The sequence below is a fragment of the Tauraco erythrolophus genome, chromosome 5, assembly GCF_009769465.1.
Source record: "Tauraco erythrolophus isolate bTauEry1 chromosome 5, bTauEry1.pri, whole genome shotgun sequence".
Lineage (NCBI taxonomy): Eukaryota > Metazoa > Chordata > Aves > Musophagiformes > Musophagidae > Tauraco > Tauraco erythrolophus.
In genome coordinates, this window is record NC_141469.1 from 49,696,292 (window position 1) to 49,840,470 (window position 144,179).

General features: G+C 38.5%; 1 protein-coding gene across 1 annotated transcript; it reads right to left on the bottom strand.

Annotated features, from left to right (window-relative positions):
- Positions 1-30,557: 30,557 nt before the first annotated feature.
- Positions 30,558-88,729, bottom strand: GABRA2 (gamma-aminobutyric acid type A receptor subunit alpha2). The gene is made up of 9 exons (XM_009989947.2): positions 88,659-88,729; positions 85,950-86,065; positions 60,298-60,365; positions 49,702-49,922; positions 47,301-47,383; positions 43,753-43,896; positions 42,794-42,946; positions 34,458-34,660; positions 30,558-30,866 (listed from the first exon to the last, which is right to left on the bottom strand). Exons 1-9 carry the CDS (start codon positions 88,727-88,729, stop codon positions 30,558-30,560), a joined length of 1,368 nt encoding a protein of 455 aa, XP_009988249.1.
- Positions 88,730-144,179: the final 55,450 nt, after the last annotated feature.

The window sequence follows — 144,179 nt, forward strand, 5'->3', positions numbered from 1 at the left end:
TTGCACAATATCTTCTTATCTACGGGATGTGAGAGAGTGAAAGCCTAGCTCATTCTTTTGGCCTAGACATGCGTGCTGTCTCTGAATCTGATAACTACATCAGCTAGCATTAACTACAAGAGTCATTCTTCATACTGAAGAACTACCATCTCACATCAGCACGGATGACATCTTATTACTCTTACTCTGACAGCAACTAAGTAGGTGACCACTGCTAGAAAACTCGGTGTGGTGTAAGTACATCAAGCTCTTTGAATTGCAATTCTGCATTGGTCTACCAAATATAAAAATATTTTAAAATTTTTCTTTGTGTCCATGAAAGCAGACATTTGTAATGTTATAGCTATTTTTAACAGTTAAAAACTTGGGAAGTGAACAACTAAAATGCCAGTTCAGCAGGTAGCTAGATAAATGTGACATGCAATTGACTTTGATATTTTTCTGAAATGCTTAGGTTAAGAGATTTATTTCCCAAGTTCCCTATGTAGTCCATGGAGAGTGAGATAATTATCTTTTCAAGGATTCACATTCTCTTTCTCAGCTACATAGAGAGCATACAGTTTAGCTGTAGCATACAGAAGGACTGTAACTAGTCCTTCCCATTCCTTCAGATGAAGTTCACTGCAGATGGCACTACTGGCAATTGCTGTTTCTGACAAATTAGCAAAGGCATTTAATTCCTGGAAGCTCAATATGATCGGTCTCCCTTCTGTCTTATGCCCCATCATACAGCCTCTTGCACTCTTCCCTCCACAGTGCAGCTGTGTGGAGTTTTGAGGTGATAAAAGCCAAAAAAAACCCCCCAATGCTTAACAGGATCTTACAGATCTCATGCTGCTAATGCTACCTATGGTCATCACTGAGAATTTTTCCAACTAGAGGTAGTCAAAAGAAACACCACACTTTTGCGATTCACTTCTCTGAAAATCTTCTAGTCATAGATGAATGTGCCCAACTAACTCTACATAGCACTTCTCTGAAGGTAGGTAGGCTTTTCTCGCTCTCATTATACACATACCTGTGGCTACTTTTCTTCTGCTCCGGAAACAACATATAAAATCACCCTGCTAGCTGCAAGAATAACCATAGTAACAGAGACCATGGTACCTCTCAATGTTTATCATCATCTTAAATAGATAAACTAAACCTAAACATTGAACTAAGAGGCTTCTTTTGTGTGATGTCCTTAGGTCTACGTGACTGGAAGATGTTTCCAGGCTGGGTCTGCACAAGGCTTTCTGTCCTATCATGAAGAACCTGTCTAGTTCTTTGCTTTCACTGGACTGAATGCTTCTTTGCCTGTTGCAGGATGCCTTTCCTCTTTCTTGTCAGAAACTGTCCATCTAGTCTCTCTAGATGGACATCAGATCACAACTTCTTTGTTTCCTACAGCAAAGATACATATGCATAAGCTAAGTAATGTAGATATGTTTCCTTCCACCATTTCCAGTTTTAGTCCTTCATCCTTGGCTATAGAAGTGTTTGTATCCCTCATCCTTCTAAATAACAATGATTTTCCAATACTTTCTAGCTTTGTTTTAAATTCCAGATCTTATTTCTGCTTTTGTGCAGGAGCCCAAAATATCGCTGAGGCTTGCAGACCTGGAATCTTATGTTATGTGCAGATTGTCCAGCCTTATCCTCATATTGCTCTACCACCAAGGATACCAGAAAAACATCTGCTGTGATGATTTTTGTCTTTTCTGAGGGAAACAATGCAAGATAGTGTATTAGACCAGTTGAAACAGCTGGAGAAAGCATACAAGCTTGCAAGTACGCAATCTCATCACCAAGTCTGAAAAAACTGTGAAAAATTCCGAGCAAACCAGAGATCAAGTGCAATTGCTTTGGATTTAACATAGTTGTATTTGCCAAACAGACAACTTGAAAGCAAAGAGCACTTAGCATCTGTTCAAAAGAGAACTACAGGAGGTAGGAGAGAAGATAGATTGGTTTAATGATCCATTTGCAATGTGGTTCTGAATCAGAATTTTAGGTTTAAGTAGCTCTCCGAGTTTTTGGTTGCTGGACTGAGAGAATTAATGTTTGATGTCCGAAAGTCTAGAGAAGGGTTGACTTTTTTTGAGCAGAATTCTCAAAACACCAGGGCAGTGTTCTGCCACCACATCTTCAGGTGCTATTTTTCCATCAAATGCTGTAAGTTGTAGTACCTTTTGATGCCTTTAAGACTTTCACTAAATCTTCCTCAACTCCTTGCCGAACTTATTCAAATACCCTTTTCAAACTCTTTGAAGTTCCAACTTTTGGACCCTGAAGAGCTCCAACTAATACCACTCTTAGGAGTTTACTTCCCAGTTCTCCGTCTTCTGTGCAACAAGTTTTACTTCTTCCCATATTTCTTTCTGGTAGCTGGGATGTTTTATTTTTATTGTTCTTTCTCCTAACGGAGCCAGTCCACAGTTTTCAGTAAGGAATACCAAATCACATTTGGAACATGTGACTGTCAAAATGTCTGGTCTTGGATGGAAGAGGACTTGGGAATAGGCATATCAGGCTGCCCTTGTTCTATGTTACCAACCTACTTAAGGTGATGTCATTACCTATGCAAAACATAAATGGATTTTAAAAAACTGTTATGTTTTTGACCAGAATTAAATCATATTTGTAATAACAATGAGCCAGAATCGATTAATTGAGTTGCATCCCAGTGCTACCTACCAATGAATTTTGCATATGTAGTGCACTCAAACAGAATTACTCCACTGTAATTACTCCACAGCTTTTGACAATGTGCAAAGTATACTAAGGATTTGAGTTCAGCCATTCAAATCTGCTCGAAGCTCTAGGCCACTAACTCACATTAATGAGTTATAAACATATATTAGGATGGTCACCAAAAGTAACACATTATAGACTTTTGAAAATAGAATCATAGAATCATAGAATGGTTAGGACCTCAAAGATCATCTAGTTCCAACCCCCTTGCCATGGGCAGGGAAACCCTCCACTACACCAGGTTGCCCAAAGCCTCATCCAAAATAGCTACTCCAATTCTAGTGGCTGAAATCCCTCCTGTTGTAAAGCAGTTTTGATGACTGACACTGCTTTAACTAATAGATATTAATAATATATAATTATCAAAGCATCTTGATATACAAATACATGTGCCTGTGGGGCATACTTTTTGTGGAGTGAACTCTTGAATAACCCTTGAACGAGAACGTATGCTTGACTAGGTTGTGCTAATATGATGTTGATTACATTATTGGGAAAGAACAGCTCCAAGGCTTTTGAAGAAAAACAGAGGCCTCCAAAAGCTCAAGCACAAGATGAAAGCATGGACCTTGAAAGTGCAAAAGCCAGATGACACCAGAAGCCTTAGGGTTGCAGACCACGTTAGTACTGGATTTAGGGGTAACAAAAACAGCAAAAGACAAGTACTCAACACATGTTTATATACTAAAACTCCATGATAACATGGGATTTACAGACCACTGAAGAAATAACAAATGAATTTGTCAGCAAACATACTAAAATAACACCAAGTGAAACCAGAAATGAAGAGTAAGAAATCCTACTATAACCACCATGTTCCTGCTAGTGAAGCACCTGAGATACTGGTTCCTCAGTACAACTCCTCTTTCCTATTGTATTCTGCTTAAGGAACAGTAACACCATCAATCTACTGACCCAGAGTGAAAAAGGCGAGCATAGAAGAGACAAGGACAGATAGTAGGAAGTCTGTGTTCAACAATTGCGTTATAAATGAAAATTAGCTGTAATTGGATAATTTTGACTGTGTTAGTACCATTGTAACTAGATTAGTAATAAGTCTTTGATTAGATTTCTAATACTTTAATTGGACTAACAATAAATTTGTGACTTTGCATAAAGTGTATTTCTTTAGCCCACATACACTGCTCAGAACGTTTGGTCTGGTAACCCACCCTTGGTCTGGTAACCCACCCTTGAGGTGTGATTCAAATTTGGCTGCATCACTCCTTAAAGATATGTAGCATATCTCAGGTATCTTTTATTCTGTTGCCTCTTAACGCATACATCCGATGTAGTCATAGTCACATTAATAGGATAGCTTTTCTTTGAATGAAGTGCTGTGCATATATGACAGCCTAGTGAGTAGCTGTGTTTCATCACTTTTTACACCACAGTTATCGAAATGAGAATAGTGGCAATTTGTTGAAAAGACTGTCATGGTTTCCCCCCAGCCCCTGATGCTCTGGAAAGGAGTGGGGATACCAAGAACTAAAAGCACAAGCCTTCGTAGCATTAGCTAGCTGCAATTACTGAGCAGTGCTCCCTAAATCACACGAATAAGGAGCCCCATGTCACACACGTACAAGTTAACCATACCCTTGGTTCATCCATACAGACACCATTCAGCCTCCTGGCCATCTCTGAAATGCCTTCATGCTCATGTTACCATAATTGCTGATGGTCAGGCAATTCCATCCTAATGCCGGCTGGCTGGAGGTTTTGTTTGTCTAAGTCTTGTCCAGACACAGCTCCTTTTCTGATGCTCCTATAGAGCACCTGAGGAGGTCAAACTCTTCCTTTGCACAGAAAGTCTTACTTCCTCCTGACTGCAGAAACCTTCTGTCTGAAATTATAACTTTTCTGAGACATAAATGAGAAGATTAGACAAAAAAGTTCCTTATATATTTGATATTTATTTTGAGATACTTAAAGTTTTTTACTAATAGAGGCAGTTTGGGGAAAACAAATGTTTATAAAATAGTGGTAAATAATTATGAAATCAACTGCTGGAGTCTTTGATAAAAATCATGGCCAGTCACACCAAGACAAAACCAGTGAAGAGCAATGAAACTCTTTGTATATCACAGCACATTTTTTATAATGTATCCTTAAATATAGGAGCCCCTGAAATACATAAATGCCCAAAAATCCTTTCCAGGAGATCAATATCTTTTTACTTTCCTAATTGGTCTAATTTCTTCAGTTCACAGAAGTTAATAATAATAATAATCATCATCATCATCATCTGTCATCCTAACATAAGTCAATAATCTTTGAGCAGAATATCTTCAGGAAATTTACCTTTAAGGGAGTAGTACTGTAGCTTGTGATTAAATATAGCAAATTATTAATGTGTTTGCTTGTTCCTTTCCCTGTTCTGAATTGTCTAAGCATAATTTTTTTTTTTTCCCCTCTATCTACTTAGTAGGCATTCTTTCCACCTCAAGATAGCTGTGTTAGTCATAAAGCATAAAAGAGCTATAAAAGCTGACTTTAAGTGGTGTCCTAAAATCCCTCAGGGACCATCCAGCATTCAGCAGATTAAAGTAGTAGTTCTTCAAGATTGAAATGACATCTAAGTGTGGAAACTCATTTTAGGAAAAAGAAAATAACTGTTGGATACTATAGCAGACAAACAAGTCTTTTAAAAAAGGCAGCTCTTGCAGAGCACAGTCACTACCTCGGTATTAATATATGTCTCATGTCATTTTTCATGCACTGTAAATGGAAGTGCCTGGGATAAGCAGAGGCTGCTTGTGCTCCTTCATCATTTACACTACGCAACACTGAACATGGCTACTGCTTAGTCATCTCCTAACTGTACCTGTTGCTGCATAAAGGCTGCTGTAACAGAAAACAAACGATTTCCACTCAAAATTATTTGCAAAGTCACAAGCTGGGCTTTAAAGACAGCATCTTGAAGATGTCACAGTGGCTGGATATAATGTAGCAGCTCCAACCCAACAAAACTCTGCTTGCAGAGAATGAGATGTAAATAGTCTTTTGCCAATAAACAAAATGCTTGTGCCAATGAAAGCACAATGAAAAGGAAGCAAGTTGTGTAGGTAAATTTACTAGTAATAGAAATCAGCCACAGAACTGAGGAACTGCATCTCATGACACATTACCCCAAGAACTACTTTTTTAAGGCTGAAGCACAAGCAGAAGGGCATTGCCCGTGGGCAAACTCCTAGGAGCTCAGTAATGTTGGAGGGAAGAATCTCATGGGTCAGCAAAAGCTTCACAGACCTCAGAATCAAACTTAAGAAGAGATATCTGAGAGAATGAGATTTTGAAGGTAACCTTTCTTTATTATAATTTCTAGAGAAGGGAATGATGGGACTGTTTCAGTCTTCCTGCCCAGGCAAAAAAAGAGAAAGTACAGATGGGTGCTTTGTGCATGTAAAGTAAGCGAGAAGAATTCTTTTGAGGCAAGTTAAAGGACAAGAGAAATAAAATTATTTTTCCTGCAATTCATACTGACTAAATTGGGAATGGAAATGCTGAAGGAAAGGAAATTGTAAAAGCCTGAGCTGTATTTTATCAAAAGCTACAATGGGATCTGCTTTAAGTGAATTCCCTGGAGATCAGTCCAAGGAATTCAAGAGCAAGAATTAATATACTCTCTCCCTCTACATTTCAGAAATAATTTCAGACACCAGGCAAGTTGGAGGAGGTAGAAAATACCTTAAATAAGCTTAAGTTAAATATCCCTTGTCAGAATATTGTGAGTTTTATGAGCCAAGAAGCTCCTTTAGGGCTATTTAACACTTGTTACAATTTCTAATTGTCTTTCGCATTATTCCAATGCTTAAACCATCCCAGTTGCTTCTAAATGAAAAAAATATAGCAAGCTATTTTACCAAAATACATCAAGTAAAATGGTTGCTAACATCTGATACACATAGAGGGAATTTTATTCTCAAAGGCACTTCTAAGGCACCTACTATCTTGCTATCAGAACAAATGTACTCAAAAATTTTTATTATAAAGTACTAGCATGGGATTTGCTGGGAAGTAATAAGGGTTTGAATATTCTCTAGGCCTACCTTTTCTTTCTGGGCAAATTTTGGTTTCTGTAGGAAAAAAAAAATCTGATTAAGTGAATCCTCTAATTGCCTTAAATGCGTCTTCTCTTTTATGTCTTGGTAAGATCTTCCACTCTCTCCAGGAAACTCACTGTAGCTCTCCACCATGGACTTTTGTAATAACTTTCATTATTGCTGTTTCATTTTACTCGAGCCTTCCCTTCTGCTGCAAAAGGATGGGACATGCTGACCTGCCTCCTGTCTTGCACAGCCTGAAGTCAGTTTGCAAAGAAAAAAGAGGGAGCAGCAAAAAGCCTGGGTGCTCAGGTGGAACAGGAGGGGTGGCCGTTCCCCCTGCCCTTGCTGCCCTGCAGGGGCAGGGGGCTTCCCCTCCCTCTTTTGCACTCACACGCAGCTCTGAAAGCTCCTGCTTTACCCCCTCCCTGATCCTGTGGCTGAGCCAGCGTAGGGGAACCAGGTAGAATTTTTCAGATGATTCAGAATAGCTAAGGAAAGGATTATGGCTTTACATACATTATAAATGTTTACACCTTCGTACCTTCACACTAACTGCAAAGGATGCTCTGTAGTTGAGGTTTGCCTATTATTGACTTCTCTCCAATGCAAGCAGAAGTTTCTGAAAATAAAAGTTTTTCTTCCTTAGAGTTCTGTGCCTCAGAAGTAAGAAATGCATTGAGTTTGATCTTCCTTGGGTTTGTGGGGAGACAGGGGGCTTGGAAATGCTCTTGTAAGCTCTCACACTTTTATAGAATAAAATGAGATGTTAAGTACTGAAGCCAAGGAAAAATTCATTTCACTAAGCTAAGAAGGAATTCACTAGAAATGTGTTACAAAACCAACAGAAACAAACCCATAAACGAATGGGATTTAAACAAATCCATTTGGAAAAGCTTGAAGCTGTAAAAGATTGGAAAAGATCTGGGAAAGACTGACACTAAGGAAAAATTCTTTTCACAAATCTAAGGAAAAATTCACAAGGATGAAATGTGAAAGGTGCTAGGAAAAAACAAAACCAAACAAAAAGCCCTTAAACAAATGGAATTAAAACAAAGCTATTTTGGAAAAAGATATTCCCCCTCAATTGCTCAGCAAGTTTTCTTTGAGAAAGTGCAAGTTCAATAGTTTTCTGTTTGTCTGACTTTCTGCTATGAAAAAAAGGCACAAAACTGAAATATTTTTCTTTTGATAAAACCTTCCTTGCCTTCTACATACATTACAAAGAGCTGAAGCACAATAACAAGTGCCTTTATCCTGCACAAGTCACCTTGAGAGGTCCAATCTAACTCTGAATTTATTTATGGTGACTATCAAGTACGACTATGAAAGGGATATATAGTACTGAAAAATGAATATGAAATACATTTTAGTTGAAGTGGTATGTTATTACATAACCTCCTCTTTGTAATGTAGCCTTTTCTAATGTGATGGAAGGCTGCAAGAACAAAAAGGGAGGCACTTTAAGTAGAGGAAGGTTTTCTAAAAGTCAACTGCAACAAGAGCTCCCTGTGAAGTATAAAGTCCGATTCAGTATACCCCCTCTTCCAAAACCTCAGTGGCATGACTTCTGAATAAAAAGCACATCTAAGTATTAATCATTTTGGAAAAAAAAAAAAAGTATTGATGAAGACAGAGCAACTCACAAACTCAGAAAAACAGTCCAGGCTTTTGCATGAATTTTAAAGAATCTGCATTTTTCTTTCCTCATGCGTGCCCGTATCAGAGGGAATCATGCCTAGGTGAGAGCTACACCTCTGCACGGTCATCTGCCTAGGGGAAGAAATTAAATCAAGGGTCCGTTTATTCAGACATTTCAACAGGATGTGAGCTGCCATAGAAATTAGCAATCCATTTTCCCAAACACTTAAATACTTACTTTAAATTACTCACAAAGAATACAGGTACTGGTATTCATATTCTGCTGCATTGAGTGTGATATAACTTCGAGTTACTCCCTAATTATCTAGCTAATGACAATTCCCCAGACTGAGTTTCTGATTCACAATGAGGGAAATACACCATGAAATGAAAATATAACTCTCATCCCACATTAAATTTACTGACATTCAGGTACCTGTTAAATATTTTTATGCTTTCAAGAATATTATACAGTTGCATTATTATACAGAGCAGGGAGGTTGGAAAAGTTATACAGGTTTTTTAATTATTTTTCTAAATACCAATGATGATTACTGCAAAAATAATCCTTAAAGCATCAGAGATCTCTCTCATAAGTAGGTGCTTCCTATGAATGAGAAACTTTACTTTCATGCTTCTGTATACCATGTGGTTTATGCAATCTCAATTTTTAACGTTAATTTAACACTTTACTGAAATGGTCATATCTCTGGCTTGGCAAGAAAAATGTCTGTTGTGCTTTTTACTGAATTACTTTTTAAAACAAATGTATCAATAAATCATGGTCCTTTATGTACTCAGATTTTTTGAAGTGCAAAAGAAAACTAAAAGCATTAATTCTTTAAAGATAGGTCAGGCTGGCAGGCAGTCTGGATTAGAAATAAGAACATTTTCTAAGGCTTTATCTTTAAAATCCATTCCAAATATTTAAACATAAAAATAATATACCAAATTTCTAAGCAATTTGTTTGTAACTTGCTATGAAAATAATATGAGTCATGTTCTAGAAGTATTCTTCTTGGATGATTTCACTCCTTCCAATTATTTCTCAATTAAAGTAATTGTTTTCTTAGCGGCTTGGCACATTTTCCTTTTCTTTGATTCCCTGTGGTACTGTACCATACAACAGATGTGATTTCCACAGCTTTTTGCTCTTTCATTCAAACTATTTTTCTTTTTTTGTTTTTGTGTTTTGTTTTGTTTTTGTTTTTTTTTTGTAGGGAGTTCACAAAGATATCATTTGAGTGAGATGCTAAACAGACATAGCCTCAACATTGCATTATATTTTTAAAGCTTTTATGCAAAATGGCAAAATCTGAAAAATAATAGTCCCCAAAGGCTAGATAATGCCTTCAGGCTTAACTGTTAGCATCGTTCCTTGATTAGGTAGATTGAAAACAAAACTTCGTACAATTCATAGAATCATAGAGTCTCTCAGGTTGGAAGGGACATTCAAGATCATCTACTTCAAACCTTCCTGCCATGGGCAATGGATGTTGATCAGGTTAGATCAGGTTGTTCAAAGCATCATCCAACCTGCCCTTGAACACTTCCAGGGATGGGGCATCCACAACTTCTCTGGACAACCTACGCCAATGCCTCACCACCCTCATTGTAAAAATTTCTTTCTTATGTCTAATCTAAATCTGCCCTCTTTCAATGTAAATCCATTGCCCCTTGTCCTGCCACTACATGCCCTTGTAAAATGTCCCTCTCCAGCTTTCTTGTAGGCCCCCTTTAAGTACTGGAAGGCAGCTAGATGGTCTCCCCAGAGCCTTCTCTTCTCCAGGCTGAACAGCCCCAACTCTCTCAGCCTATCTTCAGAGGAGAGATGCTCCAGCCCTCGGATCATCTTCATGGCCCTCCATCCTCTGGACTCGCTCCAGCAGCTCCACGTCCTTCTTATGCTGGGGGCCCCAGAGTGGAACATAGCACTGCAGGTGAGGTCTCAGGAGAGCAGAGTAGAGGGGCAGAATCACCTCCCTCGACCTGCTGGCCACGCTTCTTTGGATGCAGCCCAGGACACAGTTGGCTTTCTGGGCTGCAAGCACACATTGCTGGCTTGTGTTGAGCTTATTATCAACCAGCACCCCCAAGTCCTTCTCTTCAGGGCTGCTTTCAGTCCATTCTCCGCCCATCCTGTACTTGTGCTTGGGATTGCTCCAACCCACATGCAGGACCTTGCACTTGGCCTTGTTGATCTTCATGAGCTTTGCATGTGCAGAAACGCTACACAAAGGCTACTGTTACATAGCTTGATCATTCTTATTTCTAAAATCTCAAGGTTCTTACACTTGCTTAAAAACAAAAAAGCTTTTAGGTAGTCTTCTTCACATCATTATTATTTTCTGCCAGTACTTCTCTTACAGCATTAAAGTTTTAGTGTTAATAAAGTTAACCCTGGCCTTACAGGATTACTGCCTTTCATACTTTAATATTTTTCTCATTATCTGTCAGTTGTTCATTTATTCTTTTTATATTTTACCCTGTTACATGATATTTTATTAATTCCTCAGCTTTGTCTGTTTCCCTGTATTTTAGGATATATGAACCTCCATGACACATGCTTTCTAGATATGTGATGATGTGGATGTTTTCTACAAATCTTTTTTCATTTTCTTTCTGTATGCCACTCGTCACTGGTCTCCACTTGGACATTGAGCTGTTGACCGCAACTCTTTGAGTGTCACCATCCAGCCAATTCCTTATCCACTGAGTGGTCCATCTGTCAAATCCATGTCTCTCCAATTTAGAGACAAGGATGTTGTGTGGGACAGTGTCAAATGCTTTGGGCGAGTCCAGGTAGACAATGTCAGTTGCTCTTCCTTTATCCACCAATGCTGTAACTCTGTCAGAGGCCACCAAATTTGTCAGGCAACATTTGCCCTTAGTGAAGCCATGTTGGCTGTCACCAATCACCTCCTTATTTTCCCATATGCCTTAGCATAGTTTCCAGGAGGATCTGCTCCAGGATCTTGCCGGGCACAGAGGTGAGACTGACTGGCGTGCAGTTCCCTGGGTCTTCCTTTTTCCCCTTTTTAAAGATGAAGGCTATGTTTCCCCTTTTCCAGTCAGTGGGAACTTCACTTCTAATGATAGTGGCTTAGCAACTTCTTCTGCCAGTTCCCTCAGGACCCACAGATGCATCTCATCAGGTCACATGGACTTGTGCACCTTCAGGTTCCTTAGGCGGTCTCTTACAGTGAGCATTCTCCCAGTCCCTGCCTTTGCCTTCTGTGACTTGTGCAGTGCAGCTGGAACTCTTGCCAGTGAAGACTGAGGCAAAAAAGTCATTGAGTACCTCAGTCTTCTCCATATTCCATGTAACCAAGTCTCTCGTTTCCTTCTGCAGAGGGCCCACGTTTTTCCTATGAAATTCCTATTAAAAGGCTCATTGTCTTTCCTGCAACAAGACCACACCATGAACTGCTGCAATGGGAGGAGAGAGCAATGGCCTCACCCTCCCTGCATTCCATCCTGCTTCCTTTAGGATTGCAATTAAGCTTATGAACGAAGCGGGTAAGACAATAGAGAGGCAACCGTGGACCTTCCCTTCCCACTGTACAGCTGCACCATGAGACAGTGATCGGCAGGGCACTTTTCTTCCTCATCCATTTTTCAGTGGCTTACTACATACCAAGCCAAGTAAACGGTTACAGACCACTAGAACCCCACAAGTTGTAGGACAGAGAGCCATTAAGCTTTGCTTTCATACAACAGGTCCCTTGAGGTGTCTGTCGGTGTTGAAGGGAACCAGAGAACCTGGAGGAGAAAACCAAAGTCACATAGACCAAACCTGTCCTTGCAGCCTACCTGGGCAGGAAAGTTGAAGCTTTGTGAGGAGCTTCATTAATTTAAACAGGATTACTTGAGGAAAGCAACCACCATATGAGCAAGTGAGCAAATCAGACCTGATATGAGTACCGAAAGGTTTTGCCTCAAGAGAATTCTGCTCTGCGTTTTGGTCACTACGAGTTTACCTTTAATGTAGTTCAATTTAATGCCTTCTTCTGGAGATTATTCCGGTCACTGTTGTCAGAGGCTGAAATGACTCCATGACAGGAAGCTTTTGAAGAGCAGCAAGGTGGGAATGCAACCCACACCAGCCTTCTTCAGCTGCTACCTAGGAGGGCTTGCTCTGTAATTCAAGCAGAAGTCTTGAGTTGGTGAGGCACGAGGTGAAGGATTGGTACTTAATAATGTTTGATTTGATCTTTTCTTTAAATGAAATGTGACATGTAGACAATTACATGTGAGAACATCATACAGATCATGAAGTCAAGTGCTCACAAGTCAAAAATGCCTACTTGCCTTTGCAACTCCAGTCTTCCTGGTTGTTTGAGGTACAATGCTGTAAAATGCTCCAAAATCAAATGCTACGGTTTTCCTCAAGGAATAGGTACGAAGCAGACTCTATCATATGAACAGTAATTTCTTCTAAAACAGGTATATAATTCTCATATGTGGTGACCTATTACTCCACTGAAGAAATCCATAGGTGGAATGAGTCTTTTGTTTTGGATTTTATATATGGTCTACATTTTAGAAATTGTAACCAATAAGTCAACTTGCAAATTAAATCGTTAATCAAGGTGAATAATATATGTATCAGATATTAATTAAAGATTCATAACTTTTAAGATTCCTTCACCATTGATCATAATAAGTTCCAATGAAGGAGACTTAAAAATGTTCTGAACAGCAGTATTCAATCTGTGATTGCATCACATACCACAATTTTTTTTAAAAATTAATTGTTACTGGCAACTGTAATTGGATGCAAGGATATAATAGGCAATTGATGCTTGGGCAGGTGCAAGGGATTCAGGTATAATTACTACTGTGAGAAATCAAATGCCAACATACATAACAAAAATAAAAGTCAAGTAATTCTCATTTGTGGAAAGGGAATAGTTTATCCATCTCTATAAAAAACCAAACCAAACCAAACCAAAACCAGTTAATAAAATCAGGTAGAAACTGAACAGAAAAGATCAAGATCTGTGATGGGAGTTAGTGGGGGAAGTAACAGTGGAGACATACTTCTTGTCATAACCCAAATGCACTGCTAAAATTAACAGAATTTTGCTCACAGCAAATTCTCATTTGATTATGATTTTTCCTTTAGCATTGGTAATAACTATTTCATAAATAGTTAAATAATTAAAATTATATTGATATGTGTGTCCTACTGACTAGCCTTGAAAGTTAACGTGTTGCTGTTATTAAAACTTGGCAACAAAGCAACTACACTTCAGGCATAAATATCTAGGCTTTAGCAACAAGTGTAATGTGTGAGTAGTGACAAGAGCAATAATTTCAAGTAGTCAGTGATTTATGACATTGTGATAAGCTCAGAATAAATGGAAATAATCTGATTGTCATTAATGTTCTACAAGAGTGAACAGACAATTTAGAAATTTTCATCATGAAAATGGAGGATGAATAGCAGGCAAAATATTGATTCAGTTACAGGATCATATCATAGAAAGGATGATTTCATGCAATTTTAGACTAATAAACATAAGATATCAAAGTGTAATAAGAGATCTAGTCCTGCAATAAACAAGAAACTGCTGACAACATGAAACACATGAAAAGCTTTCTTACACATTGGCTCTTCTCTTGTGGACAAAAGAACTCTCCCAACCAACACCAACACCTGTAGCCGCGATTCTAGACTGTGCCCCACGATGGGAAACGATTCTTATAAGAGGGCAAGTGTTTGTATAGTTGGTAAGATCTATAGCTTTCTAATAACTTTTGTAGGTACTTTTAAATAAGTTCTTCCTTGTCTTACAACCTGAAATATTTAGTTCTGTTTGATTTAATCATAGAATCATAGAACGGTTAGGGCTGGAAGGGACCTTCAAAGGTCATCTAGTCCAACCCCCCTGCAAGGAACAGGGATATTTCCAACTAGATCAGGTTGCTCAGGGCCTCGTCCAACCTGGCCTTGAACGTCTCCAGGGATGGAGCATCCACCACCTCTCTGGGCAACCTGTTCCAGTGTTCTACAACTCTCATGGTAAAAAATTTTTTCCTAATAGTGTCGCACAGCATAAATCTGTTTGCTCTTCTTTTAGGTATTTCTTCTTTCCCATCTCCTAAGCATTACACACAGTTAAAGATATGTATGTGTAGCCTAGCAGAGGAAACCTCTTCCTTGCTCGAATGACTTAAATTATCTTAGCTGGATTATCAATTAAATGATTATGTGATTAGTCCACAGTACACTAAAATGGCACTTCTCAGAAGCGACCTATTGAGCCAGGTTGTCTACAGATTCGGAATGCTATAACTTTTGATGCCGACCTTACAACTCTGAGGCTTTCTTTGAAACTGCAAGGAATAGAAGTTGTTGTTCTAAGGAAAAATGAGACATCAGCGTATAAGATAAGAAACAGGGCAATAGCAATGGGTTGCCTATTGTGTTGACTGTGTGCCAGAGATCAAGTTATTTTTTCCTAAATTCCCTTAATGTAGGAGAAAAATATCTGCAGAATTAGCAAAAGTCCTGGCAGCTGTAATGGTAATGTCCTACTACATGCAGCTAAGGCTGGAAAAGAAGCAGTCCTTGATGCCGCACTTTGGAGTGTAACGTCACATACACAAGTTGTCCCTGGAGTTCAATGGAGCTGCTTACATAAGTAAAATTATTCCTCTTTCTAACAGGATATAAGCCATGGAGTGTCGACAGCCAACTCTGCTTTTCTGGGTGACTAGCCAAGCAGGATATGGGAGCATGCCATCGAATATAGAGAGAACTCAGTTGATGAAGCTGCTGATAGAGGGGAAAGATGCCTCCTATGAAAAATACAAGTTTGACATTTACCAAAAGGCTAAATTGTAGACAAAAGTATATGCTAGTAACAAGGTGTGGGACAAATCCTGGCGCCAAAAGGGGCTTCACAACTTGCAGAAATCAGACTGGGATTTCACCTAAGAATTCGCACCAGAGCAGAGCAGGCAAAGGTAAAAGATGCGTGTTCATAGCTATGCTCAGCCCTTCCCTAACCTCTGGATGCTCATTCCCATTCCTTCCTTTTTGGCTGGCACTTGCTCTCTGGTTTAGCTCAGCTGGTCAAATCAAAGAAAGAGAGAGAAAGAGAGAGGGAGAGAAAGAAAGAAGGAGAGAAAGAAAGAAAGAAGAGAAAGAAAGAGAGAAAAAAGAAAGAGAGAAAGAAAGAAAGAAGAAAGAAAAAAGAAAGAAAGAAAATCAATCAGCATTTAGCATCGCTATCTGTAGTAGTGTTTGAATATTTTGTACTATTTTATCTATCCAGATTAGAAAACTTCCTTGTTAATGTAACAATTTGGTTCAAGAGGTGTTACCTGTTCTGCTCAAGGTGTTTTAAAATGTGATCTAAGCAACAGTTTTTACTCATTCACAAATTATAACACAAATGTAACTGCCACAAAGTCGTGGCTTAGGCCCATAGTTTATGCAGAACATTTCTCTAATAATGCATGATTTATTAATATCAAGTATAACTCATATCCCCCATTCAGTGCGCATCAGGCTTTTTGTTAGAATACATTTTACCATGATATTATACTCATGACTTGCATAAAAGCACAAACTTGCCTAACAAAATCCAAGCTGTATCATATTTATAAAGTATGACTGTTGCTTCTGGTGAGAGGCACATGGATCTACACTGAATTACAGCTGTATCAGAGTACATTAAATTCTATTTTCTGAGCCAAATGACATTGTGTATGCTTTGTTTGCAGTGTGATGTGCGATCAGAAAGCAAATACTAACCAAAGGCTATGGAAGGCTAGCAATTTGGTCAGGTTTGACAAAATAGCAAGGTACGCGTGTGAACTCAAGCTGTGCTAAATCCTTTGTCTTCAGTCACACTCAGTGCTCCTCTCATATCATTCTCCTTCATTTTCCAAAGGAGAAAGCAAATCACTGGCTGAACTATAATGGTCTATGCTTGTTCCCTTACAGAAATGGAATATATTCCATCTGTTGTGCATTGTGGGGTTTTTTGTTTGTGTCTGTTTGGTTTTGGAGATTTATTTGGGTTTTTTTAATCACGACTATTCTTAACTTACTATATAATTCACCAAGAACCAAATTCTGAACTTTTCAGATTAGCTGGGTCATTTGGAGGGCAACAGAAAACAAGATGAGTCATATACCACCTCAGGCTCAATTGTAAGGCTCAGTGTATCTTTGGGAGTTTGGTAAATTCAGCTCTCAATGTATCTGTAGGCTTCTTTTTAAAAAGGTAGGTATTCATTTCTTTTTGTAATAGATTTATGTTTAAGTCAATCTATTTCGACAGTTAAAGAGCTATCCTTGTGACTTCTAATCAATTCACACTTTCTTTATATAGCCTGTGTTGATAGTAGGATCTGAAGAAAACTTGGCTGCTGTTCTTAACAGATTTTGGGTTTGAAAATGAAGAGGGGAGGAGCACATTAATTCGCAGCCATATGTTATAAGGGATGTCATTGTTAGTACCAAGTTGCCCTGTAGTCCACCCTAGCAAGGAGGCTCTGGTAGAACTGCATAATCCAAGAGGTCAAAACGGTCTCCTCTGATCACAAGCAGAGATCTTCAGAGCTGGAAATGACCCATCTTCGGGATCTGTACAGTTCAGGTTCAAGGCAGAAAGCCAAGAACACATTCACAGACGAGGAAATAAGATTGAACCTAGAGCTTGTTTAATTTTCTGCCATGAAAAAAAGTGATCTGCTTGGATCCTTAGAAAGCAATTTAATACCTGCAAGTTCATTCTTCCTTCCAACACCAACTTTGTCAGCTTTTGCAAAGAGTCACAGGATCACCGAGGCCAGGAGGAACCTTTGGAGATCATCTAGTCTAAACTCCCTATTCCAAGCAGGTCACCTACAGCAGTTGCTCAGGACCATGTCCAGACAGCTTTCGAATATCTCCAATGATAGAGACTCAACATCTCTGGGCAACCTGTACATTGCTCAGTCACTCCCACAGTAAGACAGGTGTTTTGTTTGTTTAGATAGAATATTCTGTATATGAATTTGTGTCTTTTGTCTCTTGTCCTTTCACTAGATATCACTGAGAAAAGTCTAGTCTAGTCTTCTTTATTAAATTGTTAATTTGTTAACAGTTACTTCAAAGAGGATAACAAGAAAAAATGTCAGATCTTAAAAACACTTTCACCCACCCCTCCCTTCTTCCTGGCTCACAGCGGTGCAGGGAGACAGGAAACAAGGGTTGCAGGTCAGTCTGACACGCTCTTTCTGTCGCTCCTCTTCCTCAGGGGGAGGACTTCTTACACTCTTCAGCTGCTCCAATGTGACGCCCCTCCTCATGGGACACAGTCATCCACAAACTTCTCCAGCCTGAGTCCTTCCTGCAGGATGCATCAGATTGCTCCAGCATGGGCTTTTCCGACAGAATCACGGTTTCTTAGGGTGCAGACACCCACTCCAGTGTGGAGTCCCTTCCCATGGACTGCAGATGCATCTCTGCTCCACCTTCAATCTCCAGCAGCATGGGCGTCCTTTCTATGGAGACAGTCCTCTACAAACTCCTTCTGGTGCAGCCACCTGCTCTGGCATAGGGTCCTCCATGGGCTGCAGGTGGATCTCTGCTCCACCATTAGTCTCCATGGGCTGCAGAGGGGCCACTTGCCATCCCACCATGGGCTGCGGGAGAATCTCAGCTCCGGCACACCTCCTCCTGCTCCATCTTCACTGACCTGGTGTCTGTGCGGCTGTTTCTCTCAGATCTGTCCTCTCTCTTCTGCAGCTGCACCGGGCCCCATCAGCCCAACAAACCTTGGCAGTCCCTGGAGGAACAAACTCCACCCCGAGGGTGGCCTGTGAGCAGGGCACTTTGGAGCTCTCCAAGTCACGTCGCGTGGCCATCGCCAGTGGAGTGGTGGTGGCCCAGCACAGGCAATCGCTCACACAGGGCACCAGGGGGCAGCTCGCACTTCCTCCCCTCTCTTTACTGCAGGTCTCACGTGGTGCAAGTTCCTTTGTCTCCTTCCTAAACATGGCATTCACAGAGGCACTGACTGGCTTGGCCCTGGCCTGAGGTGGGTCCGACCTGAGGGACAGAGGCCAGTCTGGCTGGTTTTGGAGCCAGGGAATCTTCTCACAGCTCTTTACAGGGGCTCTCTCTGCAGCCCCTCCCCTGCTACCAGAACCCCAACACATAAACCCAGCACAGGTGTATCACCCACTTCTCCCAGCTTTGCATTGTCTGTGAGCTTGCTGAGGGTGCACTCCATCATATCAGTCAGGACACTATTCAAGATTTTAAACACTATTTGCCCCAGCATCCACCCCTGGGTAAATAACTAGTGACTGACTTCCAAGTGAACTTTGAGCTACTGATCACAACACTCTGAGCCTGGCAGTTCATCCACTTTTCAGTTCACCTCACCTCTACCTCATCATTTTGTCTAAGAGAATGTTACAGGAGATAGTGTCAAAAGCCTTACTGAGTTAGATCAACAAAATCCGGTACTGTCCCCTTGTCCACTAAGCTAGTCTTCTAGTCATAGAAGAGTATCAGGTTGGTCAAGCATGATTTCCCCTTCATAAATCAATGCTCACCACTCCCAATCACCACCTTGTCCTTAAGATGTTTGAAAATGCTTTCCAGGATTATTTTCTCCGTTGCTTTCTCAAGAATCAGGTAAAGATGACTGTCCTGTAGTTCACCAGACCCTCCTTCTTGCCCTCTTTGAAGGCAGAAGTAATATTTGCTTTCTTCCAGGCCCCAGGAACTATTTCAAATCACTGTGGTTTTTTCAAAGGAAATTGAGAGTGGACTCACAGTGACATCAGGCAGCTCTCTCAGCACTTGTGGGTATTTCTCATCAGAACCCATGGACTTGTGTATGTGCTGTTTGTTTAAAACGCTCCCTTATCCTGATCTTCTTCCATCAAGGCTAAGTCTTCCTTGGTTGACCTTCCCACTGGACTTGAGGGCCTGGGATTCTTGAAGGCAGGTCTTACCAACAAAGACCAAGCCAAGCAGACATTTAGTACCTCGACCTTCTCCATGTCTTTGGTCACCAGTGTCCCTGCTTCATTCAACAGTGAGCTCACGTTTTCTCTAGTCTTCCTTTTGCTGCTGGTCCCTATAGAAGTCTTTCATTTTGCCTCTCATGTCCATCATTAGATTTGACTCCAGGTGGACTTTTTTTTTCCTCATGACTGTCTCTGAATACTCAGACAGTGTCTCTACATTCCTTCCAGGTCACCTGCCCCTGCTTCCACTTCCTGTATGCTTCCTTCTTATATTTGAGTTTAGCCAGGACCAACTTGTTCATCCATGCAGGCCTCCTGCCACCTTGGCTTGACTTGTTGCACGTCGAGTTGAACTTTTCTTGGGCTTGGAGGAGGAGACCCTTGAAAATCAGCCAGATGCCCTGGACCTCTTTTCTCTCCAGGCCCATCTACCAAGGGACTCTTTCAATTACATCCCTTAGCAGCATGAGGCTGAGTATAGAGTCAGCACTGTGGGGAGATCAAAATCAGGGCCAGTCTGCTGTCCTGAAGTCCAGGGCTGCAATCCTGCTTTTTACCTTGTTCCCTCCTCCCAGGATCCTGAAAACCACCATCTCATGGTCAGTGCACCCAAGGCTTGTACATCCCCAAACAGTCCATCCTTGTTTGTAAGTATGAGGTACAGCAGCCCCTCTCCTGTGCCAGGAAGTTGTCATCAGTGCACTCCAGAAAGCTCCTGTATTGCTTTGGGTTTTTTACACACTTTTTTTTTAAAAAACATCTCTAAATGCTGTCCCTAATGTGAGGTGAGAAGGTATTCTCATCTGTAGTAAATGGCAGGGTGACCAGATAGGTCTAGTCTTTGATCTTCCCAGTACCACCTAGTCACTGGCTCATTACAAGACGCTTGTTCTAGTGTATTAATTCTGTCAGACTTCTTTTTTTAAAAATAGAAACATCAACCACTGTGCACAGCCCACAGTAAGAGCAATTGAACCATTTTCTGCATTGCTATTAATGCCTCAGCATTCCATAAAAGCATAAAAATACTCTTTAATGCTGGTGAAATACTCAGGGAAAAAATAGTCTAAAACTAAAGAAAAAGACTTTTCAATGGAACAATAGGAATCTTGGACAGTTGCTAATAAGAGAGCCTTATAAGCATATTTCACCCTCCAAGTATATTTTGTCTGCACACATTTTTGCATCCATGAGGAAGGAAATGTATAAAGAGACAAGCAGAACGGACTGCTTCTTCACCAATAACTTCATCTTTATTTTTATCTTGGCATTAGGATGTTGCCTTGCTTTATATTACAACATTGTCTCTGCAGGGGAAGAAATGAAGTCAAAATCATCCAGTGGCTCCAGGAGATGTTATTTGCAGTGTCCTAACAAATCAGTAAATCTCTTAATAAGCAAATACTCTGAATAGATACATAAGAAATGTAGTGGTCATACAGCTGAGATCAGACTGTGTGCGTACACACTCAAAATTGATTTACAACTCTAGTGAAGAGCAGGGAGCAATGCCCAAATGGCACAAGTAAGCACCTATCAGTGTGTTTGGAGAACCACGTCCATCCTCTTGCTGGCAGCATCCCAGTGTGAATCCCATGTTTCATGGAGTTGGCCAAACTCTCAGCACTGCTGTTTGTTTTGGAGCCGTGGCAAAGAAATGGAAAGCTATGAAGCGGCAATAGGAATAAGGCCCCACGTTGCTCAATATGTTGCTCAATATGTATTGTGCTTGTGCGTTGTTCTAGGCTTTTCCCTGGGAACAATGTTGGTGACAGTGTTGTAGTACAACTGGAATTCACTGGGAGTATTGTACTTCAAGATCAGTCTCTAATGCAGTAATACAAGCTCTTTGGGACTTCAGGATCAAGACTAGATTAGTCGTGTAAAAAAGAAAAAAAGACACAAAGACAACACAGCTATCACAAAGCAATCCAGAAAAGAGCTAGGCCATTAGCAGAAAGGCAATGCCCTCACTCAGCCTGCACCAATCTGCAGATGGAGTATACATCCTAGCGCAGGATACAGTTAGAGACACGCTGTAAATAGCGATTTGACCTGAAGAACATACGTGAACTTTTCTTTAACTTTTTTTGTTCCTCACTTTTTTTTTTTTTTTCAGATCCAGAGACTGCAACAACAGTTTGGAGGCTGTGCTCTCTGACAAACATTCCTACACCAAGAAATGTATTTGTTGGTACCTTTAACACTCAGAGTTTACAAGCCTGAAATTCAAGATAAACTATCTAAGACAATTTGAACGACAAGCAAGACAATATCTTGAACTCTACAAGGTATGCCACAGAGCTCACAGACAGGCCCTAACCAAGGGCCACGTGTCCAGCTGTGTTTCTGAACTGAAGGCTGTTGCTGGTGCATGCACTGTCCTGCCAACAGCTGCCAGAATGCAAAGCACAAGCAGGAGCTGTGATCCCTTACCTAGGGACCACAGCTGCAATTATCCAGCCCTGCATTTATGCATTCCCCTGGCTTCCTGCAGGGAGGTGCTGGCACCGAAGCGCAGGGCTTTCCAGACCAAAAGCCTGCATAACCAATACAGGACCCTTTCCCCAAGGGAAGAGCTCTCTGTCTGAGCACTGCCTGTCTGCAAATCTTCTGTATAATTTCAGCACCTCTTAAGGGAGGAATCCTCCTCCTACAGGGCTTCTCATGCAAGAGGCTCCATGGCTGACAGGACAGACATTTGACTGTGGAGCATCACACGTTTGTTCTGGCACAGAGTTATGCCACTGTCCAAGCTGAGGCTTGCAGCTACCTGATGTATAGCACTTTACAGTCAAGTACCTACATGCATGTAGGACTTAATGATTAAAAAATTAAGTCCATCAGCCACATTGTAACCCTTACTTCACGACTAATGGTAGTCAATGTATAAAAGGGAGGGGTTTCCTCACCTGATATAACATGTATTTTGTATCACCTCAGTACTTGAAAATTTACTGTGGGAAAACAAGTGCAAATCCACCCATTTTGATCATGTGAGGATATGATAGCAAGTCTCTCTCTCCTGCTGCATCTTTTTCATTGACAGAAGTGATCGTACACGTGCAAAGGATATTGTCCTGATTGACAGGGACGGATAGAGTTTGTTATTCACCAGCCCCAAAATCTCTTTTTGAGTACAAAGATGTAGGATCTAAGGAGTGATCTTGCAAGGAAAACCCTAGGAAAGCCTGGCTTGTGGTGAAGCCTGGGCCCAAACGTTAGTGTTTTAAATCTAAACTACCGATAAAGTCAAACCACTTAGGGCTACAGCTTGGTCTACATACATAGGGACACTTGCCTCAGAAGTCCAAATAGATAGAGCAAGCAGCAATAGGCACGATTTGCAACATGGGAAATTCCAATCAAATACAAAGATATGTTTTTATGCCATGAAGTGGTGACAGGGGAACAGAGAGCCAAGGAGGTTGTGCAATCTTCATCCTTGGGGATGCTCAAGACTTGACTGCACAAGGCCTCACACAACTTCATGCAATGTGGTTGTACTTTGAGAAGGGGATTTGACAGGATGACCTCCAGAGATCGTTTCCAATGTAAATTAGTACAACTCTTCTATATTTATCTGTTCACAACATAGATGGCTCACACACTGTCCTGGCATTCCCAGGTATTCTGGGAGAGCACTACTTAGTCCCAGCCCAGATACAAGGAGCCCTAAATCCCTTCGGATAAGCAAAATTACTTCCATCTTCCATGAAGAACATTTATGTGTTTGTCATGAGAATTTGCAGCTATACAGGAAAAGAAAGGGCCATCCCTGAAATATTTATAGCCTTTCCAAAGAAAGACTTGAAACTCAGAACACTCATTTTAAAACAAAAACCGAGAACAAACCCACACCCTACTAACAGTATATACATTTGGGGTTGTTTCTGAGTAAGCTTTGCTACCCCATGTATTCCCATTGATGAACCAAGCTGTCTAGTAGGAGGATTCTTATGTTCCACATCAACTGGTTGTTAGTGTACACCCTGCAGCAATGTTTTATAACCTTCTGAAAACATGAAACATTGCCATGTCCAACATGAATACATGAGGACATTCTCATTATATAAACAGAAAATTCTGTTAAACTCCTACCAAGCAAAGGAATATTTTCTTTCCAATATATTATTTGCTTCCTTTGGGAAATTCTATCCTTAATAAAAAAAGCACCTTCATAAAGGCTGTACTGTGTTGCTTAAGAACAAGCAAACAAAAACAAACGAACAAAAAACCCACACACAAATCCTGAGAAAAGCCATGAGGGGAATTAAACATATGTGCTGTCAAAGCATTAAAAACAAAAATACGAATTGTGCTATATTTAAATTAACTTTAATAAGAAGTACAAAAAGATAATGTTAAGCAATATTTTGCATGTGGTTAATAAATATTCTTCAACAGCAAGCAGTGACACATTCAAACATAAATCCAGTAATTTCTTTGACATTTTAGAAAAGTAACAACTTTTTCCAGTTAAAACAAGGTCACAAATTACAGAATATTATCATCCTCTTTATTTATAACTATGAAACCTACTAAATAAGTGAACTGTCACCCAGAAGATTTTATATGACGTTGATGTTCAAGGTTAAGTATACTTACATTTATCATGCAGTTTCTTACTGTGCATATTTGATTGGTGTGTAATTTTCTTTAAAATTATTAGTTCCATTCTTTCTGTTTCCTTATTTCTTGTTAATATACTGGAAGCATCTATTTCCAAACGTCTATACATTTTCACATCTAAGTGACTCACTAAAGTAGATTTGTCATCCAATGCATAAATGATCTCTGACTCCAGCCCAGCTGAGAAATTCCAAACAATGTCTGAATCAGACTCCATGTTATTTTTACTATTTTTTTAAAATCAAGTATAACAAGATTAGTGTAATCACTTCCATTAAAATTAAAGTGCCTTCAAATGTTTCCTAATAAAGTGTCTATTTGGAGGGGAGAGGGTGAAGGGGTGCTGTTTAGGAACTGATTTTTTAACAGTTTATAGATACAGTGTGTATTGTACATATGTATTCTAATAGATGTAAAGTACTACATTGCATTCCGTGCTAATGCTAAGCCACAGTAGCCTATAAACTGATAAATTCAGCCAAAATGAACATCTAATAAAGAATATAAAAAGCAGTTGATCAAAGCAACATCTTGTTCCATTCTCTATTTCCATCCATCCTCAACAGCATAGATAGGTGGATGAAGTACCAGAAAAAAAAAAACAACACTTCAACCTGTTGAAGTGCACCTCTTTCAATATCAGATGAATGAAAGCACTCAATGCAATCATTAAAAACTGAATACATAAAGACACGCTCCAGGCCACTTGATTGAGTGAAGTATTTACAACATTATATAAGGAATTAAAATTAGAAAGTAAAATATAACTTTTAAATCATCCATCAATAAAAATATATTCATATATATTTATGTAGACACCAACGCTAGAGAAAGAGTATACATCATCTTGCATATTTTAAAACCTCTTCCAAATTCCTTTTTGTGAGTGCTATCACCTACTCCTAACTCATAGCACTTTCATAATATTCTTAAAAGTTATTAATATATGCCAGGAATGAACCAGACATCAAGTCCTGTATTTCAGTATGGTTGGCTCTTCTTTTAAGGGCTTATCTCAGGTATACTCTCAGATTTATTCTCCTTCCGGAAAAAATCCTTACTGACATCAGTGATGTAGATGAATATCCTGAAGATGCTAATCAGTTTTATTTTAAATTCAGTGCAAATTTTGCCCTGATTTCAGTCAAAGAGGTCAAGCCCTCAAAGTTTAGCCTCTTTCAGTAACATGTAATCACAGACTCCAAAACATGAGTTCAAAGATTCACCTAGAGAGATCTGAGGCTAGAAAATGAAATGGTTTACAGGAAAACAAACTTTTCATGTGATTAATATCTGCCATTTGTTGAAACAAACTTTTGAGCCTTTAGCTTCTGCTACTGAAGATCTAAAGTAATGAAGCCACTCACTGATTCTCAGCCGGCTGGAACTAACAATTGCATTCAGAACAGAATTAACAGTTCTGGTTGTTAGGGAGTTTGGGTTATCTACAGAAATGAGATAGAGGAGGTCTCCTTGACTGGAAAAAAAAAAAAAAAAAGAAAAAGATATGGTAATGTTATAAAGATATTTAGAGTTATATTTCAAGCTGACAGCATTCTAGCAGAAGGTACACTGTCATTGGGAGGAGGTGGAAGAAATCCTAAAACTCTGCTTTCTAAAGAACCACTCTCTTTACTGGAGGCTGAAACGTGAGCTGATTTTCACATAAATTCACTTAATTACTTTAATGCTTCAAAGTCTTTAAGACAAAAACTTTATATATGACATCAAATTATACCACACTCAGAGATTCTATTTAGATTTGTTTAGACACTTGTATATTTATCACGCTCTTTTTTTAATTAAATTAAGCTACTTAACTTTCTTGGCTCATTTTAAAATGTTCTCTTCCTCTCCTTTAAGACCCCTTGCAGTGTTTTCTAAATTTTAGCATGATGTGTCTACACATAACGAGGCTTAGTCTGATGATAGCTTCATATCCATACTGAAATAATCTTTCACACAAATTTGTTAGGAATGGAAATGTTCAGAAGCATAGACTTCATCTCTCTTACAAAAGGCCAAGGCAAAAACTTGTGTATCATTAAACTTTCAGAATAGGAATGAGAGGTATGGAGGATGGATGCTGACTATTTGTGCTTAAGTGAAAGTCACACCCCTTAAGAAAACAAAGCCTGGCATTAACAAAGTTCTGCTTCCTTCCTGAAGCTTCTTTTCCCCTTCTGCCCTCCATGTCCCATGCAGGAGGAAGTACACAATGTTGCACAGTTTTCAGAAAGCAGTCAGCAAACGCCTCTCAAAGGCACAACTCATGTCTCTCAAGTTCAGCAAAATTATACTAGAAATATTTCAATTTCATATGCCTTAAAACTTACTTTCCCACAACTCATATACGGTACTGAAGGCTCAGAACTGAAGCTGAAACAAAAATACGTATTACCTCCTTCAACAGCTCTTCCGCAGTCATCTCACAATTCGCTGACACAGTAACAAAGAAGTCATTTGCTTCTTTCCCCCTTCCCTCCTCCCATACATCCCTACCTCCTCCCAGCTGTTTCTGGTTGCTTTCATGCAGACAGTTTATGGTCACCTCACTGTTAAAAGTCTCAGCACCCCATATATTTATCTTTAACCACTAGGAAGAGAGGGTGATTCAGTAAGGCTCCCATTTGGTGTCTAGTGAAGGTCTTTCATGCTCTGTCCTGCGACTATACAGGCAGGATAGCTCTGTAATGTAGCACAATGTTCAGTGGTATGAGTAGTCTCCCAAGCTATAGCGCCAATTTCAGAACATCTACCATAATATTTTTTTTAAAGATGCTCAACAATGCAGCAGTTACAAGTTGAATTAACCCACATATAGAAGGTGAAAGCAATTTCTTTAGCTACAACATAATTGAGAAGTTTGGAAGCCACTTTTTAAAAAGCAATATGTTAAGCAGTCTCCAGTAGTCAACCCTGGCTGATAAACCCTGCTGATCTCTATATTCTTCATGCTGATTTATAAATTACTGTTAAATTACTGACCACAGGGACCCAGAAGTACGTGTCCCAGTACTACATGGGAAACCTATTTCATAAACCTTGTGCACAATTATGGCAATTCTAATCCAAGTTTATCACAGGGTTTTATCATTGTTTTTATTGTATTCATTTTCTTAAGTCACACAAAATATGACACCCTAACCCAAGAACAATGAGAAAAATAAATTAGATTAACATGTTGACCAAAAATTTCACTGGTAGATTCTGTGTGTAAGTTTTAGATCGGGAAGTGACTTGCGTTTGCTCATTCATGCTCTTTCTCCTCGCTTTAAGACCAGCAAGTTTTACTCAAATTACATGAAACTTCTAGGTATTTGGCACATAAATCTGTGAGACAAGCTTTACAATCCCAGACACAGATTCTATACTGCTAAATGGAAAGAAGGTCTAACTCTTGTATTCTGGTGCTCCTTACATGATGTTTGCATTCACTCAAATGTTTACATTCAAATCCAGATGTTAGCCTTACAAATTTGCAACTTCAGTGTAGTCAGTTTACTCACTACAAATGCTTCAGTAGTGAAACAAGAAAGCAGACCCTTCCTCCCTCAGAAGGAGTTTGCTTTAACATAGACTAACTGAACTACATGTAAAAGTGAAACTTTTCTGGAGCATACGCACTCAAAACCTTGCTGATGCCCACAATAACTGCATGTGGATATTAAAAATGCATTATTTTGCACTGAGTGAATTGATATAGTATGCCTATTTTTCTATATTAGTGTGTGATAAATATATCTTTAGCATCTGACAAACACCTGTTTTTTTATCTGACTCTGAGCATAACACAAGCATAGAGAAAATGGTCAGTGAACGAAAAAATAATTGTACCCAATAAAAGCAGTAGCAGCAGAGCTGACTAACATGAGACAGCATCAGGCTTCAGGCAAACTGAAGATACGCTTTTTGCACACAGCTCTGAATTACACAGATGTTCTCTTCAAGAGAAGAAGTCTTGTTGGAGATGACTTGTACTATTAAAAACCTTTGAGGGGTCCCCTTCTTGAATAAGGATGCAAAATCCTTCCTTATCAGGTAATCCAATATGCCTCTGAGCACACTCGCATTTGTGTTGGGGAGAGTTCAGACTATATAGTGTCATGCATGGAGCAATAGACAACGTTTCTGAAACATTGCGAAGGGTTTGGAGTACCTGGGATGTGGTCAAGGGTGAAACACAACCTCTGTTTCTCATATCCCAGCCCAGTGAGGTTTGGAGAGTCCTTAAATCTTGCTGATGTGGACAGAAGGTAAGAACTCCCACTAGGTCACAGGAAGGAGACCTCAGCTACAGAAAACATAATCAAGCTACTCAAGTTCAAGACCAGTTTAGCATAGGCCTCCATTAAACTATACAGTCAGAGCCCTTTGCCAAAAACAGAGTTAAAAGTGAAGGGTTTTTTCTACAGTTCTAATATTTACAATTATTTGTACATATGTACATATTTATATATTTATTCATACTTGGATGATGTGACATTAAAGAGATAATTTATAATTTACAAATGAAACATTTTAAAAATGTATAATTATACCATGAAAAAACCTTTTTTTTATTGCTTGCCTTCCAGCCTTACGCTCACAACCAGACTATTGCACACATCTCCATGTTACATGGAAGATCTACATTTATATATAAATATGTATGAAAATAAGGATATTTTTATTTTAATGTTCTGAGTAAAGTGCTCATTTTTAACTACTGTTGATGAGAAAGGTTTAATCTGACAGTTTAATTAGAGGGACTTCAAGGGATACACACCTTGTCCATGATTCTCCCTTTCATTTATAACTTACAAAATGTCTTTATTTTACCAATGTCAACTCTGTCTTAGCTATTAATTCTATTCATAATATGCATTTGTGACCTTGGCATCTATACTGTCACACAAAGTACAAAACAGAATCACATTAAAAGCAAAGAAAAAGCAAGAAAATAAAACAGCAAATGAAAGCAGTGTTTCTCTTTGTTGTTTTTAGCACATTTCCATGTCTTAAGATACTCTTTTATTTGATTTTAGAAATATTTGTACAACTTTGTTAAACTCTGAACATACCTATTTTATGCACTATACTCAAGTACTGTACAAAACTGCAATAAATGACACTATACGACTACATATGTCTCTACTAGAAGACATCATCATAAAGGTGTATCTTTTTTGAAAGGTCAACTAATAACTGCTAATGTATATGTGAATCAAAATATTTTTGATTGGCCAAGTATACTAAAATCTAAATACAGTACACAGTTATTACTTATGTCATGATTTACCAGGCCTTTAGGGGCATAAAGAATGTTTGCAAAGGCTCAGACGAAAAACAATTTTACTTATCAGTATTAAATATTCATATAAAATTGCAAATGGCAACTCCAATTTTGTTATATTTGTGTATATGAAATACAGTTGATACCTACTAATGATGCATGACCTTTTATTAAAAAAATAACATTCAAATCTTAGCAAAACCATTTCTAGTATACAAAGTTGTTGTAAAGTTATGTCAGCGAAATGTAAAGTTGCAATTTACAAAAGCAGCAGTAAATTTTATTATAAGCACAATTTCCTGAACTTAAATCATGGTTCTTGTTTCCTCTGAAAACAACGCTTTCTGGGACAAATACAGGTAAATATTTTAATGGCAGGTTTTAGGGTAACGTTAAGCAAGGAAAAAGAGTGTATTATATTACTGATATACTTAACCCTGAAAAATTTCTGAGTGCTTTTATGGACCTGACAATAATCCAATTAAGAACAAAATCAAAAAGCAAAAAAATCCAACTTTGCTGAACCAGACAACCTGGCTTAGCAACATGAAATAAATAAAGCAGTGAAAAGAATAAGAGTTTCACTAGCGGAAGTTGGTTGATATTGGAAATTTGATTAACACTTGCTTTTCCCTGAAATCAATTAGAAGAGTTTAATAACAACTTCAAACAGGACAGAAGTAAGAAACTTGTGACTTTTGCCATATAGTAGTCTTTACGACCTCTTCAGCCTAACTAGTATCCAGAATGTTTGTGAACAGTAGAACTGTATGACCTCCGTACTCTGTTATGTACACGGGTACTGCTATTGTATGAAACAATTACACTTTTTTAAAAAAATCACTTTTTTTAAATGACAGTTTATTTCATTAAAGTAGAATTAGTTACTTTATAGAAAAATATTTTAACTTTAAATTAAAAAAATACTGTTCCTAAATAATTATGTAGGATCATATCTTCATTTCATTGTACGGAGAGAATATAATTCTGTATATTTGAATCCTAGTTTAACAGAACTCCCCTGGGTATAACTTTTAAAGAGCTGGCTATATTTGCCATGGGTGCCATCTGTTTACAGACCCATGAACTAACACTGTGTCCCTCCTTTGGAGACACACAGATAAGACATCTATATACACTCTGTACATAATGGTTCACAGATTAGCAGTTATTAGTCGTACTGTACATAGCAAACAACCTATCTGATTAGAATGATGCTTTAAGTCCTCAGTGCAATTCAGCTTTTAGGTTGATGGCGCAAAGCCAAGTAAGACAGGCTCCCTGTTTAAATATGTAGCCCAATACACTAAATTAAAAGTACCAAATAAGACTGGAAACACTATTCTAGACATTCTGTCAATTTTGCTAACACTGTTGAATGTCTTCTTTGCTTCCTGTGGCTTCGCTTCTGGTTTTGCCTTGTTGGGTTCTGCAGTTGTAGCACTCTTGGAGATGGTTGGTAGCACTGAGTCCTTGGTAATATTTGGAGCATAGTTGGCAACAGCCACTGCATAGGCATTGTTTTTCTTAATGACAGACGCTTTTTCTTTTTTCTATTAGAAGACAGCATGAAGTTAGATATTTAACGTGTACGTGCCAGAATAGACTTAATAAAACATCATTTCAAATGTAAAAGAAACAAATGAGTCTGTGTGAGTATGTTAAAATAAATACCAGGAATACCATAATGATAAATTCAAATATAAAGACAGACACTTCCAGTCTATCCAGAAAGAAGGTACAAGTAACATAAGAATGGTCTAAAAACATGGACTTTTGCACCATCAAATACCCTACTGAAGTTATATGAGAAAGGGTCTCTTACTGCAATTGTAGGGATAACTGGAAAAGAGTTGATCTTTATCTAGCTGCTTTGTATCTGGCTCCTTACAACAGAGTCACAAGATCTTGAAAATGTTCTCCGTTAAGAGAACTAGAAGGAGTGAATGGGCAGACTGGGAAAAAAAATATTACCTGGCATTGTAATAAAATGAAAATTAGGACATCTTTCCCACATAAATCTAACATCACTATTATTGCAACATCTCATAACATACCACCAATGAAATAAAGGAATTTCGGTAACGGTCTACATTTTTAAGAGACTCTGGAGAAATATGTGTGTGTTTACATGTATATAGACACACATGCACAGAGGTCAGAAAGAGACTGCAATTAAGAGAAAGAAGGACTCAGTCTGCTAGTGTCAGAAGGGAGCTGAGAACTAGCCCAAGAACTATTTCTGTTTTTCAGAAATTATTGTTTAAAAAATGCATAACAGTGATGAAAATAGGGATTAGAACCTACAAAATAACAGAAGGTAAGAAAAGCAGGATGGATCGACAAGAATTTGATGAAGTTCAGCAAAGGGAAATTTAAGTCCCGCATCTTGGGAGGAATAACCCCATGCACCAGTACAGGCAGGGGCTACTGGGCTGCAAAGCAGCTTTGCAGAAAAAGCCTGGGGGGTCCTGGTGGACACCAAGCTGAACACAAGCCAGCAATGTGCCCTCACAGCAATGAAGGCCGACAGCCTCCTGGGCTGTATTACAAAGAGCGTTGCCAGCAGGTCGAGGGAGGTGATGGTTGCTCTCTAATCAGCCCTGGTCAGACACATCTAGAGTGCTGGGTTCAGTGCTGGGCTGCCCAGTTCAAGAGAGACATGGACATAATGGAGTGAGTCCAGTGAAGGACCACAAAGATGATTCAAGGCCTGAAGCATCTGAAATATGAAAGGCTGAGAGAGCTGGGACTGTTCAGCCTGCAGAAGAAAGACTCCTGGGATACCGATACCTCATCAATGTATATAAATATCTGGCAGGAGAGAGCAGAGGACCAGACCAGACTCTTCTCGGTGATATTCAGTGGAAGGACAAGAGGCAATGGGCACAAAGGGAAGTACAGAATATTCCACATAAACATACAAAAAACCCTGTTTTACTGTGAGGGTGACTGAGCCCTGAAACAGGTTGCCCAGAGAGATTGTGAAGTCTCCATCCTTGGAGATATTCAAAAAACCGTCTGGACCTGACCCTGAGCAACTGTCCCCAGCTGACTCTGTTTGAGTAGGGGGGTTGAACTAGACAATCTCCAGAGGTCCCTTCCAACCTCAGAAATTCTGTGTTTTTACAGGATTGTGTATGCTTTCAAATGGCTAAAGTCCACCCAGTGGCAGTCCAATGGAGAGGCTATATCTATAAACAGATACAGGGATGTATAGGTAACGAGTACTGGCTTCAGTTCTTACACATGTATAGGCACACATACTAGCTCTGCAATGAGACTGTAATGCTATAAACGGGTTCATTGCGTTGCAGCAATCCCAAACTAAGGAACTTCTAATAACCTACATAAAAGAATGGAAGGATTTCAGTTTCTCAGGAAGCAAGGCTCTCTGTATATAAATTAGAAGCAGACAAATAAGTATTAGATTCAGTCCATCTCTTCCACGAAATACAGAATTAAACAGATGACGAAATGGTTAACTTCTGCCTCATATAAGAAATCATCGGCTGTTGTATTGGTTTGGTTTGGTTTGATTTTTGATCTATTAGAAGTGGCATAAGTGAGGGAACTCTGGTGACTTTTCCCATATAGGTGCATTCCAATTTTTTACTTCCATTGGGAGGCATCTACCCAATTTCTAATTTTGGTTGCCTTAAATACCTTGTCTCAGGAGACGGTGTCATGTAAAAAGAAAATCTGGGATCGGGTAGGAATTCAGCATTGTTCCTTATTGACTGGACTGTGAGAAAGGGATGATCAAGTATGTAGTTTGTCCCTGCACCTGTTTTGCTGTGAGACAAATTCCATGTTGACAGCACTTAGATGAGAATTTCCATATAACATGAACACAGATAACTGTCACTGAGGAAACATATTTCACTTTATTTGGTGAGGAATAAGCCTGACTTTAGGTGCACAGATACATTTGGCAAAAATAAGAGCAAATTACGAAATGAAGTTACGAGAGGAACACTCTGATCTGTAACTCCTTCCTTTCAGACACGCTCAGCGTATTTTTGAAAGGAATCTGTAATACCATTAATGAGACCTACATAATAAAGATGAATGATATTTTTGTATGAGAAACTATGAATATGTTAAAAGTTTCACTTTTTGTTAAGTAAGTTTGAAGAAAATGGAGAACTGAACATGTCAATGGTATATAAATCTTAAAATGGAATGGCTAATTTTGTCATTCCTAGGGAAGGAATACCACCTAGTTGTTAAACATTATCACAATGCCAGGGCAATGTGCCAGTCTGAAAAGCTTCACTTGTGACATACTGATAAACTTGTAGTGATTCAGTATCTATTTCTAGCAAGAGGGAACAGATCCTGAAGCTATGCCCTTCTGGAAGCCACAGGGAATTATAAACAATGTACTCATTTCCTCTCATTTTCCTTTACCATTAATTGAACACTTTGCTGCTTTATGCATTGTGCTTTACGCATTCAAAGTGCTGAGAAACCATCAGATAAACTTCGCTTCACATCTACTACTGTCATCTAGGAAGGAAATAATATTCTATGCTATTTGAAGGAAAACCACAGAAATCAGAGTATTCTTTGTCAGAATAAATCCTTTTCCATTAGTAGAATCAGGGCAGGACAAAATTAAATAATCTAGTAAATCAGTCAAAATAACAAGTCAGCTTTAACATTTGTTCTGTGTTATTAAAACTGTAAACCGTAAAGCCTGACACAAATTTAGGCATATCACCAGTTCATTTTGTTCACGAAATAAGAAATTCTAGCAGTTTAAAAATTAATATACATTATATCTTTCTATAATCTTCTTCTTATTTCCTACTCAATTGGACTAAATAATACTAAAGTGATCAACCAATATAATCTGGATTAAAATTTCTGAATACCCAGGTAAATAGTTGTATCTGAGGACTTAAGAACAAGTCAGACAGTTCCCAACATAAAAATCAATATGCTTGATAACTAAATCTGGATTATTGAGACCAAGTGAGTTTAGCGACATCAGAGCAGATATATTTTTCTTCAGGACAGAAAACACATCTACATTCTTTTGTTTTAAAGCATTATGTATTTTTTTATATAGTCACTTTTATCAAAACAGCTGTTTTAGTGCGATTGACTGGAAACTGAGTTATTTCCTTAGGACTTACCTTATCATTCACTACACTTTTTCCATCCCAGGCCCATCCTCGTTTTGTGAAATAATTTACAGTTGCAAACTCAATTAATGCAGAGAATACAAATGCATAACAAACAGCAATAAACCAATCCATAGCTGTTGCATATGCTACTTTAGGGAGTGAATTTCGAGCACTGATGCTCAGTGTTGTCATTGTCAACACAGTTGTTACTCCTGCAAGGGGACAAAGAAACAAAACATCAACAATTTTACTTAGATTTTGAATGTCAACAAAAATACAAACCAAAAATTATTATGGTATATTTTTGAAAGACACAATGGAAAATTTGCTTGTCTAAATTGGTGACGAACTGCCAGAACTATATTAAAGTCTGCATCTGGAGTTTCCTTTGAAGTATTTTAGTTCAGTTTTGTTGTCTAAACATCCCTTTTTTAATCAGCTGAAGATTTTACTTACAGGAGATAGATAATACTTCATATTTTTTATTTAGCTATCAGGACAGGTAAGGGACAAAATTAACAATTTCTTAATGGAATCATAATACTTTTCAGCATTACAGTAACAATGATTAATATATTAATGTTTGGTGGCTGGCATTACTGCAGTAGCTGCAAGTCTGGCACCCATCTTTACTGACAGTATCACACAAATTGAACACTGTATAAGAAACAATGATTTTTTTTTAATCTTTTTTTTTTTTTTTTTTTTCTTCCAGTAGCTGTCTCACTAACCATTCAGTGACATAGTTGAAAACATAAACAGGTTAAGTTTTCATTCAGGTATCATGGATTTTTTCTAGAACATCATATTGCTTTGAAATGCTAGATGATTATAAGTGCATATAACATATCAGAAAACAAGACTTGATGATTCAGGAAGATTGTTCTTTCACTATGGCAGTTATTAAAAGCACTTTATAGTACTTTGTACATAATGAAGACTCAGTAGGAAGCCAAGAATTATACTGCTAAAAATCAGAAAAAAAGATACACAGGAGGAAAGGAAGAGAAGAAAGATCTACAGGAGGAAAGGAAGAGAAGAAAATTTTTCTGAATCAGATTTAGCCAGAGCCACAAATGCAGCCTCCATTCCTTAAGTAAACCAGTTCTCCCACCTCAGGCTGAATCACACTTAGACAAACTAAACTATTCCCTTGTGGCACGACGTTAAATACGTCTCCAGAATGAAAAGCAACGCAAAGTGATATACTTGGCACAGATCAGCAAACCTACACTCCATTATGACAGGCAAAGGAGATGTCATGGCAGAAATATTAGTAACAGCACATCACAACTTCAACAACTACACATTCCTAAAATGTAACAGGATTCCCAAGAGAAAGTAAAGTCATTCTCCCTAAACCAGATCCTCCACTGCCAGGAATCCATCAGCTGGGTTCTGCAGGATCAACCTAGCCCAGATTTTCTTTCTGCTACAAGAAAAGCATTTTTATTCACTGTATGAGAGGGAAGGGAGGCAGCGATTACACCTACTCAGACCTCTTCAGGCTTTGCAATTTCCATCCTTCCTGTAAAGAATCTCCATCTCTGAGGGTGCTATAAAGGATGACAGAGCAAAGCTAAGTGGACTCAGCCTCGGCGCTGCTCTCCCTTGATATGCTTCCAAAGGCCTGTGCAGCAGGGAAAACAAGGCACGGAAACATCCTGCTGAGTCACACAGTATCCAGACACCTTAGCAAACACAATTCTCTAATTGCTATTTTTCAGCCTCCATAAATTAAAGTGGATTTGGTCGTGACACTGTTGGTATCTACTAGCCTACACAATAAAAAGGAAGCACTTATCATACTGTATTGCATGAAAAGGCGTAGACAATGTATTTTGTAAAGAACTTATTCCCTCCTAACACTTACACAACATATGGCTTAATTATTTTCAGCACCTCAGGGAAAAGGCAGTCTATCTTACCTTTAAAATTATCACATGCAAATTTTAACACCAGTCCTGAGCTGCAGATAAATCATTTTAATTATACAGAGGTATCAGTAAAGTGATTGTTTCTCAGAGATAAAGTGACCTTATCCACATGTAAATATATACAGTTGTTAACATACTCTTCTCTTTAAGTCTTACCTTTTAGAATAAACTAGTCTTCTGGAAGCCCCATTGGCTTCTTCAGAAATCTAATTTAAGATTAACTGCTGACCTTTTCTAGGCTCAATTAAAACATCAGGAATTTATATCTTGTATCTTGCTATCAGTTGGCAATTTCTCTAAAAGTTCAGCAAGTCACATCACTTTGTGAGCTAAATGCTAATCAAACAGCACATTGTCAGACAATTGCCAATGCACTTTCATGTATTCCTTCACTCTACAAATTTAGTGATGTTCAAGCTACCACAGCCGTTAACAAGAACTGAGTGGGAAAAAATTGGACAGAAAATTTAATCTATGGTACCTGTCAGTTTAGTAATCTCTAGTATTTTTATACTTGCTATTCTTATTCAGTCAAAAGACATGATTTTGCACATTATAGTTCATTTGAAAAATCAGTATTACCAAGTCTTCTTATGAAAAAGGACTGGATGGAATTAACCTGCCTCCTTGTCACTGTGAAACCTGAGAGGACTGAAAAATCGTAAACATGGAGGAATATGGTCAACTTGTAAAACAAAACACATTTCTTTCACAAAGATTAACTTAAAACCCCATCAAATCCATAAACTGATCAGATCAAAAACATTTCTCATTGCATTATCTAATTCATAACACTACTGAACTAAGATTGGTATAAAAAACAGTGAGTAGATTGTCCCCCTACAATGAGGCAGTCAAAATACTAGAGGAAAACAATCTTCTACCCTCAATAACAGACTACTCGGAATGGCCTAAATAATTTAACAGGCTATGTAAAGACTGCATCATATCTCAAAATGATGTAGAAAGACCAGAGTTTATACACAGGTCAAGAACTATCTTCTACAGCTCAGCATGCAGCAGATTCGGCACTGAACGGGCGCCAGAAGGACATGGACAGCTACCATTTTGTAAGAAACCACATGCAGTCATCCGTTTGTCTATAAAAAGGATACAAAAAATAAACCACTGACATTTCCAGCACTTTATACCTGACAGTAAATATACCCCAACATCACTACAGCTTTTGTTCTCAGCACTGCATGCCCATAAAAGCTAAATATCTTCTATCACTACAGGTTTATCCATCCAGGCCAAGACTGGAGCTATTTGATTGTGTAGGATTTTTTTTTTTATGGTGCCGCTTTTGAAATGGCATCTGCTCACTGGAGAGAGGATATCCATCTCCAGGGTTGTAAACACGACACTTTCCACTGGCACTGAAGTTATATGTGGAAAATATCAGTTATGCCATATTTTGGATTCCAGGACAGATGGATACCATTCAAGATGTGTTGAAAGTTAGACAGCCACCTTCGGGCAAACAATTTCTGTCAATCAACGGTACAGGGCACTGCCATGCAACAGCAGAAGAGGTAAACTTGGAAACTGGAAACGCCTAACTGAAAACATACAGTGGAAATTAGAGGAGCTTGCGCATAAAGATTAAAATCTGTCATGATGACTAGTTTATGCCCATGTTTGTGTGCAAAAATCAGGCTACTCCATGACAAAGACAAGTTCTTTCGGACCCTAATTTTACCTCTTGTGTATCAATTGATTTTTCTAATTTGAACAAATTTTAGTCAACTAAATAATGTCCTACCCTTCTCATGTTAGAATGTGGACACGTCCTTTGAAAATGAAAATAAAGGCCTAAATAATGAGTTACCAAAGGACATTTCTGTAACAAAAGAGGCATTTCAGCTTTGCAAATAATTTGTACAAAATGCTTAAAATACATTTCATTTCTTATAATGTCATGCTACTCCTCCCACAATTTTATCTTCTCATCAGAGCACTTTGCAAAGATACACGTGATGGTTGAAGAATATATCACAAAAGGACTGATAAATTACTTTTTTTTTAATTATGAAGCTAATTCCATGGCTCTATTATTTCGCTCTTTCTTTTTTCTTAACAGTAATTGCAAATGTTGTTAGGTAATCAGACCACTCAACCTGGTCCAAAACCTGAATAGATTTATAAATATAAGTAACAGCAGAAAGAAAAGACTGTTGAGCCTTTTACAGAGGTACAGAGTAGTAATTAATTTTATTCATTTCATTTATTTATTATTGGAGGTCTAAACCAAAGCTTAAAAATTCTCAAGATAATGTAATTTTAAAGTATTATACCATAACATTCGGCTACACACCATACTGCTTCTTTTTGCAAATGCAAAATGCATTGCAATTAATACATATGCAATATATATGTATTACTTGAGAATACAATACAAAAGGAGTATACATTGATTCTGCTTAGACACTGGGAAATCAGTATGAACAACCATTGAGAGAAAGACCGTAGAAAACAGCTCAAGTTCTCTGTCTGCCCTTCCCACTAAAAGAACTATGCAAAAGACCAGAGTCTTTTTAAGCAGCATAGGAGGCCAAGGACCATAACATTACCTATTACCAGAAAAAGTAGCATTGAGTCAGTCAGCTAAGCTACATAAACATATTGTGAAGTCCGTGCTCATGTTGCTTGACTCAACCAATATCGAGCAATGGAGCAGAGCTCCTCATCAACTGACAGCCGAGCTAATTCCCAAAGCTGAATGGCAAGTGCTATTTATCCCAGCTCCATTAAAACTCGCTTACCATTATGCCACTATTGGAATATGAGCTAGTGTCTTAGCACACCACTGAGCTGAGAAGACATATCAGTTTGTTTGCAGCCAGCTCAGTCTCTAAGAGCTACAGTTTTCCAGGTATGCTTGCCCAATACCTATCACTAGAGTGTTGTGGCTACAGGTAGCGGAAATTCCCAACTAAGAAATTATAGACTGAAAGTTGTGAGTGGTGAGATATCTCTAAAGGCACAAAAGATAATCTGCAGCATGTGAAAGGAGAAGTAAATACAGTTGAGTTTTTTTTCAACAAAATGGGAAAAGGTACTTTGTATATACAGAATTGTTCAAAAGGAAGGGTCTACGTTATTCGATTCCCATGTGAAAATAACCAGAGAACAAATCTGAACTTTTCTTAGGTTCTCTTTTCTCTAGATGCACAATTAAAGTCCACTTCAAGTCTAAATGGCTTTTTGCTTCAAAAAGTATATTAATCAATATAGGTTCAGAAAAGATATACCAAGAACAAGAAAAATGCAGCGTAAGAAAATGATGATCACAGAGAACAGAATCTTGACAAAAGAACATAGCGATGTGAATTTACAATTGGACAATGTATTAAAAATAATATGACTATTAATTTTTGTTCTTACCTGCTTCGAGTATCAAAGAATATATATATCTAACTACATTCATTTTAACATTCTCATTCCTACTCCTTGTGAGTTTAACCACACAGATAACTGTAGGACTAAGAAAATTAATTTCTGATTTTTCTGTCACCTGCATCTCATGCCACTATTCAAATATATGTGATACTTCTAAATGTTATGACCCATTATTAATGAAGCGAGAATTCAATAAGCTGCACAAGATTAGTTTTGCTAATATTGTTGACGCTAAATGCGTAACAATAAACACATTACTAAATGAAACAGATCGTAATCTTGCACTAAATGAAGGCATTATCAACCAGGCTTATTCCCTTCCGTTAAAATTGCAATCAAATGCTTTTCAAATTTATCTGCTAGAGAAAACACATTCAAGACTTATTTAATTAAAGATGATAAAACTTTCTTCTTCCAATAATTTAAAGCAAGGTTGAAGCAATATAACATTAGGCCATAATTCATTTGGGATAGCTTAGGTCAACAATATTAAACAGATGCCATAAAGGAAAGGGATTAAAGAGCTCAGCTATAAAAGAAGCCTCATTATACCAAACCCTTAATGTTAACCTAGAACTTGAAACTATGTTGCGAGAGAATAGAAAGGGGAAAGAAAAGTGACTTCTTTCGACATGAAATAATAAATGCTAAGTGGTGCTTTGGATAACTGGGAGTTAACGTTTCTTTGAAAGGAGTAGTACTCCAGTAGTTAGTCCTTTCCAGGATCTGGTAGCTCTCAAGGAGGTACTTGAAATAAATTTCTCATTGATTCTGAAAAACACTTTATCAAAACTAATATTTGCTACTTAATCATATTTTAAATATTGATATATTTATTTTACAATGCAAAGATGAGTATCTAGCAAGTGACTAGTCCATATAAAAACTAAAAAATAAGTATGATCAATAAAAATGTAAAGTAAAATCTCCTGCAATTTTTATATTCCCTGCTGGAAGCAGCTTGTTTTATTCCCTTAGCTGTAGTATGGGCTCCATGTGTCACTGGGTGGAGTCGATCTGAAAGTATCACCCAAATGAGACCTCGAGTGTACCTGCCCAGCTCTGGGCAAGGTTAATTCAGCAGAAGTCAGAAAACAGTAAGAAGCAACACACTGACTTTGTTACGAAACTGTGGCTAAATTCACATTTTTGTAACACGTTTAGGCAGGAAATCAGAGGCTATCAGAAATCTCAGGGACAACTGCTCCCAGTAGGTATGGAGAAAGACTGGGAGATTCGCCTGGGGCTATGTGATTAGAGAGGCTGTTGGCACCTTATGCTGACAATCTCAGTCAGGGTGTAAAAAAACTCTAAAAAATAGCTCCTCAGGGGACACACCAAGGCTAAGCCTGAGGTGTAAATGCTGCATGCAGGGTCTAGGTTGCTCCATCAGGCAGAGCCTGGACATGTCTTGCCCCTCTGGGTTCAGGATGCCAGTCTGAGCTGGCCTGGAGGGGATAGAGCCCTGACTGGTGTGTGACATGCAACTCTGTGTGGCAGAAATAAAATACTAGCATAGAAATTGCCATCTCCTCAATATACCCATTGTGCTCAGGAAACAGATTTTAGATTTTATGTCACTGTGTGGTGTGGTTCTGTTCTTGTGGCCACCCTGCTCAGTTCCCTCAAGACATCCTGAAACAGGACACTGTTCATTATCCATGTTATGCTAAATCCCCAGGATAATAAAGTACAGGCTGCTATGCAGATATTACTTCTTTCAAAAAACCTCACCATAAGTTAAACAAAAAATAAATCAAGAACAAGAAAGAGGTATGCAGAAAGGGACACAACATTACAGGAAAATTATCCTAGTGCCTTGTTACTGATTACACAGTAACAGAAAGTGCATTTTAGGAAGAGAAGATGAGAGACTTTTACTGGACAAACCACTTACAGTGTCCTAAATGTACAGGAAGAGGTACAGAAAAGGGCCAAGACAGAGATACAAAAGGACTTGACAGTGTACTTGCAAGGCTTGAAACAGTAATGTGCATTATGATAAGCAGAAATGGACAAATTCACAGAAGATTTTGAAGAAAGAAAAAAAAATCTGCCTGATAACTGCCTGGGAAAGCATGGTCCCACTTCTGGTCCCACTAAAATCACTGACCCATTTCATCTGTCTTCAATAAGGCTTATATTCAAACCTGCAATTTTCACAATGCTTTGTGTGACATTTTCTCTACCAGGAGAGACAGTAAGTGCTTTGTTGTTCATCATACTTAATATGCACTTGAGTCTGGCCTATTTTTTGAAGAGTGCATTGTGTTTACTGATGACAAATCATATGATTTTATGTAGCATTTCTGATGGCTGATTCCATACAGACATTACTTTGTTTTTGTTGTGCTAGTCTCTTTTTATTTAAAAGTTAACGAATTAAAAGAACTTTAAGTGATGCAAATAAGACAGACATTTTTTACTTTACCTTAATGCAGAAGGGAACAAAACCTTAATGTAAGAAAAACATTTTGCGCTGCTGACACTGTTTGCTGCCTTATAGTATGCTGTAATTTGAATTAGTAAGAAAGTTTTGCCCAGACTCCCAGAATAGGTTTCTTTTAAAGAACTGCAGCTCGCAGTGTAACACATTCAGATAATTCAACAAACTCAAATTTAATTTGCTTAATTTACAAATATATTTAGGCATGCGCTTATCTACCATAAGCAACAAAATATTTTGATAATATCAAGTCAAGTAAGACATTTTAGAAAATTATCTAAATTTACTTTTAACATCCTTTTCCATTGTGTGAAAACTTTTTCCTCTTAAAAGAGTAAAGGATATATGGACAGTTCTCTCATATGTGCTTATTTCCAAAAACTTTGGAATTTTCGGGAGATCTGTAAGCTGCAGCTGAAAGCTGTTTGGACTAGAAAGAGTATCCCATTCTACAAATACACTAACTGGAATGAAAAAGGCCTTTACCAAGCAGACTTCAGAAATGCTTCCTAACAGCTTCAGCTGTTGCAAATCAAGCTAATGCTACTCAGTATACTCACCAAAGACTGTCCTGGCAGGTACAGATTCTCTGTTCAGCCAGAAAGACACTTGAGAGAGAATGACAGTCATGATACAGGGGAGGTAAGTCTGAATAACAAAATAACCAATTTTTCTCTTCAAGTGAAAATGAGCCGTCATTACTGTATATTCACCTAGGGGCCACAAACAAACAAACCACAAAGAAACAAAAGGTTATAATCTTAAGAAAGTTCATTTCTTTGGTAAAAGAAAATTTGGTACATTTATGAGAACCAAATGTGCTAGGGTTAAGTGGAACAGAACATGTTTCGTAGTAGAAAGCATTCTACAGAATATAATGAAGCTTTTGAGTACAACTACATCTTATTCCCACTGAACTCCAGGAAAGATAAATGTTCAGGAACTTACAGGAATGGTTGTATGCCCTGACAAGAACTTCAGGCTTATGTGCTTCTGCATATAAGCAACTCTCTGCATTCACACAAAGGCACCCTAAGAACTTACTGTACAGTCAGAAGGCAATCATGGGGATCCATCACAGCCTGGCACATGTAGGAACACAGTCTAGAGTCACATAGAATAATCCAGTGTTTAATGCCAAAAATATGATGAAAGGAAAAAGTGATTGAAACTAGCATACTTCACCATTTAGTAGACAAAAAATGTCATTTACCATATGAAATTAAACAATTATCCAAGTCTTGGGTTACAAACATTAGGATTCGAGATTGAGCTCCAGACAGCATTAAAAAACAACCACTGCGGAGTTCACCTCTGTGAACCACTATTAGTGGTCATTTATGAACTTCAAAGAATCAGTAAAGTGCTGCTATGTGTTACTTCTACCATACATTAACAGACTATGCCTAATATCTCGCATTTTGCAAGTTTTTTTCAGTAGCATTCTAACACCACCAGCAATACCTATGTTCTTTAGAGACAAATGAGTGCCTTTTTCTTCAGAATATCTTTTACTCACCTGTACTTGATTTAACTGTCTCTTTTCCAATTGTTTGGCCTAAAAGATCATACTGATTCAATCTTGAGCCATCTGGTGCCACCTGCACTGAATCTGAAGCATTGTAAGTCCAAATGTATGTTACTTCTGAAGTTGTGTATGCATCTGTGGGAAATAAGATAAAATATTTTGTCAACAATTTAAATTAAACAGCTTACATCAAAACTCATAGAATTAGAGGAGCTACTTATTTTTCAAAAAAAAAAACTCACCCCAAAAACTTAAATTGTTATAGAAAAAACACATTTGGCCATTTAAAATAGCTTTACTGTGCGGTAAATGCCTATTGCAGCATGGGAGCAGGGCACTCATTTGCGATCTTATTAACCGCAATTTATTGCTATTAAAATTAAATATTAAATTACAAACAACATCTCTTCTAGACTGTTAAAAAAACTTGTCAGAGACTAGATATTATTTGTACCCTAAAACACATGGTAAGCCAAATGAAAAGAACAACAATTTGCAAGATTTAGGGGACACAACATTTTGAAAATTCATTCCTATATTGTTCTTACTTTCCATTGTCTCCACTCTCCACTTTGGGAGTGTATTACAAGCATTTTATTATTAGCTGAAATTCATACCTAACTATGGGAAGCCAGGTAGAGTGGCAATGCCCTTAAACTTGTAGTGGTTCTGTGCCTTACCCTGTGCACTCTCTTAAACTGCACTCCTTATCATGGCATCCCTGGAAGTGTTCAAGGCCAGGCTGGACGAGGCTTTGAGCAACCTGATCTAGTGGAAGGTGTCCCTGTCCATGGCAGGGAGCTTGGAACTAGATGATCTTTAAGGTCCTTTCCAACCCAAACCATTCTATGATATTTTTGTGGGATATGCTGACATTAAGCAGGCTGCTCTCTCAGTGCATTGGTGATCAAACATGCATTTAGCCTAGGGTCTATCAAAATAAACTAGAATGAAAGCAAATCAACACTGTATTTTAAATAGCATTAACGCCTCTTCAGTAAGTCAGAAAGAAAGAAAATTGAGTATGTCCTGCAAGTTTTTCCAGTCTAATACCCTGCTAACAAATGGAGTATGAAAGGAAAAGGGTAAACCACTGATGGAGGAAATTGTGTGTTTTGACTGACTGAGACAAGTACATTTTAAGTCTCATACCACAGCTGTAGCAAAGCGAAAAAGAAAAGCAGCATTTCTGTTGGGCTGCAAACATTTTCACTTCAGAAATCTCTGGAGGCCCAGAAAGCAGCTTCTTCATGCAACTAGCCATAAATTGCACGACTAACAAAATCTAGCAGGCAGGCAGCACGTAGAGATTTTTAACACTTCCCTTCTATCTTTCCAGCTTCCCACAAAAAGACCTCCACTTTAAAGCAAACCAGCAGTATTGCCAATTGCTGATTTGTCCCCATTCTCCCCACCGTTGGCTAGACTTTTTGATTGGGATAACGAAAGGCAATCTATTAAGCTACAGCTTCTCCAATACATTCAGTTTGGCTTTTCTCTTATGTACAAAAAAAAAGCCCTGAGACATTCGTACAGGCCGATGATCCTCCTGCAATGTAAGACTAGCAGCATATGAAGAGCCGTGACAAATATATACCGCTGGCAGACTTGCCTCAGCCAAACCAAAATCCTCATGATTCCTGCTTATTTTCACCACTATTCATCATTCAAATTCCATACCAGAATAAAAGCTCAAAAATGCACAGTAGTCTAGAAATGAGTTCCAGGTAAAGAAATAAAATGAGCATGAAGACATTCAAAATGAACAGAAATAAGAGTCCCCTGCATGTGCCAACAGGCTGGAGCACAGGTGACAAGGGGGAAAATGAAAGACAGCTTTTCTAAAATCACATTGCTCACTGTTTGAATTCTCCTGTTTACTAGAAAGCCAGAAACCACAGACAGACAACAAAGAACAAATTAGTACGCAAAAAAAGCCAACCAAACAAACAAATGAAAAAAACCCCAAACAATTCACACAAAGTCTAACGCACCTAGTCAGGAGAGTTGCCAACTTAGGAATGCAAATGAAATCGTACTATACAGTAGCTTCTTGGCATGAGTATCAAGTTTCATTATTACAGGGTTTTTTAAATTGTTTTGAGGTTACATATGAGTCTTTTTCCCGCCCATGCCTTATAAATCAAACATACCTTGCTGTGCACATACATGTAAATATTCGGCTATTATCTTAGGGGTTAGTTAGTTAAGCTGTAGAGGAGCTTTTTACAAGGGTGTGTAGTGATAGGACAAGGGGCAATGGATTTAAACTGAAAGAGGGGAGATTTTGATTAGATCTAAGGAAGAAATTTTTTACAACGAGGGTGGTGAGGCACTGGAACAGGTTGCCCAGAGAAGCTGTGGCTGCTCCATTCCTGGAGGTGTTCAAGGCCAGGTTGGACGAGGCTTTAAGCAACCTGATCCAGCTGAAAATGTCCCTGCTCATGGCAGGGGGGTTGGAACTAGATGATCTTTAAGGTCTCTTCCAACCCAAACCATTCTATGATTCTATGTATTATTAACATAACATAACATGATATAACATAATATAATAATATTTAGGGGGCAAAAAAGGCTCCATGACACAAGTATTATTAATTCTTATGATCTTTTATCTCCATAGCTAAGATTTTCCTCTATTGTGAAAACATCATCAGAAACACAGGCTTGGTTTAATTTTTCTCCAAAGTCCAAGGAAAAGGAATATGTCAGGGTGATGAAGAGTTTGCACTGTGCTCTGACAATGTTCATCTGGTTAATGATGTCCTTAGTGGCAGCACATCACTTGTGTTGTAGCCTGTGATGGATGCAATTAATGTAAAATGAGCCAGAATTTAAAGGTATTAACCGGTTTCCTCAAAAAAACATTTCCTTGCCTAGGCCCAGCAGAGAATGTAGGCTGCAGCCAAGGAAAAAAGGAAAGTCTTTTAGTGTACAAAATCCAGGAAATACATATAATGTGATCCTACTTCACGAAGAAGAAGAATAAAGGCTGTAACATAGGTAAATAAAGTTACGCTGCTGTTAAAATAATACCAGCGAGATCAAAGTCCACCTGTCTGTAACATGCAGATGTGCTAACGAGTGAAATTTTTTATCACAAGACACTTGTTGTTGCCTTCGTTGACTAAGAATGTAAAAACAAGCATCATTAACAATAAAGAGAAAATAAATGTTTCAATAAATGAAAACAAACATTCTTTGAGTCTTTAATCTGCTCCTTAATACTACACAGGCTACATGCACCCAGGTCTGCATTCATCAGTCTGGTTTGTGTGCTGGAATAAAAGCAGATCAGTGCACTGCTGAATTAGGTGAATAGCGTTTATTGTTAAATGGAGCCAAGAAAGCTTTAAAATACATTAGAAGACACAACACTGAAAAGATAAAAGAGATTTCGATGTGTCAGGTTACGAATTTTTTTTAAAGTACTGTCTTGTGTTTTAGACCTCTCATGTAACAACTTACTGAAACAAAGCAATGCTGAGCAATGTCAGATATTCATTAACCAAAGGCTACAGTTCTTGCTATATACTTACAGCTGCCAAATTTAAGTGGGCATGAGTGAGCATCCATAGGGAAGTCCTCCAAGTGCATTGGACATTCAGCTTGGACTGTAAGCCTAAAAGGCAAAAGATCGCTATGCATTTAAGTCAGTTAGCAGGACAAGAAAATCAATTCCACAGAAATGAACAGAGTTCATGCTGATTTAGGAGATGAAACTGAAATGTTATATTAAACTAATTAAAATTTAAATCAGCTCTTGCTTCTTCCCTTTTATGTGTTCCTTCGGAAGGCATCAACTTATCACATCAAAAACCTGAAAGAGTTGACCTCAAAACTATGAGGAAAGGCCATTTAAAAGAAAATATAAATTATGTAACTGCAGGTTGTTAAGAACGGTCATTTTCTTCTCATAATATTCTGAGGTACGTGTGCTATATGGCTTTCAAAGGCTCACTACAAAAGCACATAAAATACACTTAATTTGCCAAACGACTGTACTTCATAGTTTTCTGAATTTTTTTTTTTTACAGTTTGAATGGAAGATGTAGAATGTGCTCTTTCTAAACATAGTGGCTACTCATTCTCCATGTTACTTGTGACTATTTTTATTTATGTATAAGTATGATAGTATGTTAACAATGCATTCACTTTTGCTCATTTTGTGAAAAATTCTCAGCATTATTCCAGTATCAAATATGGGAATTAATACAATAATAAAAATAATTTCAAACAGTTTGAAAAAAGTTTTTGATAGATTTTTTTTTTTAAAAAAAGCTCTGTTTCTCTTCTTATCCTGTAAGTCTCCTCTGAGTAGAGATTTTTTTCTGGATGTCTTCGTTCCTCTTCATCCAGCCTCAAACATCAGCTATGTCCTCTTGTACTCCCAGTGGCTCATAGTCATTGTATTCCCCACTATGTTCTCCCACCCTTTCACCTCAAAACATTCCATATTCCTGTTCCCCCACTTCCCCAGAAAGTTGTTCTGAAGTTAAGGAGGAGAGAGAAGAGTCAGCAAACAGCTGAAAGCACAGGAAAGAACTGTATGAGGCTCTGATATAAATCACATTGTCATTTTAAACAGACACAGATAAAAATGCCTGTTTAAAACCTAGATAATGAAACAGTTTGCACATTAATCTCATAGCCTCGTAAGCAACATACTTACAAGTTATGAATTTATGAACAAGTCTGAAAATGCTTAGCTAATTCTACCTGACATAACCCATCTTATGTTTTTCAAAAAAATTCTTGATAATGGTTTCAAACAGTATTTCTCATTATATATATGATTAGAATACCTTCTGGAGGGAAAGAATTTCAGGCAGTTTATACAGATACAAGAAAAAATATTGATTTGAGCCCAAGCAAAAAATATTATAAATGGAGGTCTCGATTTATTTCCAACAAGCTTTTTGAAACCTCTTCAGCTACCACATCATTCAACATCATTAGCATCTGCCTGTCAGCACTCAGTACTATAAGGGCTTGGGTGTTGTACAGTAAATCAGGCTTCAGGGATGCTGGTATGGCTGTATGGAAAAGATTGCATAGCACATGTTTGCTTTACAGTTCACGTTTTATAACTGGGGATTTTAAGTTTACTTTCACAACCAATCCAATTTATTAAATATAATCAAAGAAAAAGAAAGAAACTAGGTTAGGGGTTTTCGGAAATGCGGATAAAAAATTTCCAAAAATTTCATACAGGTAACATTATTGCAAAAAGAGTAACAGAAGAAGAAATCAGTATTATATAATCGCTGCTTATGTCTATGCATAAATGACGTTATAACTTTTCATAAATAATTTTCTAAGCAAATTTAACACATTTTATGAGCTAAATGTTTATCTTAGCTGCTAATTATCCACAGGTTGCAAAATCTAAAACTTTAAGTAAAATACTGTAATTAGATTTAAAGAAACAGTTACGGCCGAGTAAGATATATTTTCCCTGTAGCTCTTGCTAGAAAGAGTTTGAGGCCTTATTAACCCTTTCTTCTTCCTCTTAATTTTTTTACTATCATTGATCTCAATAATAAATTTGTTTATGGTTTCACATGGTCAGTACAATGGGTGCAGTAACAGGCAAAAGTCATGTAGCAGTTTAATTGTTCTAAGATGGAGTCAGTAAACTTTGAGTATTTTTAACAATTCTTACAGAGTGATTTGCATCTGAAGGTCTCAAAGCACTTTACGCAGGTGCTCAGTACCTTTTAAGACATTATAGAGGTATGAAAACTGAAGAACATGTAGAAAAACTGCTCTAACTCATAATCAGCCAACAGACTTGTAACAGAACTAGAAACAAAACGTAAATTTTCCTTACTTTCTTTCTGCTGGACCAGAAATGAAACAAAGGAGAGTCCTTCTGGAACCTTATTTAATTGTTATCTGGAAAAATCACTTGAATAGAGAGCAGATGACAAGACTTACCTCATGGTGTACAAGAGAGTCCCATCATCCTGGATTCGAAGAAGCTTGTTTGGCATTGTCATATTATGAGCTACTGACTTCTTTCCATTGTGAAAAAATGTGTCTGGGGTCCAAATTTTGCTGGCCATTAAGTTGTTCAATCGAAGAATGTTCATTGGGCCCTTAAACTTTAATCTCTCATCCTTCCATCTCTGACGGAAGAAAACATCTATTGTGTATTCCTGTAATAGAATAAAGATATGGAGATTTTGACACAATGAAACATTAATCTGCTTTTTGAGGGCCAAAATGGAAAAGCTCTGGTGGCAAAAATTCCCTTGGTAAAATTCTCAAGGGAGAACAACCATCACACAAAATTGTATAATACTGAGAATGATAAAGAGGAAGTCAATTTATTAAGGGTATGACATTCTCCTTCACAATTACTTGATGAACATCAAACCCTTCCAATATTTAGATTTCTGTATCTCATACGCATAATATATGTAACAAGGGTAATTTCAATAAACACAGCTGTTTTACATTAAGAACTAAAAAAAAAGTACACAGAAGGATACTAAATAGTTCCTGCAGCAGAGGCACCTGAAGGAGAGTAACCAAGCATTTCAAGAGCATAGAGAATGGCTGAGACTGGAAGGAAGGAAACAAGGCTACCCACAAAGGGTATAATACATCAAGGGAGACTGAAACAATGATTTTTCCAAAGTGAAAAGTAAGGTTCTTTAGTGGTATGGATTTTATTAACAAAAGTACATAGGTAGGGAACAATAGCTGGTGATTAACAGTTGACATACACTGTCTGCTGAACTTTACTCTGATGCCTAATCTTGGGAAAGAAATACAGTCTGGAAAAAAGGATGCAAGCGAAAACAGACTGATGACCTACAGCAGACGCCTGTGCCACCCAGCACTGGGTATCCCATCTGCTGGGTTTCTTTGCAATTCTAAACAAACAAACGAAAAAGATACTGATTAAACATTGATAATGTAACTTCATCAACTAACTTCAAATTCGATCTGTAAATGGAGTTAGTGGTTTGCTAAAGTCAGTACAGCATATAAATTAAAAATAGAGTAGCTTAAAAATTTCGTTGGAAGCAAACCCAATTCTGTGTATTGGCAAATGCTACCTTGGTGCAATTTCAGCTTTGTCGGACAGATGCAAAATGGTCCCATGATTTCAAAACATTAGTATGTTACAACAGTCTGTACTATTGCGACTACTCTGCAAATGCTACAGTTTACATAAACCATTTTGGAGTAAACTGTCTTTGAATGGCAAGTCCTGATAAAATTCAACCAGTATAAAATATTAAAGTGATTTCAATGTGAAAGTAATTTCAAGGCACTTATCAGACCCCATCGCTTTCTGTTGGCTCCCTTGTGTGCTGATTAACAAGGCTTAAGTATTTTCTCAGTCAATCATATGGTGGTACAAAAGGAGTGCTGAGTAGACAGAGATAAGCCATAGCCCTTCTCAGCACCTTTGGTCTGTGAGCCAAGGAGCTGCAAGAACCTTTTCCAGGTCAGGGCCAGAGGCTAAGATGAGTATGTGGAAAAAAGGAAAGAGAATTCTGTTACCTGAAGGAGCACGGCAGGAGCGGGAGAGAAAGTAGTTGCCATTTGGAATTGTGACAGGAGAGAGATCTTTTTGGAACTATGTAATGGGATACTTATACACGAACCTGACAAAAACCATGAGCCCAATTTTTAGCTATATCAAGGTTTAAACTACTACAATACAATTTTGTCATTTTTCTAATTGAAATTATAGTCACTCAAACACATATTAAATAAAACTAACACTACAGTACACCGAAAATTAATTTGCTTAGGTTTCTTTAATGCCAGTTACTATTATCTCTAGTAATATTTCAGTAAATGTGTCTGTGAAATACAAAATTATGCACTTTCAAAGAATGTATTTCTTTGGCTTTATACCTGGTGATTTACTGTCTCTCATCACTTCCAGAGACACTGCCTCATGAAGTAATCTGCCCGTTTCTCTATGACAGATCACAGACAATTGTCCTGCTTTATTTGCTGATTTATATATTGCTTTATTTGCTAAATATGATGTTACTTAAAATCCCATTTATAAATTCCAAGTTATCTATCTGTTTAGTTGTAGACCAGGGAAACACATAAAATCGTGGAGGATCAGGAGCAGCAGGAACAGTGTGCCTGAAGCAGGAGGAATATATGAAATCTGGCTAGAAATACTAGGTAATTCAGTGAAAACAACTGCCCTGAAAGCCTTCTTGTCGTTTCCGTTTGAGGGGCTTTGCCAATAAATCATTGCCACGTATGAGAAGATTGATGTTTGAGATGAAAAAGTGGAAGGAAGCTGCTGAGGGATTAAGACTTTGAAATCCCACTGAAATTCAACCGAAGTGATTGATAAGTCCTACAAGTTCCTTTGACAAATATCCCTACACATAAATGACTAGAATATAAATCTTAAGTTTTTGTAATAAAGAATTTCAAAGGTCCCGCTTCTTGACTGTCTTCTAACATATAAAAAGAAGAATTACAGGAGATATAAAAGAGAAAAAAAGTAGACATGAAATGCCACTAAATCAAAACAGCAACGTTTCAAAAAACACCTCATCTGATGCATGGCAACTGCTCAGGAAGCAGAATAAACAGGAGAGAATCTGAGCTGCAGCCTTGAAAGATCCCACTGACAAATCTCTGACTGTTCCACAGGTAATTCTATCTCTCTACTGTAATTTTCCAACCAATTCATGCTGGAAATCTTTATTTTCAGAACATCCTATTAGAAAGATGGAAACAGGGAATAAACCAAGGTTTGGTATGAATGATCATGAACACCACCTCCTTCCATTCACCACAACAGCAATAAAATCTCACATCGTTCTTAAATAACTTATCTTTCTACAGAGCTCAATGCATTTTTCAAATGAAGTACTGGGTTCTCGATTTTGTATGAAGGAAAACTAAGGCACTGAGATGAAATTAACTTGTCCCAGTCTGTTTACAAAGTGATTATGAAAAGCAAAATGCAATGCATGCCTCTTGCATCCCAGTGCTATATTCACTGGTCCAGTGTTCCCTCCCGAACCAAATTTATTCTATTTATGATCACGAATATTCCTATTATGAATACCATACAAAACAAATGAATAAACAGGAAACTATTAAGGTAATTTTAATATAATCAATGTGATAAAAAGTCAGCATTTATCAAAAGATGCTACATGCAGATTTTGTAACTATTTCCTACTCCATATACGTACCACTTTGTGGTAAATGCTGTGTAATGTTTACTTTCCAAGCAAGACTAACGTTCTGTTAGAAATGCAAATACGGATTCTAGAAAAAAAGACTCAAATTATTACCTGATACTCATTTAATACAATCTGCAGATATTCTATATGAAAAAACGTGTGCTGTCTCTGGACATTGCCAAACCAGTCTCCAGTGTGTAGTGCAGTAGCTCCACCAAATCAAAAGAGCATACTTCCAGGACTACAATGGACTCCTGTGATCATTTCTGGGCAAGCAAATGCTTCCTACTGATTTATGTCTGAAATAGTGCTTTCACAGCTGGACTCTAACACAGTACAATTAAACATAGTCTTTCAAATATGTATTATAGCAGCTTACATGAAATGTTAGGGACAGATGAGAGATTCTTACTACAGTGCTAAGAAGCAGTGAGCCTCTACCAGTTAGTTGTCAGAAGAATAAAATGGCGAAAGAGTTTCATTCTTCTTTTAATATGCAGCTGTTGTGCATAACAGTATGCACAGTAAAAAAAGACATTAGTAACACTGGGAGAAGCTTTAAACGACCTGAGTATCAGCAGTCCCTCCTCACTACATGGCAGCCTTCTGTTTTGCTAAGGCTAGATTTGTATGGGAAAAGTTCAAACAACAAAAAATGGACTCTCCTCCTCTCAGCTAACGGTTGGCAGATTTTGGCAGTCTTTGGCATCTGGAGTAAAGATGGAAGCGTTCCAAACATCTCAAAAATTGTGAGTGTCCATTAGCAAGCAGTATTGTCATGGAGCAGACTGAACATTTTATTAATTACCCGCTGGAACACAGCACTTTGTTTAGTGAATAGTTCAGGCCAGAGTTCCTCATTCCCTACATGTAAAGATTTTTTCTCAGTCAATTCAAGTTTGACTTTTTCTTGACCACTGTTAAAGCCATCAACTGACACACATATATAACCATGAAAGTAAACTTTAAAAACTGTAAAATATAAAACTTTTAAAAGGCAAACACAAAAAATTAAAAATAAGGAAAGAAAAAATGGCACGCATCTTCTTATTGATTCCTTAAGACGGTAAAAAATACTGTGGCTGATATATTGACGAGATAAACAGATAAGGTTCATGGACCTAAATCTCACCTAGCTAATATGAGGGCTTTGTATTACTATTTATTTTTACATTGGTATAATTTCTTAATTTTATTTCTTAAAAGCACATTCTTGGTGTTATATCTACCTTAAGGCAATGTATAAGTTTTCTTTCAGGTTAGCTTAAAGATGTTAACAATATTAGTATACAACTAATACAATTGAATACTAACATGGCTGGTATGCAACCGAGTATCAAAACCACTTCCAAGAAAACAAAGAAGGGGTTTTAGACAGGAGGCTTATAAAATGCAATTATTCAAAGCAAAATAATATGCCCAGTATCTGCATTCTTGCTATAATCTGATATTTGTGGGTTTGATGAGTGCAAGTTTGTGACGGAACTTCTGCAAATTAATTTTCCAAACCTCCTCACTAAGTATTTGGATCTAGCCTTTGAGTAAATGCTGGAATTGGCTTTACTATGAGAGGATCAAATCACAAGTCTGGTCATTTCATTCTCTGTGGGACAGATTTCTGCATGGTGCAAACAGCAGACACAAGGGCTAACATACTACAACAATCTGCAAAACCTCATGGTTCTTGAAGTATGTATTCATACTATTGTACGGCTTGGCTTTACCTAGGTCTGCCTACGGGACCAGAAAAACAATGTTTCTACCATCTCCATCTCATTTTCTACTTCTCTCTTCTCCAAAAAAGAAAAAAAAAATCTAACAATATCAAGACTGAAAGTGTTCAGGACGCAATTCTCCTTCTCCCAAAATACCCTCAACACTCCGATCACAAACACCGACTACTCAGGCTCTGCAAAAGTACTTTGCTAGCTGTGTAGTTTGTGCAGCAAACATCACTGCACAGGTGTATAAACTGAGGCCACTTGTTCTTTTCTAAAACTCACCTCAACTGTACAAAACACATCAGCACATAGGAGGAAACAGCAGACAGCCAGATATTCCTTTCAGGTCTTCGGGAGGTGCGGATCGTACACATTGGTGAATAGAATTCTTGAAAATATTCTGAACAAACTCCTTTACGGAGGAGAGCTGGATTTGAAACTGCACTGTTGGTTATTGTGTCTCGAAACCCTTCACAGCCCTGCTAAAAACTCAAAACGCTAGCCCATCACTGCATTTCAAAGGAACATGTATTCATTTTTAAACACATAAGTAATGTCTGCCAGATATATATAATCTTTAATACCATAAAGAAAGTGTGGTATATTTCTAGGGAATTGTAGCACGATTTTCCTCTATTTGAAGAACTCATTCCAAGCCTTTTATTTCTCCTTCGTCTGCCAACTTCAGTCATTTTTGTCTAAGCATTTAATCTAAATGATGAAATATTTGAAAAAAATCAGGAAAAAATGTGTTTAACCAGTTTGAATGATAGTGTCTAGGGAAGAGAATGTCTTCCTATTCATATCTATTTATGAAAAGGACTTTCTCTGAATGCTTTTCTCTCTCTTTCTTTCCATAGACCTGATGTAGAACGAACTCTCAGTCTAAAATAAGCACCAAGGAGGGCTAAGAGCGGAATGTGAAAGATATGAATAGGGATTACTTAGAAAAGAGACTACAGGATATTATTCACACTGCCGTCACTGAAAACGCAAACATTTCTCATTACCCTTTTTTATTCAGACATGGAGAAAGAGCAACCCTGAAACACATTGGATGCCCAATGCCAGGGACAGGAATCCAAAACAGAGGTACACTGAGAGGTAATGTCAGTGAAGGGCTTGGACAGAGCCTCTGACAAATCAGTCTCCAATATTGATCCATTTGGCAGGATGCTGCACAGGGGAACAAGCCTTCGCAACAGAATAAAAGGACAGAAATTCTGCAAGAGATCATATGACATATCCTCCTCAAAATTTCAGCCTATAGATTTAACTTGAAAAGGCAATCACCGGGCCTATACTAAAAGGAAATAGAGCAACCAATTTACTGACTTTTCAGAAACATATCAATGACAAAAAGACAACCTAGATGGTCCCCAACACTCAAGAAAATCAACTATATTTATCATTTCCATTTGCCTTTAAATATTTAGTCTTCTTTTACTGAGTTAAAATTAGAGTCAAATAGTTGCAGTAGGTTTTTTTTAATCTTTGTGAAAAAAATCATATTGGAGCATTCCCTTATTTAGTCCTGACTTACATATGACACATCTCTTGTAAAGCTTCCCTCCAGTTAAGAAATCATAGCTAAAAATTAGACTTCGAAAGAGCTAAAAAAAAAGTTTCACAGAAGAAAATAAAATCTGAAATACAAAACGCAATGATGAAGTCTGAAAAACAGACATGGAAAAAGAAAATGTGGTTCCTTGTTCAGCCACTCTCTCTAAAGAACTATCCTCAGTTGTAGAGAGATGCTGTAACAATTCTTGTGGACATTTTGGGATTTGACCTTCAGCGTCGATTGAAAAATTTTATTCTGGCCATATTTGAAAAATCAGAAATGCTTATTAAAAATTTAATTGAAAAATGACAAGATGGACATGTGTGTAGTGATAAAGTAGCTGTGTATGATCATCTCTACAGAGAAACATTCATGTTCTTGACTCTAGAGTGAAAAACTAGAAGCTTTCCAGTAAGAAACTAGGAAAAATCGTTGTGTACAAACAAATAGGGAAAAACAAAGATGTAAGCACAGTCACCAAAACTCCCCAAAGACAATGAAAGGCTAAGGCTGAAAGTTGAAACACAAAACTTTCAGAAGGGTTGTTAGTTTCAATATTCAAGCAAAACTGATTCAGGTCCTGCCACCTGAATTGTTATCCTACAAATCATATTCCAACCAAAATCATCCTTCACCTCAGAATTTTCAAATATTACAGATTTTAATATATTTATAAATGTTTTAATTAGCCTCTTAAATCACAAATTTTGATCATAATTTTCTAACTCTTTAGAAAATTCAGAGATGTTTTGTTTTTCAATTGTTCTGTTCAATTTTTATTTTGTTTGTTTTTCTAAACAACGCAGCTTTCCTTCTCTCCAGCTAATGTCAAAATACATTTGTGTCACTGATCTGGTTGGCAGCCTATAAGGCATAGCATCATAACACTGAACTTAAACATTTCAGAAAAATAACAGCTCAAAAAGACAGAATAGTGAAAGTAAAATCTGTTTAATCCCATGTTCTGGTTTGCCTTCCTTGATTCTCATTAGTTTGCAAAATGAAGCTGAAAATTCCTGTTTAATATTGGCATTTCCTTTGACATGGAATACTGTAGTTGACATACAAGAGCATTTTTATAACACAGTTAATATGGGTGCACCCATTTTTTAGTCACAGCAGTCCATTTGAGGCACTGTTTGCAACAGAGTTCTGGCCAAGAGTCAAAAGTTTTGGTAGCTGACTATTTTAGGTAGAAAAGAGAGTAGCATCTTTTTAACTTAGTCAAAATGTTAATCCACAATAAGAATTAAAAGTTTTTTACTCTTAACATATCTGCAGAAAAAACTCAGCTTCAGCTTTTAGCTCCTAAATTTTTTAATGACAACTTCAGTTAGCCTGAAATCAGTCAAAGATCAAATTTCTCTGGACTTAATTTTTTTTTTTTTTGCAAAATTATGATACTGGATAAATACAAGGAATATGAATAAAAACCTACATTCTATCAATCACACTGAGTCATGTGATACCATGTTATCAGTAAAAGGATCTACTATACTTATTGATGAAAAGAGGAACCTCACAAATTGCTATCAAATCAACAATAACAGTTAGGATGGCATTTTATCAACTTTGTGAATCAACACTGTTATGCGGCAACAGTGTCCTCAGTCCTGATCCACCCGTCATTTTCAGTGTGCCACCTCCCTGTTCCATACTATAAACAGATGTTAATCATCTCCAATGGCAGTTAATCCCCTTCCCATTTTCAACAGGCTTTTCTCCTAAGCACTGTTGTTCTTCACAAGACACTAACAAAGGGGAAAAAAAAACTAACTGGCAAACATACAATGCAAAGAGATGCAGTCATACATCTGCTGACTTTCTTTTCTATGAAAAATCTCAGGGAAAGGAATCCTACTGACAGCAATGACTACAAGGGTTTTGGGTAACAGCAGTGTCCAGCCTGAACAGCTGATGTGACTGAGGGCATCACCACTCACACTGTGAAAGCACAGGACCTCAGAGGCTGGGATTCAACTTTCCAGAAAAGGTCTGAGATTCAGTTTGGGATCCTCTGGAGATTCAGGAGGACATGGGCAAGAGTCAAACTTATTCTTCCAATTAAGCTTTCTAAGGAAAATGAGAATATTCCAGAGCTTTCAACATTTACAGAAGAAAATATGAGTAAACCCTTTGTATAGTAGTTTAGATTATCAATTCACTAATGCAATACCTAAATGAAAGAGTAAATGTCATGGTAAAAATTCTAATGTCACCTTCATGTTTGACAGAATATGTGATATTTTGGAAGCTATTATTTCAAAACTCACATGTTGAAATTTTCTAATTGACTGCTCATATGTTTCAAAATGATTTTATAATTATCAACTGAACAAGCTAAATTAACCCTGAAACTTGTAGCAATAAGTATTAAACTGCTCTTACTTGCCTACCTACTTATCTGCAAAGAGACCTACCCATTACAGTAACAGCTGCCATTCTGAGGCACTGCACTCTGTTTCAATCAACACCTCTGCGCAGTGTCGTTAGAGCTGCAGCATCAAACGACCTCACCCCTTACTATGCAGTCATATCTGTCTTTGCAAAGGTACTCCCAGAGTTCTCCACACATTTACACACTGGTGTCAAAAGTGTCTCAGGAGATAGGGATTAGGCTCAGAGAGCTTTTCACTAAATTCGCATTTAAGCACAGAGAGCTTGCACAGCCTTGGGTAAGTCTCCTTGTGCTTCTGTACCACATCTTTAAAATTAGGTTAATATCATCTCCCCATTTCCCAGGAATACTCTAAGTTTTAACACTGTGAATTCATGAGGTACTAGACCAATATAGTCAAAATGTTCATATCACCTTTGTATACAGCCATGGATACTTGTTTTTTATAATTAGTAACAAAATTAGAACCATTTCACAAACTTAATTTCAGTAGGAAAATACACCTCAAGAGAATCAGTAACATATACAATTACAAAAAGAAAATGTCTATTTTTCCTGTGAAACGAGTTTTCACATGAAGCCTCAGTAATTTATTCATCACAGTCGAAACAAAGCTTGAAAACTGAAATTATCACGCACAAAAACCCAACACAATAAACCAGAGTATATTGTCCAACACTATGACTACCTGTTAGTCAGTGAGCAAATAACTTTTAAAATGCACACTGTACCATGAAGTATTTAGTTTCATTGCAACCTAGCTTGTAACATCAAGATGTTTCCTGTTTTCTATGATGCATACCCTGAAAGTTTTCATGGAAAAAGCAAATATTGCGTGTTTTTTAAAAATACTCATTTTTTAATACCTATAGATACACATAGTTAGTATTTTATATGTTCAAAACACTTTAAAAAATAATTTCATGCAGGAAATAATTTCTTGCAGGAATGGCAAGGGCAGTTAAAGTAACTTCCAGGTTGTCCTTCCCTTCTTTACTTTTAAAGATGTTATATTCAAGAAGATCTTTCTCCCTGGTGTGATACATTCTCTCTAATCTGTATATGACAGTGTAATCTGTATATGACAGTGAGCCTACAAAGGACCACTTGACTCAGAGTTTTTCCATTGCTGTTTTCATGAAAAACTGTAATCCAGGGCAATATTCTGAGAGTTTCTTTCTTTCTAATGTCAGTAATTTCCTTTAAATGGTTACTAAATAGTGCAAATTATGAAGGACAGATCTGTAGAACATCACAATTGTGCTTCCAAGCCATGTCTTTCAATAAGTTTATTTCAGGCTGACTCCAGTCAGGTCCCTCAGACTGTTGCCAACACTAAGTGTGCTCCTACAGTGCACCTTTCACTCTACTTTCATCCAAGAGGAGTCCAGTTCACCCATCTCAAGACTGCTCCAGAATATGAAACCAAGTATAGTCAGTAGGGACGAACAGAAGATTCACTGGTCCAAACAGTGTACTTATCAGGTAAGGTCTATAAACCAATTTTCCTCCTTAGAACTACCGGGATTTGGCACCTCCTGACTTCAGTGAGATTCTCAGCAATTTGTCCACAATAAGTAAAAGCAGAACAAAAGTTTAAAGGAAGTTAATATAACACATCTTACACCATTTACCATATACGCAAAAGATTCAGAAACTCACCATATCAGTATCTGAAACAGGTCCAAAACTGGTCACATAGATGTTAGTGAAGACTTCAGTAATACTATCTGATACAAAAAGAAAAAAACAAGCAAACATTTTAAATTTATAGTATTTCTTCAAACTCTCTATGCAAAATTATGGGACACTTTGAATAAGTTTCTGTCCTTATTTACTTCTCCTAAGCAGTATCCTGTTGTAAATACTGAGGCTTTCTACCGCACTTAACACAGAGGTAATCAGATGAGAGTTCGTCCCACTGAGCAGTTTGTTTCAGTTAAAGGACTATACAACCATCAGTAACCACACACATATTTCCCACTTCTCCACCAGCAAAAATAACCACACTGTCTTGGACTTAACACAGTAGAACAGTTCTAAGCATTAAATGCCTTTATTGCAGGGGTGTTATTTCTGTTGTTGCAGATCATTCCTATTAAAGTCTTTCTAATTCAAGGCTATTTTCTTCATCCTGAATAGCTTTTTCAAAGCCAAAGACAAGAAAAAGCTTACAAAGCAATTACTGATTACACCAAATGTAACACTCAACAGCATCCTACTTTTTAATTGAGTATGTTTTCAAGTGGCACGTATTTTAACATAATAGTTCCTTCCCTTGATACACGATGCTCCTGATACATTGCTGTGGTACTGTAAACACTATAAGAAAATGTTCTTCCTAATCATTGTAGTCAGACAGCCATGAAATCAGAATATTAAATATTGTACTGCAAGGAAAAATAACTGCTGAGTTTTCTATTTTCAGTTTTCACTTAGGCTCAAAATGGAATGATGTTCACTAAGAGGGATAGCACACACTTGCAGGAAATTTCTTACAGCAGTTGCCAACTACCATCTGCATTCAAGATAGTCAACACAAGGAATTACCTGCCTTAAAGCCAGTTGCTGGCTGGAAAAGAAATATTTGAACACAACTAGCTGCAATTTGACTCACTCCAGAATTTCCTGTTCCTAAAAATAATACAGCTGTCTGTTATATGAGTGATCCTGCTGTTACATTACGATTTCCATATTTAACCATCATTTAATATGGATAGTTAATAGTTTCTATATTCCTAAAAGCTACTTGTTGACAAATATGTGGCACAGACAGATTTTACTTTTAATTGTATTGAGGCCAACACTGCCCTCTATAAGGAGAAATCAGCAGTGCTCACCCATGATGGGAGATGCTCTACCAGCCACCAGGCAAAGGCAAGATTGTTCCATGAGTGGCTGCATGGGAAGCAGTGTATTTTCAAATAGATGTAGGTGCACCCAAAGCAAACATGGGTGACATAGCACTTTCAGAAAACTTCTGGAGTATGGGCAAGGCTCATTCCTGCATTCCCATATTTAAGGAAATTTGAATTTCCTTCTCCAGCCCAACACTAGACATGAGCTTATTAGAATACAGGACTTTGTAAAGCCTTTCCTACCCAAAAGAATCTTCTTTCCAGGATCATCTCTGCTTTTTAACCAAATAAATAAAGGTTGACTCTTACTATGTGTCACTCTGAATGTTCAAAAAGCACACTTCCCCTGCACGTTCTGAGAGATGTTTATTTGTGTGATAGAGACTTCTGTAATCCCATATGCAGCATCCATACACAAGCTGAGTATCTACTCTGAATATCTTGCAAACTAATTTTACGTCAGTGGACAACATGAGGTGCTGAGTCTGCACCGTTCTTATTATCCAGCACGGATAAAGTATGGGTCTGGCTGAAATATTATACAGAAAACACAAGTACAGTTCAGAAGACTAGTGACAGCATGTTGCCTGTGGGAGACTCTCCAGAAAAAGACTATTCTCTCCAAATGGTTACCTGGCACAGGTTGCGATGAAATGGAAAAGGGACAAGAGAGCTACTCTTCAGGGGGTAAAACAGTGCTGCAGGGACTAACTGTGAAATTTGGCCTGTGCTATAATGACAACGCAAAATCTTAATTACAATTCCATGGAAAACACTGGTGCTACAAAAATATGACCAGCAATCAAGTATCCCGACAACAGAGAACCAAGGCTAATTTCAATTATACTGGTATAATCTGAAGGAATCCTACTATAGGCAACAAAGTCACTTGGCAAATCTTAATTTGTACACACACACACCATGAAATGGTTGCAAGCATGGTCCTCTTGTAGCCTCACCCTATTGCTATCAGTAGTTTGCATCCGATGTATTATTTGACACACAGAAATGACTTTACAATTTGTATACAGTAAACTACAGGACATGTAATCTTCAGGCCTGCATTGCATTTTAATTTTTAAAAAGTCCCATATCCTATCATATTATTTCTACATACTTCTGGATCCATTCTCCCAGCAGAAATGAGCAAAGACAGACTTGAGTACAAACAAATTGACTGCAACATATCGTTGAATGCTATTACAACAGTCTGCAGATTCCCCTTGTTGATGTGCATTACTCAAGTCAAGTCACTTCAAGTCCTTGGAGTAAAGGATAAAGACTTGGGGAGTGGAGGGAGGATGGATGGGAAGAAGATGAGACTTGTTCTCCGCAGACGCTCAGCTGCAAGAGCTTCCTTTCAGGTTTCCATAATTAATATAAGCACTTCACTGTACATGGGGCAAATTCATCTCTGATAGCCTCAGGAATAGGAATTGATGCAAATTAATCATGCACCTTTATTTCATTTTTTTTTTTCCAAAACTGCCTTAAACCAGCTTAGCTCTAGGCAAAGGTGACAGCAGTGAGTTTCATCACAACCAGTTGCTCTCCTCAAATGTGAGGGTTCATCCTGGCGCCAGGCACTCCACCAGTGAAGGGAGTAGGTAGAACATCTTGAAACAGGATATGAAAGGGTCAATGAAAGCTGAGAAGTTAGAAGAGATGAGAAAACTGAGAGAAAAGGAAGTGGCAGATTTTTATTTCTGTCACCTATTTTCTCTGGAATTTCTGCATATTTTGTAAGTCACCAGTCATACATTACATACAAGGAAACTGGTCCTTAAAGACAAAAGAAGTTGAAATGTAGTAAATCTTCAATTATTCCTGTTACCACCTGTTAGTGTTAGCAGCCTGAGCCTTGTGTCTGTTTCTTCTTTGTTACTTTACATAATGTTACAATAAAGATTCCTCTGAATTTCAGATTTGATCTCAGGGTTTCAGAATCAGTATTTACAAAAAAAAAAAAAGAATCCTCCTTTTATATATCCTCCTTTTATATTTACAAATACTGTAGTTATTGCTTTGAAAGAACACATGTTCTTTAAATAAATTCTTTATTAAAGCGTACCACTTTGTCCCACTAGTAACTTACTGAAAACAATTCAGAGGCACAAAGCACAGTTTCAGATGGACTCTCTAATCAGAATTCATCCAGCAGGCACCGCAGTTACAGGCTTTTTATAACACATTCTGTCAAGAGCAGCACATGCCATTATACTTAGCCCACTGGAGATTCAAACAGTTCTGGATCATCAGTATTTGTGCAAAAACCAAAGGAATGTATTCAGCTAAAAAATGCTCTTCAACACAACGTGTTCGTGTACAAATCCAGAACTTATTTTTCTGAGAAAAATTAAGGACAATTTTTTTCCACTATCATTATAATTTTTTTTTCTCCAATTAACATGTAAACACATAACTACAAGGTCTGATTTTCAAAAGTGCTTAAATCAATGGAGGCCTAGTGCTTTTGAAAAACAGACTAGTTTTTAAAGAACCTCCCTCTGTTGGGAGGAGGGGTGGCTGACTCATTTATAGTTATGAGCTCTTAAGTTATTCTGAATCAATGTCTTTGAAGTTTAACCAAAGAAACAGCAACAGGAAAGGGTAAGGATATAATTTCTATTTCTGATGCTTCTTTTAAGGGAAAAAAGTCTCAGGCAAAGAATATATAATATGTAGATGCCATCATCACATGAAGTGCTCTGAAATTCAGCAAATGCTCTTATAGCAACATTTCTAACTTGCCTTCGTCATAAATGTTAAAAGAGAAGCCTTATCTGATTTAGCTTAGGCCGATTTCTCAGAAGATGGAAACCAGAGGTAAACTGACAAAAAAAGAGTCAAGAAAGGTAAGAATAAAGAGAAGAAAAACACTTCCTATAGAAGCAGTAACTATTAAGGTCATGTTTCACATGGTTCTCAAGCACTGGTTTCTTGTGATTCCCCTTCCTTTCTTGAATATCAATACTGAAAACAAAAATCAAAAAGTAAGAAAGGCAATAAATATGCCAAATTGCAGATTTATAGAACCTTATCTAGCCTTAGCTGGAAGGTTTACTGTGTGCTTTAATTACATTCAGGATTTTACAAACATTAGTTATCATAACCTCTCTCTGAAGATAATAATCTTATTATCTTCATTTTTCTGTATTTGGAAGCTGAGGCAGAGGATTAAATGAAGTATAAGTAATGTGAAGTACAGGTGTTTACCAAATCCAGCTTCAGCTGTCCAACATTAAGTATCCACATCGGAAAATGTCAACATCATCAACTCATCAAAAATTAGAAGAGGACTTCAGAGCCTAGTTAGAGTTGGTATCAGTGCCTTTATCCATTCCATTATGCCAGCTCTCCTGCTGCTGGGATATCCTTCCTGATGGTCTGAAGTCCTGCTGACTTGTTCCTCAGTAGAAGAGCTGGCTCAGCTAAAGTAGGCTGCTTGGCAGAGTACTTGCAATGGCTGAAGTCTAAATCAATCACAGGTTGAGTAATGGAGATGGTCAGAAAATTCAGATGCAAAGGTTCCTCATCAGCATTTACCAATTAGTCGAAATCAGAAATTTCCACAGAGGCAATTCGATTTTGAATGGGTTCCTTTGGACTGCTGCCTGCCAGTCAGTTTTCAAAACCTCTCTGCTTTCTTTCAAATGTCCCTTCTCAGCTGCCTGCATTCAGAGGTACACAGGGTTCCAGTGTCTGCAACGTGGGGTAGCTAGACATGCAAGGTTAGGCACACTTGAGAGCTCTTCCTTTCCTGGAGAAATCAGAGCAGAATTACCTTTCTTGAAATAGATTTTCTGAATATTTCTCAAATTTGAGAATGATCTGTGTTTTGCTCATTCCTCCTCTCCTCTCACCAGAATAATCAATAATCCTTTCCTCACAGAGAGTAGGGCCAAAACATACATGACTCATTCTAGGTACATTTAAAAGAAGAAAAGAAAAGAGTGTGATCATTGCGAAGTCTTCAGAGTGGACCATCAGCAAGGTTCCAGATTTTCATTTGCATGAAGCTGGCTATATTATCCATTAACGTGTCAAGGACATCTTCACAAGAAAATAGGCTAGTAGATTGAGTTGGACATTTTTTTTTATTTTATATGAATTTTCAGTCAATAAAACTGTAAATCCAGGGTTTGGGCTGCTAAAATCTCTTTGAGGTAACCCAAAACCATCAAAAGGGTTCTTAGTGGGACAGAGCTTTTGAAATATACATATGCAGTTCTAAGGCATAGCATGAAACAATTTCTTAAAAACATTATTTTAAATGTAGAGTAAACAGTACCCAGGAGAACACTGCAAGGCTGTAACTGAAAGGCTGCTGTAGCACACACACACAAAAAAAAGAGTGAAAATAAAACACTGCTCTTTAATTATGTCAACAAAAAATATAAAAGGAGGTCAAGTTGCAGTGCTATGGGAGCCTTAACTCAGGATTTCAGAGTTTTTCTGGAAATGCTGACAAAAGCTTGATGTTATTTTAATTATTTTTCTATAAAAAATTATTTAACTGGAATTGACATTGTTCTGACATTGTAATATGGTCTCCAAGGGCATGCTTGGCAACGTTGCCCAAAGGCTTTGAAATTGTCATTCATAGTACAAGTCAGGGATTGCACAGGTGAAACAGCCAGGGTCTTAATCCATCAAACACTGTTCCAACTCAACATGCTGCTCTTATCTGACAAGCTCCTTAGTGTTTCTGTTGACAGCTCAAGACACTCTCTGGCTGTCAGGGAATGGATGTCAGAAGAGGTCATGCCACATGGAGCCATAAGAGCAGCAAAATCCATAGGAACGCAGATATTTCAAAATACCATTCTGCCAGTTCTTCTTTAAATTTGGTTTTGGTGTTTTATCTGACAGTTTTATCTATCCAACTACTCAGCATCATCATTCATTATCCACTGTTAAATTACAACAGCTTCAAAGTCACATGTGCATACATAAATACACTTCCAATTTGTAAACTGAAGCCAACTGTGTGAAGAAACTAATTCACTTCCCTCCTTGACATTGGTGCTTCACTTCAAGTAGCCTCACTCTATCATCTATCTATTGGCAAGACAATTTCTTAATATGAGCCATATGTAAACTTCTCTTTCAAATCTCCATCTTTAATGAAGCATATGTAGAGTAAGCTTAACAGTAAGACCTAGTAATACCTGTAAGTGTTGCTGTTAACAGTTGCTCTCTTGACTCACTTTGGTGTAAATGAGACCTGAATCGGGCACTGTACTTGATTTCTTGTGGTGTTGACAGAAAGGAGAATATATTCTAGAGAAAATATTCTAGAGAGAGATACAGGAACTGACAGCCAGTAAGCTAACAGATTCCAACTGATTTCCCTCTGAAGAGCTTATATCTATTAACAGACATTATATTGTACACTAAATAGACAGCCCCATGTAAAGATCTACACAGATCCTCCAAAGGCCTACACAGAATTTGAGCTGGGCAACCCTATATAGCAATACCATGCTCTTGAAATAAATACCATTATGCCATTTAGACTAACTGAGTACCTGGTCCTGTGTATAAGCTCATTCTTGAATTGGAATTTTTATTTCAGAAAAGTAGTACTTATTATTCTGAAATTGAATACAGCAGGTTCAAATAGCAGGAAAATATAAACTTGAGGGAGAATTTACTGTAATACAAAACTTCAGTTAAAAGTAGGTGTATTTTTAGAGATGAGTGAGACTTTTTGACCATTAAAAAAAACATACACTAACCTCAGAAAAAAATGTTTAGCTTAACTGTCAACATTTTTTTTCTTCTGTAGCAAAAAGTATGACTTGGTAAAACATTTTCAGATATGTTTTAGCTGAGCTAAGGTCTTTCTTAGGTGTAGGTTACCCACAAAATATGCACAGAATGAAACATAGGCATATCTGCAACTCAAATAATGTGATCTATCTCTACAATCAGGCAATTACCCAGATTTGTCCTGTATGTAAAAGACACTGATGCAAACTCTAAAAGCACTGTTTCCAGCTAGCAAACGGAAATTTAAAAGTTCCCTCTGTGCCGAGCAATATATTTACACATTACTAAGACGATTTTCACATGCATATGACAGATTTGGCGTTTAACTCATTCAAAAAGAAGAAAAGAATGCAAATCACATACACAAACATAATCTTTACTACTTTTTCTTCTCTCTCCCCCTCTACCAAGAGATCTTTAATTTGCAAACCTTATTACTTCAGGTTACAAAATTAAACACATTTCCAAAGGGTCCTATGAATGAAGACCCTTGGATACAAGTGATATTTGAGGTGCAATTTAAACTTTATTATAGGCTCCCTATGCAAGTTTGAGAAAGTCACTCAAGGGCAGGGCTAAAGACTGATTTTGGTGCCCAATTATCTCTTTAAGTATATTGGATAAGCTCCATAACCTTATTTAAGCTCCAGGTTTCCACTTAAATCAATAAAAGTTATTCTGAATGTCTCTGTGGTCCAGACCATGATGAGTAAATTTTGCACTTGTATTTGTCAGAATCTCCTTTAGTCCCAAATTTCTGTCTAACGTTGTCAGTACCTAAAATTCCCTGACTGCTTATATTTCCACCTTCAGGCAAAAATATCCTGACGCTGCCAAGCAGCTTAAAGAACTGGCTCTCAGCCAAGTCCCAATGAGTTCCTCAAACTATAAATAATTACAAATTTACTGGGCCAGAAAGACACTAAGGGAGAAAGCAAGAAAACAAGCAAGAGACTGATTCCACAGCCTAGCAGTACTCATGGGATGTAGCAGACATTAATTGAAGTCTCTGCTCAATATCTAATTATTTACACAAAGCTGAACAATTCCTTCCGAAGACTGAGGAAACACACTCTATCTTAGAAAATTCACCTCAGTGGTCAAGATGGACTCTGACACACAGCAGCTTGAATTCATGGCACTGCTTTAAATCAGAGCATATGCTTGACAAGAGGTGCTGTCTCTCTCGCACCAGTTCCCATCATCCCAGGCTACCAGCTACTCCCCTGTCTCTCTCCAGGAACGGAGGAATGGCATGAGCTCTAGAGGGGGCACACCACTGTGAGCAGCTGAAGTGGAGACCGCTCATGTTTTCCCACCCAAACACGGATGTTTCACCTGTGTTGATAAGAAAAGACTTCAGGTGCATGTCTCTCTTCAGCGTTTAGCTTGACAGGTCCCCACTCAGTTTATTGGCTTTATGAACTGCTTTTGAAGACATCCACACTGTTCCTGAGGCGTGCCAACATGCCCAACTTTCCCCGAGTTCCACAAAAGAGTCCTAGATGTTTGAAGCAATGAGTGCCACTGTACGCAGGGTCCTGAGAAGCAGGCACTGCCAAACCTAAGCCCTCAGTCTGTATGAGGCTGATGGGCCAAAGACTGTGAATGGCTCTGCAGTCCAGCAGTGCAAAACCTTGGTCTCAGTCCATACTCTGCTACATATGTAGATATTTTACACACAGTGAAACATCTCCAGTGAAAGAGACCACTCTCCCAGAATAATCAAAAGCCCTATGTCTAGTTAACAGAGTTGGAAAGTAGAAGAGATGGATTCAGATCCCTTTTTCAAATATGGTAGAGAATAAATCATAGAATGGTTAGGGTTGGAAGGGACCTCAAAGATCATCTAGTTACAGCCCCCCTGCCATGGGCAGGGACAACCTCCACTACACCAGGTTGCCCAAAGCCTCATCCAACCTGGCCTTGAACACTTCCAGGGATGGGGCATCCACAACTTCTCTGGGCAACCTGTTCCAGTGCCTCAGTACTGACCCCTGAGGAACACCACTTGTCACTGGCCTCCACTTGGACATTGAACCATTGACCAAAACTCTTTAAGTGCAACCGTACAGCCAATTCCTTATCCACAGAGTGGTCCATCTGTCAAACCCATGTCTCTCCAGTTTAGAGACAAAGATGTCATGGGGGGCAGTATCAAATGCTTTGGACAAGTTGAGGTAGACGATGTTGTTGCTCACCAGCCTGGGCTGCAGCTCCAAGGATACCATTGCATCTTCCACAACCAGGAGGAAATGGCCTGCCTTTTGTAGGCAGGGTCTGAACCTTAGTTAATTAGTTAATTACATTCAGTTTCAATTGAAGCCAGCTGGGTAATAATAATTGGATGCCACAATTCCCCCCTTTTTTTTTTACCAGTTTTTTGTTTTTGGAGGAAAGTAAAGGCTTTACGGTGAGCAGAGACCCAGTCCATTCATTCTAACTCCAGCACACTTCCCTCCCATGAATATCGCATCAGGGCTTGCAGCTTTATCTTCTTTACTGAAGGACTCTCGCTCCAGCCCTAGCTTTAGCTAGGACTACTCTGGCTCCAGCAAGGGAGTTGCAGTCCTCAGGGTCTCTCAGACATATCACATCAGGGTCACCAGATGTTGCTCACCAGCCTGGGCTGCAGCTCCAAGGATGCCATTGCATCTTCCACAACCAGGAGGAAATGGCCCACCTTTTGTAGGCAGGGTCTCAACCTTAGTTAATTAGTTAATTACATTCAGTTTCAGTTCAAGCCAGCTGGGTAATAATAATTGGATGCCACACCATGTCAGTTGCTATTTAAGCTAGAATGCACTTCATCATTGATGGGAAGGCTATGGTACTGACTGGTACGGCCCATATTACATTGAGCCAACCAATCAACCAGTTTCTAGCTTGAATTCTGGTACTTAAAAATGAGAGAGAGTTCAAAGCAACCCAGAAGCGCATAACTTAATTGGTCCTTTGCACAAGGAAAAGAAGAAATATAGATTCTTATGGGATGTAGCAGACATTACTATTGGACTTCACAGACTTTTGGTACCTCAAACAACATTTTGACAATCTCAGGTGTGTCAACTGCCAAGTCATTAAGACAGCAATTAACTGTCTAGATATCTTTCTGGATTTTTTTCCTATCTTTTAAACAGAGTATTCTTCCAATTTACAGGTTCATTGTAAAGATATTAATATAACATGGATGCTTTGGTTGTATAAACAGTTGAGACAATTGAGTAATTATAAACAGTAGTCTTGGCTATGTTAAAATTAACAAAGGAAGAAAGAAAATATGGAAAATAAGAACAAGGACTGAATTAAATCCTTTTTGATTGAAGGGCAACCTAAACACATAAGGACTGTAAAATCTATTCCCATAAAGACAGACTATCATGAAATCCACTAAATTTAAATTCGTTCCCTTTTCACTACATCCTCACACATCAGAAAAAAAAAAGGAAAAAATTAAAAAGCATCCAGCTCTAAAATAAACAACAAATGTGAGTCATTTTTAGTTGGAGTTGCACAGAATGCTCAATAGAAACATGAAAGTGAAAACATAGTTGAGTTTGGCTGGAAGAAATGTGATCTTACTGAGAAGGGTTACTTAAAATGTTGAAGTGAAATGAACTTAGCTAACACACAACACATTTGGCAGCAAACCAAAACTACATAGCATTCAAATGAAAAATAAAACATCAGCACTAAACGCTGTCCCTTCAGACACTACAGCTTCCTTCAGGATGTATATAATAACCAAGCTGAGTAACAAATGGGACTACTGCATTGTTTAGATCAACTGGATGAGCACGATAAAGCTAAAATGAACCAGACCGCCCCAACACCGTCTAAAGAATAAGGCAAAGGAAGACAAAGAGAACAAGAGCACTTGAACGAGTCTGGAAATCGAAGGGAGAAGACTTTGATGAAGTGGAGCAGTAATTATTTGGACCAACCTGAATCAGTGTTATCACAAATGTAGGGATGGCAAAGTTATTATTCACATGGAACCCTACTTCCATTTAATCTGCTTAGAGGCATGTGCTATTAGAAATGAAACTATAACATGCAGGTAAGGCAGAAAAATTCCCAAAATTATTTCAGATTTTAGAAACTTTTATTCAGAAGTCTTTGTCTCTTTTTTTTTATGTTTGAATTTTATGAACTCGGTACTGAGAGTCATGGAACATCCTGGTTAATTCTGTTGCATTACCCTCCTAGGCTAATTTCAGGTTTAATCTCTGTGCTTTATTCCAAGCCACAGCATTTATAAATCATCCCATTTGATACACTCACTCTATCAATCCCTCCTGTAGTCCAAAACTCATCTCCCCATAACAGTAGTGTAATTTTAAAAAAGTAGCAGCCTAAAGTTTCTCTTTACAGTCATGAAGGGGCCAAGTTTGGACTTGTTAAGATATGCCTTTATTGCACAATAGCTCCTGACTCACTTGATTTTAGTTGCTAGCTTATTTGCTTGTTCATCTCCTCTTACACAGGCCCAAGTGCCTTTCTAACCAAGATCACTTAGCCTAGATTTCCTCCAGGTTAAATTTCAGAAGCCACTTGGGCTTATGCTGGTAACATGTCAACTTGCTGGCGAAAGTAGGAGAGGTGGCTCTCCTTCAGTACCTTCCCATATCACAAACATTAAAAAACCCCTGAATTCTCCTGATTCCCTGGAAGAGCATCAGAGGTCAAAGCCTTTCCTCACAAAGGACGTGAGAAATGGCCACAGAACTCACACTGGACTGACCAAGGAATTGTGATAATAGATACATAACACATACAGGATTTCACCCTCTGGCTACACATTGCTTTTTCTAAGCTAAAACAGACATAGTCACAGTGCTTATTACCCTTGACGATTATTTAATTAAGATTTAAGTAGCATGTCAGAGCCCCCTGAAGCCAGTGAAAAAGGCTTCCCCTGGTGATGGCCAACTCCAGAGGAAGCCTTTGGAGAATACCTGTCTCTGTGGTCAGCCACGACAAAGAGTTGGTACCCTGGAGCTGACAGATACCAGGATGAAACTCTGGGAAGAACAGTCTTGCTTGTACTGTGGCAAACATTGTCACCAGAGGTTGCCACCTTCCCAAGGCTTGCTGCTATCAAAGCAAAGTATAAAATCCACGTTCCCAAGTTCCAAAGGTTGATGGAGCTCCTCTAGAGATCAAGAGACTTAAGAAAGCATTGAAAATTATGATCCTTCCAGACAGATTAATTTTACTGTCTGTGTATAGTGCCCGGTTACTATAGTCCTGGATCGCACAGTCATTAAAAATGGAGCTACAGTTCTTTTATCTTTTACCAGCCTTGTACTTTGCATTCAAGCATGATAGGAACCAACAGTAGGAGAAGGTAGTGCCTTTATTTAATAGAGCTGTGTATTAGTGGGCACTCAACGCATTTTTTGCAGCAGCAGCCTTGAATACATTTTTAATAGGTAACTCTGTATGAAATTCTGCAATAGCATTTCAGAAGACTGTGACACAGTCAAAAAAGGTGGACAGTGTTCTAATACTTCTATCAAATCAGCCAGTAGTACCTATTTTAAGCTAGGTGAAACAACTATGAAGTACAGGAAATTAATGTTTGTCCAGACTAGCCTAATATTCTCAAAAAAGCTAGCATGGACTTACTAAAATCAGCTGGAGGTTGTGCGTATGTTAACACTCTAAATACCCAGGGTGCATAAGAACAGGTAGGCACACTTTTTCTCTACGCTTCTCTGATCCCCACAGTTGCTGAAATGCAGGGCAAGGAGGAATAAAGGTATGGGGTTTGAGACACAGCCCAAATCAGACTGCCTGTCAAGCTGCCTTTTTTTTTTTATTCTTAGTATTTTTTTATTTGGCAGAAAACTCATGCTATGGTCATGGATAATAAGCTTCTTGGTAAACAGGAGTCCTGATAAACAATGAGTGCACAGCTTGACGCAACAGAGAATCTATTAATACTTAAATTGAACAAATACCCCCTCCAATAAGCGAAACATAATAACATGGACAGTAATGGGGCAATCTTTCTTACAATCTCACTTTAACATGTTACAGAGTTGTCAGTTCTCTTCTGTTACCAGTTAATAATAATAAAAAAGTCTTAAATTAAGGCTGTTTAATGTGCCTACAAGAAATATACTGTAGCACTCAAAACTCCCCCAGCTGAGTCACTTGAATGTCTCTAAGCTACTTCACAGATAGCAGTGTTTCCCAGAATCTCCTCTAAAACATACTCCCAGGATACTCCCAGAACTTGGATTAAGCAGCCTCAAATTCATCTTTTATGGTTGCCTGTGACAAAAGAATTTCCCCTCTGGCTGTCCATGGGACTTTCAGAACCCGTCAGGCCTCTATATGTGGAAAGGCTATATATTTGGGACAAGAATTTGCTTTTAATATTAACAGTTTTTTTTTTTTTTCATAGACAGAAAAGAAAAACCAGCATTTTTTTTTCTTTGAAACAATGGTTAATATGAATTTAATTAGAATCCAGTTTCTTAAAGTGCATATTCTTCTAAGCAGATGCTATGGCTTTCTCAAAATGCAGACAGCATCTACCACAGAATATTTTAAAACAATTGGTTATTTTAAAAATAGCATATTAGGCAGTAGCAAAAAAGATCATCTATTCTTTTTTTTTTATGGCCAACTAAAATGCTTGATAAAAAAATAAAGAATTCTCTGACAGCTTTTAGCACTCAGTAGATGTAAAGGGATTATTAAGGATGTGGCTATGTTCCCTTATCTCAAACAACAGGCATTTATATTTCTCTCTCCTCATATTTATTTATTTATTTATTTTTCCAGGAGGAAACATCTTTCCTTTTGTTCAAAAACTGCATGAGGCAATGCAGTACCAAGTTCAAATTTAAAGATCTAGTAGAAAGAAGTTCACTGTTTGGTACTGAATTAACACTACGGCTACTGATAAGGACAGTCTGTGAAATGCCATGGCATGCCCTCAGGATGGCAGAGACGTTTTATCAACACAGTACTGAATCTAAGGCTCAAACTTCTGTTTTTCATCACTTATATACTCCACACTACAATTGCTCCTCAGCCTCTTCTCATCCAGAGGGACTTCATTCCTCATTGAGTGAGCCTATAAATGGTGAAAAATACAAATTACTTCAAATAATGAGATTAAAAACGCATCTACAGTAGCCTTTGGATTGTCAGTCAGAAGGAAATATCTAGGACAATAGGCTGGTGTATTCAGGGCAGGAATTGCCCCTTCAGCCCATTTCTAAATTCTTAAAGATAAATGCAGACTCTCCTTCCCTCTCCATTCCCTTTCTGCTTTCTGGTGTTGTGCTGAAAGGCTCACAGGCTTGAGGAAATGGAAAAAGATGGCTTTAATAACTCCCAATCTTCTGACACAAGTGGTCTGAAGAACTTACTATCTTAGGACAACTGAGAATGGACACAAGAAAGAAAAAGCAGGGAATGTGTTGAAAGACAATTACCTCTCTTGGATGAGACAATCAGCATCAAGCAATGGAGACCAACAAAGAGATGAAGAACTCCTAATGACAGGGCAATCTTTCTGTCAGGAGATACTTTACTTTTCTGACATTAAGGTATTTAAGGGATCAAGAGGATGCAAATTTTTTCATTAAAACAGAAGAAGGTGCTAAATGCAGATAAGTAACTACAGGAAACTACATTCACATGAAAGATCACAAATGCAAGCAGTCTTTAAATAGTTCAAGAAAAAAATTAAGAGTTTCAAAAACCAGTTTATTTAGAAGTCATCTTCCAGGTGGAATATATCTTCCGTACAAACCTCTCCACTCAGGTTAAATCTGTGTTAGAAATTTTGTGATCTGCAAAATAGAGCACTGTACTGGGTCTTGGAGACACGCATCTGTTCCATCACCAACAGTGGATCATACCTCCTGGTTACTTCACCGTCACACACCTTTGGTATTTGCTCATATAAAAAAGACACTGTTTTTGCAAAGTTGTCTGAGTTCTCTGATACATTTTCAGTGTCACTGCTGTGAGAAAAGCCACGATGTGCCTACAACGGACACACAGGGTTCACAGTGTACATTGTTTTTTTAACTGATTCTTATTGAACTGTATGTGTTAGAACACAGAGAAGGTCAGTGGTCCAAGGCACTGAATTGGATTGCAACCAACTCTATTAGTCATAACATTACAAGATTACAAGATACTTAACTACTAGTTTGTAAAAACGACAGATTAAGCAGATAAAACATGGGGCACCTATGTTTTTCCCAAACAAACTGCACATTAGGATGCATGATTTCTACTGGTTAAACAAAAAAAAATCATGTGCAGTACCAAATATGTATGCATGGACATAAAAAATAAACGTTGTTTTGTCAGATGCAACTAAATCCAATCTCTGACTGCAGCTAGACAACTTTACTAAAATGTTTCATGTCCTTTGATGTTCACAACAATCCCAGGTAAGAGGGAAATTGATTTACACTGCTTTCACAGAGTTAACTTTTCTAATAATTAAATAGCCCTCAACATATGGCAAGGAATTACAGACTGTAAATCAAGAGCCATGTGCTACAAAGTAATCACTCAAATGGTTCCCAAAGAGCAACATCACTTCCAGAAGGTCAGCAGAATCATACCTTCCTGATGTACAGACAACTTCAGAAAACTAATGCTGACATACTCTGCATTAGAAAGCAAACTGTTACTAGGATGACACTGGTAAACAAAACTTCCTTGAGCTTTTGATTAATTTAATTCCAGCACTAACCTGAAAAAACAGACATAAAAACATGTTTAATAATCTTGGCATATTAAAGTGATTTGATTCTTATCATTACAATTCATTAGACTTTTGACAGTATTAATTCAAAATCTTCTGCTGATGCTTTAATTTAGCAAGCTAGTGAATTGTACAGCAACAAAAAACATTATCTGATATATCCTCTATAGCTGCTTTTTGAGACAGATGACTCATTGTTGAAAAACATTAATGTCAGAAATTTAAAAATACATGAGTATACCATAATGATAAAACTTCTTACATTATTCTACTTTCAAGCTTCCAAAGGGTATTTGAAAAAACTATCATTCAGCTGCCTTAATCTGCCAATTGTTTAAAAGTGGCCAGTGTTTAGTATCACCAGTTTATCTCCCTCCTTCACTCTCCATCTCTTTTGTCCAGCCATTCTGCCCTTTCCCTTGTTCCTTGCTCACAGTGGTTTTTCACCTTGGTTTGTATTAACCTAATGCTAGGTTGTTGAAAACAGTGTCATGTTCTACTTCATATCTGTTTCCTGGAGCCTTTAGAAGCTACCGCTAGATACTAATAGCCACTAATCAGAGCTACTAATACCAACAATTAATACAGACCAAAATACTGTAAAAAAAAACCAAAGCAGATGCAGTTTTAATGTACAGGCAGTTACAATGTCCTTCTGCATGATCCTTGTTGATGAAATACCTCACTCTCTACAGACTACTAATTCTAAAAACTGGATGCACTAGATTGTGCATTGCAAAGGTTATTGTTAAAAATGGTCACGAAATGGTGGCACTCCAAGAAAACAGAAGCAGGAATATGTAGTCAGGAACGCTGCCAGAAGCAACAGATCTATCTCAGCTCACTCAACAACACGAACAAAATTGCACTGGCACAAAAGGAAGGCCATACAATCTGTGGGTAGAGAAGGACCTTTGCTTTCTACCTACCCAGGAGTCTGCCTTCGCATCATTCTCAGCCTCCCCAGTCCAGTTTCATTAGATATGAAATCTTTCAGGCAGCTGGATGTAAGCGACTGTACCTGGGAGGAGGGTAAGGCAAGTCTGGGTTTCACACCGCAAAAAAACATATTGCAAAATTAGACAGCTGCATCTACGTGGCATGTCTGGCCTGGATTTGAGGAAACCTATATTTAGATGGAGTGAAATGATTTCTTGGAATTTTGGTCCAAGAGAGAGTTGGGCATTTTCTAGAAGAATGTATGAAACAGGTATTTAGAAAGGGAAAAGGCAACTATGAAAACAGAAGAAAAAAAAAGGAAGACCTCCATCAGGACACTTCAGAAGGGCAGGATTTACAGGTTCAAGGGTGGTTTGTGAGGAGGTGTTGAGCTATACAGTGTTGTACAGCTTTTCAGTTCCCTGTACTCTGGGCATCTAATGATGACAAAGTAAACTGGGAATGATTCAATTTCATAGAGTGCCTCTCCTTTAAAATACTGTCTTTTCCCATATTTAACCCTTTTCAGGACTCCAGGTTATGGTGCTAGTGGGAAAAATGTCACTAGACTCTATTTAATGACTCTATTAGTCAAGTCCCAGCTTCTGCTGAATGTTAGAAAATCCAGGGCAAATACCATAAAAAAGGATATGTCCTCTGCATTTTTCCAGACCTTTCCCATTTACTCCAAATCTTCTATTTATCACAGTGGATTGTTTATGAATAATAAGCTTAAGAGTTGCACAGTACTGTGCATTCTGCTGTCCGTAGGCAGTCTAAACCTTTCATCCACACAGGTATTTTTATGCAGCTGTATCTTCCAGAACTGACACGCTAAAATTAATTTTTTCACAGTTGTCAATTAAGATAGAAAAGTTCAGCCATTATTTCAATCTCATGCTGGCTATAAGTCACAGAATCTCAGAATAATTCAGTTTATAAAGGACCTTTGGAAGGTCCAAAGCAGAGACAGATGTGAAGACAGATCAGGCTGTTCAGGTCATATTCGGTCAAATTTTGAATGTCTCCACAACGATGACTTCTCTAAGCAACCGTTATCTCTGTGAGTGTGTTGAAAATCACCATCATTGGCCTAATAGCTATGAGCTTGACTAGTAAAGCTAAGGAGGGGAATAAAAAAGTAGTATTTCTTCATTTTTTAAATAATTTTAGATTATGCCTCATAGATAAAGATAGTATTGTTACATTGTTTTCACCACAATCAGGCCTTGAACGGTGTAGAAGCCTGGGTGCTAAAATACAGGAAGTATACTTAAATATGTATTTGCCGTTATAGGCTGCAAGAACTAAAGTTAAAAAACCCCAACCTTTTCTACATAAAGAAGCTGAAGAAGTTCTGCATTTAATCCCAAATTTTTGTTTTCCATTGAAAATAAAACATCAAAACTTGCTGATAAATTGTCTTGAAAGTTATGCGCGACTATTGGCTTAAATGTTGGTTGTTATCACATGAGCAGAAATCAACATCATCAAAACAGTGATGCATACTCATATCACAGTTATCATGTAACTTCCACTTTTTCTTAAATCAAACATACTCCTAAGGTCCCTTTTTCCAGCTCCATGAAGGACAGTGTATGCCAAAGATTGTCTGTGTCCTATATATCTAAAACCAAAAATTCAAAGAGTATCAATGTTTTTATTAACTGCTAGTTTAATAATTCTTCATCAAAACTTTCTTAATACCTTTAGGTGATTATACAATTGAATAAGAGATCTCTATAGCTTCCTTCTCACATTCTTAAGTGAGCACTCTTTTTTTGATATATCTTATTAAAGAAAAGATTTTAAATGAAACTGAATACTCTATGGCTGCCTTACAGTAGTAAACATTAAAGGATTTCCCTGTGTTGTTTGTAAGTACACCTTATAGTATAACCTAGAATACTATTAATTTTGTATTACAAAATATGTCTTTGTTTCTACAGAATGACTAAATTTTTTTTTCATTGTAACCAACATATACATTGATTTCTACATTTTAACTTACTTTTTGCTTGGTTAAAATCCACTACTAAAAATCCATTAAATCCATTAAAATCCCTCCAAGATATTCTGGATGAATTTCTAATGCGCTTAAATATTTCTGAAAATGTTTCAGAGTTAGACTATTTAAATAATAATTGTATTTCCTATTCAGGTGGCATTACACAAATTGCATAATTGCACAAGGGTGATAACAATTTTGGAACTAGAACATTGCAATCCTTTGGTACTTGGCTAGTAAAACTAGTCAGCCCGATGAGCAGCAGTTCAATATTTCGGATAGCAAACTCGTTGCAAGATTTATGTAACATGATAAGAGGTCTCAGTGGGAAGTAGTCAACAGTAGAATATCTTGGATATCAGCAAGGCCACTGCATTTCAACCAGTTTCTAAATAACCCAGAATAAATGTGTCACCGAAAAAAGGTGATGTTTGTCTTAGCCCATCAAATCTGGCTGAAAAATTAAACCATCCCATCAGTCTGATTTACAATGAGCTCCACAGAAATCTGCAGTATTTGCTTTCATGTCTTCCTTGTAGCTGAGATAAAAGTAAGCAAACACTTAAGTCAGCCTTGGTGTCATCAACAGTATTTCTAGCATTAGAAGCAAATGCTGATATTTTGCCAGGAAAAAAAAAAAAAAGTACTGAATATACATATTCAGTGAACTGGGAGATCCTCCCAGACAAGCTCCTTTACAGGCTGTCCTGGTTTAGCTGGGATAAAATCACAGAATCAATTTTCTGTTCAGAGAATCTACATTTCTAAAGTAAGATGCATTTTTTAAAAAAACTGCAGCACCCACTGATTCAGTGGGAACACAGGTGATAAGACACTTTGTTTTAGTTTTTAGCCAGCCGTTGCATGCAGGTATCTGTAGCGATCAAGGATTTTTCAACTGGTTTTTGCTAACGACCCATATGTCCAAGAACCTAGGGAGAGCATGGCCAGGGCAATTGACACTTGAATGGGCAAATGGGTAGTCCATACCATGTAACATCATGCCCACTGTAAATTGGAAAGTTTGTTGGGGACAAGGTCTCTTTGCCCCCTCTTGTCGCCCTCGCTCTCTCTTTTCTCAGCAGTCACAGTCCCTGGAGGGTCTCGCCCATTGTTCTGCTCCCAAGGCCTGCTCTCTTCCAGGACTGCAGTTTCAGGATTCTCCTGCTCTGGGATCACTGGCCAGGAACAGACTGGACTTTGGCCAAGTAGTGGCGAGCAGCTGCACCATACATCACTTGTCTGTATATATTATTATTTCTATTTTCATTTCATTTTTATTTCAATTACGAAATAGCTCTTATCTCAACCCATGGGTCTTCTTTCCTTTCCCAGATTCCCCTTCTCGAGCGGGGAGGGTTCACTGGGTACTAGAACAGCTGGCTATTGTTTAGCTGTGGATACAGGCTAAACAGAGACATGGGCATATAAACCTTACCGTAAAGTACCTAGATTTTGGTGAACTGTTGTGAAGCATAGCATTTTGCCACTCTGCACAGTGCAATGCTTTCCCCGATTGCAATACTCTGCACAGCTGTAACATTAATTTTATTTTGATACCTTCACTGTTGATTTATTCACAGACTTTCAATCAATAAATAAATAAATAAGCTTTGTTTAGCTCCTCAGCCACTATCTTATCCCACATCACTTTTTCTGACTTGTTCTTCAGTATCACAACAGTTTCTGAAGGGTTTCTATCCTTCCACTTTCCTAATGATTCATTACCTAGAATGCTTATAGCTACTGAGTTAGTTCTCTTATTGGATTTTAACACCATCTGCATGCCCTGGCTAACTAATTAAATGAGATTTTCATATCCTGCTCCCTATTGCTTTTTCATTTTTTACAAGGAATGCTTTTTGCCAACATACATTATTCACAACTCTAAGATAAATTAACCTGAGTTTCTCGCTGACCCCCATCTGAAAGCACTATTATGGCCAGATTCCGTGTGACACTTCCAGGTACACCAAGAGCGAGCATACAGCAGTTTACTCTTCTGTATCCCACCGTAACTACATAGGGGGCTTTCAGAAAATGCAAGTGCTGCTCTGAATTGCTCTGCGCTAGCCCCAGCAGAGAGGGATTATCATTTCCAAGAAGGGCTTGGAGCAAAGAAGGGCTAAGGAAGCAACCAGAAACGGGCAGGGAAACTGCACTTTTTCCTTTAAAAACAGTAGTGGAAGCTTTCCTGTAGTGTCCTGCAGCAAAAATAGCTGAAGGACCTTCTTTTAGGATGCTCTGAATATGTATTAAGCATGATGAGGTTGACAAACGCTGCTAAGTTTTGAACGCCCAGCTAGGGGCAGCTACAAACTCTTCTAAAGCTGATTAAAAACTCTGAATCATAGAGATATATAAATATACTGCCCTAAATTTAACATATTCCAGATTATCAGCATATGATCATGGCCTTGTTTCCTGGCAACTGAAGACATACAACTCTTTGATAAACACACATATATATACACACACATACATATCTATACAGCTCTCCTGATCTGGGAGATCAGGAGATCTTTCTGTGAACATTTTTTTTCCCTTTTAGCTCATATTGGAGCGCACATCATACAACTTTTAATCAGTCTGATACTCTACATTACTACACTGATTCTATGCAATGATATATTCAGCGCTGCAAAGACGAACGATCATACCCGCAAGTGCTCACTGCTCACCATCTCCTTAATAGTAATAATCAGCAATAAACCTTCCCAGTTCTCTTCAGTTGTCCTGATCAATTTATGTACAAAATGTTGTGACAAAAAGGTTTTGGTGTGTCTGTAAGCGAAACGCAGTGGAGATTCTTGTTTAAAGCAAGCAGAATGGCTGAAAATCACCTTGCAGCAGAGATGGATCCTTCAAAATGGAACCACAGTGGCATTTAGTTTTCACCTACCTACTGTCTGATCTTCCTCAGTTTTTTTAATAACCAACATTCATCTCTTTGGTTACAATGAGAATGCCATTCTTGAAGCCAGTGAGACTGACCACAGTTTATGGAAAGATCCTCAAATTGTGTAAATTTGCATAGCTCTTTTCGATCTCAGTATGGCAGTTGAAAATCTGGCCAGTCCTCTATCCTTGTAACTTCCATTTGTGGTTTTTTTTCAAGACTGAAATTTTATACTTTCTAAGTCTTGTATTCAGTTATATTTTATAAATTTGGGAGAGTAGAACAGACAGAAGCTCTATAGCTGCAGGAAATGACCAATTTTAAACGTGAGAAAGCAAAGCAGGCTGAATAGCTGGAGATGGTAAGACTACTGAAGTATTCAACATGATACCAAAATGCAGCACTGTCTCCATGCCTTCTCCCTTCCTACCTGTTTTTCATCTTTAAAAAGAAGCTACCATTTTAAAAAAATTGTATGTTTTTGCTGATGCATCTAATACACTAGAACATCAACATATTAAAATTGGGGATTGCCTTAATCTATGTCCTTTTTTCCTTTAATCATGTCTGTCCATGGGGCAGACGAAAGCAGATAGAGCAGATAATTCAATAATTCACTTTCAGATTTGAACGCAGTGTATCTCAGCTTCAACATTCTGTTGTCTCATTATTTAAAGATCTAAATTCTCTTTTGGTCCCTTACTTAGTTTTACTGTCCATTGTTTTATGGATTTCTTTTTCTATATGTTCCTAAAAATCAAAGAATTTATGGAAAGTGCTACCCTAAGTGTCTTGCAAACATTACAGCAAATAAACAGAAGAAAATCCCTTCATAATTTTGAAGAAAGTCATAAACAATCAAACTCTTTATGACTTGCCATTTACATGGCTGTATTTCATATAAATTAGTGCTAATGATACAAAGAAGTTCTTTTGAAACTGAACTTGTAATTTATTTTTATGTTTAAACAGAAATGGCATGTTCATGTCAGAACTGAAAGTGCAGTCAAGAGTGTTCCAGCTGCAATCCTGTGCTTAGCATAAAATGAGTACATAGAAAAATTTATCTCCCCTTGAATACCCTTATGCCTACTCATATCAACACAGTAATCTAAGTCATATGAGATGTCTCTGGCTTCAGGGGACAATGCCGTGTCTTCTTCTCCCTGCGCACCCCCATTTCGCAGGCCGTTGCATCACTATACTGTTCATATATCATTCAAGGATCCTAGCTGCTAGGAGAGCCAATAGTCCACAGCCAAAACCTGTGTATAAGACAGAGCTGTATCACCAGTAAAAGTTAAGGCTGCCTCAACAGTCTAGGGAAAACAGTATTCAGTTCTGAAGTGCATCGATGTATGAGTAAAGCATCAAGTTACAGACAGTAAGTACTCACACCAAGTATCCCAGTAAAATCAATTATAAAGCTATCCCTAAATTCAAGAACGCATTCCCAAACAGACAATTACTTAGTTGAATTTATGCACAGTCTCTGAAGGAGCTTATATGTTTCCATTTTGTTGGTCAATAACTAGCTAAAATGTCAGTGTTAAGCTAACACTTTTCATTATTAAAAACACTTCTGAGATGAATAATTATTTACAATGAGCTGGATTTTTGCTACAAGACATCTCTGAAAATGTCTTTCACAACAGGTGAATGCGGGCTGGTGAACGACCCTTGCTTTCAGAAGACTTTCAAAGAATCCATTCCAGACCCTGGCCTGCTTCTGTTGTAGCGCACGTTAGGGCAGATTGTGACCTCAGCCATAGCAGTGTAGCAGGGCAATGCAAGATGCTATGCCAAAGTAAACGCTCTACTGGCTTCAGTCGAATTATTTCAGATTCATATAAATGCAAGTGGAACACAACTGAGACTAAGTATATTAAATTAATGACACGTGGTATGGACAAAATGCAGTAGTCTATGCAAAAACACTTTTAGAAACTCTCAGGACTCACTTGGTATATACTGTTTTAAAAAAAAAAAAGATTAATTATTTCCGTTTTTCTTTTCAGAGTACAGGTTAATAGAGAAAAAGGAATAAAATGCTAAAAAAATTCTGAAATATGAACCTTCATAATTACTATGCATTGCGTAAAAAAGCATTGTTTGGAATATTTCATGTCATGGATTATCAAAACTATCTTTTACAAGCATTCTTTTAAACTATAAGAATCTGTCCATCCACAACTGAAGTATTCTTGCAGATTAACATTAACGCGTCATGAATCATCACCGTTTAATATGCATGACACAGTTTCATTTCACACATGTTCTGCATGGGTTGATCGCCATGCATGCCAATATCAAACAGATGTTAATCCTTTAATTTTTATGCTCCCGAAGTATGTTTTAATTGCCTAGGAGGATTGGTAAAGAAAAAGAGGGAGGTATTTTGAAGTAGATTTAATGGAAAATCTAAAATAAAAATCTATTAGGAAAATAATTTTTAAAATTCACGTTTTCAACAACATAAATGTTAGTATTAAAAAGAATACATGATATGCAAAGGAACTGCAGACTGCTCTCATTAAATGGCACATTTCTTTTTGTAAAAAATATTTTTTCATTATTTTTCTAATAAAAACCATGATTTTAAAATCCGTGCCAATTAAATATGAGCTTTGTGATATGAAATGTTTCTGCAAGTCACCTGCAAGGCATTGTATGTTTATATTATTTCTGAATTCTTAAATTTGGGTATTTTGCAAAGAAATTGAACCTCCATGTAAAACATTGCTATAGAAATTCTCATATCAACAGTGCTGTATGTCTTATTTTGTGGATCATCTAAAGAAAAAAGCCCTTAAATACAAAATATTTCACAAGTCTCCGCTGTACAGAGGCCAGAAATGGAAATGAAAAGATATTCTAGGTTAAGATTAATGTATAATGAGAAAGCTGTTGCCAGCCAGTGCCAGCTCCCACTTCATGCTGTGTCAGATGCAAGCCAAGATTCTCCAGAACCAGAACAGCAGCAGAGCTACAGGTCAGGATGGAAGAGTGTTGGCTAAAAACTGTGAGATTTAACTAATTCCTAATTTGATTAGAGTTGTTAGAGTCATTTCCGTGGAAGTTGGAGCAGTTCTCTAGCTTTGGGCATGATCTTGCTGAAATCAACAGCAACAGGAACGGCTCCCAGGAATTCTGCACTAGAATTAGTTTTACCAAGCTGAAACAGTCTCCAGGTTGAAAATTACAATCATGAAAATTGTTACGAACGACAATAATTGTAACAGTGTTATATTCAATACATATTTATGTTAGATAGTATAAATAGCAGATAAACAATAACAGTAGATAAAATATTATCAAAACCAAGATATTCCGCCCTTTCCCATACCATAGTGATCTTTTTGCATAGTAATACTTCCAACACCAAACAAATTATTTAAATTTCTTGCTTAGATACACATGAGCTGGCATACAGCTTTAAAATGAAAATGTGAACTGACATTTTGAAAAATAACTGACAGTCATGGTACAAGAGTGCAGTGACCTCTGTCCTCCAATATTCCCTTTTTTCTTTTTTTTTTTTTTCCAAATGCTTAAATACATGCAAGGTACTCAGAAACAAAATGCTAATTACCAGTGAAACCTTAATTCAATTCCAAAGAAGTTAAAAATAGAGCATTCCCATTGAATTTACTGGGACAAGAAATGACTCTAAAATGTGGATTTTACACACACCACATGAAACACTTGTGTAGATTTCTGAAAACACACATTCTTCGCATTGCAGGGAATCGAGCCTGCATTCCTTGCTCAACCAAAATTCCCTGACTGGAATAACAGCTTTAGATGTTATTTTTGTTCTCATTCTGTTTTACTATGTTAAATCACCAGATTTTTTTTCTTTTTACGTAAGATAAATGTGTGAAAGTGCCTCCTTTCCATTCATAGATGTTATCTTCCTCGAACTTCAAATGATTCAGCTGGGTGAATATAGAGTTATAAATAATTTATCAAGATACATACCAGTTGTCAGGAAAAAAAAAAAAAAACTGAAGGAAGAATATCACTGCATAAAATCTGAACATTAAAACTGATTTTTTAAAATCCATCTTTAATTGTTTTTATTACCTCCTAATCCAGGTCTGAGACGATTATCATAACCATCCAGAAGTCTGTCTAGAATTCTTGTAAAGATGGTGATGTTATTCTTAGCTTCGTCTTCCAGGGAGTCAGCCAGCACTGATCTAAACAGACATTTTACATTTTAGAAAGTGCTAGATGTTTTAATTTACACTCAACATGAAGTTTTGCAGGCTGGCCTTGAGTATTTATGGTATTTAACCTTAAGTATATAAAGTATTTAACCGCTGCCCTCTAACAAGAAGGGTGTAGTTAAGAGCATATGAATACACAATTTATATATAACATGTTCAGATACGTAAGAGTCAACGGTAGACTATTTAAAATTTCCAGGAAGTCATTTTCCAGTAGCCTCTACTTCTAGTCAACACTGCATCACCATGAGTGCTACTTCAAGCTCCACTAACACGTTTGACTGTGCAGGTGCAGGAACCTAAAAGAGCTTCCCAGGCCTTGTTGGCATGTCACTCCCGGACTGATAACCCAGGTTCCCGCACACAAAACTGTCTCCTTCCAGCTCTATCCTGTCTGTCCTCATCTTAGTATACACTATCTATGGATAAATCCTGTGGATATGCTTCCACCCAATGGTCATATAACGTACATGACTAGCAGAACTAACATGAGGGAAAACTCCAGCGATCATGCTCAGGGAGTCCTCTGATGTCAGCATCTGGTGGGTGGGAACAACGATGCTGACTAGCAAGCTGCAGGATAGCTGTGGAGAGCCTTCATGTTTCCAAAATGCCGTTTTGTCATAAAAAGCACTATCTGATATTCCACTCTTACAAAAGTTGGCCAGAAAAATATCATAAACGAAGCATCAAGAAGAATCTATAGATCACTGATCGCTTCAAACTTTCCCCAGCAAAGAAAGAGATGTTACAGCTTTTATGGGTCATATCTCTGTGGAAAGCACTGGGGGCTGGAACATGAACCTGCCGTCCAGCCTGCTGTGGTGCGCAACAGTCCTCCTGGACCACGGCACCCGGAGCAAAGGTTCTGTGTCCTAGGGGAACAAGGCTCCAGTGCAGAAAGCCTTACACACGCAAATGTCACTGTGTCAACAATTTTAAGTACCATGCATGTGAAATGCATGAGCTCATCAGTCTTACCTACTTAATACCAGGACATTAGTATCAAGGAGGTAAAGCATCATATGCTACACACATTATCGTTTGTACTTTTTTCAGCTTTCTAAATTTTTAACCTGAAATGTTTGGGTATTTATCGTCTCTAAATGAACTACCGATCAAAACATTATGAATGACTAATTATGCCATAAAACCGAGTATGTTTTCTTCCTCCTCCAAACCAAACGTAGGTTTGGGTGACATTTTCTTTAAAGCAAGCTATAAAATTATTAGAGACAGGGCTTTATGTTGTCCCCAATTCAACAGCATGGAGGAAGTATCTGAATGTAAATCATTGCAGTCTGTGCTTTCCATCACACAAACGACAGAATAGACCCAAACCAGATAACTCAGAAAGCACATACCAAACTGTCATGTGTGATTTTACTGATGTCTGAGCTTTTTCTTAATTATAATTACTGGATGGTTTGGGTTTTATTTTTAAAGCGTATTTCTGTACTGTAAGTCTCTGCCATTTGTTAAGATGCTTTTTGAGATATTACAGTTTTTTGAAGTCAAGGTACCACTAAAAAATTAGTTCATACAATTCTATCCAATTAGGGTCAAACCGTGCAAACTTTACTCAGGCATAAACTCCATAATTACGCATGTAGTCTCTTTGACGTCAGTGAGATTACTCACTTGAGTAGGGTTTGCAGGATCTGGCCCACTGTGACTCAACTAATACTGCACCATAGTTAGGCATGAAGTGAAATAGAAAACATAGTTTCAGGAAATATTATCTTCAGTAGGAAACAGACAAAAACAAATGAAGAATTTTTAAATCATAGGAAACTTGCATTATTTAGCTTACGCCCTTACTGTATTAGTACCAGACCTACTGCAGTCAGAGCCAAAGCAAGTAAACCAAAGTTACAAACTACAATTAATTGCACGTTTAGGGACTGTGGGCAACACAAAACTATTATGTGATTAAAATTACTTGCTCTTATGTTGTCACTTTAGAAACGGAGAACTTCAAACAACGTAAGAAAAGTTGATTAATAAATGAGGCTATTGTTTTATTATATGGGATCGTGAAGTTGTATGCTATCTCCACCTAGAGGTTTAAAGCTTAAGTATCATTTTGAATTCTGTCATGTTGACCAAAAAAAAAAAAGACCGGAAAAAAAAAAAAAGGCATGTTGATATTAAAAAATATGCGAGCATTATTTTACAGACTGTGATTTGCCGTTTGACTTCATGATAATCTGTTTCTCCATCTTCACTGTTCTGTTTGGTACAGAATCACAGTGATGCAGTAACTCAAATAAATCTTTAAGATCCAATAAGGCATTTAAAGCAATCATTTTTTAACGGCGAAATAAAGCATCCTTAAACAAACTGTTTAAGGACAAGAGATTAGGTTTATATGGTCCCTAGACTATCTTCTCCTACTGCATTTGCTCTGGAAACTATGTAATACTGCGTTTGAACAGCTACCAAAGATTTTTTTATTATGTTACTATACACTATACTTTTAATAACCTCTCACAGAAGATTACCCTTAGCAGAGCTCAACATATATGTTTGTAACGAACAACAAAATTAAAGATCCTCTCACCTTGTTGGTAGCCACACCAATAAAACGAGAAGAACCAACTGCATCTCGGAGAGTGCCAGCTTCCTCTTCATCGCTGCTCTTTACAAAACCTAACCGTGCAAGAAAAACACAAACCCACTCTCAGCTACAGCCAGGCTCCGCCGAGCAGCGCGTTCAACTTAACCCGAGGGAAAAATATGTCACTTCAGCGGAGAAAGGAAACCACCGGATTCCTGCAGCACTTTTCACTACTAGCAACTTATTGTATCTCCATCTTTCCCAACGATCCTGCTCTGCGCGGAGAGGCAACGGAGGATCAAAAGTGGCATGTGAGCAGACGCGTCAGCTGCCTCCCTTGTCTGTAAGCTGAAAGCCTCAAGACGAAAAGGAACCAAAAAAAAAAAAAAAAACCCAACCCAAACCGATATGTATAAAAAGATCGGGGCTTAACCATTCCTCGCCTCACTACGGCACGGCACACCGCAGCCGCGGGGGGCGGGCGGCGAGGGGGAGTCATGCCATTCGCCGGGGCTCGGTGCGGGGACCGCGGGCGAGCCGCCCCCAGCCGCCGCCGAGCGCCCCACACGTTTGACAGCTGCTCGGCGGAACACCGGCGACAGCCGCCGCCGCGGGGGGCGCGGGCGGAAGCGGGGGGGTGGGGGGAAGCCCCCGCAGGGCGACAAGTTGCGGACCGCAGCACAGCCCCGCCACGGGCAGGCGCTGCCCGCCGCCGTGGGGGGGCCACGCCGCCGGCCCCGCGCTGCCCGCGGCGGGCGGGGACCCCCGGGGACCCTACCTGGGAGCAGCGGGCGGGGAGTGGGGGGGAGGAAAGGAGGGAGGGCGCCGACGGCGAGCGGGACGGGAGGCGGCGGGCGCGGGCAGGACGGAGCGGCTCCCGAGCGGCGGGCGCGCGCGCGTGCCTGCCTGGGCGCGCGGGGGGCGGTGGGCAGCGCGCGTGCCGGTGCGCGGAGGCGGGCGGGAGGGGCGCGCGTGCCGGCGCGCGCGGGCTGCGGCGGCGGGGGCGGCGGCTCCGCGGGCGCGGGGCTGCCCCGCGGGGCGCGGCGGGAGAGGGGCGGTCACGGCGCCGCGCCCGCCGCCCCCGGGAGGCGCGGGGGGCAGGGAAGATGCAAGTCACCCTGCTCCAACGGCGGCTCCCGCCAGAGGGGCTTCCGCGGCCTCGCAGCCTGCGCGGAGCGGGCGGGCGCGGTGACTTCGCCTGCGCGCGACCGATAAGCGGAGGGAAAGGCGATCCCCGAACGGCGAACCACGCTTTCCGTGGCCCTTCGCACCCTTTTAGCCACCGCTCGTCACATACGCGTTCGACAGGGCGCAACCCAACCAACCGCCCCGCGCTCCTTTCGGCGCGCTGCGGGAAGAATCGCCAGTCCCCGGTTCCCCCCCTGGCTCTGAGGCTGCCTCATTAATATTCCTTTCCCCACTTGCCCATTGGCACAGTCTAATTGAAATGCAGAGAGAAGAAAAGTCTGTCATTTAAAGTGAGCTCAGGATGCAGGCAGCCAAGAAACCAAACCTTGCTTTTTTTTTTTTGCTCAGATTGCATTGCTTTCTGTGGTGGTGCCTCTTTCAGCACGTTGCCCTCCTTTCTTATACCTTCGGTAGTAACTGGCCCGCCGCTAGGATTCATTCCCATTGATTTTAGGTTTTTCAGCTCAAGTAGATCAGGATAGGCTTGACAATTAAAGATAAGGGTTTATATTTAGTGTACCCTCATTTTGCGGTGTTAACTCGAAAATAACTAAATAACACCGGCAATAACATTGCAGCTTTTTTTTTTTTTTTTTTTTAAACTAATCTCCATCCATCTCCTTTCCTTTCAACCTGTTAATTGCCGAAAACGCGGCTCTCAATTATCCTCTTAACATCACTGGCCTACCTGCTTACTGCCTTTCGACTGAAGTTGTTTTGCTGAAGTTTGCTTCTGAATTGTTAGCGGATCCTAAATGAACATGTGAAGTTATATGCACAGACATGGTGAAAAAAATAAAAGGAGGAGAAAAGGAAAAAAAAAGTTACTTCATTCAGTTAACTCAGTTAACTATAGAATCAACCACAAAAATTAGGAGATTTTTTTCTCTGCTTTCTGATGTTTTGCCTCTTGGTTCCTGTTTGCTAAGTCTTGCTGCTTATGAATGGAGGTCCCCTCGTTTTCCTTCTTCTCTAGTGGCTTAATGACTCCACAGCAGAGCAGGAGAGACAAAAGAAGGGAGAAAAGCGCTTGGGCTGTCAAGATGATCTGTTACTTCCAACTTTGAGGTATTTCGTAACTTGCAGTAAGACTGGGAAGAGAGAGGAAACAAGCTGGATTTCTTTGGTTTTAGACAACCAGTAAAAGAACAGCCTGAACTGTGGGAAATAACAAAGATAAGGACACAAGTGCAAAAACTTAAATCTGTAGAACACTCGTTCAGCAGCCATCAGACCCTGCACATGCCTAAAGTGCAAGGCCCTTGTCTTTCCCTTTCCAGACGTGAAAAATTCCTCTGCTTGCAATTCTTCATTATCCGATCAGTTAAGCGTCTACGATCAATCTAACGTCATATTTGGATCTGTCTGCAAGTTGCCACGTATTAGGAATTAACAACTACAGAATTGACAACCGGTACTAAAGGCAGAATCAACCCTCACAGTAAATTCACTTCACAGTGAATTCACAAATATCAATATGCAGAAAAAAAAATAATTAAAAGTGAAGAGCCTTCATGATTCATTCTGATGTGAAATACATTACATAATAGAAACAGAATAATTTTTTTCCATGGGTATTCACAGCATTTCTTCCCAAAAGCCACTTCAAGTAACCATAATACCAAAACTAGAATCTAATCTTTGTGTGTGAGTTGCATCAAAAAATAGAAAAACGCATTCATTAAGGAAAGCAGTCACAGTGGCTCCTTGTTGCTGTGATAGCATATTGTCATTCTTCAAAAGCCACATGGGGTAGGTATGTATTTATAATGAGCTTCTGCTCAAAGTCTTCCCCTAGAAAAATGTGCTGGGTTTTAGGCTCTAATCACAATTACTGCCTGTGATGTTCTTTGAGATTCACCATAGCTTCATGCATTGAAGTCGCACTTCAGATAAACCACATACCTTAAAAGTATCAGAAACTTGAAAACAGCTCCTCATTCCCATTCTCAGACAACTTGGACAGCCTTACAGGGCATCCCAAATCACAGGGAAGCCGAGTGCAGGGACAGACTACTGAGACAGTGTGTGAGAGATCAGAGTCAAGATAATTACTACCAGAGAGATGGCTCGTTATGCTAGGCCCGCACACTTATAACCCACGCTGCTGATGAGCTGAAGACATTTGAGGGGAAAAGTGTGGTATAGCTGGGGTTTTATTTTGTTGGGTTACGTGCATGCATGGCTCACAAACACTAGATGTGTTAGCTCTTGTTGGTTACAAACAGCCCACCCGAGCCCCCTCAGATGCGTAGTCAACAGGAAACTCTCTTGTCCCTTCTGCGTTATTATTTGTGGAGTGGTATTGAATGCTGTCATTCATTATTGAATTTTATTTAGCTCTGACTCATGCGCGGTGTCCAGCATATCACCTGGGTTTGTGAGACTCTCCTGAGTCCTGATTCAAGTGCCCTGGAAGGTAGGGAGCCATGCCGTTGGTTTGAACAGGACTTGAAACAGTCCACTGTTCTACAAATTGTTACTTTCAGGGTATAAAAGAATTATTTTTCTTAAAAGGTTTTCTTTCTTTTCTGCTTTATTTGCTGAAATATATAACTAAAATTCAATCTTTACTTTGATATTTAAAAATATCTTTAAAAAAAGGACCTTACAATCCTATTATTCCCCCTTGGCAAGGGTCTCAAAGATGTGCACACGCTGATAAATGATGTTTCACAATACCTTTGTGAGATTAGAAAGACTTCCTCTGTGAGGACAAATTGAATAGCAGGACAGGTATGTGATGTTTCATAAGCGCTTCGTCCAGTTTAGAGGTAACAGAATCACGGGAGAGGTTAAGCCCAGGCAAGTCATTCTCCATACTGCAAAATACTAAATGGAATGGTTCCTTTATCATTTTGCTTGAAAGAATTATTTAGATGACAAAGTTATTCCATCCTTCAGGCAGAATAAATTACTCATAAACAATACCTCAATTTTTCAACCATTAGGGAGGTGGCAGTAAACATTTTCTGTCATGGACGTAATCAAGGGATGCCAAACAGTACTTGGCACAGTATGCTGATCTGGGGTACGTTCTGCAGTATACCAGCTCCAGACAAAAATTTTGGCAGATTGAGGTAATCATCGCATACTTTGTGCTGCTTGAGAATAATTCTCACCCTTATATCTAGGCCAGCAACACTCTTAGCTGTGAGAATAAAAACAATAATTATTTGGGTTCAGTAAAGTGATGCATACATGTGAAAATTGAAGTGATATTTCAAAAATTTTTATATGTGATATAGCAGTGGACTTTTTTTACTATAAAGCATGCTTTTTATAAATGCTTTAATCTCTAAAAAGGCATAAAACATCTTTCAATCAATATGATATTCATTATTGGAAAGACTATTTTATTTATCCTTTTAAAATTTTTAAGAATTAAATAGTTAACCATTCATCTATAGATGCAAGTGTTGGAGATACATAACCAAGATACCATGCCTATGTAATTTTAAACATGTATGTTATTATTTTATTTTATTTCATTTTGTTTTACTTTATTCTATTTCTGTGAATAATGACGAAGTAAAAAATTGAAGGGGGAATGAGTTTTTGATCAAGTCAGTCCCCAGACTGATTCATCATGCAGCTACATGAATGTTAAGCTGAGCAAAAAGAAAGGACAAGCTGTCTCCTTTTAGGAGCAGCTCCACGTTATGCCCCATTGAACTGATGATGGAATAAGATTTCTGTAAGAAAAGAAGACTCAGGTCTCCAAAACTCCTCTAGTCACTGACTTTCTGCAGGATTGCACCCCATATCCCTCAGAGAGGTGAAATTATTTTGATGCTAGTCCAATAAACAAGGAAGCAAGGAAAATCTTATGGTCTTATGTGGTGCCCACTGTTGCAAGTGACTGAGCAATTTTTAATCTTTAGGATATTCTTTCTAACTGTGACATTCCAGGATTGGGAAGAGTTGCTGTGCTCATTCAAAAACTCTAACTACCATACAGACTACCTGACTGAAGTGCAGAAGTCAATGACCAGTGCCAGCTTTATTTCAACTGTCTGTAATCAGCTTTAAGTCACTTTCCAAAGTGCACTGGGAAGTTCAGCAGCACAGGAAATAGAAATGAGCTTTCCCATCTTACATATCAATGAGTGTTTTTTCTTTCCCAGGATTATACTTCCCCCCAAATTTGAACCTTAAACCCCACATGAGGATTTTCAGTCTTCTCTGAATACACTGAGATCTACAGAAAGAATGAGCAAAGTCTTTGTTATCTATCAGGAGTAGTGAGACTTGCATCATCCTTTTCGAGTAGGTCTTCCTTTACAGGACAAACATAAGGCAAGCAGCAGAGGGCAATGCAACACACGCACCGGCCGGGACGGAAAGCTCAGAGAAATAGAATGGGCTCATAACTCTTGGTTTGAGTGAGAGGAACACGAGATCTGCTTTTATAAAGAGCGGTAGTTTTCTTCAGCTCCAAATTCCTGTTTTCTTTTGACAGCTGTGGGTAGCTCACATATCACAGCAGGCTGAAAGTAATTTTATAGCAAAACAAGACCTTTGTTCTGGGTAGACAAGACAGAATGCAGAAAATGCAAATATATGTTAAATAATTTCATAAATGACTTTATATTTGTGTTGTATAAATATAGTCTATTTTGTCTTTCAGCTGTTCACTCAAGTATGCCTTGGACTCTGAAGATGTTTTTCATGTAAAGCAACACAGATTTGTGATGTTTCATGTTCCAGGTGTCCATCTTGGGGCAAGTGGAGTTTATTTATTAGAGGGATAGAAATATTCAGCATTTCTGGAAATCAATATAATAACACAGAACTATTGTGAGGCTCATTTTGTTTGAATATATTTTGAAGTTCAAAGTCAAATGCTCTTCTATTGCTACAATGAGATTGATATTCAGAAAAAATTTTGCTGACACAGGGCCGGTTATGATCAACCATTTTTCCGGGAATACAAAGGAAGGAGAGACAACAAAATTCTGCCATCTTGTGTTGCCCGCAAAATTACCATGTGGTGACTTTGCAACCTGACAATACCAGGAATCATTCATCAATGGCTATTTGCTTCTGCAAAGGCCTATTCTCCCTTCTTCACTGACTAATATTGACCATCCTAAACGATGTTCAATGCACGCGAATTTATCAATGACCAATGGACTTGCCTAAGCCACCAGGCCTCAAGCGACTTCTGAGATGATGTGCTTCTGCATGTTATTTCCCCTGCTATTATGCAGTTTGTAGACAGATGACACAACTGAGAAGTGGTATTTCTATGTCTGAAGTATTTAACTAATTAGTTAAATTCTGCATTTGGAGAGTCTGTAGCATGACCTTGGGGTGTTGGTCAACAGCTGGCTGAATATGAGCCAGTGGTGTGCCCAGGTGGACAAGAAGGCCAACAGCATCTTGGCTTGTATCAGAAATAGCGTGGCCAGCAGCACTAGCGAAGTGATTGTTCCCCCCTGTGCTTGGCACTGGTGAGGCCACACTTCGAATACTGTGTTCAGTTTTGGGCCCCTCACTACAAGACAGACAATGAGGTGCTGGAGTGTGTCCAAAGAAGGGCAAGGAAACCGGTGAAGGGTCTAGAGAACAAGTGTTATGAGGGGTGGCTGAGGGAACTGGGGTTATTTAGTCTGGAGAAAAGGAGGCTGAGGGGAAACCTTATCACTCTCTTCAACAAGCTGAAAGGAGGTTGTAGCAAGGTGAGTGTTGGTCTCCTCTCCCAAGTAACAAGTGATGGGATGAGAGGGAAAGACCTCAAGTTGCTCCGGGGGAGGTTTAGATTGGAGATTAGGAAAAATTTCTTCACTGAAAGGGTTGTCAAGCACTGGAACAGGCTGCCCAGAGAAGTGGTTGAGTCATCATCCCTGGAGGTATTTAAAAGACATGTAGATGTGGTGCTTAGGGACATGGTTTGGTGTTGGACTTGGCAATGCTAGGTTAACAGTTGGACTGGATGATTTTAAAGGTCTTTTCCAACCTAAATGATCTGCGATTCTATGAAAGATTAATAAAAATAAACAGAAAGATAAACGGAATTTATCATGACAAACAAAGGGATTAGTTTGATGGATGAGTTTTTCAGACAAACTGGTTTAAAAGGATACTATCTTTTGTGAACAAGAACAAGTCATGTTAGAACAGAAAGCACAATACAGACCTTCAGATTGCTGGAAAACTGCTGAAATCGGCAGCTCTGACTGTGATAGATTTCGAGCAGAAAAAAAATGTGTGGCTTTTTTAATTCCTACTAAGAAGGTATTGAAATTTTGAATTAAAAAAAAATAAAAAATGATGCTTTTCTGAAGTCCTGATTAAAAATTTCAACCCTTGCCCTAATTGCAGTGCTGATTAACAGAATGGCCAGAATTCATTTAAGCAGTCTGCTCCTAGTCAGGAAAGCTTTTGTTGCTGATCTAAGATTACCTTATTTTGGGTGGCAAAAAATCTGCATTTTAAAAATTATTCTGCCTCCCAGGACTTCAAAGAGTTTGCTCCTGTCTGTGACTAATGTTAGCTAAAACACACGCGAAGGTGTTCTTCTATCACTAACAACAAATAATCCAAAGACAGTTCTAACATGAAATGTCTTGCCTAGATGCAACAAGAACAACAAAAAAATCACATTGCTCTATACTGAGTCAACAAAAATGCAGCTTTTTGTCTATGGAGTCTAGATGGTAAGATTTATGAGGAAGAGTGTTGTGCCCATGTTTGTTAGAAAAAAACATAAACCACAATTTCTTATAGATGTAGCTGTAGTCTGTGACAGTTTGCTCACATTTTGCAAAAACACTGAGCTATTTATAAACATATCTGGGTTAAGTAATTGCCATTATAGTATTTTTATACATTTAAAAGAAGAGTTCAGCTTTTCTGCACATTGTAGATGATATATTATGCAGGATGAAAATTAAATCATTGTAAAGACATTTGCATAAACAAACTGCTAGATTTCAGTACCTGCTCCAGGTATTGCAGTTTCCTAAGCTACCCCTTGCTGCACCAACAGATAGAATCACAGAATCATAGAATAGTTTGCGTTGAAGGGACCTCTAAAGGTCATCTAGTACAAACCCCATGCAATGAGCAGGGACGTCTTCAACTAGATCAGGTTGCTCAGAGCCCCGTCCCACCTGACCTTGAATGTTTCCGGGGACAGAGAGATCAGGAAGCTCCCCAGCTGGGCAGATGAGAACCACCCCATCTCCCAAGGAGCTGGTTAGATGGGTTCTCAGCCAGCCCTGCTGGAGGAGGCTGAAGTACTGAAGGATGCATAAATCCAAAATGCTCCTAGCATGCACTTAAGCTGTCAGTATGAGCCCTTCTCCCAGTCTTCCATGCTTCAGTGCAAGAGCTCTTTATGTGAATGAAGGTTCTCCATTTCATCTCTACTCACTTCCATAGGTGCTGGAGTCAAGCACAACCCAGAGCCTGAGAAAATATGTCAGATCTCAGCAGCCGTCAGTCTAGCCACATTCCAGCAGTTATGTGCTTTGAGAACGCACTGGGCTAAAATAAATAAGTAACAAGATAAATGGACACCAGTTGGTGTAAACAGGCCTGATCTCCCTTCCTCTCCTTTCAAGCAATGAATCACCAGGGAAATCGCAGTGAGTCACTAAGAGAATCCAAAGCATGCTTTCTCTTTCACATGGGAGTCTGCAGTAGCCATCCATGCCCTAAAGAGGGAGAAAACTGGGCTGCATTTTAATATTCATTTCCATGACACTGAGTCAAAACTGCCTGTAAGTGCAAAAGGATTTTTAAGGAAAAATAGAGCTGCCCTCACATCTCACTAACTTAGTGAGAACGTATAAATAGATGCACATGGCAGATAGTTTGTGTCAACACGGTATTGCACTTGTGAGCATCTAGGCAGTAACTGCTCGACATAAGAGCGTCTGAGCAGCTGCTAGTAAAATATTTTGCTACTATCTACAACATAAGCACGGTGTTACCCCAAAGCTCTGGGCAGTGCTGTTCAAAACTGCCACACAAAAAGGGGTGCCCAGGACAAGAATTTACTAAACATCATCAAGATTATCTGAGAAGAGAGAACTTGTTATGTCCTTTCTAATTGATTCTGTAGTACCTGGGTTTGTGCTCTGAGCTCTCGCTGATGCTTCCTACCATCTAACAGAACCTGAGCAGGTCCTCACCTCGGCCTGGCCAGTCCTTCACATGGGCGGACAAAGCTGCATGCCACATTTTGGGAACATGGTAACAGGCTCTTCCCTGGTGGCCACCACGCAATTTTCTCACCTCACTGTCTAGCTTTAGAGGCTTGATCTGGTGCATTGCAAGTCCCCTTTTTTTTTGCTGTGAATCCCAGAGGGATGCTGACAGGGGCACAGGAGTGGCTCAGCAGCTCCTTTCCCGGTTCCTGGGGAATCCAGTACTGCCTCTAATGAAGAAAGCTTTTAGCTAACTCCGAATTGCCACTGTATCAAAAGGCAGGCATAAGCATGGCCAGAAGTCACAAACACTCCTGTTAGCCAGAGCAAAATCCTTCCCAGTGCTGCCTCTCCCTACGAGCCTAAATCTGTTCTCACAAACACCAGAGAGGCAGGGAGTGGTCTAGGATACAAGAGACTGGAGAGACACAGAGAATAGAATTCTTTTTTTAATCTAATTTGTCAAGTCACATAACTCCAACTTCCGACTCCACACTCTTCACAGAATTCCCACTTTTCTCTTTTGCTTCCCGTTTATTACAGGCAGTGGTTCAACAGGAACCTCATATCATCATATCCTTGACTATTTGTGGGTGTTTTGAATTCTGTATTTGCCCAGCAGGATTACTTCCACAGAGAAGTGTAAATGGCTGTTACAATTGCCAATCACAGTTCCTCTTCAAGGAAAAAATTGTAGCTGAATGGAGCCTTATTTCATTTTTGAAATTTTAAAGGACTAGCAGGGGGCTCTGTTTGCATAAGGACCTTTCTATTGCTCTGAGCCTAAAGACTACGTTATAATAAGTATTCAAGAGATCAGTCTGCCAAAAAACACCAACAGCCTACATGAAAAAAAATGAAGAAAATATGCAAAACAGTCTTTGTGCACTGTTTACATGACTCTGTTAGAAAGGTACCTACAGCCCAATTTTCCACACTTGTAGCTTTCATACATTTCCACTGGAGTAGTTTGGATAGCAGAGAACAGCTTATTTCCCTGGTTTTGTGTTGCTTAATCCAGCCTCTCATGAGCACATTCAGGAAATGGGGGATATTAAATTAATTTTTTCTGCACAGCAGCAGGTCTACCTTTGATTCAGGTATAAACACACTATTTCCTTGTATTTGTTTTTATCCTATATAAAAAAAAAACAAACCCACAAACAAAAAAAAAATCAAAACAAAACTCAAATGGATCAAGCCACACAAAAAGACCATAAAGCATTTTTTCTTTAAATACATCTCTCTTCCCCAACTGCCTTCCTTCTTCAAGGTGATTTTCTTCTCAGTTTTCTGCATTTTCTACCAGCCTGTTTTATCTTAAGAAAGAAATCACAGGCTTCATCTTGCTTCTCCGTTACATCACAAATATTTTAGAAAAATGAATATTTAAAAGTTAAATGTTATTCAATACTTTTCATTTCATTTTGTGTACATTATTTTAAATGGAAAATGAGTCTTTAGTGTTCTATCACTTGAAAGAAACTGAAAAAATATTCTTACAATGAAGAATTTTGTACTTCACAAATACACAAACAGTGTTGAAAACATATGTCTCAGAGGGCATGAACAGTACTTGTAAAGCCTTGTAACTCTTCTCAAATGACACAATATGATTTTATTTGGCTGAAAATGAAAGAGTAAATGCAAGTTCATCCTGGATATTATTTAAATAAACTCTACTTGCTTGCAATTTTCATGACTTTATATGTTTTGTACTTTAACTCTCTCATAAATTCACAACACTTCTTTCTCTTTTAAAATATTAATCTTAATCACATGCATCCAACTGCACAGTTACTACGTCTCCTCAAGTTCTTGTGTATCTCTGCATGCCAGTAATCCAGCAAACCAAACTGTAGTGATAAAATCCCAATCCCATTGAAATCTGCTCTTGACTTCCACAAGGCTCATAATTCTTTTCAAGACTTTTGACTTCAGAGGCTGGTTTGAAGGTGATTTGAAATGGCAAGGTGAACACATGATGGGACATAACTTCAACTAACCATGGCGTTAGTGCTAGTAATTCAGCTTTGTCTGCAGATTTCTCTATACTGGGTGCATCAAGGTGTCCCCCTAAAAACTTTGTGATGCTCATACAGTTTTTTTGAAACATATTGCAAATCCGAAGTTTGACCTATGCTCCACAATCTCTCTCCTATACTTGTTATCTGATGGACTATGTAGAGAAAAATTAATACATTATAAATTAAAAAAAAAAAAAGGGATTTTTTACATGTATTGGTTTTGGAATAATCCTGAAGTATTATAAGATCATGGAAGGACTATTAGCATAATATATTTATACAAGGACAATGTATATTTAATCATTACTTAATGGTGATATAATAATAGGTTTCCCTGTAGAGAATGACAATATGATTTTCAACTTCCTGAATTAATAATCTTGCAGAATACTGAAGACCATTATTTCACTTCACTCACATGCAGAAAGAAGAAATCTCTTTCTGTGCAAGTAAGGAAACCTCTAAAACAAATCAAAGATGTGGGCAGACAGTACAGAGAACTAATTAACTCAAGGCGAGTAACCCAGGAAAATTAATGTTGAATTGGAGATAGTTCAAAGACTTCAAGGGTAACAGTTTAAAATGCGGTATTTATGGCCTTGAGTAGTTAAGACCTTGTGAATTACTATATTCTTTTCAGAAGGCATGAAACATCAAAGGCAAGAGGAATGAGAATAAATCTGTATGTACAAAGTGCTAGGAGAGAGAAAGGAAGAGCTCTTATTATATTCATAGAAGGGCAAGATTCCTTAAGAGCCTCAAAGTCTGCTCAGGTGATAGCGACCACTGCTACTACGCTATGAATAGAGCCATGGATGCAGTGAGATTGTCGAAGGGACATGTGCAAGAGTCTCAGCATGCCGAGTTCCCCTTAGGTGGTGTGCCTGGTGGCTGCTCCGCTGTGGCAGGGTCTTCAGTGTACAGTGTGTCCCACATCTGTAAGTAGCTCCTTTTATATTGTTGCTAAATTCAGTGCTCATTAAACAGGCACAGAGAAGATGGTTCTGAATCACTGATGTAAAGTGGCACCGTAAAGCAAACGTGATCCTAGGACGCTCCAGGATGTTTTTTGCAGGAGAACTAAAGCTTTAGTACCTCTGTATAAGATGCTTGTGTCACCCTGTCAAGAATAATAAGGATCAACTTTTAAATTGGTGTTTTGGAAGGAGCAATTGAAACTTGGAACACGTGTCCAAAGGGTCATTTCGAAGGACAGGGCTACTTGTATTGCAGAAGTGGAGACTTGTCTTCTTGCACCTATTATAGCTGAAGGCTGAAGAAGGAGACTCTGATAAGGTGTCTTTAGAAAACATCAAAGTAAAAAAGAGATATGGTTGCTGAAAGACAAAAGGAGTCGGTATCCACAGGTCCTGAACAGAAGTACCCAAGAAATTAGAGGGTTTCTAGCAAAGTGGAACAGCGGCAACAGGAGATCGTGAGAGGGACAAACACAACAGTCGGTAAGCAAAAGGGAGCAAAGCCACAGTTTGAACAGAGATCTCCTTTTCCTGGATGTTTGCTATTTTGGGACATGTTTCTTACTCTTTGTTTAAACTTTGAAAGTCTTGACTAGAAAGCTCTCTTTCATCATCAACGGTATGGCCTACCAAAAGACTGCATTGGTTGGGAAAGCTTTAGACAGGAGCACAGTAAAGTGTTTTGCAGGAGAACTAAAGCTTTAGTACCTCTGTATAAGATGCTTGTGTCACCCTGTCAAGAATATGTCTTGAATGTTTCAGCACTTTTGCTTGGTGGTAGAAGAAAAATAAAAACTAATTAATGATAGCAATAACATTATAATAAACATGGTACAAAACTGAGGAGCATACTTTATCATAAGAGCCTACAGACACTTTTGATGAATGTCAGTCTGCCAACAATGGTAACTTCTACTGCACAGGTATTTAAATACTCTCTCTTTCCAGTTTTTGGACAGAGTTGTCTTTGCAGATGATTGTATTTTAGTAGAACAAATAATGTTTATTGATTCCATCTCAAACATATACATAAAACCTGCCCTTTTCCAAGCAATCTCACTCTGCCAGCTGGTTATGGTTAAGGAAAAGTTATAATATTAAAATATGTTGGGTAAGAATTTTTTTTATGGTAAATGTTTACCATGTCTACTCTAGAGTTTTTAAACATAGAATGACTTTTTTTTTTTTTTAAGATTTCTTAGCTGTTCTTAGCTGGTTGAGACAAACTCTACCTTCTTCCAAAAGACATAGGGAATAGACTACAGCTCATTCCTTTGCTCAATAAGCTTAGGATTTTCTTTAATACTCAACATGGATTCAGTGACAACACAGTTGTAGATTTTCTAAAACTGTATGTTCTAAATGCCTCAGAATGGTAAAATAAGTGTATAAATCAGAATTAAGTACAATTTCTCAAGTTTCGTGAAAATGTATGCATAGGTGAAGATCAAGGGTAGACATTTTCTGCCAAATGGAAGAGTATTTTTATGAAACTGCCAAATTATTTTTAAAACTATATTTTTAATAATACAGCATCTTATTATAATTTTACTGTATAGTAAGAATTACTGGTCCTACAACATCGCTTTAATTTCTTTTGAATGCTACTGCCTCAAATTTATTCTTTCTCCATCAGAGTTAGCCATGATTTTTATATATATATACACATTCTCTACAAAGCTGTGATTGAGTAGGCCTGATTTTGATTAAACAGATATGCATTGTTCATTTTCATTCCAAAAGGGATCAAGAAAGTAAAAAATGAATGAAAAAGGTTAGCAAAGTCATTTGAGAATTAATGTGATTAGAATCCATATCCCTCTTACTATACCCAGACTTTTCAAGAGCAAAAGGCAAATGTATTCCAGCCACTGGCAAGCAAAGAATAGATAATAAATCTCAGAGAGATGAGAAAGATTAATGGACGACCATAATAAGGAAAGAAAATTATCTCGCAAATTCAATTAGGAACTTTGATATCTAAGGCTAAAAGTAGAAACCAGAGGTTCAGAGATGCCTGGATGTAGAATTGTATGTCATTGAAACAAGCATATGTAGAGCATAAATGCTTTTTGATAGAGACAAGTCAGTTTTACAAAGATGGAAGGAAGACAGAAGTATTTACTCCATTGAAAAAGCTTCTTTACTGTCTGGGCTGGATACTATTGGTTTGCTATATGAAAGTTGTATTTAACAACTGCAGATTTCCTACAGTGTGATCATCTGATAAAGCCATTCTCAATGGTCAGGAATCCCCTCTGTCTTCCTTTCTTACAAGGGAATGTATTCCCCAAAGAAGTCTACAGCCTTCTTTTCAACCTTGATTAGTTAAAAGAAGATAAATATGTAAGACTAAATACAGAGAACAAAACAGTTTGCAATGACTTTTGACCGTTATTTATATGGGATGCAGTTAGCAGAGTAGCTTGCAACCAATATCAACTCACTTCCAGTTCCTTATTCAGAATTAAGCACCAGAAATACAGAAAAAATTTTGCAAAATGTTATTCTCTGATTTTATAAAACACAATGCCCTTATTTTAAAGAAGAAAATACGGTGATAAACGTAGTAGGGCATTCATAAAGCTTGAAGCTAGAATATATGCCTTTCCGCGGCAAAAGCAGTTAAGTATCAGGATAAAATATAGGAAGTCTCCTGGAGCTCAAGGAATAGTTGTTCACACACTCGGCCAGGAGAGGGACTGCTGAAGGCTGAGTCATGCCCAGCCCAGCAGAAGCTGCCTTAGTTATGCAGAAAAGGTTTCTCCAGGGCAGCGCTGCTGCCAGTTAGGGAGTTTTGCTTTTGATACTAAACTGCAGCATGAAAGCTGCCCACCTGGAGATTCAGTTAAATGCCCGAGCTTTCAAAAAATGCGCACGCACACACACACACACACACACGCACACACACACACACGCACACACAAAATACTGCATTTTCCCCTAATGGGTGAAGGGATTTATTTAGATTTAAAATGACAAAGGCATTTCCTCAAGGCTTAAATGAATTAATTATACAGCAATTATAGTGGAATTAAATCTCAGCGGTATTCAGGTTGTTCATAGGTAGGCTGACACCAATAGCCAGTCAGTGGCCAGCCTTCCTCTCCCCTTCCTCTACCTCCCTCACCCATCAGGCAAGCCTTTGGCCCTCTCTAGATATTCTCTGTTTTGTTTAGCAAGTGCAGACTGGGCCACTAGTTCTTCTGATACCTATGAAAACACAATGATCATCTTTCTAACTTATATGCTTTTATATTTCCAATACAGGGCCTGAATTTCCAAATAAACCTTTGAAATACATATTTTTTGTCATCCTTCTGTCCTTCCTTTTATATAATAACCTAATGCAGTTTGGTTTCAACCTTTTTCAATTTGCAGGCCTCTAAAAGCCTCCCAGTGGAGATATATAGTGAATTTAAGCCTACTAACCAAATACTTTTCATAGTTCCATTTCTCAGACCCTTAGGGGGGAATCCATGGACTTTACAGATTAAAAACCATCATAGTGTCCAAGCCTTATCATGACTGCAACCAACCAGCGAATGTGTCCTGTAGCTCTAATTGTACCATTTGATTTTACAGGTCTGCCTGGAGGCAGAACAATATAATTCCCATTTAAATAGTGTTAAATTAGTGAGAATTGGCTTACGTATATTGAACAGAACTGTGTATTTCATGATCAGAGCTTTGTAAATGGTGATTCATTTTAAAGGGATATATGTATTAGAAATTCTTCCTTCACTCGGCTAGAGTCTCTTTATTCCTAACAGGAAAGGGAAAACATATTGACAAACTCAAGAAATCAATTTATCTTGATACACGTTCTTTAGAGCCAGAGGAGTATTCTGGAGAGCAGACTCTCCCTCTGCATGTGCAGTTGTCATGTCAGATATGGCGCCTGGGAGGAAAATGGACCTGTCATGGTCCAGCTTGTCCCTCATTATTCCCGTTGTTGGTGTGTGCACAGTCACCAGGTCCTAGGTGCATTGTGCCAAGATAGGCAATCGAGGCTCTGTCCAAACTAGGACTTAAGCAAAATCTGGACCCCATGTTAGATACCTCAGTACACAGGGCATGCAGAAAGAGAGAGCTCAACAAGGTACAGAACAGCCCCCTGGCAGTTACACACTTACATCTTCTGAGTTTACAACTACTTTAAAAATCAAGTTGGGATATATATTTAGAAAATACCAAGGCACTTGGTTCTTACATTATAGGCAGATGTTTGTATGCCAGAGATATTCTGACTCTACTCTCCCATGATGGCACCCCAGCCACTCTCCTATTTCCACGTGACACTAGGGAAATTTGTCTATCATCATACAGCTAGCCTCATCTCATCTATGAGACCCCATGCTGTTATGTAGAAACAAAAGGAACAGCCAAACAGGAATGGAGATCATGAGAAGGTTCCTGAGTATTGCCATCAAGACAGGTTTGGAAATCAGCCTGCAGAAACGTTATACAGATTATTTCCAGAAGCTACGTGTTCAGGAGGGGAAAAAAAAAAAAAAAAAAAAAAAAGAAAGAGTTTTTATTCTCTGTAATTCTCACCCGCATTTCTGAAGAAATTGCTTTAAAAAAAAATATGAGAAAAGTTAAGTTACTGTTTCTTTTTCCCCATATGCTTCATAATTTTCTAGTTTGGATGAACAGTGGTGGGTGTTTTCTGTGGATTTTCAAGGACAGTTGCTCCAATTGCACATAAAAGCTCAGCATCTACTCCATTTTTGGCAGAGCAGAAAGTGTGTAAATAGCTATCAAAGTAGAAACACCAAAATCTATAAGTGCTTACTTGAACTTAACCTCAAAGCTTCTGCCTATAAGTGACAGCCTCCATTCTCAATTATTCAAATCCTTTTAATCAATTCATTGCCTTAAACTAATATACACTATAAAATAAAGGCATTTGTGTTTGAATTTCTTGTGTTGCAGGGAAATAATATTCTCTTCCCGTTGCCAAAAGTGTCTAATATCCACATCACACAAAACACTCTTTTGGAGAAAAAGTGCAACATTCAATGGCTTACGGAATATGACACAGGAGAGTGTTGCATGAAAACGCAAGATGTGCTATGCGGAGGTGATTGCAGTGTAAGCACTAGTTTTTAAAACTAGTTCACTAGAGTACTTAAAAGAGCTGTTAACTCAACTTCTCATTCCCATGTAGGAGTTTCATAAAAACTCATTTTAGAATATAAAGCAAATGTCTCCCCAGCCATTTCAAACAGATTTAATCTCTTGTTATTTTAATGCATTAAGATGCTGTGCATATGATTTTATGTAAAGTTTTAATATGCTTAGTAAGGTTGAGCTAGTGCATTAAATAATCAGTCTTTAAAATAAGTGTGGGAAGAGACAAAACAGTTGTTGTGTTCCTCTTGCTCAGACTTTATATATATAGTTCTCTTATTAACCTCTAAGTTTTTATGATGCATTTGTGATACAGAATTTTTAAGGCAGGGAAAAAGAAATCAGAACTTTTTTTTAGTAAGTATTCCAATCCAAACAAAGGCTTAAACAGACAGCTAGCATTTAAACAACTCTTAAATTTCATCAAGGCAGGGACACAAATATGTCAGATTTTATTTGAAACCAGCTACATTAGTAAATTATGTTCATTTTGGGCTGTTCTCAATATTCAAAGGTCACTTTAGTATTCATTTATTTAAGTAGACTGAAAAGTCATTTAGTAAATTCAGCCATCATGGCCCAACAGGAATCTTTTCTGCCTTTGATTTCAAGAGAAATGACAGCTATTCCATCTCACGGCTATCTTTGCCAATGAATTCTTGTGATACAGACTACACATTTCGGCCCTGGTATGTAATATTTACTCCCATCTCACAGACACCACTTAACAAATAAATCACTCATTTTTGTGCAGATATCACACTGGTTATACAGGTTAGAGAAATCTGAGTTACATGTAAACCAGTTTTAACACTATGCTATGTTATAAAAGGAAGCCTGGGTTATTTTGTCCACTGTTATTCGAGAGATGTAAAAGAACATTCCCAATAATCTCACATTAACATTTTTGATTGAGACTTCACAATAGCTACAGCTGAGTCAATTAAATGTTTGGGTACCAGCACAGGGGAGGAAGGGAAACTCATTTGAATGAGTGGGAGTTTGTCTTTTTCAGCAGTATCAGCTGCTCTATGAAATGCATCAATAGCTTGCTCATAATCCTTGTCCTACTCAAAAGGCACTACCTTTTCTGTAAAATACGATTTTAGCTTCCACACCAGAAAAGAGACGAGAACATAGGAATGATGAATTATTGACATTAGCTATCTTTTTCTTTTTGCCTTAAAATTGCTTTATCTCAAAAAGAAGGAAAGAAAAATCTGATAAAACATTCAATTTCAGTGGATCCTGGTGCTTAGAGATCCCAGTAAACACTGTAGTTGTTAAAAAGATTTAAAAAAATAAAGGCAGCTGTAACTGATAACATCATTGTTTCTTCAAATATATTTTAGACAGCTCAGACATAGCAAATGACATGCAGAAACATAAGTGTATGGTTGAAGTACCATGGGCAGGGATACCTTCCACTAGACCAGGTTGCTCAAAACCTCATCCAAACTGGTCTTGAATACTTCCAGGGATGGGGCATCCACAACTTCTCTGGGCAACCTGTTCCAGTGCCTCACCACCCTCAGAGTGAAGAATTTCTTCCTTAGATCTAATCGAAACCTGCCCTCTTTCAGTTTAAAGCCATTACCCCTTGTCCTGTCACTGCATGCCCTTGTAAAAAGTAGTATCCATCCGGTCTGTTTTGCAAGGATACTTTTAAGGATAGCAAAATAAAAGGATACTTTTATTTTCCTCGTGAGAGAATATTTATCACTTTTTAGAGCTTAAAAAAGAAAATTGCTTCAATCCTTTGAAATTTTAATTTCAGTTCTTAAAAGACTCCAAAGAGCCACCTAAGATGTTTTGAGCCTGTATCTTTGTTGCGCTTAGTTGCTATTAAAGCCTGTACCTGCCTTGAACATGCCTTCCTTAGTTAATTCTCTGGTGACCAGTCTGAGCTCCCTCACATCAGGGATATGTACTTTGGAATCTTACAGAAAATTGATAAACATATTACTTTCAAAGAAACACTGTCCTATCATATATCAATCTGCTCCAATTAATATCCATTCTAAATGAACATCCTTTTAACATGGAAAATTAATAAACATTTCTGACCTCTAGATTCATCTCAAGGTTCTTGTTTCCGATTCACTATTGCACAGGAATTAGTAGAGATAGCATTATAGTCTTCATGGTGTCATGTAGTGGTTGTACATCAGGGAGATACTGCTCCCCACAAGTACTGTATCTATGGTGGCACCAGGAGGACAGAGGAAGTTTATTTCCCATGTTATCCACTGGAAAGAGCCATTTTTAAATGAACAGATAGAAAGTACATCAGAAAATCACTGTTCTCCCAAATTCATGTTATTGAAATAGCACTTAGGAACTGATTTGTGATAATCTGGTGATTCACTGCAAAGGGTTGAAGGAACAATTTCCCCCCTATTGACAATGATAAGCAAGAATGAGATTTCTTATTACTGCTGCACCTACTGAAATTACTACTCAAGTACTTTCTGTTATTGCTATTTTTCCTTCTGCTGTAATTAAAGTAACATCAGAGGAACACTGCCTTCTGCTATATCTCAATTAAACCAAAGTCAGCTTCTTCATGCAATCCTATCCAGGATGTTTGCAAAAGGAACAAGAGACAATATATTACATTTAATACTATTTCCAAGTTTTTAGCACTTTCACTGTTTAGTGGTGCCTTTATCTCAGAGAACTTCACTTCCAAAGACTCATGAGGACCCAGATGTTTTTATTTTTCTTGGGGTCATGTCCTCATTATCAATCTAACTGCAGTAGGATTGCTAGACTAGCACAGAGGCACCTAGTATGCAGGAGTGCCAGAACATGACCTGAGGGTTTATTCAGCAGCAGCTCAGATAAAATTCCCTTTCCTTTCAGTATCTGATTTGACTGAAGAAAAACAAGCATAACACACTCCAAACTTCAGCCAGATTCACAGACCTGATGGTAAATGTAGTTTGAATGCTAAGATCAAGAGTGTTAACTAATTGCTGAGCAAGTCTCTTTCTCTGCATACATAAACTGGGCTTGGCTTTGACTTGGGTCCTCACACAAGAACCATGAAGGACCTTGGCAGGCTTGAAAGGTCTGCCTGTACAAAACTTGTGAAGTTCAATAAGGCCAAGTACAAGGTCCTACACATGGATCAGGGCAATCCCAAGCACATGTAAAGGCTGGGTGGAGAATGGATTGAAAACAGCCCTGAGGAGAAGGACTTGTGGGTGTTGGTTGATGAGAAGCTCAACATGAGCCAGCAATGTGCGCTTGCAGCCCAGAAAGCTGACCATGTCCTGGGCTGCATCCAAAGAAGCATGGCCAGCAGGTCGAGGGAGGTGATTCTGCCCCTCTACTCTGCTCTCGTGACACCACACCTGGAGTACTGCATTCAGCTCTGGGTCTCCCAGCACAAGAAGGACATGGAGCTGTTGGAGCGGGTCCAGAGGAGGGCCACGAAGATGATTCGAGGGCTGGAGCACCTCTGCTATGAAGACAGGCTGAGAGAGTTGGAGTTGTTCAGTCTGGAGAAGAGAAAGCTCCAGGGTGGTCTCATAGCAGTCTTCCAGTACCTAAAGGGGGCCTACAGGAAAGCTGGAGAGGGACTTTTTACAAGGGCATGTAGTGATAGGACAAGGGGCAATGGATTTAAACTGAAAGAGGGCAGATTTTGATTAGATCTAAGGAAGAAATTTTTCACTCTGAGGGTGGTGAGGCACTGGAACAGGTTGCCCAGAGAAGTTGTGGATGCCCCATCCCTGAAAGTGTTCAAGGCCAGGTTGGATGAGGTTTTGAGCAACCTAATCTAGTGGAAGGTGTCCCTGCCCATGGCAGGTGGATTAGAACTAGATGATCTTTAAGATCCCTTTCAACCCAAACCATTCTATGATTCTATTAGCAGCAAAAAATCCTGTAGTCTGAGACTTTTGCTTATCCTTTTAGAACATTAATTTCTGGGCATGTTTAGAGGAAATCAGATCTATGGCTTGAATCTCTCAGAAGGTCACTGCCTTATTAGTGGCTGATTCAATTTAGCTTGTTAGAGGAAGAACGTTTTCTAAAGTAAGATTGGATTCCAACAACCTTTCTTGGATTTATGTTATTTTTATCCTTTAGCACTAATTGCTCTCTGTGCATGGTTTGCCACACAGCTATAATTCCTGTATCTCTATAAAACCAAAACAAATTGCTGCTAGGCAATGCTAATCCTTGCTACTGTCATGGTGGAGATTTCATTGTCACCCTTGTTTGGATCTTTCCCCTAAAAAGGCTTTTAAGTTCATCTGAAAATTGGCTCGTTGCATTTCCCTAGTCATGCCTTCTCACTTATACCACCTCCCACCATAGATGCTGCTGCTGCTAATTTTCCATTGAGCACTAGCATATAGTGCAGGGTATCCTCACCGCCACAATATGAGGCACACTCAACCATTCTGATTTGAGAAAGCTGTCAGCATGAGGGCTGTCCTCTATCATCATGTTTTTTAACAATGAAATTTGTTCTAAGGATGAAATTTGCAAAGTAAAAATAATATCTCGGCACCAAGTCTCTTTCAAAAGGCAATGACAGCGACAAACCTATTTCTCTGTACCTCTCTCTAAGAGCAAGAGTAAGTAGAGCATGTCCTTCGACTACTTCTCTCTAGATACTATATTTATATTCCTTCTCTATAACTGAACAATATACAGCAACATTTTGCAATAAAGCCCTAATGATGTTGTGCTATCTTCACTTGAAAACCACAGTGAGTTTTGTGTTACCAGAGGATATACAGTTTCTGCTCTGAGATTTCTTTTAGCTGAATGGCTTCTTCATTAGTCGTAGCCTTACATACACAAATACTAAAATGCTTGCACAAAGGATTTAAGTTCATGTTTAAAGTATCTTAAGAAATGAAGAACAGTAATAATTTTTCTCCTTGCTACTTTTTCCATTAAAACATTGCTATGAATGGTGATACAGAGATCAGTGGATATGGGAACTCCAAGAAAGAGTAATAGTAATAGATTCACAGAGACAGAGCAGGGAGGTGACATTAGCATCCATATTTTTCTGGGAAAAGGGAGAAAATGATGGAAATCTTGGGGAAAAAAAACAATAAAGCAATTTGAGCTCTCACAATATATAAGACTTCAGGCCTGAGAGTGTTAAGCCTCTGTGTTGAAAAAGAGTGAAAGACAAGGCTTTTAGATGTGCTATGGGAAAAAAAAAAAAAAGACCAAGCATAAAAGACAGCTTGGACTTTTGGATCCAGCAAGTACTGAGGGTCGCCTTACATATTTTATGATCAATATCCCAAGATAAATAAAAACACTCTGAAAGCCTTTGATGTTTTCAGTTTTATTAAAATACAGCAAGTTACTTTCCCATCGATCAATTAAACAGGCAAGACTGGAACTTGATTATATATCCCTGGGTTGGTCTGCCATAAATCAAACCTACAGTCAAATAAGTGTTTAATTATGTGTTCACAAACCGTTGTGTAAAAAGGAACATACCTACCAAGTCATATTTTTTTACATTTTTTTCTGAAGAATTTCTAGTCATTAACCAATTGCTAGCCACAGTGAACTTTCTTTTGAGAACGATAAATAAGAGCCTCATACCAGGACAGAACCTCACCTAGGAAGATCCTACATTTCCACTGACTCATGTATTTCTGGCAGATTGAGAAAAGGACTCCATACCTTGCAGAAACAGAATTCATTCATAATCTGAATGTGTGCTTTGCTGGCTTTGTTTATCCTTTGTTTACTTTATTGGGCCCAGGGAATGCATTCATGAATGGAGTCCAAGACTAAGGAAAGCTGTATATCAAGATACAGGCAGCAAACCCATTCATACACAACAGCCAGGAAAAAAAACATAAATAGTAAGGGATATTGTAGCAGTATTTTTTCTATTGCCACAAGAAAAGCCACAGGATAGAATGCCTTCCAACACACCCAAGAGCAAAGACGTCCATTTTCCTGAAGGGATTGTGTTCCCCAAGCATACCATGACATCCGCTTTTTGTAGACTTAGTAAATAGTCAGACTGTAGCCTGACCACCATGGTCCACTGTCTGTCTTTATTTTTTATTCAAAAGCATCAACCACCTGGGGTTTTTTGCTTGCTTTTAGGAATTTTTAGCCTAATGAGCAATCGTGTAATCTGTCTTCATGTCCTTGTTAATGCGAACAATTGAGTTCACTCGGTTTCTTAAGGCTATCAGGCTGTTGATGAAAGCAACTGAGACCCTTAATGCAAGTCACTACTGCCCCAGAGGGAGATATTCAGAGATAGAGTTAATACTTTGTAAGGACAAAGTTTTTTGGGATGCCAACACCAAGTTTCACCATTCTAATTTCTCTCCTACTCATATCCTAAGGAAAATACTACTAAGAGTCATTACGTCATCTTCTCTATTTGGCCTTTTCAATATATTGTTCTTCTCTTGAGCAGAAGCCAAGAAACCCACATTTCCAGAGCAGCTCAGTGCCTGAAGAGTGACATACGATCATTGTCATCAGTTAGTGAACCACTGCGAGGAATAAATCATAAAGACTGAGAGGAAAAGTTTTTAATACCAAAACTTATAAAACCATAAAAAAAAAATCCATTAGGCAGAATCCAGATAATTTATCATCTATGGCCCCCAACTTTGCTGTGGCCTATGCGTGAATTACTTTAAAGAGAAAATCATCACAAGTTTTTTCCTGATCCTAAACTACCTTTTGATGTAAAAACATACCTTTTCATGGCCAGATAATCCCACTGTTAAGAAATCTGTATTCCCTTTCCTCCATCATCCCAGCCTAGACTGGTGATCCTTCCCATAATTCGTTTTCTTAGAAATGGCAGATCTTGAAGAAGTTTGGCTGGTCCCAGATGCCTTCAGATATACAGAGAACAGATCACCCCGTTACAGTGCCCTTCAAAATGAATAGAATATTCTTTAATAAATTTGCATAAGGGCAAAGGCTTAAACTGTAAATTCAAAAATAATGTAGCAATTCTAATTCATGATGCTTTCACTTCTGTTACTATATATGAACATGTTTGGAATCCACAGAGGTTCCTATTGAAAAATTTAATTTAGCAAGAGATCCCAGAGTTGCCACTAAATCTGTAGCTTAAAATTTTGTTGAAGAGCTGTGAATTACACGGTCTTTTGATTGACCTCTAGCCTGCCACAAGAGAACAACATCCACACTCAAACAAGGTGATCTGAGATTGGTAAAATTGTACATGCAGGGCAATTTTAAAGCTTTCATGGAAGAATTTTAGATTAGTTTGGAAGATTAATTTCAGGATCTTGCATGAGTCATTAAGGCCATGGGTCTGGGAGGAGAATGGTCAGATCAAGGCAAAGCACAAGATTTCCAAAAGGCACAAAAGGACACAGATTTTTCCATCTTGCACATCTGTAATTAGTGCTTTCTTGGCATAACCATCTTAGTCTGGAGTAAATGAGACACCATGCCTATTTGCACCCAGGCCAATGCTTGCTGGCCTTGGTTACTTGCTGGCTTCCATCTGCTTTACATTCTTTACTGCTGGGAGCCAGATGATGACTGCCCTTGCTACAATACAGGATACTCTTCAATGGAAAAAAAGAAGGGAATGCAGGTAAAAAACAGTGATATGCAGCAGAAGGAGTGTGTAGCAAACTGCTGAAATCATCTGATTAATTTGCATTATTTTTTTGATTGGGGAAGTTCTGCTTTATAATATTGAACTTTGGGCATTGGCTGCATAGTTGTGTATCACTGCTTGTCCAGAAAAAAATGAGTTGTGATCCCTGGTGTACCAAACACTCCTGCATTCAGTTTCTGGGCAGCTTCATATGCTCAGCATTTTGTCAGATCTGGCACATGAATAAAGGTTGATACATGAGTGTAAGCTAGTAAATTCCCAGACAAGATTCTTATTTACTTTATTCTTTATTTATTCTTTATTTCCCAGGATAAGCGTTATCCTACAAAAAGTCCAAGATTTTAATTTCCCTAGTATATGTGTCCTTGCCAAGGACATATCAGAGGCCAGATAAGAGCATTCAACAATTTATTACAGCTCCAAGGCTTTGAACTAAGATAAAACAAAGGTAGATTTTAAATTTAAAAGTAGTAAGTCCTTAATATCACTGTGGTACTTGGCAAGTGGAATATGTTGGGGTTTTTCAGCAGAGTTGGAGATGACTACATATGTGTTGTATATTCTTTCATTTAGAGCAAATTATTTTTTTCCTGTTTACCATCTTTGTAATTTGTTCTGATTCAGCTAGGTACTCAAATTTAAGCCTACGAATAAGAACATGGAGCCAGTAGAACTGCTTGTGTCTCACATCTAAGGAACATGCTTAGGCACAATGATAAATTCAGCCTTACTTAGTTTCTAAGCACTTTTTAAGACAAGGAAGATATTGAGTGTACTTTGGTTGGAAAGTTTCAAACTCAGCAGGAATTGGGGTTATCTTCGCCTAATCATGAATGTCCTAAGTAATTAACCAGATTCAGGATTACTCTTATTTATGTATTTATTTATTTTAAATAAGAAGAGGGACAAGACTTTTAAATATGGAGTTATCCTGACATTGCTAATGCTACAAAATAAATTTTTAAGGAAAATGAAACAAAGAAAACCCCTAAGATAGGAATGCAACCACATCAGCAGAAAGAATGAAGCAACTTCCCTGTTGTAAAGAATTCATTTAGGTCATGACATTAGGTGTCTCGACCTATTTGTTCTTGCAGATTAAACTAAATGAGTAGTTTAAATTGTATTTACTTAATGGAGGCAGTCATTACATTTATTTAGTGGAAAGGTAGTGGATGACTTGGTTTTGTCAACTTCATTGTGTTTAGACACCTTTGTAAATACACTAGGGATGCTATTAGGAAATCAGAAAAATGCAGGAAATGGAGGGACTCCAGGATAAAGAACTTCAATATCTGCCTATGTAAGACTACACATGGAGAGAGGAGGCAGCTTCAGTAAAGGAAGGAGCATTAAAATGGCAGGTAAGGAATATGAGTTTTAAGAACATTCTGAGCAATTTTTTAACTGAATGCCAAACTAATTAGAAATTAATGGAATTGGTTTTAAAGACATACCTATTTTTGCATGCCAGCTCAAGTCACAGCTTTCTGAAATCTTAATTGCTACCTCCTCCTTTCTCATTCTTCACACTTGTATGGAAATTGTGAGACCTTTGCAAGTTGCAAGGATTTATCATGCTTCTTGATTCTCTTCTTCTTCAGTTTTCTACTATTGAATTGTGCATTTTTTTACTTCCAATATTCTTAAGTACTTCACCTGATAAGGAAAATAAGAGTTAGAAAACCACTAGACTAAAAAAATTACTGGCAAAGGTAAACGTAAGTGAATAAAGTAAGGGAAGAAGACAGTACTATGTATACTTTAAATAAAGAAGAAAGCAGCTGTCTGGTGAATTTGCTTTCCCACAGCCAAAGCCATTTAGCTTGTATTTAAGAAGAGCGGCAAATACTTAAAATAATGAATAGAAACAGATGTCATTTGGGCTACTTAAATAAGAAAAACTAATGTGAATAAGTACTTGAGGGGATATAACATTTAATAATGGATACTTGTAGGGAACTTTATGTGTTCCAGGAACGGCACTTACTGCAATTAATCCTTAGGACACCCCAGGGAGACGATTTGGTAAGAAATAGTCTCCTGCTCAGTTTGCAGAAGGGGTTACAAGTGTGGAAACGGGCTGTCCTTGTAATACGTCCAAGACTAAACAGCACTTTGATAGGAACAACAGAGCATGAACTCCAGAGGTACTGGATTTCTGTTCTGCGTTCACACGTCAGAGCGGCAGAACCAGAGTGACATGGGGAATAAGCACACACACTTATTTTGGGAGTGTGTCTGGGCATTCTGTTGCCTAACAGAATGAATCTCATACAATGAAGTCCCAGGGAAAAATATTTTAAAAATATTGAGGTAATTGTGAGGCTGGAAATCCATAGTTTTCCTTCACGATTTCCAATGCTATGACCAATGGAAACTTAGGTTGATTTCACAAAGTAAAAAAGTAAGTGACAAATTATTTTATTTTCAGAAATGGTAGGAGAGAAGAGTATTAGTTTGCTTATGTTTTGAGGATGAGACAAGAGTTGGCATGAGTTGAAAATGTCTCATATTTTCCCTCAGGTTTTTAAGTATCAGTGGTTCATTTGAGCAACAGAGGATGGAAAACAAAACAGAGATAATGTGAAAAAGGACAAAACAGAATATAATCAGAAAGGGGAGAAAAGGAACTTAGCATGTAATTTAAAATTCCTGTATCATATATTTTCAAAATACTCTCCTTTTTTTCCGAACAGACTCATATAAGCAAGCATTCATCTACCTTACCAAGGTTATTGCCTTCACACAATAATTTTCTGTGCTTCCATGTAAAAGCATTTTATTGGACATCCCAATTATAGACTATTATTTTTATTGCTAGCATTGAGTAGGAGTAATAGACCAATGTGCCATTATAAAGACAACAACAAAATCATTCCTCCTTTAAACAACTTACATGTTCTTTTTAATGGGATGCATAAAATGTTATAATGAGGACCATTTTCAATTGCAGTGATTTTCCTGATTGAATGGTGGCATGTACTGAACTTTCAAAGGCAATTATTTTCTTCTAATTCTTACATCAAAAATAACTAGAATTTTAAGCAAGCTTAGCAGAAAATTAATATGGACATAGTCATTTTTATTCAGTGACAATTAGTTACGTTTTTGTAAACATGATAATTCTAGGACAAGTTAAAAAGAAGAATCTGATTTTGATACAGCTAAGTGTCCCGAATATTAAAAATTAAATTATCCTGCCATGAGTGTCAGTGGCATAAGTCTATGGACTTCAGCTTGCATGCTCAGGATGTTTACAGTTATATTTTCACTGTTCCTGTACAGGAGTGATGGATAACATTTTTCCTTGGGTAATATTATCTATCAGATATGCTCAGACACTGCTTTTTGTATTCTGCCATTCCAGCTGATAGTCCATTCCTGCAAGAAGGGCAGAACAAAGGTCAACCATACTGTGAAGGCAAAAAGAGATTTGTGAAATCCAATCATGATTTGAAATATGGCCACACATTTACCACACTTTTCTCCTGTTAAAAAAAAAGAGAGAAAAAAAGATTATTATGGTTCCTGTGAGGTTATGAGCTATAGGTAATTAGAATTTATTCTGTAGTTTTATGGATAACAGCTCCCTTAGTTTGTGCTTTTATTATTTTATTCTACAATGCTTCTCATATGGAGGAAACAGTCATGATTTGTCCAAACCAACTCACAATTTACAATGCTATATATTGCAATAACAAGATCTTTCCCAGACGGATAGAAAGCAGGAGAGAGTAACTTTGGAAAAACAAGGCTCTGAATGTTGTATTTTTTATTTTTACTATTTTATCACATATGGTCTCTGAGAAGGAAGCTAATGGTAAACTGGAAGTCCTAAACCCTTCATTGTATATGAGCAATGAGTCCACCTCCTAAGCTAGAATCACAGAACTTCTCTATGATAACCTAAAAAGATAAAGTTCTGTTATAGCCTTAAAACGATTTGCAGAAGGAGCTAGAAGCCAGAAATACTAGTTAAGGAACGCAGTGAAAATATCTGTGTGAAGTTGCTTTAGTTTAAATTAGAGGCAGATTTGGACGGAAGAGGAAAAGAAACCTACCCCTTGTTAGCAAGGGATGAGAAACCATCCTGCTTACTACAAGTGTCTGAGTAGCCTCACAAGAGAGCAAGTAACATCAAAACCATATTTAAGAAAACCAAGAAGGAAAGCCTACTGAGAACAAAGAGATAAACTCACTCTAGGGACACTATATTTCTAACAAAGACGGGAAAAGGTCTTACAGAAAGAGCTGCTGGAAAAAAAAACAGACCAACAAATAAAAAACATTCTTATGGGGAAGAATGGGGTAATCCCCAGCACCCATGCTAGCTGAGATGCTGAGGAAGTGAAAGAGGAAGCTTTAGCAGAATCCATCTGTAACAAAGGAACAAAGAGGAAGTGTGAGAGAGGAAGACCTCAGAGTGAGTGGTATACATGAGACAGTTGCTCTGTCCCCACACTGGGTAGTTTGGAGCAACTAGAAAACCCTTGCAGTACCAAGACTGATGCAGAACTGTATTTTTGGGGTTTTGGAGTGTTTTTTTCTCTCTTTTCTGATTGTTATGTTTTAAAATTTGTATTTCAAGAAACTTATCTCATTTTCAGCCTGAACTGAATGTGGTGATGAGGACTCTCAGGCTGTTTATCAGAAACACCCAGGGCTCATCACTAAGAAATTACCCCGGTTGCTTTCTTCCTTGTGGAAAAACACATCAAAATGCAGTGAGGACAGAGAGGAGAAAGCATGGCCAAGAGAAGGATTCCGGCAAGTGGGTATTCCCAGGAACCACTGAGATTTGTGGTTCACATAAAAAAAATCCTAAAGAAATGTGCAAAATGTAAGAGCTGCCTTCGTTGAACAGAAACTAAGGAAAACTTTAATGTCTCTCTTCCTTTCCCTTCTCTTTTTTTCACTTTTTTTAGCTTTTTTTTTTTTTTTTTTTTTGAGAAGAGTTCTTTGGATCTCAGCACTAAGTCCTCTTGGAGAAGGGGCCAGATTTTGCTGGTAAGCGTCAGAGCTATGACTCTCTTTTCTTTGCAAATCTCTTTCCTCCAGACTTTTGGTATCTCCAAGACACATGAAGTTCCTACGTAACGTGCTCAGGGCTGGTGTTAGCTGTGGAAGTTCTGATCCTCCACTTGTGTAAAACACGAGTAAAAATAAGCTCAGCAGAAGCAGGCTTGGGGAAGTGCTTCTAGTCCTCCTGCATAACACCCAGGACCAGCACTTCACTTTCGCTGCCGTTCGTCCCTGCAGCACTTCAGCGACATGTAATTCTTTATCCTGCAGGTGACAGATATCTTTGGTGTTATTGCTGCTCTGCGGGCAATAAATCACCACTCAAATATAAGCCTGGGTCATGCCATATGACAACTTCTTTACTTATTTGCATCACTGTAAGGCAGCCTGGCAATTATACAGAAAGTACGTTACCATGGCAACACAGGGAAACTGCAGCATCTAAAAAAATATTAAGACCGCAGAATTACTTAACATTTTATTCTCCAAAGACTTCGGTATTCCAAGTTTAAACTTTGAATGAAAAATCATAACAAAGGGTGCCTATTTCATAACTAGTGCTTCCTACGCTTTTTAGAAGTAATTGCTTCTTTTCATCAAAGCATTTTATATTTTCATCTTTGTGGAACTATTAAGTACAGAGTTTAATGAGTAAAATACTCCTCTATCCCCTGTCCAGAAGGTCTTTTTTTGGCAACAAATACCACTTGATTATTAGTCAAGTCAAATACAGTAATTATTCCAGCACAGTTAATGCGTAAGTCCCCTCACACACCTCCCACACAAACGACTGCAGACAGCTCTGACAGTTCCCATGTCCTAGTAAAGCTCTGGAACAGCACAAAAGAATAGCTGAGATTTTACTTTTCATAGGATGGGAAGATACAAGCAGTCTGAAGCATAAGGGACACAAAAAAAAAGTGAAAAAGTGAGAGGGACAGAACCATCCAATGCCCAAGTCATGGACTGATACCCATTGACTCAAGATATAAAACACTCTGACTTCTAGCATAAGTCACAAGACTCCTTCTGGCTCAGTGGCTAATTCAAAATGAGGCTGAGCCATTCAAAGATGGCTTTGTCATCCAGGTCCCACCAGCTGCACTGATGGTGGATGTTGTGTGTCACGTGATTTAAGCTCTTAAACCTTTTAGTTTCATGATGATGATCAGGAAAGCAATGCGCAGTGGAAACTGTACTGTCTTCCATATCAACCTGCAGATCACCTTGTAAACCTGGGTTTTGTAATAATTTAGTATCAGCCATTCCTGGCATATTGTTACTATAAATAGTGGCAATACAATGAAGTACACATAAAATAATGAAGAAATTCAAATTAAAAAAAAAACACAACCACACAACTAAACACCAAACTCTGAAGATCAGAGTTTGAAAAACAAGTCTTGCTGTTCAGTGTCTCTGATCCACATTCCATGCTAATTAACCTGTATCTTTCAATTAAAAACAGATCCTGATTCCTTAAAAAGAAGCTTCATTGTTACCTACATTGCATTTCTGAAACAGGTGATAAAGTCCAGTCTCAAATCTACGTCTCTGTTAACACCACTAACCAATATAATTCAGAGAGCTGTTAGCAACAGAAACACTAAAAGTGTCCAAAACATTTGCACAAATAAAACATGCAGAAGCTAACCACCGTGGCCTACCCAGAATTATCTGTTGCCTTAGTACTTACAATAAATATGCAATACAAGAATTCAAAATAGCCCAGTTGTCTTGAGTAAAATTCTAGAGCTTGAGGCCAGCAATATAATGGGAAATAAAGTAATAGATCAGCAAAACCTCAGAAACAAAATCAGCAAGGAAATGCTGATTTTTATTCCAAACAATAGTCTTGATAAACAAAAACCAGAATGCCAGGCATAGCAAAAACCAGAAGCAGCAGGAGGAAGAGAGGTAACACAGAGAGATACTTGATGTTGTCAGGGAGTCTACTGACACATCAACTGAAGCAACAAGCTGAGAGGTGTGAAAAGATGATGGTAAACAAGAAGCAGCAGCTCAATCATCAAGAAGCAACAGACAGCTAATGGGAAAAGACATCCAGCTATCAAGAAGCCAACTGCTTGGAATAAAACTATCACAAAGGAAAGATGACCACCTGGCACCACTGAAAAGAAAACAATAGCCAGTTGCACATACCAACAAAATTACTAGAATTATTGAGTGGAAAAAGCTGCAAGAGAGGAAGCCTGAAGGTAGAGCTGCAGGAAGGTCGTGGCCACACTACAGACATTATTTGAAACTAATTCAATTTTGATTACAGCCTCACATAGTTGCAAGGCAGCTTTCACAATGAAATGGACTAATTTCCAGGTGCTGAAAAATCTGTATTCCTGCTGGAGGAAATGAGGTATCATCATAGGAACAGGATCACTTACCACCTCTGACTGACTGCTTACCCATTTCTGTTTGTAAAAGTGCTTAATTGAGTGATATTTCTGTTCATAGGATGGGATTCCTTTCACACCACGGTAGTATTTCCCATCATGCCAAGCCCCGAGTACCACCTCATGTCTAAAAAAAGAGGAGGAGGAAGGAAGAATGAAACAATATCATTGGCATGGGACGTGAGAAGCCGAGCAGGTTCAGTTCCCTGCCCTGCCACACACTTCTGGAGTAATCTTTTATAAGCCGCTTTAGACAAGTCTGCTCCTTCCAGTAGAGCATGGTTCAGAGAGCCTCAGCATGGTTTTCCACTGGGCTCTGCAGGTGATGCGCAAGCCTGCACTGGGATACGTATATGCTCCTGCAGTCACACTGGAAGCCTTCCTATCTGTGAAATGAAGATAACTGTCTTCCCTGTCCCATAAAGGCGTGATCTGGACAGAGATGCAGATGGCAAAGAGCTAGTGAAATATTTGGTTTGTATATCCTCTTTATTCAGAGTGCAAGCTGTCTGGTTAGAAATCTAGTGGATATAGGCTGAAAGGAACGTATAGCCACCTCTACAGAAAACATATGGCTGAATTCAATCCTGGTGTAAACAAAAATACTCTAAGCATCACACAATTTCTTTTCCTCCTTTTTATTTCACACTTTGTTGATAGCTGCAAACTATCGTCAAAGCCCATCACAGTCGAAGTCATTTCTGAAGCCAAGCTATGCATTTTTTAACGCCATGTTATCTTTTTCCATATGTCACTCCTTCTATATCTGTTGCTCTTCTTCACCTGTAAGCCAATTATGTATCTGGTAATTTGCTCTCCAGTAAAGTCTGATTCATTTGTAACTGCGTAAGGACAGATTCCGTGATGAAATCTTTAGGCAAGACGGTTCGGAGGAAGAGGAGAACATCACAGTTTCCTCTAAAGATACTTTTCCAAAGCGTTCTGCTTCTAGGAAAAATCTCTCTAAATCCTGTGGCATTAACATGATAAATAATATAGTCCCTAAGGCCAAAATTGCATATAGAGAAGCCTGTTTCTGGACAGGTTTTCTTTCATGCAATATTCCCCTGCACACTTTATTCCTTTTTAAAGATGCTCTTAAGAGGAGTAAGTTATATTTTACCATGTCTACGGTAACTACAGTTATTTCACCCATTTTAACAGACATCTTTCCACATTGGCATTCTCATATTTTTTTTTGCCTATATATCCAGTCTTTTGACACTAAATCGATGTTTTCTCTACTGTTTACTTTGCCTGTTTGAAACTCATGGATATGCTTTACCTTTTCCATAAGAAATACATTACTTTAGCTGCTAAATTATTAGTCTTTAAGACAGCTCATTAAACATCTCCTACCTTGTTTGACACACTGTTATTTTTAAATCATCTGGTAGTCTTTCAGCTCTTTTTTTGGAACAAGCAGTACTACTTTTGTTCAAGTAAATGTGAATTAATTTTTGTCAGCTGATTACATAGGATGAGAGAAAACCCTGAAATGAAATCCAGGGTTTCATCTGCTTCAGGCTGTACAGCATTTAGAGAGACATTTTCCCCTACTATTTATTACACTTCTAGAAGCAGAAATTAAATGTAAGAAAGTCTCATGATTATCTTCCCCCTCCCCCTCCTTCCTCTCTACTCCTGACTCACGAATCAGTACAGCTAGATGTGTTTTCTCCCATTTTTAACATGGTGACAGGGGCTGCTGCAGGTACTGAGGTGGAAGAAGAGATCAAAGTGAACCATTCATGCTCATTCCACATGGTAAGTTGTCCCTGAGGGCTCCTCAAAATAGTTTAGGATATGTATATTTGGTTAAGTGTTCTCCCCAAAACTGCATGCCATAAATTCTCCAGAGCAGCAACTGCCCCGGGCTCTGCTGCTTCGTTTTCTCACTTGCTCCCTTGTCCTCCCCTGAAATTGTCTCTGTATGACCTTATCTTCTTTCTAGTTTGTGTGATCACATATGACAAAGAAATTTTGCAGAGAATCTCAATCTTTGCCATTTTCAATTCATAATTAATTCACTCCTCTTCATTTATTAATGAACTAATTTCTTGCTAAGGTTAAAGTTACTCAAAAATGAAAAAGGCAGAACTTTTTCAGTGCATGAAGGTCTCCCACACATCAGTAGAAAAGCATGTTTTGGTGTCCCACTGCCTAGAAGAGTCCACAAACCATAGCAATGAATAACAGAAGCTGCATGTTTCGGAAAGTTGGGACCCAGCATTTGTTTTGGATTTTGTGTTTGCCTCTTATTTCTAAGCCCTGTAAGTCTGATTAGACTCTTCAGAGGAGGAAAACAAAAACAAACCCCTCAACTGTTCCACTATAACCATCCTCAGAGAAAATCTTTTTCACATCTTCTGAAGATGTGCCTCCCACCTTCACATCTGGGGATAGTATTTGTTTTCTGAGGACCAGGAAAGCAATCATTTGCATTTGAATACAAAATATATTTTATGATTGTTAGCATCCTGGAATAGGAAGCTCAGGATTTCAGGGGTCTAATTCAGGCGTCATAAAGAGGCAGTGCAGGCTCTATGTCCGAGTGCAACTTTTCCCGTGTTGGAGCACAACAGCTGTGCAGGTTTGACTCACACTTTACATATCTGAATTCTTCTCTATACAGTCTCATCATTACTCTGAGCTGCACATCGCTTCCTATGGGCAATATATTGCAAGGTGAAGGGAAACATGGGTAGGTGAAGATAATCTATTGACACTACTTGCAGAGAAGTTTTTGAATATTGCATGTCACCAGGCACAGCGGCTGGATTACGTGAGCCTCCTGTTCTCCCTGCTCTCCTCTGTGGCTGCATGCTATACGCTGATTTCAGATTAGGATCACTCTCACTAACATTACGTTCTCATTTCTATATTCTCTTAGAAAATAGGTCTTTAGCTCACTCAACTATGCAGCATGCACATTTCTAAAACAAAAAATAAGGTCAACCAAGGTCACCATTACTAATGGAGCCTATTCTAAAATTATGTAGCCCAGATGTTTTTCGGGTTTCTTTCTTTTTCTTTTTTAATCAAATGTAGGACAAGAGTAAAGAGTACTTGAATTGACACATTAATTTGGGAAGGAGACTATGTGAAGATGGAATTAGAGTTATAATCAAAGCCTGCTGCATAAGAGCAGACTGCTGCAGCTATGTTCAGAGTGGAGTATGATTCAAGCCGACTATCCACATTTTGATTTCTTCATTGCTTCGTTACTGAAGGCTTATTTGTATTTCTATATACAGACACACATAAGCAGTAAGGGAGAGATCATAGTCACTGTTTGTAAAGAAACGAGTTACTGGATGATGAAATCTACATTTTAAATTAGAATTATATTATGATTTGAAGCAACTCATAGTTATAATTGTCAATGAGTCTTTATTTTTATCTACCTAAAGCAGGAAATAATTAATTGTGCTAATATATTTGAAGGAAACTTAGTTATTCCAGTACTGTTGAACTCAAGAAAGGTTATGAGAAATAAATTGCTGAGGAATGTGTGCCCATTCCTGTAAAAAAATCAAGCACATAAAATTACAATACCTTGTTTCCCACTTCTTCTGGTAACTTTTGAGGATCTGAGACACCAAAACCTGTCGGGTTCTGTTGGTTTTCATGAAATTACTATGGATTGCACTTGAATTATCTCATGAGCAGGCTGCTTTCCCATGTTTGCTGTCCAGAAATAAAACAACTCAAATTCCCCTTCCTCCTGTTCTTGTTCATGTCATATTCACATGCAGCCTTCCTTGTAGCCTTCTGTTGAGGTTCCTTGACTTTTTTGCAGTCATTGCAACCAATTCAGCGCCTCTATTTCACCTTATATTTTAGGACAAACCAAGAAAAGGGCATGGAAATATCTATGGGGTGCAGGTTGCACCAATCTAGCAGCAAAACCAAAAGGAAAAGTTACTACTTATGGGTTTTCTGAGGGCTTAAAAAAGCAGCCAAGAAGGGACAGCCTTTGTGTACCACACATCACTAGGATAATGGCAGCATTTTCCTGCCAAGTATTGTTTGTTACCAGAACAAAGTCCAATTACACGGTCATTAAACAAATTTCATTGTTCCTAGATGGAAAGATTCGAACCTGAACTGTAGTGCTTTATCAGTTCTTTCTGAAGTAAGATTTTTATTTTTCTTCCATATAGCAATTAAGAGATTCAGTAGGGATTACTGAAAATGTTACTAGTTTATATGAAAACATTAAATGTGGAAAATATGAAGTGTCGGCAGTTCAAATGGTAAGTGGAATCAGTCAGCATTTTAAGTTTTCCACTTATAAATCAGTTTGTCACATATATCTAATTAAGACATTATAGCTAAAGAAACTATAATTCATTTGCCATCCTGTTCTCATGGTAAGGCTGGTATAGGCTGGGAATGAATCATCTCTGCTTGAACCACTTCTTCTGGGAGTTACAAGCTTGCTGTATAAGAATAAAACTTCATATAATATTTCGAAAATGGCATTTATGGTCTATTTATGGCTTCACAATTCAAGGTCATTTACAGGATCATTACCTCCACTTATTCTGCCAGTTCTTTCAATAGTTTGACATAGTCAACTAATAAGGTTTCTGAAAGTATTAAAGCACTAGTTGCCTTAGTTTAAAATAGATGCCGACTTAGATACACTGATGAATTTCAAATGAGAGAAAAGCCTATGTATTTTATTATGGTTTATATTATAAAACTGAAGCATATATAATTAACTAAGGATCTTAAGCATTTGTTTGTAGATTCTCATATTCCTGGAATAATTATTAAATTCTGTAGGAGAAATAGTTCTTCTAACATTATGTCTTTATGCAAAACGAATACTCCTTATCATTTTAAGCTCAAATACCATTTTATTTTTTTTTGTTGAAAAGAGTATTTTTATGAAATAATGAACTAGAAAAAGATACTTAGTAACAAGATGTTAAATCTTACTACATGCAAGAAGATGAGCCTAAATCTCTTGGACATTCTTCAGCCAGCAATGTGTCAAGCACTTATTTTGTTATGAGCTTTATTTCATCTGAACAGCAGGAAAAATTTTACTTATTTAACTTCATTTACTTTGCATTGTCATTGGCAAATTTAAAGATTGGATTTATTAGGGAGTTTTCCATCTCTAGGGACAAATTTTCCCTCTCTTTCCAGCAAGATGTGCAGAGCTGTCCTACTGCGAGTATTAACCTCTAAGCATCTACAATAATGACACATTTTCCTACTCCTTTCCTAATAAAAATAATTCAGGCTTTGAGTACTTTAATTATTACTTCTTAGTACTAACGACTTTTTATGTAAGTAGAGCTAATAGCACTGAATTATAAGCACTAATGTACCCGTATAGCTCCAACAGTGAAACTATCTGGCATCAGGTACCGTTCAATGCTGTGAATTTTAGTATTTATTCTGCATATATCTAAAAAAAAAATACTTATTTGCCTATAGATGATCAACAGAAATTAATTATGGACCAAGCTCATTATATATATATATCTTTTTTTACTAAGTACTAGCAAGTAAGACACATAAAGGGAAAATATTTGTACTTGAATGTAAATACAGGCACTGGCTACAAGTTGGTGGCCATCTCTCCTGCAAAGTCAAGCAGAGAGGTGCCCTACTGTTACTTCCATCCCACTTTTTGATGTGTTCACTGTGTGAGCTTAGAGAAATCTTAATTACGTTTAGGGTGGTTCCTTGCTGCGCTTGTCAAAGATGCCTCATGCCTTAATGACGCCAATACTTATCCCAGTTGTGTTCTCCAGGGAGTTCAAAGCACTGAACACCATCCGTTTCAAATGGAAATATTTGGCTCTTTCAGAAATATCTTTGGTGATATCTGGTTACATTCATCCCAGGACCCCAGTGCTTTATAAACACTACTGAACATAGTACAGTGCTTTGTTAGGCCATGAAGGCATGGACAAACCAACCAAATCCATCAATATTTCATACAAGGGTTCTCTTACAAAAGGCCAAGGAGGACTTTCTTCTGCTCTAGTCAAAAGACCAGAGTTTTGGTGACCGTTAAGAGTTTATTTTTATGATTACAACGGCTAATAATAAATGACTATTCCTTCATTCTTTCTGCACTGCCAGTTAGTAAAACAAGTCTCCTGTCTCTTGTTTGTATTTCTCTTTGAGCAGGTTTCGAAAGTGAGATCCAGAGCCACATGTTCAGCATCCTCACAGGAAAAGGAGCATTTCCAAGCCTATTGTGGTCAGGAGCCATGGGCAGAAGGACAGGTGCCCAAACAGGCTAAGGAAAAGACACTCTTGCTGAGTCTCCAGTCTTCAACAGGAGCATGAGATTTTATGTTATTGGTGAGAAATCAAGCAACAGGAAGCCAAATGTTTAATTGAATAGCTAAAATGTATTCCAGCCCCAGAGGTACTCCTTGTTTTCTTCTTAATTTGAAACTCTTTCCTAACTCTCCTGAAACTTCCTTTTCTCCTCTGCTGTCTGGCTTACCCTGCTCTCACTGCAGCTCTCATGGTAACCAGTTGGTCTATTTGTGAAAGATAATTTCATTTTATATTGGTACAGCTAGGAGACATAGTGGCCCAGATGGAAAGTTACAGAAGCGTTTGCTGGACAGGGTTTTGTGGAGGTCTTTGCACCCCGGTATTTGTATGCATACAGTGTTTTCCTCTTTCAACCAACCCCAAAACAGAAGAAGGGAATATTTCTGAAAAAGAAATGTGAAACTCTAAATTAATTTTACACCAAAGCCCTTTTCTGTCCCCAAAGTGTAGGCAACAGCACTGGCAACTACTGTAATTGGGTCTGCAGTGAGTAGTTCAAGGGAGTCAAGCTGATTGACAGCTCTCTCTGGGCTAATAACTACAGAAGCTGAGCCATTTTTTTTCCTACAGCTGAAGTACTCCTACAGAAGCTTAAAAAAGCAACACAAACTTTTGCTTTTTCTTCACTTTAAAAATATTTATTTTATTACCCGTTTAGAGCCCTCCAGGGCACTTTTCTGCTTTCTAACCAGATTTCAGTGGCATGTCATCCTCAGCACGATGAGGCATATGTCATCCTCATAACAGATTTCCTTGCATTTCTATTCCTTTTAGGTCAAGTATAACACAATAAAAAAAAAAATCCAAATATGATATGAGACTGCAAAAAACCCGAAAGGACCTTGTGTAGACTCAAGAACAGTTCCAAAGATACGAAGGGCATTTCTGACATTACAGTGGGAGCTTCTCTCTGTTCCAAAAGCTAGGTATATTTTCACACATTCCCTGACTGATTCATGGGATAATCATTAAGTTGATGGAACAGCCTTGGGGGATTTAAAAAGATCATACCAATTTAGTTAGCTAAAACACTAGGAACACATTAAAATCATCAAAACTATTACATGCTTTGGAAAATATGAAGTTATTTAAGCCTGAAACAGATTGCATATTCTATTACAATGTAGTACATTAAGAAACAGTTGACTCCTTTTTGTCTTCACAGTAAGCCCCAGGCTAAAAATCTATTCTTCCCCCATCCAGTTTGTCCACACTGTTTCCTCAAAACAACAATAATCCTTCTCTCAGCAATGTATGTTAATATTAATACAAAGCATCTCACCGAGAAGCAATGCACTGAGATCTTTGATGGAACTTGAGACTCAGTATATGCAGCACTCAGATGTGCTATAGGTAGTGTACAGTCAAGACACCTCTAAATTTGCTTGTTTCAGTAGTGTAAATCAACAACATTCAGAACAGATTTTTTGAAAGCATTCATCACAAAAAAAATTTTGTAGATCTTCCATGAACTCTAGTACTGTTATACTATCATAGCAATACAAATCTGTGTCTTCCTAAACTTACGGGAACATGTTCTTCATTCTATCACAAACCAGACTGACCTTAAAAATCAGAATTTTTGCATGATTTATTTCACCACAGCTGTGCTCCAACTACATTAGTGCTTGAAGTACAGCCATTCAGCCAGCTGTGCAACTGCTCCATCAGCAACGCAGAGTCTTTTAAACCCAACATGCTGAAACGACTCTTTAAAGACGTGCCAAACTACTCAGCAGTGATTAGAATACTGAACGGGAGTGGCTGTTTGCTGGTTAATGATGGGCGAGAGATATAATTTCATACCCATGAAAACAGATTAATTTTTTAGGACTTGCGTTGTCGTACTACTGCATCCTAATGTACAGCACACAGCACTGCATAAAAAAAATAAATAATGTAGCTGGGCTGAATTCCACAGGCCTTTGTCAAGGCAAAAGCCATCGCTCAATTAAGAAGCGCAGAATTTGGCACACAGACCTTGAACATTTGTCTTGTATAGAATGACGTATGGTTTTCTAAAAAAAAGAAAATTTGAAGCTAACCGATTTTATTTTGTCTTCCCCTCTTGTAAACAAGTGGAAGTATGAATGTTTATATCCCTTCTATAATTCCCTCGTCTAATGCAACTGTAAATATTGTGAAGAGACATAAAAGTTTAAGACTTTTTAGACTCCTGTTTACCATCTGTCTGCAACGATATCATGGGGCAATGCATGATAGAGGTTATTATGCATTGCAAAAAAAAAAGTTGTTTTTTTTTTTTTTACTCAGCTTCATGTTCAACTGATTGAATGCTCTCTTGCTGTCAGTATCGAGGAACTGTGAACATGAAGGAGTAAAAGAGACCCCATAAAATCATCTAGATTAATCTACCTCTCAGAGGTCCATAAATACCATTTACCCTCAACTAGAATGACCTCATGGTCTGTGACTTTTCAGTTTTAAATTATACACAGTGACCAAACACTACTTACTAAATTTTTTCTTTTCTGAAAAAAATTGAAATCTTTAATTCGGTAAGCATTAAATATTGCCTGTTAAGCTTATTATTGCAAAAGTGGGCCATTACAACAAATAGCTATTTTCACTTATCTTTACAAGATCAACAGTTCCATTCCAGGATTCTTGACTGTGGTTAAGCATGTCAGCTCCTGATTTTGATATCCTTAAAATCATTACAACAACTCTTCCTACAGGACAAACTCCTGCTATTTGTAGAGACAACCAGAAAATTTTTACTGGCTTTTCTACAAAAGAATGCCAGAAGGACAGGGTTGTCTTCAAGAAGAGTAAAAAAACTTCCTAAGAAAATCTCTGATGAGAAAGCATATAAGACAAAAATAATAGACTGCAAGCTTAAGCACAGTCCTATTTCAATGTTCAAATGACCTTTGGATCAAAGCTGATTTGCTGGGTCAAAGCCCATTCAACACCAAGGAAGTGCTAACTTTTCTTACTCATCTAACAAGATGAGCAAGCCCTGAGTTATCAGGAAAGGCTGAGGCGATTTCCCCATACGTTTGTACTGAAGCAAAATGAAGGCTGCAACAAATCACAGCTCCTGCAGGATCAAGTTTCGTAGTCTGGTGCCATTTATTAAGTCAGACCAATACACATACCCAGAACTCATGATGGATAGCTTTGTCACTCAGAGCATTTCCAGCATTTCACTATCAAATCTGATCTGCCCTCCAACAGCCTCTCTGAGCAATGCACAAATTATTGTGCACAGCAGCCAATTCCAATGAAATTTATTGCCACCTAGTTTCTGATGAAGTACATGCGTTCTTATATTTCATTCTTAAGTTTTCCAGTTAATTTCTGAATTCTGTTTGTAGGTGATGGCCATAACTAAAATGTTGGATTATGGACGAAGAGAATATAAAAATCCAAATATTTTGGTCAAAGTTTGGAAACACTGTTGTAGCTTTTCAACGAAAATTTGTGTGCCCTATTCTTTAGCTATCTTTTGTAGACCAGTCTCTCCTCCTGGGGAAAGCACCTGTTTTCATACAAAAACTCTGTTTAGTCAAAAACCACTTTTGCAGTGAGGGTGCTCAAGTGTAATTTTCCATCAATCATAATACTAACAAAACAGTTGAGGCTGAAATTTAAAGTCCTGTTAGTATGTACATTTTATAGTTTGTTCTTTTTCACTCTACTCTCTAAACCTCTTTTACATGAAAGGATGCATCTCTAGGATACAGCTGATGCAGGGTAGCATAAAGTAAAAATCATTTACAGCCAAGGCTAAACCAGTCCTTACCTCATTAAAGGTTTGCTATTGCAGCTGTTATGGTCTATCAGAGAAGGAAATCTTGCAAGCTGAATGAGGTACAATACTTCAGCACAAAAAAGAGAATTGTTTGGTTAAGTCTTACCCCTGCATTTCCCAAGTTTAATCAGACTCTTAATGTTAGTTTAGTGTATTTTTCCTTTGGAATCCTTTTTTTGCACTTAAAATAGGGAAGATGAATAAAGGTTTATAACAGATATTTTCTTTAATATTAAATCTGTTGGTGAAGAGTACAAGGCAACCTTCTGATGGAGCTGAATACAACAAAGCTCCGATTTTCCCAAGTTCAGCAGTTTCACAGGAGCAACCGTTCTGCCCAAGGTGAGGTCTCCTCACAAAGATGACCACTTAGCAGAATGGGCTCCACTCATCTATGAGCCCCAAAACCAAGTTCATACCACAAACATCATCGTATCAGGACTATAATCGTACAGGCTCCTGAATCTAACCAAAAGAGTTCTTGTACTATGACACCACGATGGTACCCTTCCCATCAGCCACACGGGCAGTAGCATTGGTGTCATAAAAGATGTCTTTATCTAGTATTTAAAAAAATAATAAAATAATATTTACTACCCAAGCCACTGAAGCACCAAGTATGCTGTATATTTCACAGACAAGAAATTTCTTCAGACAAGTCCTATCTTCCCTTCTATGTTGGGTTTCTTCCAAAACGACTGATAAATTTGTTTCTCTTCTGGTCAGAGTACACATCTTTACTGAGGGTCTCCAACCCTGTGAACCTGACAGCTCGAGCCACAGTCTGAGGCACAGCGGAGGACAGGGCTTGCTGTCACAATGTGTTTTAGACTTTCAGACTCAAATTAGGCAGGACTTTGGTCTTAGTAATTAATTGCTCTTGATCAGTGATCCAGGAATATAAATACATGCATCAGTCAGTTAGGGTTTATTTAGTCAAGCATTTACCCTTAGCTGTACCTAAATTAAAATATACCTGAAACAAGCACGCAAGGTAAAGTAACTTGTATACAGTTGGCAGACTTATTTTTACGAAACACTTAATCACACCATCTACAGATCCGTTGCATAATTTAGTATGTCAAATACCACCTTCAACAGAAAAAAAATCATAACTTTTAACATACTTCAGCGAACAGTGAAAGTAATGAGAAAGGACAGCATATTGTTAGAACGACAAGCCCATTTTTTGTATGCGCCTTTCTTAACTGGAACAATATGTCAGTAAACAGTAATTGACGTGAAGTCGTTCTGGGATAGCTTTCTATCCCGTGTCCGATTAGTGACAGAGCTTCAAGAGGAGGTGGACAGACTGAGGAGCATCAGGGTGAGTGAGCGGGAGATTGGTTACTGGGACAGCATCATGCCTTCCCTGGGACAGACCCCGCTGACTACAGAAACAAGATACTGAACGCTCCCTGTCCCATCTTCACCGGGGTGAACATAACGATCAGGATGATGAGGGGCAATGGCAACAAGTTCGTGTCCAATGTAGCAGGTGTGTTGCCTCAGCAAGTCCTCCACCCTTCCAGGTGCCCGTAAGTAATAGATATGAGGCTCTGCAGGTTGAGTCAACTAACCGCAAGGGAGATAACTCACTAAGAAGGGAAACTTCAATTAGGATCAATCAAAACAAGCTTAACTTAAAAACTGCTACAACAAAGAAAAAACGTCGGGTCATTGTCATAGGTGACTCTCTTCTGAAGGGAAATGAGGGCCCAATATGCAGTCCTGACCCACTGTGCAGGGGGTCTGTTGCCTGCCCGAGGTCCAAGTTAGAGATGTGGTGAGGAAGCTTCCAACTCTTGTGCAGCCTACTGATTATTACCCGCTACTAATGTTCCAACTAAACAGTGATGAAATTCCCCAAGCTAGAAGCCTGAGAAAAATCAAAAGAGATTTCAGGTCTCTTGGGAGACTGCTTAAGGGATCAGGAGCGCAAGTGGTGTTCTCCTCAATCCCTTTAATGGCAGGGAACGAAGAGGGAATAAACAAAGACCCACCAGATCAACACCTGGCTTTGAGCCTGGAGTCTTGTGCAGGGCTTCAGGTTCTTTGATCATGGGTTGCTTTATACCGCATCAGGTTTGCTGGCATCTGATGGGGTACACCTGACACATAAGGGGAGCAGGATCCTTGCTCCTTGCACAGGAGTTGTCAGGGCTCATTGATAGGGCTTTAAACTAGATTCAAAGGGGGAAGCGGATAAAGTCTGGCTTGCTGGGACTAAACCTAAGAGCTGCACAGCATTGTTAATCGGACAATGTGGGTATGCTGCACCAGCAGAGACTGAGTGCACTGTGTTCGGAGATAGGTCAGACACAATGGTCACTGGCCTGCCAGGATTCAAGGCAGTGACAGGGAGAGGTCAAACAGAAGTCAGGCTTTCTCCCTTCAAGGAAAAGGCAAAAAGATCACTAGCCCAGTTAAAGTGCTTCTACATCAATGCACGCAGCATGGGCAACAAACAGGAAGAGCTGGAAGTCATTGTGCAAAAGGAAAACTATGATATAATTGCCATCATGGAGACATGGTGGGATGATACGCACAACTGGATTACTGTGTTGGATGGCTACAAGCTCTTCAGGAGAGATAGGCCAGGAAGGAGAGGGGGGGGAGTGGTGCTGTACGTTAGGGAGGGTTTTGAATGTCTGGAGATCAGAAACGGTGAGGAAAGAGTAGAATGCTTGTGGATCAAAATAAGGGGGAAGGCCAATAGGGCTGGCATCACAGTGAGAGTCTGCTATAGACCACCCATCCAGGAAGAAGATGTAGACGAAATATTCTACAATTAGGGGAAGTCTCACGATCACAGCCACTAGTTCTTGTGGGTGACTTCAATCTACCAGATATTTGCTGGAATTTGAATACAGCAGTGAGGAAACAGTCCAGGAGGTTGCTAGAGTGTCTGGAAGACAACTTCCGGATACAGCTGGTGAGGGAACCAACCAGGGAAAGCTCCCTGCTGGACCTGCTGTTTACCAACAGAGAAGGACTCATTGACAGTGTCAAGGTTGGAGGCTGTCTTGGACATAGTGACCATGAAATAATAGAATTTTTAGTCATAGAAGCAGTAGGGAGAGGGGTCAGCAGAACTGTTGCCTTGGACTTTCGGAGGGCAGACTTCAACCTTCTTAGGAGACTGGTTGGAAGAGTCCCTTGGGAGTTGGTCCTGAAAGGCAAAGGAGTCCAGGAAGCCTGGACAATTCGCAAGAGGGAAATCTTCAGAGCCCAGGAGCAGGCTGTCCCAGTGAACTGCAAGATGAGCCGGAAGGGCAGAAGACCAGCCTGGCTGAACAGAGACCTCTGGCTAGAGCTCAAGAAGAAAAAGAAAGACTACGACCTATGGAAGAAGGGGCTAGTCACGAAAACTACAAGGATTCTGTGAGATGATGCAGGGAGAAAATTAGAAAGGCAAAAGCCCAGCTGGAGCTTAATGTGGCAGCTAACATAAAAGACAATAAGAAGAAGTTCCTACAAATACCTTAACAGTAAAAGGAGGGTAAGGGAGAATCTCCACCCCTTGCTAAATGCAATGGGAGAAATAGTGACTGAGGATGAAGAAAAGGCTGAGGTACTCAACGCCTTCTTTGCTTCAGTCTTTAATGGTCAGACTAACTCACTGGGTGATATGCCTTTAGAACCAAATGGTGGAGATGGAGAGCTTTATCACGGTTTCTTTCAAAAGGAAATGGTAAGTGAACTGCGGCACAGCTTAAATGTGCAGAAGTCTATGAGGCTGGATGAGATCCACCCAAGAGTTCTGAGGGAGCTGGCGGAAGTGCTCACCAAGCCACTTTCCATCATTTACCAACAATCCTGGCTAACAGGGGAGGTACCAGCTGACTGGAGGTTGGCAAACGTGATGCTGATCTACCAGAAAGGTAAGAGGGAAGACCCAGGGAACTACAGGCCTGTCAGTCTGACCTCAGTGCCAGGTAAACTCATGGAGCAGATCATCTTTAGTGTTATCATGCAACATGTACAGGACAGTCAGATTATGAGGCTCAGTCAACATGGATTTATGAAGGGCAGGTCTTGTTTGACCAACCTGATCTCATTCTATGATAAAATGACCCGTTTAGTGGACGAGGGAAGAACTGTGGATGTTGTTTACCTCGATTTTAGCAAAGCCTTTGACATTTTTTCCCATATATTCTTCTGCAGAAGCTGGCTGCCTATGGCTTGGACGGGTGTATGCTTAGCTGGATCAAAAACTGGCTGGATGGCTGGTCCCAGAGAGTGGTGGTGAGTGGAGTTAAATCCAACTGGCGGCCGGTCGCCAGTGGTGTTCCACAGGGCTCAGTGTTGAGGCCTGTTCTCTTTAACATCTTTATCAATGATCTGGATGAGGGGATCGAGTGCACCCTCAGCAAGTTTGCAGATGACACTAAATTGGGAAGTAGTGTTGATCTGCCTGAGGATCGGGAGGCTCTACAAAGGGACTTGGACAGACTGGATCGATGGGCTGAGGCCAACTGTATGAAATTCAACAAGACCAAGTGCTGGGTCCTGCACTTGGGGCACAACAACCCCCTGCAGCGTTACAGGCTTGAGGAAGTGTGGCTGGAAAGCTGCACAGCAGAGAAGGACCTGGGCATGCTGGTCAACAGCCGATTGAACTTGAGCCAGCAGTGTGCCCAAGCAGCCAAGAAAGCCAACGGAATCCTGGCATGTATCAAAACCAGTATGGCCAGCAGGAGCAGGGAAGTGATTGTCCCCCTATAGTCAGCACTGGTGAGGCCACACCTGGAGTACTGTGTCCAGTTTTGGGACCCTCACTTCAAAAAGGACATTGAGGTGCTGGAACGGGTTCAGAGAAGAGCAACGAAACTAGTGAAGGGTTTAGAGAACTTGTCCTATGAGGAGCCGCTGAGGGAGCTGGGACTGTTTGGAGAAGAGGAGGGTCAGGGGGGACCTTATCGCTCTCTACAATTACCTGAAAGGAAGTTATAGGGAGATGGGGATCGGTCTCTTCTCCCACGTTATGAATGACAGGACGAGAGGGAATGGCCTCAAGTTACTCCAGGGGAAATTTAGGTTAGATATCAGGAAAAATCTCTTTACAGAGAGGGTTGTGAAGTATTGGAACAGGCTGCCCAGGGAGGTGGTAGAGTCCCCATCCCTGGAGGTCTTTAAAAACCGTGTGCATTTGTTGTTGAGGAACATGGTTTAGGGACCCTGAAAATGCAGGGTGAATGGTTGGACTCAATGATCTTGAGGGTCTCTTCCAACCAAATGATTCTATGATTCTATGAAATTAAATACATAAATACTCACAGAGTGTTTCCACACACTCTCCAAGCCATAGTAATTTCTACAGAACTACCTGGAATCCTAGCACTCAGAAGAAGTTTGTAGAAAGACTAACAAGAAGACTGTCTGGTTTCTCTTGTTTCACATTAGATTGGGGAAAAAAAAACAACACCAAGCCATCATGATTCACGTTCTCTACTCTTGCACTAGATCACAGCTTTTCCTATATTTTCTTGTCTCAGCCTTTTCCCGCACACACTTCAGCTAAGTTAAAAACTGAGCCCTTAGGATCAAAGATAGTTCAGTACTGTTTCTTCTACAACACATCAAGAAATTAAATTAATTTTTTTCAGGAAGTCACTTTTCTTTGCTCTCTAACAATATTAACAGGAGTATTTTAAAGAATGTCCTTAAGCAGCAAATTTTCTGACCAATAGCAATTTAAGTCTAGTTATCTATGCAGAAATCCCTTGCTATCATGAAAAGGGTAATAAAGAAAACTGAAATAGGGATAGAAAGCAGCCAACTAAAAAAAAAAAAAAGTAAGTGAATAAACAAAAGACAGAAAGAAAACACCAATTTCATGCCATGTTCACAGAGCTTAAACAAAGAGGAAGCAACTACATTATCTACATCTAGAGTCTGGCCTTCTGATCACTGCTGGTCCACAGCTTATTGAACAGTGAAATGTACAAATTCTTCATTTCTTTATGACTTTCATGGTGAAGTACAAATAAATCTAAAGCTTCACAGTGATGCATGTGTGTTCAAAACTTGAGTAAACACTGTCGTGGATCCTTGTCCTGCAGACACATCTATGCTGAGCCTGGTCACTTGATTGGTGCAGAAGTTTTACACTTCTTAGATGAATACATAAACAGAGTTTTTTCAGGCAACAAACAAGGGACTAATGCCTAAAGCAAGGAAATAACAAGATATCCAAAACTCATCTACGGAATCGCCACTACCTTCAGATTCAAGATAAAGCCCCTGCCAGCCAAACCTAGAGGAGTCAGCTTTCCAGAAGTTTCTGAAGGTTCCTGTGACTCTGAGTATATAAGGACACCAAGCAAAGGTTTCTCAGTATTATTTAACAACACGAATACAACCTTCTTAATTCGCCCTGTCATCTGACCAAATTTTGAAGGTTCAGACAAATGAATAAATAAATAAATAGCATTTGTAAATTCTTCCAGGCCTTCTTAGGCAATGAGCTGACAATAAGAGATTCAACTGAAGCAGTAGATTCAGTTCTTATTACTGTTTTGTTACGTAGCTGCAAATGTTAAAAACATGCTGAGCGCAATACACATTTTACCTGCGAATCCTCAAAAAAAAAAGAAATAGAATTCATAAACCCACAGATTTTAAAGCCCCAAGAAATGCTATGATGATCTAGGCCAGTACAAATAAAATGCTTTTAGAAAGTATTTTGACTCCTTCTTAAGCTTTCAGAAAGCAGGGCAGTGTTGTGCCTCCAGTGCTACTCTTTTGAAACACTGAATTATCCTCATACAAAGGAAACTGCCTCTTGAAACTGGACGTTTCTAGCTTCAGCCTACCTCTCCTGGATTTTGATAGAGACAGGAGTGGAGAAGAAGGGAATGTTTTCTGTCTTTGGAGGACCATTGGTGGAGATTGGAATAATATTCTTAGCAATTGTATGTTTTCGTTTCTTCTTGGTCAGCTCACAGGCATTATTGAATGTTGGGTTGGGGAGGTTGGTTGGTTGGTTGGTTGGTTGTGGGGGGATAATATTACTCAGCTGTATTGTTTTAACATCTTCATGGGTTTGTGCCTGAAGAAATGTAGTTTGGAATAAAAAAATATATGCTTACTGAGTCCCTTTAAAAGGTCTAAGTATATACAGTTGAAACCCGTAGCTTTGAAAATGCTTAATTTTAGTAGATGATATCTACTCCAGTAGATCACAGCTCCCTCACAATGGGTAACCTACCTACCACACCGTACATGATGGAGCTATCATCCTGCTTCAGAATGGAGTTGCTTATTGAACCACTTGCCTCTTTGCGTTACTATTTATAATAAAAGTTTAATAATAGCTATGTCTCTGACTGAACCTCTTTTATTCCTCAGATATATCATAGAGTCTTTGCATCTTTTTTAACCAAAGTAACCATCAATATTTGGTATTCCTGTAAACAATCTCATCAGCCATCTACATAATTAATACTTACTATATATTCTATTTCATTTATCATTTGTTTTCCATTATTTATGCAATAGAATTAAGTAGATCTTCTTTAAGTAGAATGGATTGTTACCCACCGTAACTTCCCATTCCTCTCCTCTTTTTAAGAGTTTAGGAGTGTCTCAGAGTGGTGTGTTCCACCACAGATGTGCCCACAGCTCTTTGAACTGCTTTGGACCAGTTTCTTGTAAGCAAGCTGCATGTGGTTTCATAACTTGGGTTCCCAAAGACAGATTAAAAAAAAAGCCCCTCAAAAAAAAAGTATTCCCCAAAACAGTGGTGTCACCTGGCATGAAGCAGGAGTGGCCTCTTCCAGCATCAGGCCATCAGACACCACTTGGGTGCTTCATCTCACCTCAATATCAATGAGAGGAAGGATACCAACAGAAGACCACAGTACGTGTTTCACCTAAAACTTTCCAGCAAAGCACAGATCCTCTGAGACTCTGCAGTTTTGCTAATCCATACAACACACATCAAGGCAGTATGACTGTAGGAGATAGAGGATGCATACAGTTAATCCTTAGGATCAGAAATGATATAAAGAACATTTCTCTTAGTTTGGTCTCAGACTTCTGGACTACTTAACAGCTCCTGTCTGGCAGTTATACTAACTTTGAAATTACTGAGACAGATCTGACATTCATGTATAAAAAGACGATATTCTACCAAGGTAACTCTATCAACATAAATAGCTGTAACAGAAGAAAAAAACTTCATATTCACTTCAGTAGTGGATTGTTTGACTGTCTAAAATTGCTGTATTCAGTCTTCATACGTCATCTTCCTTCTATTTTCTAGGGTAAAGCAGCAACGAAAGGAAGTATTACCATGTAGAAAAACATTATTTTCAGTTTAAGGGATGTAAGAGAAGTACTGCATTTTGTGGCATAAATGTGTTGCAAAGCCATAGCACGTGAAAGGGAGGCAAGTTGTTTTGTGCTGCTGCCTGGCTAAAATTGCACCAGACAACAGGAAGTGCATATGCCAGATGTGCCTGGGGCTGCTGGTTATAACTCCTTTAGAGTCCCAGTACATCTGCATCTTCCTGGTGTTGCCTTCCCATAACAGACATGTTTTTGAAGAGATGCTTAGTGGTGTTGTGGTTTAGCCCAGGTCACAACTAAACACCAAACAGCTGCTTGCTCACCCTCCTCCACCTCAGGGGATGAGGAAGAGAATTAAAGGGAAAAGGGAAGGAGACTTATGAGTTAAGATAAGTACAATTTAATAATAACAATAATATACAAATATATATGCAAAAATATATATAGAATCATAGAATGGTTAGGGTTGGAAGGGACCTTAAAGATCATCTAGTTCCAATCCCCCTGCCATGGGCAGGAAAATCCTCCACTACACCAGGTTGCCCAAAGCCTCATCCAACCTGGCCTTGAACACTTCCAGGGAGCAAATATATATGCAAATATATATATGCAAATATATATGCAAAATATATGCACCCTCAGTAAGTTTGCTGATGACACCAAGTTGTGTGGTGCCATGGACTCACTTGAGGGAAGAGATGCCATCCAGAGGGACCTTGATAGGCTTGAGAAATGGGCCAGTGCTAACCGCATGAACAAGTCAAAATGCAAGGTCCTTCACCTGGGTCGGGCCAATCCTAGGCACAAATACAAACTGGGCACAGAGTGGGTTGAGAGTAGCCCTGAAGAAAAGGATTTGGGGGTGTTTATAGATGAGAAGCTCAACATCAGCTGGCAGTGCGCTCATGTGGCCCAGAAGGCCAACCACATCCTGGGATGTATCAAGAGAAGTGTGGTCAGCAGGTCAAGAGGGGTGATTCTCCCCCTTTACTCTGCTCTTGTGAGACCCCGCCTTGAATACTGCGTCCAGTTCTGGTGTCCCCACCATAAGAGAGACATAGATTTGTTGGAGTGTGTTCAGAGGAGGGCCACAAAGATGATCCAGGGGCTGGATCGCCTCTGCTACGAGGACAGATTGCGGGAGCTGGGATTGTTCAGCCTTGAAAAGAGAAGACTTTGGGGGGACCTAATAGCTGCCTTCCAATACCTGAAGGGAACCTACAGAAAGGCTGGGGAGGGACTTTTTACAAGAGTGTCCACTGATAGGACAGGGGGAAATGGGTTTAAATTGAAAGAGAACAGATTTAGATTAGATTTTAGGAAGAACTTCTTCAGTACGAGGGTGGTAAGACTTTGGAATAAATTGCCCAGAGAAGTTGTGGATGTCCCCTCCCTGGAGGTGTTCAAGGCCAGGTTGGACGGAGCCTTGAGTAGTCTGATCTAGTTGAGAGGCGTCCCTGCCCATGACAGGGAGGTTGGATTAGATGATCTCTAAGGTCCCTTCCAGCCTATGCCATTCTATGATTATGATTCTATGATTTTATATATATATATAATGATAATAATATAGACAAACAAGTGATGCCCGGTGTAATTGTTCACCACCTGTTGACCAACACCTGTCCCATTCTGGCAAAATGATCCCGAAACAGATAAGTCCCAACACTGCAACCCTGGACAAGCGAGAGATCTGGGGGGGGAGGGGCAGGGAGAGAGAGAGGGAGGGAGGGAGAGAGAGAGCGCACCCCAAGAAACTGAGAGTGAGAGTCCCTAGAAGAGCAAAGGCTCTTCTTTCTAGTCAACACTCATCTATATACTGGGCATGATGCTGCATGATACAGAATACTCCATTGGCCAATTTGGCCCTCAATCTTAAATCTAAGTTCAAATCTTAAGGAGATTAGTGGACCCTCTGTTCCAGCCATGCTCCCCCCAGCCTGTTGTGCTCCTCCACACTGGCAAGAACACGGGAAGCTGAAAAGACCTCAATGTCTCAGCACCAACTATTAACACCAGTGCACTGTCAACATTCTTCTCACAGAAAATCTCAGAGTAAATCAAAAACACAGAGCTCCTCTAGCTGCTAAAAAGAAAAACTAACTCTGTTCCAGTCAAAACCAGGACACATGGCATAGAAATCTATCAGTCTTAACACTAAAAACTGGCATATTTAGAAGGCAAAAAACATTCAAACTCTAAGCTGAATAGAAAGAAACTTACAGAACACTTAAAAAAAAAAAGTGGAAGTTAAAAGTACAAATTTTGGGAACAGTATAATCCAGTGAGCAAGTCATTTGATTCATAAGTCATGTTTAGTAGGTCTGTTAAATTATGTCAACATTTCATAACAATAATTGAAGAAATATTTCATAGCCTTTACAACAATTTTAAGGTAGCCACAAACAATGAAACCTGAAAACCAAAAGTATCCATTTTTATAATGAATATAATTTTACAACCATTCACATGAATAGCATCACCACTGCCTATGAACTGTGAACAGCTGCTTAATAATCTTAAAATAATTCAAATAGCCTCTCTGAGACATATGACTCTCTTAATCTTACACATTTTAATTCGCTGCAGGAGTCGTGTACACACACGGACACAAACAAAGTAAGCAAAAACTGTGAGGAAAAAAATAAATAAATCAGACTTTCCAGCCTAAATGAGGACAAATAAAGACATTGTGTTCTGAGCTACCTGAGCTAAACTTTTACCTTTACTTTGTCATAGGTGACAGTATTTATTCTATCTTTCATATTCTGTATGGGTGATAAGCAGTAACCAAGGAGTCAATAGTAAATATAAAATGTGTTATTTTTCTGGAAGTATACAATCAGCAGACTTCAATATTGATATCGAAAGTAATTTATTTTGTACATGTAATTCACATTGTTTTGATCCCGATTTTGCCTTTACGTTCTGTTGTGAGAAACATTCCAGTGAATTTCATGGCTATAACACTTGAAGAGCAGTTGCTCATGTGGTTATATTTTGATTGCTATCTTAGTGACATGAAATATGAATTTCCTTAATTAATTTAAATATGTAATCTGTTTTCTATTAATGGAAGAAAAAGGGAACCCACCCTCTTATGTCTGAACCAAAGTGTACTCAATCTAAAGGAATACAAATAATTCTGGAAGGAAGTTCTGTAAATTTTGTATTACTTTGCATCCTGTACTTTTTTAAACAAGTTTGTTTTGTCTTGTTTTTTTAATAAAACCAAGGATGTACACAAAGTGGTACTACGAATCATACCAAGTATGGCACATTTGGTATGTGCCATATATAGGAGTTCCATTATAACCATTCTAGAAATGGTTATAAATCTAAAACCTATTTGATCAAAACACAAACAATACAACAAGATTGTCTTCTCACTATACAGGACACATCACTTTTGCAAAGGTAGCAGCAAGTTATAAAGATAATTTGTCAAAAAGATAGACTCATGCTTACGCTTTAGATGGGGATCTGCCTGTATAAAAGAAGGATACTGAACAGATAGCAGCCACAGAAACAAAAGTGATGCTTATGGTATATTTTATGAGCTGAAAGCTATATCATCTGCTTTTCCCATATCCGTCCTTTTGGCTGAAAAAAGGCAAAAAAAACCCAGCTATTAACTGTGGAGATATACTTGTGATACATTTAAAAAACAGTATAACTCGTTTTTCAACTGAAATAGGGAAATTTCTGTTGCTGAAACATCAAATGATCTCACTTGTTTTACAAATTTACCTGCGGATACTTTGACTCTAAAAAGCAAGCCTTCATATAATTGCATGAAACTTTGGCTCCGTAAACGGCAAAATGTTGTATATAGTAGTGCAATAAGTCATAACTTATTGACAGGCTGTTCTTAATTGTAGTTAAAGCTGCTTAAGAATCATCTACGTTCTTAAAAACAGACAGCTTGACAAATAATTTAAAAAAAATAAAGAAGAAGTGAAACAGGAATTTTGTTACAGTGAATGAAAGTCATCTGTAAATGTGGGATAAATTTGCAATTAAAAAAATTTTTTTTTGAAAGTTCATGTAATTGAGAAAGAGTAAATAAAAATGCTGAATCACCAAAAAGGAATATTTCTAGTTAGATTTTAAGAGTTTGTCTTAAAGTGAATGTTTTTCCTCTCATTTTGTGTAATGTTCTGATCCAAGCAAAACAATTATGTTTGCCTGCTCTATGTTGTGGTCACTGCAGAGAGGAAAAAAAGAAACCTCTTCACTCTGATAAATAGATCCCTAAGAAAAAGATGGTATAAGAACCGAGTTAACATTCAAAAGATGTTCCAAGAGCTTTCCTGCTTCAGAGGTGAAAGTAATTACACCTTCACTGCATTAGCAACATTGAATATGCATTTTTATGACCTGTCCTCTGCTCTCTGCATTGACTTCAGATAAACTTCACAAGGCACAAAGTTGTTCTCATCTGGAATAATCTGTTACACAGCAGTGATCACTCCCTTCATATCTCATGGATTTATGGAAGATTAAATCATCAGTGCGTATCTGTCAGCTACTTCAATACTGTAATGATAAATGAGGATGAAATGAAAAACAGGAATGCACACAGCGTCAAA

Coding starts and splice junctions, on each gene's coding strand:
- GABRA2 (XM_009989947.2), bottom strand. CDS start 88,729: ATGAAGAGGAAGCTGGCACTCTCCGAGATGCAGTTGGTTCTTCTCGTT. Junction 47,384..49,701: donor ACTCTCTTGTACACCATGAG/GTAAGTCTTGTC, acceptor TTTGCCTTTTAG/GCTTACAGTCCAAGCTGAAT. Junction 34,661..42,793: donor ACCTGCCAGGACAGTCTTTG/GTGAGTATACTG, acceptor GTCCCCTTGCAG/GAGTAACAACTGTGTTGACA.